We start from the raw sequence: 144,179 nt of genomic DNA on the forward strand, positions 1-144,179 counted from the left end.
CAAAGAAAAGCCCAGGAGCAGTGGCTTCACAGGTGAATTCTACCAATCATTCCTAGAAGAACTAATACCAATCCTACTCAAACTCTTCCAAAAAATGAACAGGAGGTAGCACTCTCTTCTATGTGGTCAACATCACCCTTATACCTAAGCCAGATAAAGATACTACCAGAAAAGAAAATTACAGACCAATTTATTTTTTGAATAGAGTTGCACAAATTCTCAACAAAATACTTGCAAATCAAATCCAACAGCACATCAAAAGAATGATACACCATGATCAAGTGGGGTTTATCCTAGGTATGCAAGTGTAGTCTAACATGAGAAATCAGTCAATGTACTACAACTCATTAACAAAACAAAGGGGAAAAAACACCTGAGATGCAGGGGTGGGGAGCACACATGCACAGGGGACACGGGGGGGGGGGGGGGGGGGGGGACCCAGGCAGTGCTGCAAAGCTGCCTCTAGGTCTGCTCTTGGGCCACGCTGCTGGCCTAGTGTCCACCACCTCCACGGGAGTCCAGGTGCAGACCATTCTCCCAGAGGTGGGAGCACCTTCCCGAAGCACAGCCAGACCTGGGTGGTGCACTACATGGAGATGCTTGAAGAAGGAAAGAAATTTGACTCCCCTCGGGATGGAAACTAGCCCTTTAAGTTTAAGCTAGGCAGGCAGGAGGTGATTGGAGGCGTGGAAGAAGGGGTTGCCCAGATGAGAGTGGGCCAGAAAGCCAAACTGACTCTCCACAGACTCACCTATGGTGCCACTGGGCACTCAGGCAGCATCCCACCAAATGTCACTCTCATCTTTGATGTGAAACTTCTGAAAATGGAATGATAGGAATGGCCTTCTCCCTCTTCCCTGTGCTTGCATCTGCCATGGCGGGATCTGGCTCCTCCAGACAAGCACACGTTAACCCATAGGGAGCTTCTCCTGATGTTGCACTACCCATCTACCCAGATTGAATGTGTTCTGTCACTCAGTTTTGCTTCCAACACCTCCCATTTCCTCTTCCCCTTTCTCCTAACACATGTGTTAACTTAAATGATATGTCATAAACCTCAAATTATTCAGTTTTGTTTTGGTTTTGAGATGAAGATCCCATTTCAGACTTTTGGATCTAGGTTTCCAATTAAGTTTATGTTCAGATATTAACAGAACAAACAATGGGTTAACTTGAGAATACAAATTGGTGTTTGGGGGGTATGTGCAAGAATCTTTATTTTATTTTTGTTTGAAATTTTTATCTATTATATATTGAACACTCTTTGCGGCTGTGCTGCAAAGCTATAGCACGTTTGAGGCACGGCTGAGCACTGAATCCTTCTCCAAGTTGAGAGATGTTCTTTGGTTGAATTAAAAGCCCTACCCAAAACTGAAGTGGGAAAGTCTTTGCCTCCACCAGTCCCACCCTATCCTCCCCTCAAACCCCTGCCTTTTGAAAACAGTTTTCGCTGCAGTGTTGGACACTATAGGGATCTGTCCCTGGGCCAGCAGGGACCTCTGAAATCTTTTTCATGGCCTGGTCTATTTTTTTTCCATGCTGTGGTTTTTCTAATGAATTTTCAGGATTCGTGTACTCTTCTTACAGCTGTCAAACTCCACCACTTCCTAACTTTTAAGAACTTTAACTGAAAGTTCAAATTGAATGTGCTGTATGTTGACACTTCACACCCAATGAAAGTCCAGTCATCTGACAAATCCTTGAATGCTTTCTTAAGAATATGATGTTGGTTACTGCAGCTTCACCAGCTCTTGTTATTTAATGCTCAGTCCCTGATGCTGATCTCAAAGTTTCTTGGCTTTTCCTTCCCCCCTTTTAATGCTTTGCTAACCTGTGCAGTGATTTGGTAAGAAAAACTGTTGCTGCCCCATCCTTCCATTTCTCACACCACGTATGAGTTTTGAGTTATTATTGAAATACAAGTGCTTTAGGCTGGCTTTTCTCAAAACAAAAACAAAAATAAAACATTTTCATTTCAATTGATGCAGAAAAGACATTTGACAAAAACTAACAACCATTCTTGATTTTTAAAAAACATGTAGAAAAATAGGAATTGAAGAAAACTTACTTAATATGACAAAGGTCATACATGAAAAAACCCCACTGCTAACCTCATACTAAATGATGAAAGACTAAAAGCTTTCCCTCTAAGATCTGTAACAAGACAAGAGTGTCCACTGTCATTACTGTTATTCAACATTGTACTGGAAGTGCTAGCAAGAGTAATCAGGCAAGAAAAAGAAATGAAGGGCATCCAAATTGGAAAGGAAAGTAAAACTTTCACTATTTGTAGATGACATGATCCTATATAGAGAAAGTCCTGAAAAACTACGACAAAGACATTAGAGCTAATAAATGAATTCAGCAAAGCTGTGGGGTACAAGATCAACACACAAAAGTCAATAGTGTTTCTATACACTAGTAATGAGCAAACTAAGGAGGAAATGAAGGAAAAAAATCTATTTACAATAGCAACTAAAAGGATCAAATACCTAGGAATAAAATTTAACCAATGATGTAAAGGACTTGTACACAGAAAATTGCAAAACATGGCTGAAAGAAATCAAAGAAAACCTAAACAAATGGGAGGACATTCCATGTTCATGGATTAGAAGACTAAATATTGTTAAGATGTCAATTCAACCCAAAATTATTTACCGATTCAATGCAATTCCAACAGCCTACTTTGCAGAAATAGAAAAGTCAATCATCAAATTTATTTGGAAGGGTAAAGGGCACTGAATAGCCAAGACCATCTTGAGAAGAATTAAGTTGGAGGACTCATACTTCCTGACTTTAAAACTTACTATAAATCTACAGTGGTCAAAACAGCATGGTACTGGTACAAGGTTAAATATATAGACAAATGAAATAAAATTGAGAGTTCAGAAATAGATTCTTACATCTAGGGCCAAGCACATTTTGTTTGAGAAGGTACCAGGGATTTAACCTGGGACCTTTACATGGGAAGCAGGCACTCCACACTGAGCTACATCTACTCTGGAAATGAGAGTTGGTTTTTAATTTGTTTGTTTGTGTTTAGGAGGTATCAGGGGTTGAACCAAGACCTCATACATGGGAAGCTGGTGCTCAACTACTTGAACTACATCCACTCCCTATCAATGGCTTTTTGACAAGGTTGCCAAGCCCACTCAACTGGGAAAGAATAAGAATAATCCCTCAAACAAATGGTGTTGGGATATTGATATGCAAAAGAATGAATGAGAACCCCCCATCTCATGCCTATACAAAAATTAACTCAAAATGGATCAAGTTCCTAAATATAAGAACCAGGGCAATAAAATTCCCAGAAGAAAACATAACAAAGCATCTTCAAAATCTTGTGTTAGGCAATGTTTCTTAGACTTTACACTCAAAGCACAAGCAACACAAAGAAAAGATAGATAAATGGGATCTCATCAAAATGAAAACACTTTTGAGCATCAAAGGGGTTTATCATGAAAGTGAAAAGACAACCTACTTAATGGGAGAAAATATTTGAAAACCACATATTCAATAAGGGTTTAATATCCAATATATATAATTATATCTTACATTCAAAATTAAAATTTTCCAATTTAAAAAGTGGGCAAAGGACTTGAATAGACATTTCTCCAAAGACAATATACAAATGACTAAAAAAGAACATGAAAAGATGTTCAAAATAGTTAGCTATCAGGGCAATATAAATCAAAACCAAAATGAGGTACCATTTCACACCTATTAGAATGGCTGCTATTAAAAAAAATGGAAAATAGCCAGTGTTGCGGAAGATGCTGGGAAATTGGAACACATTGCTCGTGGCAATGTAAAATGGTGCAGCTGCTGTGGTGGACCCGGATAGCTTGGCAGCTCCTCAGTAAACTACACATAGAATTATCATATTACCCTGCAGTCACACTACTAGGTAGTAAAACGGGCTAGAAGTAAAAACAGGAGCTCAAACAGAATTTGCACACCAATGTTCAGAGTGGCATTATTCACAATTACCAAAAGATGGAAGTAATTCAAGTGTTCATTACCAGTGAATGGATAAAAAAATGTGATATAGTCATACAGTGGACTATTATTCAGCATTAGCTAGGAATGAAGTTCTGAGTCATGCAACAATATGGTGATGAGACATAGAAAAAAACACACTCAATAACTGCTAGAGGTTGGGGAGGAAGTAATCCAAACTTGATGAGTCTGACTGCACAAGGACCACTCTGGGATATGGTTGACCCTGATAGCCTTGAGGGACGCCACAGAGGTAATAGAAAGCTATTTGCATGATTCCCCTGTTCCAAACAGAACACCCAACCACATATTCTACTTTGATTGTTTTTTCTTAGTCTCTAGAAATTATTTAGCAACACAAATTCCCAAATGTGTCTTTTGTCCAAAGGTGTATAAGGACTGGAGCAGACATCACATTAAGCTTAGTCGATGTAGAGTTATTGATTAGGAACAATGATAACATTTGAGTTCATTTCACAGTTTGTCAAATTAAATCCAGGATTATAGTTGACATGAGTCTTCAGATTTATCAGAGACCCACTAAGCCATTATCTGCTGCATCCATTCAATACTGCAATTTATCCCTACAATCTGCTGAGATTATAAATGTTATCCAATATTTAAACCCTATAACCAACTGCCTTATTTGATTCACAATATTGTCATAAGAATCAAATGACTCCTGAATGCAAAATGCTTGGTAAATCTTCTATCACTTAAAAATGTCAGGAATTATTATTAGCTTGTCCTTCCCTGCTTCAAACATCCCAATTGAGGGCTTATAACTATATAAAACACCTTTACTTTTCCAGATGGACTCAGAAAACATTAAGATCTATGCAAGAGTCTCAGGTGCAAAGAACTTATGGCATAGTTGGGGATATAGAATGTGCAGAGAAATAATTATAATCCAAGGCAGCAAGTAACATGGTCTATGAGAAGAGATGATGGAGAATTTAAAGGAGAATGAGGTGGAGGTGAGAAAGGTGGGAACTTTAAAACATAATAGGCTTAAAGCAGGGGTTCTTACCCTTTTTTGTTCCACGGACCCTTTGCCAGTCAGGTGAAAACCACGAACCCCTTACTAAGTCCACACTGTACTGTGTATTATTTAATAAATATATCACATCTGCACCAACACATCCCCACAAGAAAAATGTTTCTTTTTTTTTCATTTAAATTCAAGCTCATTGACACCTTGTTATAAACCCCTGCCTTAAAGTATAAGTAGTATTTGGCATTTGGACTTTTGGCAGTGGATAGAAGAGAACAAAGACTCAAATTGCAGCATGTATCTTTGTAGACAGACGACTACAGCTCCTGGGTGACCATTCCAGCCCCTTGGAAGTTGTCTCCTCCTCCTGCCAAAGAGCTATTTTGTAATTCTCTGTGGAATGTCCACTCACTAGGACCAAAATATGCTATGATTTTTCCAAACTCTCATATCTGTTTGTTTGTCTAGTGATTCATGCCTTGAGAGCCGCCATCTCTTTGAGTTCAAAGGGAGAATTATCTGATTTAGAGTGGTTAAAAATATGATATCTCCAGGAAAGTGATATGAATTTGGGAAGTTGACAGGGAAGAGAGACATCAAAGTAAACAGATGATATTTTTACATTCTGTCTTTCTAGAACCTGGATGTAGGAGTTCCTAGGCACATATCTGCTCTCAAGTTCTAGACTCAGTTAAGAGATTATCTAGAATTTTAGAGCTGGGGCAGAAAAAAAATCAAAGACAGATTGATGAACTATGAGCTAATCAAGCTGATAGTCTAGTCAATATGCAATTGATACAGCTGTACCAGTTTTTAAATTGCAGAAATACTGCTTTGCCATTTGGTACATAGCTCCTGCCTTAACCCACTAAGTGCTCCCTGGTGCCTGAACACCCCAAAAAGTTAACTCTAGAATAGTAGGGGCCTCCTGGATGTGTTCCTATATTATGGCCGATGTTTATTCTGCTTGATCAGTGTCCGTGACACACCAGCTCTTTAAATATTTTGAATTTTATCCCTGGAAAGAGCCCTATGGTTGAGTGGTCCAAGGAATTGCCTCTATAAAACAATTTAAACATTTAGAGAGTCACGGTAGGATCTCCAATGGCCCAACATCCTGAGAATTGGCCTACGCTGGCCAGGACCCTGGTGATGGGTGTGTTAGCAGATACTCCAATAGGAGAAGAAACAAGGACAAACAATTCCAAAAATAATTTTAAGAAGTTAAGGTGCAGTTGGTCTCTGGCATTCAAGTGAGCAGACATTGTGCACAGCAAGGAAAGGCTGACAGCTGATACTCTGGGCCATTAGGTCCACATCAGTGGGGGAAGGTGCACCCACCCCCTGCCCCGCATGATTTGCATGGGACTCTTTTGGCATTTGATCCTCACAGAAAGGAATTCAAGCACCACATCCTGTAGTGATCCACACTCCAGCAAAGCAATGGGCCCAGTGAGGCCCACGCGGGTGGAAGCAGCCTCCTCCGACTACTCCTTTCAACCCTGAACATTCCTCCATTCAGCAGCAGCCCGGAACACACACACACGTTCCTCTTCTCTCTTCCATCAGGAGACCCCGGGCTCTCGGGGTATACTATTCCCAAGACAGGCCAGAGGTCTGGGACAAGTGCACATTCTAAATTTTGCTGAGGTACCCTTAAATTGCTGGTGGGAGGTACTCAGTGAGGATGAGTCTAAGTCTGCCCAGCATCCTTTTATCACAGCAGCTTGCTTGTTTTCTCCACGTCTTGTGTGGGCAGTAGTTTAATTATGGGTCTGTCAGGATTACTTATATTTATTCATTCAAACTTCACTGTATCCTGTTGGGGGAGGGGGTGTTTAATGCTGTAGTGCCAGGTTTGTCCTGTTTCGGTGGTCGCTAACCCACTTGAGAATGTGGTAAATGCTATGGGTCCTTGCTCCAGAAAATAAAGGTCTATAAGGATGTGCACTCAATATTTTGTAAGCAGTTTTTAGGGTGCTTCAAGAGCCCCTGAAAACTATGCGTAAGAGCCCCTGCTATAGTAGCATTTTAAAATTAGAAACAAGTCCCTGGTCTTAGCAGTATAAATATTAAGAGTCTTCTACATGTTATTTCTTTCTTCTTTTCAAAAGACCAAATTTTATTAATTCAATGCAGCAAAACTTAAAGTAAATAATTTAGAAGCAAGGAAAAGAGAAAACATAGTTTGAAACTTTAAATATATACTTTAAAATCAAAGATAGCATCATAGTGAAAAATAGAAAACCCTTAGACTTAAATGAAAATGAAATACTAAATATCAAAACTTTGACACAGTTAAAAAGTTCAGAGGGAAATTTACAGATTTAAATGCATATAGTAGAAATGAAGAAAGTCTTAAAATTAATGAGCTAAGAATCCACATCAAGAAGATAAAAAAGAATAATAGACTAAACCAAATAAAGTAGAAGAAAGAAAATAAAAATAAGAGCAGAAATTAACGGAAAGGAAAATAAAGAAAACATTCAATTTTGGCTCATGGAAACATCTTGGTAGTAATGGATGCTGGTGCTAATAGCACAACATGGTGACTGCCATCAACACCACTGAAATATACACTTGAAAGTGATCAAAATGGGAAGTGACATGCTGCATACACATTGCCACAATAAATTTTACATGCTCTTTTTTTTACAGTTTCCAAGTTACAGTAAGTGAGCAGACTCACATCTCCCCAGCCAAACGGGGATTTAACCAGGGTAGAGATGACATCTTTTTTCTAATCTGCATTTGTGCCCAATATACTGCTCTTTTTGGAATGGGGATGTCATAATAGATTCATGACTGGATTTGCCATAGATAAAACCATAACTACAGTAATGGAATGAAAAACTCTTGATGAACTGCACCAAACAGTCCTGAATTTACAATAGTATCTAAAGATTTTCTTTTTGACTTCTTGTCTCAAATTTGATGTCTGCATTTTCCCTAAATTATAAAGCAAATGCAATAAGAGATTGCTTGCAGGATACTCTTCTTTCAACAGTTTCTTCCACTCCTCTTACCACCTTTTTTGCAAGAATACTATATATCAGCAACCCCTCTGGGGAAAATAACTTTGAAAATTGTATAGTGGATGCTAAATGACTTAATGGATAATAAAATGGCTTGTGCTTCTGAGACTGCTATTTAAAGACCAACTTGACATTTTATGTAAAATGAACACTAGTTTTTATATAATCATGGGACCTTACCCAGCTTTTCTGCCAAATTTGCTATTTATGGAGGATGTACTTCTTCAAAGCAAGTTAGACACCATTTCTGAGACTCATTAAGAAAGCCTTGGTAGACAGTGGATTCCTTTAACCACCCCCAAACTTTAGGTAAAAAAAAGAGAGGCAGTTTCTTCAAACCCCAAAAGGTAAAAAGGTAACCAAAAATTTAAGATGAAATTATAAGATAATCCCTGCATGTCTGCATGAGTTGAAAACTGAACATAGACTTCAAGTTGGGAATACGCTTGGGAATTCACTTACACCCCTTGGAAAAATTTGTGGTGCTAACATGACACAAGACACTTCCTCCTTAAAGGCAATTACTCATCAACTCTCACCAATCTCTCCTCCTAGGCATCTCAAATATATATCCTTCTCACTCTATTTCCACAGCCAATTTTCTACCACAATTTTCTCCAAAGGTTTCCTTTCTCTCTGCCTCTAGTTCTGCTCCCTTTCATTCTATTCTCCACATTGCTGCTATAATCATATTTCTAAAACATTAATGGAATTATCTCTCTCCAGATTAAAATCTTTCAGTGGGTTTCTAGTTGCCTTCTATCTAAAATCCAAATTCTTTAGCACCACACGTAAGGCTCCTCACAATCTGGTAGACACTGTGCCCCTTTTCCTTGTTAACAAATCTCCAATTTTCCTTGGTGCTTTCCTACCCTACACTATCCTTGAACCCCAGGGTCACCATGTAACATACTTCTGGTGAGATATAAGCAGAAGACTGTAGAAGGTTTTGGACAGAGCTTTTATTTTTGATAGAAGAGGTCAGACACAGCTGGTTCCTCTCCCTTTTCTCCTTCTTCTGGCTTGACAATGAATGTGAAGTCTGAAGATGGGTTATCTTCTTGCATCTATGAAGTAACAAGCATGAGGATGAAAGTCAATAGGCTAAAGATGGAATAGAAAGACAGGAAAGATTCTAGGTTCTCACTGGTACCTTCAAACAACTAAACCAATGCCAATAGCTGTTTATTTTCAGACTTCTTATTTGAGACTAAATTAAAACATATTTGGACTTTTAGTTGACCAAGACAGCAGACTAAGAAATGCAGGGTGGGAAGTGGACATGGCTCAACTGATAGAGCATCCGCCTACCATATGGAGGGTCCAGGGTTCAATCCTCAGGGCCTCCTGACCTGTGTGGTAAACTGGCGCATGTACAGTTCTGCCACGTGCAAAGAGTGCCATACCACGCAGGGGTGCCCCCATATAGGGGTGCCCCACAAGCAAGGTGTGTGCCCCACAAGGAGAGCCACTCTGCAGCCCGAAAAATGTGCAGCCCACCCAAAAGTGGCACTGCACACATGGAGAGCTGATGCAGCAATACAATGAAACAAAAAAGAGACAGTTTCCTAGAGTCTACCAATAATGCAAGCAGACACAGAACACACAGCAAATGGACACAGAGAGCAGACAATGGGGGGGGGGGGGGTGGGAGGGGAGAGGAATAAATAAAATAAAAAATCTTAAAAAAAAATGCAGGGTGACATTCTCCTATACAGTCTTTGAGCAACTAACAAAACCTGGTAGAACTATCTTCCTCAACTGCATAAAACAGTTAAAGGGCTGCAGTAATTAGGCAAGAGCCAAATCAAGAAAACACAGCTTTAAAAATGGAAGGAAAAACTTGTGGCACTCTTGCTGATGCCTTCAGAACCCCCACCCTTGTGCAGTGTGGGGCCAGTCCATGTTCCCATAATGAGACTATTGCCCTGTTCCAGAGGGAACTGAGTAAACCCTTTGCACATTGGTGTATCTGTATGTCAGTGCCAATCTACTAGGTAACAGACTGAAAGAATGAATCAGGAAACCCATCTCTGGCTCACCCCCTGATAATTTGCTATGCAGGCAGTAGCAGCTTGTGAACAAATAAAGCAGTGTAAGAAATAATTAATTCAAAGAATCCAGGAGCAAAGGATTATCAGCTTCAAGACATACAATTGAGTACCCAGAAGGGAGAGTTGAGTCTCTTTCATTGGAAGTAGAGGGGGCATTTGGATTGTTGTAAGTGAAGGAATTACTGAGGCCACATGTTGAGCACAAGTCCAGGACAAGATGCAGGATCAGAAAAGATAGAGAGGGGAAGCAGACTTGGCTCAGTGGTTAGGGCATCTGTCTACCACATGGGAGGTCTGCGGTTCAAACCTTGGGCCTCCTTGACCTGTGTAGAACTGGCCCATGCACAGTGCTGATGCACGCAAGGAGTGATGTGCCACGCTGGGGTGTCCCCCGCATAGGGAAGCCCCACGCGCAAGGAGTGCACCCTGTAAGGAGAGCCACCCAGCGCAAAGGAAAGTTCAGCCTGCTCAGGAATGGCACCACACACACAGAGAGCTGACACAACAAGATGACGTGACAAAAAGAAACATAGATTCCCGTGCCACTGACAACAGAAGTGGACAAAGAAGAATGCGCAGCAAATAGACACAGAGAACAGACAACTGGGGCAGGGGGGAAGGGGAGAGAAATAAATAAATCTTTAAAAAAAAATGAAAAGATAGAGAGGATCCTCCATTTCACTTTCACATTGGACTGATCATCTTCATAGAAGGGCCAAAGTCTCAAGAAAAGCACCACTCAACACAGAACCAATTAACAAAGACTATGAAATGTTTTTTGCTTTCATTTGCTTTTGTTAGCTACTGGCACTTAAAGAAATCTCTTTCATATCACCAGCTGGATGCAAACTGAATGAACAAACAGCCTAGGAACTAAATCTCAGAGATAACACATTAAAATGTTAAACCATATAGTGGGCAACAAAAGATTACAATACAAACAAAGAAACAGGAAATGATGGCCCATCCAAAAGAATAAGATAAATATTCAGAAACCATTAAGAAAGAAAATCAAACTTTGAATACACTGGACAAAACTTTTTAAAAAAATGATGTTCAATATGCTCAATGAGATAAAGGAAAACATGGAGAAAGAACTAAAGGATATAAGGAAAATGATGAATGAACACTAAGAGAATCTCAATAAAGAGACAGAACTTTTTTAAAGGAAGCAAACAAATATATTGGATTTGAATACCACAATAACTGAAATGAAAAATTCCCTAATGGGTTTCAACAGCAAATTGGGGTTGGCAGAAGAAAAAAATCAGTGAACTCAAAGACAAGACAATTGAAATGATTGAGCCTGAAGAGAAAAAGGAAAAAAGAATGAAAAAATAAATAAAGTGAAAAGTGCCTATGAGGCCTGTGGGATATCATCAAGCATACCAGTATAAGTATTATGGCAGTCCCAGAAGGAGAAGAAAGAGAGAAAGGGGCAGAGGAATGGCCAAAGAAATAATGGCAGAAAACTTCCCAAATTTAATGAAAGACATGAATATACACATTCAAGAATTCAGTGAATACCAAACAAGATAAACTTGAAGAGAACCACATCCAGGCACATAGTAGTCAAACTGATGAATGGCACAAACAAGGAGAGAGTTTTGAAAGCTGCAAGAGAAAAGCAAAGTTTCATGTACAAGGGAACTCTGTTAAGATTTACGTAATGATTTCTTATCAGAAACTAGACAGGCAAGAAGGCAATGAAATGAAATATTTCAAGTGCTGAAAGAAAACAATTGCCAACCAAAATATTATATCTGGACAGATTGCCTTTCAAAAGTGTGGGAGAGATTAAGGCATTTCCAGATAAACAAAAACTGAGGGAATTTATTACCACAAGATCTGCCTATAAGCAATGATAAAGAGAATTTATTAGATGGAAAGGGAAGAACACTATACAGTGGATCAAAGTGGCAGAATGGAACAAAGACTTCCAGTAAAGGAAACCATATAAGTAGTAATAAATGCCAGTACTATTGTATTGTATTTTTTGGTATGTAATTCTACTTTTTTACTTCCTACAGGTTTTAAAATGCATAAAAATTTATGATAAATTCATGGTATTACAAGTACAATGCATAAGGATATAATTTGTAACAAGTGCAACAATAAGTGGGGGGACATAAGGGTTTAGGAACAATATTTGTGAAGCCTACTGAAGTTACATTGGTATCAAATCAACAGTGATTGTTATAGATTTACAGGGTGTTAAAGTTAGTTCCCATGCTAACCACCAAGAAACTATCTGAAAAAATATATACAAATGGAAATGAGAAGGGACTCAAAATGTTACACTAAAAAAAAAAAATATGAAAGTAGGTATTAAAAGAAGACTTGAGGGACAAATAAAGGTATAAGACTTACAATGACCAAATAACAAAATGGCAGAAGAAAGTTCTGCATTATCAGTAGTTACTTTAAATATACATTGATTAAATTCTCCAGTCAAAAGGCAAAGATTAGCTGAATGAATATAAGCATGACCCACTTCATGCTGCTTACAAGAGACTAAATTTATATCAAAAACATTAGTAGGTTGAAAGTGAAAGGATGGAAAAACATATGCCATGCAAATAGTAAACAAAAGAAAGCTGTGATAGCTATGATAATATCAGATAAAATAGACTTTAAGTGAAAAACTGGTATGAGGAACAAAGAAGGTCACTACATACTGATAAATGGGGTCAACTCAAAAGGAAGACATAACAATTATAAATGTATATGCACCTAACATCAGAGCTCCATAATATGTGAAGTAAATATTGACAGACTTGAAGGGAGAAGCAGATAATCCTACATGAATAGTAGAAGATTTCAATACATCGCTTGTATTGTGTTAGATAGAACATCTAGACAGATGATCAATGAAGAAATAGAAGACTTGAATGATATAATAAATCAACTAGACCTAACAAATATATATAGACACTTCACCCAACAGCAGCAGAATACACATTCTTCTCAACTCACGTAGATCATTTTCCAGGATAAATCATATGTTAGGTAACAAAACAAATCTCAATAAATTTTAAAAGATTTAAATTTTAAAATGTATCTTCTCTGACAATGGAATGAAGCTAGAAAAACAATAACAGAGGGAGAAATTATAAATTCACAAATACGTGTAAACTAAATAACATACTCTAAAATAACCAATGAATCAAGGAAGAAATCACAAGGGAAATTAGGAAATATCTTGAGATGAATGAAAACACAACTTATCAATACTTATAGGATGCAGCAAAGGCAGTGTTGAGAGGAATATTTATAGCTATAAATGCTTACACTTTAAAAGAAGAGAGATCTCAAATCATGACCTAACCTCACTACTGAAGGATAAAGAAAATGAAGAGCAATCTAAACCCAAAGTGAGAAGAAGGAAGGAAATAAAGTTTAGAGTGGAGATAAATGCTATAAAGAGAAAAGGACAATAGAGAGAATCAATCAAACAAATTTAGTTCTTTGAAAAGAGACATCATTCCATTCAGATAACTAGAAAAATGGTAGACTGTATTATTGTTCCCAATTGTTTACTACCCACCATGATTTGCAGTATCTGAGAGAGCAGGGTACTTCCTTGCCCCATTAATGCCAGGCAAGACCAAATGACTTGCTTTGGCTAATGGACCATAAGTGGGAATAACTTAGAGGCATCAACACAGAAGGTTTCCCTCTGCCTTGATACTCCAACAAGACCTGGGTCCAAATTTAGCCTGGGACGGACCCAGAATGAGAAGCCATGTGGAATAGAGTCTTAGCTGAATCAGAGCTGACCTAAAGGTGACATGTAATATAATAAGAAAATAAACTTGTTGTTGAAAGACACTGAGAGTTAGAGGTTGATTGTTACTGCAGCACAACCTAGCAAAACTAATAGTATATACATAATTCTTTAAACAGTGCCTATCACACAGTACATGCAAAATAAACATCGGTTATTAATATTAGTATCATCTGTGTTGTCATTATTACTATGTTGTGATTTGAGGGGTTACAAGATTTTCCCTACCTTCAAAGAAGTTTCTCCATTTATCTGTCATTTTTCGCTCCCATATTACTCAGAAATATACTTGAAGGCACTCCAAGACCACTGTTCAAACACAAATATTATCAAGGAAGGATCACCATTCAGGTATTAACACTGTATGAATTATAAGATTGTCTACCTATCACCTTGTCCTGAGGGACTGACAAAGGTAAATCATGAAAGGAAGTACTTTGTAAATTACATAGGACTATTCAGCTGTGACATACAATACAATTGTTATGGGAAGGGACAGAAAAGAACAGGAAGGGGTCTGGATGTGGGGTACTCACTGAGTATGGGCAGCCCAGGGCAGAGATACCAGGTCTGTCTAACAAAGAGGGAGGGACTGGGGCAGAAGGGAGTAGGGAGTAGGGTCTGGTGGTGGAGGGACACTGAAAAGAAGATCAAAGGGCCTGCCAATTGCAAGGGCTGCCCTTTTGGGTTGGTTTCATATAATTTACTAGATAGCTAGTATTTATTGAAAGCTTATTTTGTGTCCAAGACTGATATTAAAATATATGTGTAACCTACTTTGACTCTTACAACTGCCCTGAGAGGAAAATACTACAGTCCCATTCTGTAGACAAGAAAATCAAGGCTTAGGGAACACTGTTCCCAAACTGGTATGTTGACTCAATACACTATACTGCTTTAATGCTTCACAAACTGGTAGTTGTAGCCCATCAGTGAGTTATGAAGTCCTTTTAGTGAAAAAGAGTAATATGGAGAGGAGAGGGGAAGGGAGGAGAGGGGACTGGAAGGGAAGGGAAAGGAGGAAAATCAAAGAATATTGCAAGTACATAGAGTACTTCATTTTGTATATGTAGGTGTATGCATATTTCTACTGAGTCCTAATTGAAACTTGATTTCTTATAGTGGTTTTGGTCCCAAAGATGTAAAACCACTGTTTTAGTGGAATGGGAATTATGGTAGTATCAGCCTATGACAAAGAAGTTATCAGCCTCACCTACTAGACAATAAAAAATCTGATACAGAATTCAAGTCTCAGTCATTTTGGTACCCCTAATACCTAGTCCTGGACTGTCATACAATACTTGTTCAATTAATGAGTTAAGGTGGGGAGGGGGACTACAATTATATATTATATATAAGCCTAGCTTATATATAATACAAATGGGAGATATTATCTTGGATCTCAAATCTACCATCTGGTTAGGAAAATTAAGTCAATTCCATTAAGAAAATAAAAGAACAAATAAGAATTGACTATTTTGACATCAAAAATTCCAATTACAGGGAGATCAGCAATGGTTTATTAGACAAGGGAATTTTATTTCATGGAGAAGTTTGGATTAGAGTAGACCTTGAAAGATGAGTCATTCCACACTAATGTGTTCCTTGGCTAGACTATGAGAACCTGAGTGCAAGGCTATTGTTCTTGAATGACTTCTGTTCCTAGCTTTGTTTTGCAAGGTGGATGGTTAAAAAAAAGTAACTGAATGAATGCATAAACAAAGAAAGATGGGAAACTCCAAAAGAGGATCTAGGTTTGAAGAAGGCGGACAGAGAGAAACAAACAAGGTTCCAAACTGTGCACATATTAGCATGAGTGAAGGTGAATAAAAGTGTAGATAGAGAATTGGCCAGTAAAAATACAGGGGAAGCAATGGCAACACCAAACTGGCCTCTCATGCCTCACTGCCAACCTCCAAAAACAAGCCTAAATGGAATACAAAATACAGTAAATTCAGTGTGTCCCACTGCTTCATTTAGGCTTTTGTTATTTTTTTTAATGTTAACACTTTAAAGGCATTTTTTTTTGCATTTTTTATATGTACATCTATGAACTACATATATATTCTCTGAATCTTTTAATAGAGACATGCTCAGAAAGAATATCCTCTCTACAAAAAGTATGATAGCAAATAGTTTTCTAAAAATATATAAAGGAATATATGTTAATAACTATTACAGGGAAAAGGGACCCTGTGGTCCATAAATTTGGAAATCACTAGACTCAACAAAGTTAACCAGATATTTACTCCTAGACTTGTTAGACTCTCTAATAAGCTAAAAATATGTAACTCACTGAGAGGGAAATAAACAATGCACCTTTTAATGAATTTATTTGTCCATTTTTATATAACACTAACTATAGAAGAATACTCCTCAGAACACAGTTTTGGAGTTGCTTGTATCAAGAAATTACAGGAAAAAAACTTACAAATTGCAATAGACCAAGCCATCATGAATAGGAATGATCAGAAGCATGTATTTCTCATACTTGTCAAGATTTTTCTCAAAGTAAGGTTAAATCTATAAATTATTTTACGGGCCAAAGTACAAAAATAAACATACAAATACACAATCAAAATGCATCCAGAAGGAAGCAGATTTGACTCAATGAATAGATCATCCATCTACCACATGGGAGGTCCAGGGTTCAAATCCAGGGCCTTCTGACCTATGTGATGAGCTGGCCCACTCACAGTGCTAATGTGTGCAAGCAGTGCCATGCCATGCCGGGGTGTTTCACGCATAGGGGAGTCCCACGCGCAAGGAGTGCGCCCTGTAAGGAGAGCCACCCCATGCAAAGAAAGTGCAGCCTGCCCAGGAGTGGCACCGCACACATAGAGAGCTGACACAGCAAGATAACACAACAAAAAGAGACACAGATTCCCAGTGCCCCTGACAAGAATGAAAGCAGACACAGAAGAACACACTGCGAATGGACACAGAGAGCAGACGCAGACAACTGGGGGGGGGGGGGGAGAGAAATAAATTAAAAATAAATCTTTTTAAAAAATGCAACCAGAGGGACAACCAGCGAGATGGTGGTAGAGTAAGGTGCTCCTATAGTCTGCTCCTGTTACAGAGCAGTTAGTAATCACCCAGAGCTATCTAAAGCACCTGATTGGGGACCTCCAGGAGAACAGAAGAGCATCCTGAAACATCCTTGAAAGAATGGCCTGGGAGATCGCCCATCTGCAGAGAAGATTCATAAGTAGGGCACTCTACGCCACGGAGGCCAGTGCCCATCTTCCACTGGTGGCACAAGCCACCTCACGTGCTATTCTGTGGCTGCAATTGGAAGCTCTGTTTCCCAAAAATGGGGGAGGAAGAGATGGTTGGTCACTGACTTCAGCTACTGATTAGTAAACTTGGCTTGCTAAAGTATAATCCTAAGAACAACTAAAGTTTGAACCTGTCCAAGTTAGAATGAGACCAGTCGCCACCATTTTAACTCCACCCCCAGCATGAGGGCAAGAAGAATGGACTGAAAATCTCAGTGCTGATAGGGACCAGCTTCTGTCCATCCAGATCAGATTGCAGCTCTAGCCTAAGCTCCAGTCCCTCCTCCAGCATGGAGGAAGCTGGGGGAACCTGCAACAGTCTTTCTGAGAAACTAAAGCCAATACCACAGAGGCTGGTGCTCATCTTACTCTGGCGATGCAAGCAACCTCAGGAACTATTCTGTGGCTGGAATTGGAAGCTCCATTTCCCACAAACAGAGATGTAAGAGATGGTTGGCCCTTGACTTCAGCTACTCATTAGTAAAGTTGCCTGGCTAAAGTATAACCCTAAGAACACCTAAAGTTTGAATTTGTCCAAGTCGAAAAGAGGCTGGTAGCAGCCATTTTGTCTCACATGAAGGGAAGCTGAGCTGAATGAAAGTCACAGTGAAGGTAGGGACCGGCTTCTTTCCACCCAGATTGGACTGCAGTGCTAGCCTAGGCTTCAGCCCCACCTCTAGCAGGGAGGAAGCTGGTGGGACCTGCACCAGCCTCTCCAGGTATTTGCAGGTATATCCAGCTGGCACAGACTGAATAGTTGGAAGTCTACCAGGGCAACTGTGGTTATTTTGGACCCACACCTGCAGCTTCATCCCCACCCCAGGCAGGGGAGGAAGGGTGTGACTTCATGAGTCTCTCTGGGCAACTACAGTCTAAGCCTGCATGACTTGGATTATTACACATGACTGTGGCTCTGTCCCTACCCACGGCAAAGGAGAAAGGTGGAAGAAACTTCATTAGTCCCTGGGACAACGCGGGCAGCTTGAACCTCCACAACTTACAGCACCAACTACATCCTCATGTCATACTACACAATGCTACACAATGACCAAGGGGAAAAGGGCAAGAAGGCCCTAAACTAAAGAAAGAAACTACACCCAGAATAAATACATCTAGTAAGCCAGATGCCAGGACACCAACAAAAAACTACAATCCATACCAAGAAACAGGAAGATATGGCCAAGATAAGGGAAAAAGATAAACCTTCAGATGACATAAAGGATTTGAGACAATAAATAATAGATGTTTTGACAAATCTCCCTAATAAACTCTATGAGATGGTTAAAGAGATTAAGGATATTAAGAAGACATTGATGAGCACAAAGAAGAATTTGAAAGGATACATAGAAAAATAGCAGATCTTATGGGAATGAAAGACTCAATAAGTGAAATTTAAAATACACTGGAGTCATAAAACAGCAAATTTGAGGAGGCAGAAGAAATTATCAGTGAGCTCAAAGACATGACCTCTGAAAGTGAACATATAAAAGAACAGATAAAGAATGGAAAAAATTGAACAAGTCCTCAGGGAACTAAATGATGACAAGAGAATTGCAAATATATGTGTCATGGGTGTCCCAGAAGGAGAAGAGAAAGGAATAGTGGCAGAAGGAATATTTGAAGAAATAATGGTAGAAAATTTCCCAACCCTATTGAAGGACATATCTGTGTCAAAGAAGCACAACATACTCCTATCTGAATAAATCAAAAAAAAAAACAATTCCAATACACATACTAATCTGAATGTCAGATGCCAAAGACAATGAGAGAATTCTAAGAGCAGCAAGAGAAAAGCAATGAATAACATATAAGGCATACCCAATAAGATTAAGTAGAAATTTCTCATCAGATACCATGGAGGCAAGAAGGTAGTGAGATGATATATTTAAGATAGCACAAGAGAAAAACTTTCAGCCCAGAATCTTATATCCAGCAAGATTGTCTTTTAAAAATTAGGGTGAGTTTAGAATATTCACAGATAAACAGAAACAGAGTTTGTAACAAAGAGACTGGTTTTGCAGGAAATACTAAAGGGTGTGCTACAGTCTGAAAAGAAAAGACAGGAGAGGAAGGCTTGGAAAAGAGTCTAGGAATGAAGATTATATCAGGAAAAGTAACTAAAAGTCTCAAAAGAGTGACAAAAATAAAATATGTCAGATAAAGCCTCAAGGTCAAAATAGGTGAAATGAGAACTAACTTTACAGTAATAACATTGAATGTTAATGGGTTAAACTCCCCAAGCAAAAGACACAGACTGATGGAATGGATAAGAAAATATGTGCCATCTATATGCTGTCTGCAAGCAACTCACCTTAGATTCAAGTATACCAATAGATTGAAAGTGAAGGGCTGGAAAAAGATATTCCATGCATGCAGTAACCAAAAAAAAAAAAAGCCTATACTTATATCAGATAAAATAGACTTTAAAAGACACCAGTAATGTGCAATCTGAGGAGGATGTCAGGAAAAAAATTCCATCTGCAATAGCCACTAAAAAAATCAAATATTTAGGAATAAACTTAACCAAGGATGTAAAGCACTTGTATTCAGAAAACTACAATGTATTGTTAAAAGAAATTTAAAAAGACCTAAATAATTGGAAGAACATTCCATGCTCATGGATTGGAAGACTAAATATCATTAAGATGTCAGTTCTACCCAAATGGATATACAGATTCAATCTAAACCCAATAAAAATTCTGCCAGCATTTTCTAAAGAAATGGAAAACCCAATTATCAAATTTATTTGGAAGAATAAGAGGTCCCAGATAACCAGAAACATCTTAAAAAGGAAAAGTGAAGTTGGAGGACTCTCACTTCCAGACTTTAAATCAGATTACCCAGCTACAGCGGTACAACAAGCATGATACTGGCATAAAGACAAACAGACACATAGACCAATGGAACTGAAGTAATGGTTCAGAAACAGATCCTCACATCTGTGGTCAAGTGATTTTTTACAAGTCTGTCAAACCCACCCAGCTTGGGCAGAGAAGTCCATTCAACAAATGATACTGGAGAACTGGATATCCATAGCCAAAAGAAAGAAATAGGACCCCTATGTCATACCTTATACAAAAATTAACTCAAAATGGATCAAAGACCTAAATATAAAAGCAAGAACCATAAAACTTCTAGAAGAAAATGTAGGAAAACATCTTCAAGACCTGGTGGTAGATGGTGGATACTTAGAGATAAGAGGAGGTTTGAGATGGACTACTGATGTTTAATGTATGTAGAAGTCTTAATTAACTTTACTGTAAAAGTGTAGAAATTCAGAGTTGATAGTAACATATTATAGTGAGTGACAACTGACTTATAGATGGGAATGTGGCTAGAATGGGTAGTCTCATTATGTAAATGACAATTGAAAGAAAGCTAGAAAACAATCTAGGACCTGAATAACAGTAAACCCAGAGGTGAATGAGAATTGTGGTTGATGGTTAGATGCAAGAGTGTCCTTTGTGAGCTAGAGCAGATGTTTGTCACTTTTGCAGGAAGGTAAGAATGTGGAGAAGCATGGAAAAAATACAACTGTAGTGACTTATGGACTGTGGTTAACAGAAATACTGTAATATTCATGCACCTAAGCCAAAGATGTACTGTGTTGATAATGGGGGAGCATGGAAAAAGTGTGCCAAATGTACACTATGGACCATGGTTAGTGGTAATAGTCTGATGATATTATTTCACAATCTGTAAAATATACCAAATGTAAGATATGAACTATAGTTAATAGTAAGATTTTGTTGATATTCTTTCATCATTTATAACAAATATCTCACAACAATGCAAGGTTTTGGTATTAGGTTGATGTATGGGACCTCTGTATGATGTTATGCATGCTTGCTTTGTTACATTCACAAATTTTACTATACACTTATTGTTTATGTTTATTCATGTATGAATGATATAAAAATAATAATAATAAGGTGGGTTGGGAGAAAAATACACCAAATGTAAGCTACTTTGGTTAGTAGTAAATTTCGAGGATGCCCATTCATCACTTGTTAAAAATGTTTCACAACAATGCAAGGTATTGATAGGTAGGGTGAGGTATGAGAGCCCTCTATGATGTTATGCGTATTTGTTTTCTAAGTTTACAACTTTTACTATACACTTATTTCTTATGTATGTTTATGTGTGAGTGATATACTTCAATAAATTTTTTTTAATGCTACCAGAAAAACACCCTTCATTCCCCTTTCTTCTGGATTTTCTAATGCTTTTAAACAAATAATTATTGAATTTCGGACTGGGCAAGTGGCTTCCCTCTGGTCATAAAACCATGGCAAAGTTAGTAATAGTATCCAAGACTCTCCTTTTTTAAGAGAAAGAAGAAAGAAAAGGAAGATTGGCTTCAAGCACTTTGACAATACAGACCCCATAATAAACTATTGAGGGGAGTTGAATACAAAATAAATGGTGGCTATTTGGGCCAGACTAGGTAATGTGGATGCATGATTATTTCCTTGAAAAGGTGGCATTTTCTCCTTTTGACACAACAATCCCCCATGGCTAAAACTGTTTCCTGCCAGCAATGTTTTTGAGATTCCCATTAGAGAACAGTTTCAAGAAGGGATGACCAAATAGGTCCGATTACATTATAGACTCCCTCTGAAAGAATGTATGACAAGAGTCCTTTGGGATACTATAGAAAACATTGGTCTAAAAACTATAAAACAGAGGACTTTCTTTTAAGACCTGGCTTTGCCTCAAATTATTTAGGAAAAGTCGTTTAATCAGCTTCTCTAATTTCCTTATAGAGGAGATAGAGATAATAAACCTGTCCTATCTAATTGTACACCCACTTTGAGCCATCCATGATAATCATCCAGATGACTTTAAAATGAGCTGCATCTAGATTATAGATGGTAACATATACCCACATTAAAGGGGCAATATAATATGGCAGATAAGAATGCAGGTTCTGGAACCAGACTACCTGCATTCAAATTCTGTTTCCTCCATCTTAGTCACTGTGCCTCTGCTTTATCAGCTCTAAAATGGGATTGTTATGATGATTTGATACATACAAAGCACTTGGGAAAGTTCCTGGTGCATAGTAAACACCTAGGAAATGTTAAAGTTTGTGAGATATATGTCTACATATATCCCATATGTACTTAATTTTTTGTTTTTGTTTTGTAAATTAAATTAACTCTTTATCTTGAAATAACTTAGAACATAATGAAAATTTAAATAATACAAAGAACTCCCATAGATCTGGGTTCACTGAATTTTAATATCATGCCACATTTGCACACTGTCATATATAAATACAGATTTTTCTTTAACATTTGAGTAGAGGTTGCATACATCATTCCCTTTTACCGTGTAATACTTGGATATGTATTTCCTAAGAACAGGGATATTTTACATATTCACCTCTTCCACAGTAAAGTTTTCATATTGAGGAAATCTGCATGTACCTTTTTTTTCTCTTTATTTTTTAAAATGTTACAGTCAAAAAATATAAGAGGTCCCCATATACCCCCCACCCCCCTCACCTCACTCCTCCCACATCGACAACCTCTTTCATCATTGTAGCACATTCATTGCATTTGGTGAATATATTTTGGAGCACTGCTGCACCACATGGACAGTGGTCTACATTGTAGTTTATGCTCTCCTCCAGTCCACCCAGTGGGCCATGGAAGGACATACAATGTTCAGCATCTGTCCCTGCAGTACCACCCAGGACAACTCCAACCCCCGAAAATGCCCCCACATCACATCTCTTCTTCCCTCTCCCTACCCTGAGCAGGTACCATGGCCACTTTCTCCACATCAATGCTACAATTTCTTCCATTACTAATCACAATAGTTCCACTGCAGAATATCAGTAAGTCCACTCTATTCCTCTGTTGGAAACTGAGGCACAGTGGCTTCTCAAGGAGAGACGTACTGTCTCCATGCTGGTGCTGTCTCCATGACTATGCTTGCAACCTAAGGAATGAGGTGATTGGGAGTTCCCGGCAAATGGGTTGAAGCTGTTAAAGGCTGAAAGAAAAGATGAGCTCATATCTTTTGTGATGTATAGAACACTTAGACTTTGTACCTTGAGATAAGATTTTTTAAAATTTCTTAGACTACGGGTAATGCTGATAGTTAATACAGTTGCTCCTTACTGTCCCCGTATGCTATGTTAATGCTAATTTTATGCTTAATGTCACGTAGGCTAGTGTTTGTGTGTATAGGCACATACACTGGGGTATATAAGACCCCCTTGCAAACAATAAAGTTGTCTGAGGAGTCATTACTGCAGATCCCCTGATCCCAGCTCTCTCGTTCTTTCTCCTTGTTTCCTTCTCCCTTTTATATTTCTTTCATTCCTGATACATTTCGGGTCCAAATCTTCAATATTCCTCCATCCTGTGGACCCTGGGATGATTATGTCTACTCCACCTCTATATCGAGAGGGGGCTTAGATTCCACACAGATGATGGATGCAATTCTCCTGATTGCAATCGTAGGCACTCTTGGGTCCCTGGTGTGGTGGCTGACCTTCTTCACCTCCCTGTTAGCTGGCCGGGGTAAGTCCAATAATCCAGAGGGTAGGAGTTACAAGTCTGCTGAGGCTCAGGGCCTGGCTATCACATGGACTGTCCAGAGATTCAGGTCGCCTGAGTTTACACCAACCCCAGTGCCAACCACAGGCCCAGTAAAAGTGACAGAAGAGGTATGTGTAGAAAGGTCACATCTGAGTCCAACTCCATCACACTCAGGAACATAAACTCCAAAGTAGGGCCAACTGACATGGTTCTGAACTCCAGAGCCATCTGCCATGACCATAGAACCTGTGGATCTCTGTAGCCCTCAGGAGAACCTGCATGTACTTTTAAACAAAATAACCCTGAATAAAGTATGCAAGCATACAGGAAGAAAGAGCATAGAATAGTGAACACAATTCACTATTGTGAATTCAGAAACTTACATTCAGAAAACATGTGATCCAATTTTGCTTCAGATCCTTAATTGGCTATATGATATTCACTTAACCTCTTCGGACCTCAATATTCTCAACAACAAAATGAACAAATTAGATCAAATAAATCCAAAGATGCCTACCATCTCTAAAAGTGTCAACAATTCTCTATAGCAATGCTTTAGATCTCAGCATTACCAGGCCTCTTACAGAAAGCCCATTCCTCCTGTGATCTTAACAATGGAAACAATCATTCATCAGTAACCCATTTGCTACTGAGCCATGCAGCTGGGTCTTTAGAGACTACAGAATCAATAAGAACCTAGAAAATATGCATCTTTAAAAGGCTATGTTAAACCTGTTGCTTTTCCAGGTTCCCCATCTTGATCTGCAAATCTAGAATTCCAAAATAAATTCTCATATCCTCCTTACTCCTTTTCCCTTGTTCTCCTTCCACCCGACATCAAATTCTTTACCAAGCCTTATGGATTCCATGTGAAAAAATTCCAACTCTCTCTCCCTATCTCATTGGTTTAGGCCCTCATCATCCTGGAGTATTCAAAGAGCCTCTAACCTCCTACATACTATTCTCTATTCCAGTTTTTGTTTTATTTACACTACCATTTTCTCTCCAACACTTACCAGAAAAAGGAAAACACAGACTTTTGAGGTTGGAGAGAGCACTATTTACTGACAACTAGAATTCACAGAACCAACACAGTCTATTGTCTTCATAATTATGGGAACTACATCATAAAAATCTTATTTACTTTGAAAGAAAAAAAAATGAATCAAAGGAAACACTTTTAAGTTAAAAATATCCACTATTACATATAAAAGAAAATTCAAAGGCAACTATATAAAGAAACAGCTAGCTTTCATTTTTGGCATCTTATTATGAAGTGAATTTAAAATTCTGATTTAGGTAATAAACTAAATACTTATAGATTTCTTATAAAGGACATAATTTGAATGATGAAGTCAATGAAAACAGAGAACAAATGCTTAAAATTATAAATAAAATCAAGGAAAACTACATATGTACATTATATAATAATACATGTGATTATATATAGACATAAAAGAGAGTAGCACAACTGTTAGATTGCATATATGATATGTAGCATAACACTAAATATAGTTTCATACATATAATTGAATGAGAGCATGAAGATAAGAATTTTAAGGGAAAAAAAAAGGAAAGGAACCTAGGAAAGAGTTGAGCAGAGTTAAGAGCAAAACCTGAAAATGGATCAAATTCGACAAGGCAGCATCCTGCCCCTGACTCATGCCCTCCTCAGATTCTAAGTTCTGGAAAGAGGTGGGCAAAGGGCATGGTGTTGAGATGTGGATGAGAAGAACTGTCTGAAATACATTAAAGGCAATTCAGTGGATTTCAGCCCTGTCAATGCCTCTTTTTTTTGTAAAAGATTTTTTCATTATCCTTCCTACTATCTTGAAAAGAAATACTAAGTAATAAAATCTATCTATAGACTTAGTTTCCAAAAATCAATACCATGCTCTATCAGAATTAAAAGGAATATAATCACAATAAGAATAACATGTACTTTGATATGTCAGTTCCTGGACTTAATCATACACAGAGATCTAATGAAACCACGAGATCTTTGCACCGATATTTCAAATCCCTGTGCATGGACGGTCACGGGCATCTATGGATACAGCTATGCCGTGGGTGGTCTTGTCATCAGTGAAGCAATTTTCTGAAATGGTGACCAACTCTTGGTAAGGCTCCAAATGACATAAAGAGTATGCTTCCCTCATTTTAAATATGCTTCCCTCATGTGTATTTCTAGAAAATTTAGTAAATATTAAAACTATACAAAAAAATGATTTGCGGTTAGATGGGAAAAGTAGTTGGTCCTAGGCTCAGATAATTATAAACAGGGTTTTTTCTGATATGAAGGAACATGAAAGGTACATGTGTCAGGAGACATTGTGTCACTGTGTGGTACTTACTGACCCATGTGCAGCAGATTGTCTAGAAACTCAACTATGGGTGTCCTTTCACTCTGCAGATTTTCTAGAAATGCTCCTCAATCATGGAGAATGTTGCCTAGAGGGAAAACCCTGACACTGAAAACGGAGTTTTGATTACGATTCTTTTTTTTTTTTTATTGGCTTTGTAATAATATTACATTAAAAATATATATGTGAGTTGATTACGATTCTTTATTACTAGTGGGAAAGCTGGAGTTGACAAAGACAAAATACAGGAATGAATTTGGAATACAAAGAGAGAGGGTGGAGACTGAAGCAACAACAAAAGGGAAGAATCAGAAAAGGAAAAATTGAGAGCAGCAACCAGGCTAAGGAGGTTAGCAGAAGCAGCTTTCCTTCCCATTGTTTACAGTTCCATAATTACTATGCTTTCTTGAAACAAAAGTGTGACCAGCTCTGCTCTACAGAGGATTTTTTTCCCCAACTGCTAAGACACCGGCAGCTGAAAAACCAGCTAAGGTACACTCTGGCAGTCTGGGAAAAGCGCCGCAGTGCTCATCCTCTGCCGTGGCTTCCTTAGAGCTAACGTAAATCTTCACTGGGCGTGCAGCCAAAGCAGGCCGAGCTAACGTTTTGCCAAATCTTAACCTGAGTGTTTAAATGTAAAGAATTTGGATGTCCTGTCAATTTGAATTTGAAATGACCAACTGGAATATTCACCCTAGAGGGCCTGTATGGGCAGACTCAGTCCTGGTTCCCTTAAAATAAAAAGCCCCAGGTTTCTCCCTGTGGTGATTAGCACAACAAAGGTGCACAGCACATATACCCAGACCCTCAAGAGCAGTGCTGTCCTCACCGAGGGTTAGAAAAGGTTGAGCAAGAACAGTCTGTTTCCATTCTTTAGAGTATTTAAACAGGAAAGTGATAGGCCTAGCTCTGGCTAGCGCAAACAATTGCCAGGGATTGCTAATGAAGACATTCGAAATGTGTAGAAGAATACATAATTCTGTGAACCATCAAAATGTGTTGTGGGTCAAGGTAAAATATTGACCATAGCTTTTCCTTGGTCAACACTTAGTTTTTCGAATCAATACATCTGATGGGTGTTTTCAACAAAAGTCAATCTTGTCTCATTCCTCAAGGCCTCATTCTGCTTGCTGTGAGTGGTTTGCAACTGCAAATTACTGACAGGCACCTTAGCTGACATCTAGAAGAACACTGCATTGGCAGTATGTGGATTATCAAGGAGTTCTTATAGAATGTTAGAATCCTGGCCAGTTTGCCAAGGTAACTCATTAAGATACCATTTAAAAATCAATAGTGTTGCTCTGAGAAAGAAGATGAGCCAGGGTGAGAAGTAAGGGAAGTTTGATATCTGGTGATAGAAAGGACTATTGTCACAAAGCCTCAGAATCCATTCCTTAATTTATTCAGTAAATTATTCAGTAAAGATTTATTGAGGTCCCATCACATGGAGGCACAAAGCTACATACTGGGGATATAAAGAGGACTGTGTCAGCTGGAGAGGTAGTCCAGTAAACAAAAGGCTACCGGCTGTGGTATAAGGAAAGGATCCTTCATGGAACAGGACAAGAGCTGAAAAAGTCTTCACAATAAAGGTGTGTCTTGAAAGATCAGGAGGCATTCTCCTAGGCAGACAGATCCCAAAGGGTGCTGGGGTGGATTTCAGGGGTACACCAATATGGCATTCCAGACAGAAGAAATGCAATAACTTGGCAGTGTGACAAAGCACTGATATGCCTGGAGAACTCCAAGAAAGTTGGCCCACCTGGAGCCAGGAAACATATTGGAAAGTGCTAAGAGAGGGCAAGAGGGCAAGAGACTAGCTCAAAAACATCTTAATGCCATAGTAAGAAGTATGGATATTGTCATGTGGAGATGAGAGGCAGGATTTTTGGAGGAAAGATTTGATTTTAAGCAGAAGTTGACTGGACGAGAATTAAATTTTCAAAGGTGTACCCTGACAGTAATATAGAGGTTGGACTTGGAAGGGGGCAAGAATAAAGAGGCCCAGAGTTGGCTACTGTCTGGTCAAGAAATGAAAAGGTACTTAAGAAGGCAGTGTCACTACGCATGGAAAGGAGAAAGAGTTCAGCAATATTTCTCATATATTGAATAAATCTAGAAGGAAACACACCAAAAACAAACATAAAACAGTGGTTATGGGTTATTTCTATCTACTTCTTTATACTTTTATATTTTACACATGTTCTACAATGAACATGTATTTCATTTAGAGGGATGAGAAAACAGTACAAAATAAAATAATTTTTTGAATCAAAGTACGTATGTGTATAGTATAGTTAAAAAGATTTGGCAATGAATATTTTGGTGGTTTAGTACAAAGAAAAGTGTTTCAGATGTTTTCCAGCACCTGGCCATCCAGTAAAATTGGGAATAAAAGGAAACATAGTTTTACATGGGCTTTGAATTGATTTTGGGTGACCACAAGTCACCAACAAAAACTGACCAACATTAGGTAAAAGAAATGTGATTCTGGAATTCAAGAATGAGGTTTGGACCCAAGATTCAATTAAAGCATCTCCAATGAAAAGAGAAGTTGGAAGTTAGCATTTTTTGTTTTACTTCGTTTTTTGCATTACTTATTTTTTGTTAAAAATAATAAGTCACTATTTTCATACATTGTAACTTGCCTCTACCACCCTCCCCATTTCCTGTGTCTCTTCTCTCTCTTCCGGAAACACTGGTACGTAAGAGCTACACAGAACATTAGGTGAAGAGCAGGTGAAGAGCAGGGGAGTGGATGAAGACAGAAGAAATCCTGTGCTCACAGGCAAGGCAGAGATAGGTTCCAGTTCGGGGTGGAAGGTCCTGTGGGTCAGCCCACACACCGGTGTATGAATTTGTCACTGCTGCCAAGTGAGTCAGAGGAGATAGGAACATTTGGTGGACGTGTTTCAATGTCATGCTGAGAAAACAATGCCAATAAACTTGCACCGTCATACACTACCACTGAGCAAAGCACTGGTTGCCCTCTAATTAAATTGGCTGCCTGCATGAAGCCGTGAGGAGGCCCGAGCACTTCAGCCTGACACGAGGGCTAGTTTGCAAGGAATGCTGGTCATAGATCGAGCAGCACAGCTTGGTGAGCATCCAGCAAGGGGGTTCTTGGAACAATGAATAATACAACCTGAAGGCAAAGCAGCAGCTGAAAAGACTTCACCCTGTGAGAACACATAAGGCATGTGATTGCCAAAGAATAACATATTTCTTTCCTTAGGGATTTTTTTTTGCATTAAGATTAAGGAAGGAGATATCATTTAGTTTATATATTATTCATACAATTTTTCATCAAAACTAAGCTCTTAAAATGCTGCTGCTTTGTAAAAAGACATATGTTCAGAAATCTAAATGAAACCTGCTAAGAAAAAACTTTGCTGCCCTTGTGTTATGTAAGCTTTAAGCATGACATTAGAGAAGTATTAAGAATGTTCATTCTCCCTTAATAACCATGGAGACAAAACAGGGTTCTTGGTATGAAAATTCTACAAAAATTTCATATTTTATAGGTAAAGCTGGAGGGAGGTGGGGAACAGACAACAAAAAGTGTAAAGCAAAAATTCTTAAACTTGAATGTGCACATGAACCACTAGGAGATATTGTTAAAATGCAGATTCTGTTGCAGGAGGATTGGGGTGAAGCCTGAGATTCTGCAATTGTAAAAACATTCTAGGGGCTGCTGTTGCTACTAGATAGAAGACCACATTTTGCAAGGGTACAGAGTAAAGAACACTCTCTCCTTGCCCAAGTTAGCACTCATTCATCTTTTAAGATCCAGAATAACCTACCTCCTACCCAATACAGGCCAAAGAAATATCCCCCTCTTTCCTTGGGATGTTGTGTGTGCCTCTATCATTATAACTCTCTCTTGGCATTACATTTACCAGTGTATGTGCTCCAACCCTGCTAAACCAAGAGAATCTTACACACAGAAACCATGAGTTTCTCATCCCGGCTCTACCAGTAACTGGCACAAGGTCAGGCATCTAGTAGATATTTAGTAAATGTTGGATGGATGGATGGATGGATGGATGGATGGATGGATGGATGGATGGATGGATGCAGTTAAAAACCTAGTTCTGGATCTACCACTGATTACCTAAATCATGCCCTCTTAATACTCTTTTTCCTCCTCTATAAAATGAAGGGACATGAAGGTTTTGATCTGAAACTTATACAGTAGTAAAGCTGAAGTCTATTGAAGCCTTCATTGGTGGCACTGTGCTAAGTACTTAGGTGGATTACATCAATGTTTACAAATTGTACGAGAAAGGTGATATAATTGGCCTCATTTTACAAATGAAGAAACTGAGGCTGAGAAAGACTAAGTGACTTGTTCATCACAAAGTGAATGACCAAGCCAGGATATGACTTGGATTCAAGGTAGTTTGGTCTTGATCTTCAGAATCAGAACAGTATAGTATGTTAAAAACTGACAGAGAAAAACAGCAAAAAGAAAGCCCATACATATTCACAAAGCCTAAACTTTTGCAGGATAAAGTATATCACAATTGCGAAGGTCACTAACACATACCATTTCCCTACCAAAATAGCGAGCGATCACTTGGAAGTATTGCATGCTCTCCAGTGTTGTGTGTATAATTATGGGTATAATTCTGAGTGAATTTCTCTCCTTGGTAATTTGGATTTTGCCCATTTTATCCTCTCTGCCACACTAAGACTTGGCAATGGAACTGGATGCAGTAGGGAAAGTGGAGGAAATAAAATAAGGGAGGCGCCTATAATATAGGAAGGGAAAATAGAAAGCCCTCCTAGTATTGGGCAAAAGAGAAGAAGGGGAGAATTGAAAACAGCAGCAAGTGGTGGAAGAAACACCCTAAAATCTAGGAAGGGTGCAGGATATTTCTCATTGCTATTTAGAGCATAGCTGAGAAAATTTCTAGCTTCTTAGAGAAAACAGCCCCATCCAGGAACATGTGCAGTGCACAGAGTCATTGGAAATGGTTAAGCCAAGAGTCTGGGCATGTGGATCTGAGGAAACCTCCCAGAGTCCTACATGCTCCAGTGTGTTCCTCTGAAAGAGCGGAAGAGTTTCTGAGGCCCATGATGGGACTCCAAAGCCCTAAGAGGTAAAGGACTGGTAAAGGATGGCGGTCGGGGCGAAGCGGGTGAAGACCATGGGGACTGGGGGACCACGAGCTTTGGCCAGGGCCACCCTGACTTCCATAGGCCTCAGGGGAAGGACCTGAGCACGCATGGCCCCTTCTTCCATTAAAAATTACTAAAAGTTATATTTTATAGCTGCATTAGTATGTAGATGAATACAGTAATATTAAATATTAAGACATTTTCTTTGATCCAAAAGTTCATTTTTTCCCTTCTGATTTTAGAAGAATTACAACATTCTTGAGGACGTCTAAAACCATCATGGGCTTTAGAGATCGTGCCTTCTGTGCCTAATGCTAAGTCAGCCCTGACTTCAGCAGCAGGAGCCAATGCAATTGCCAAAAAAACCAGGGGACAGCCATGGGTCGGCAAACACCGGTGCACGGTACTTCATGACCAGGAAAGAGCTATCTCAGCAAAGGCCAAGAAAAACACAGAGAAAGGATACAGCTCAGCCTGTGCCACAAGAAAATGTATCCTTTTCTGTCAAGATCATGGCCATCTTGGGAGCACGCAGCAGGGAGACACCTCGAGAGGGGTTAAAGAGCCCTAAGAAGGATGCAAGCTCTGAATTTACTGAATATTGCCCTGAAAAAGATTTAGAAGAGACTGCATTACCGTGAATTTGCAAATTATGTCAGCTCCGACCACCTCACTCCTTGCCTTCAGCAGAAACAGTCAAGATCACTCATAGGAAACAAAGTCACATTCTGCACCTGCTATTTGCCAGTGTTAAGCGTTGACCTTTACAGGCAGTTTCACCCATCTCCTCTAAACTAAACTCTCCAGAGCAACACCTTATGGAGACAACTTCGTTTTTAATTTTTGGGATTCTGCCATCATTCTTAGAATCCCAGGCATGACAAGTCCATGGAATGGTTGCTGCTTCCTTCATGGTTCCAGAGCCACCTTGGCCTCCCCAGTATGGTTTACCCCTTGGGGGGCTTCAGGATTTAGTACTCAGCTGCTTCCTTCCATTAGACCTCTCTATCCAGAAGGGTGGGACCCTGATTAAGGGCAGGGCTAGGCTGGTATCATCTTGAAATACAACCTCTCTTAGCATGTTTCTTTTTTTTTTTTTTTTTTTTAAAGATTTATTTATTTATTTATTTAATTCTCCTCCCCTCCCCCGGTTGTCTGTTTTCTGTGTCTTTTTGCTGCGTCTTGTTTCTTGTTTCTTTGTCCGCTTCTGTTGTCGTCAGCGGCACGGGAAGTGTGGGCGGCGCCATTCCTCGGCAGGCTGCTCCCTCCTTCGCGCTGGGCGGCTCTCCTTATGGGTGCACTCCTTGCGCGTGGGGCTCCCCTACGTGGGGGACACCCTGCGTGGTGCGGCACTCCTTGCGCGCATCAGCACTGCACATGGGCCAGCTCCACACGGGTCAAGGAGGCCCGGGGCTTGAACCGCGGACCTCCCATGTGGTAGACGGATGCCCTAACCACTGGGCCAAAGTCCGTTTCCCTCTCTTAGCATGTTTCATCGTACATAAATGTCAATAATAAATTTACCCTCCCCATAAGTTGGTGCTAAGATAATGTTTATAAAGCACTTTAGCACAGAAAGCTAGCCACTACCTCCAGGGCTGCATTCTGCTGCTCTTCACTAGTCACAGATTCTACCTTGATTAGTGGTTGTTCTAAAGCAGGGGTTCTTAAGAGGTCCATAAGCTTGAATTGAAATGCAAAAAAACCCCATTATTCTTGTGGGGACAGGTTGGTACAGGTGTGATATATTTATTAAATAATACACAGCATAGTGTGGACTTAGTAAGGGGTCCATGGTTTTGGTCTGACTGGTCCGTGGAACAAAGAAGATTAAGAACCCCTGCTCTAAAGCCATAGTTTGGGAAATCCCATCAGAATCATCTGGATAGTTTGTTAAAACACATTGCTAGGCTCCACCTCCAGAGGATGTGTTCAGCAGGTCCAGGATGGGGCTGAGAACTTGCATCTACAGCAAGTTGCCAGCCCATGCTGATGTTACTGGTCTGGTAACATGGGCAGAATGGCCCCAAGATTCTTGCCTCTGGTACTTGCACTCCTTATAGTCCCCTCTTGTTGAGTGGGTTTTATTTGTGAATATGATGGGATTTCACTCCCCTGATTAGCTATGTAAAGCCAGGACAGGTGAAGGCTTTTCACATATGTAATTAAGGTCCCTAAATCAGTGGACTGAGTTAGTCAGAAAGATTATGCTGGGTGTGCCTGACCCAATCAAGTGAGCCCTTTTAAAGGACTCCAGGCCTTCAATAAGGAGGGAGATTCAAAGCTAGAGCGATTCCCCTGCTACCTTGAAAGCCAACTGTCATGTTGTGGGAAGGGCAGCCTGGCAAGAACCTTAGAGTGGCCTCTAGGAGCTTGAGTGGTCTCAGACCACTAGCAAAAAAAAAAGGAGCTTTATTTTATAACCTCAAGAGCTGAACTCTGCCAACAACCTGAATGAACTTCAAAAATAATTCAAAAGCCCACAATCTCAGGGATGCCACATAGAATTATACAATATGAATACTGCTCAAAGGTATGCCAACAGGGGCAGGAGGGGCCTGGAATCCAGCCCATGCTGTACCGATCAAGCACTGTGTTCCCCCATGTGCCAGCCCCACTTGGGGAGAGGCAGCTTTGTCTTTGCTTAATGAGACTGTCCCCTCACAATGTTTTGGATTCCTAAAGCAGCATCTACCCAGGGGTCATCTTTATCTAATATGCCTTTTCCTAATTTGCACAAAGTTGCTCGTGGTGCCACATGCACGTTACCACCTTATTTTCCTCTAGAACAGATGATTTTCTTCCATGGCCATTTTGAATGAGTACAGGCCTATTCCAATGGTCTGACCATTGTTCAAAGTATCTGGTGCCTCCTGGTTTGAAAATTCCTTCAAGAGCCAATTTAGGAAAGTGGACTTGGCCCAGTGGTTAGGGCGTCTGCCTACCACATGGGAGGTCCGTGGTTCAAACCCAGGGCCTCCTTGACCTGTGTGGAGCTGGCCCATGTGCAGTGCTGATGCGCGCAAGGAGTGCCGTGCCATGCAGGGGTGTCCCCTGCGTAGGGGAGCCCCATGCACAAGGAGTGCACCCTGTAAGGAGAGCCGCCAAGCACAAAAGAAAGTGCAGCCTGCCCAAGAATGGCGCCACACACACAGAGAGCTGGCACAACAAGATGACGCAACAAAAAGAAACACAGATTCCAGTGCCACTGATAAGGATAGAAGTGGTCACAGAAGAACACACAGCAAATGGACACAGAGAGCAGACAACTGGAGGGGGAGGGGAGAGAAATAAATTAAAAATAAATCTTTTTTTTAAAAAAGAGCCAATTTATGGGAAATAGATACGGGTCAACTGATAGAGCACCCATATAGGAGGTCCAGGGTTTGGTACCCAGGGACCCTGGCCCATTTGGTGAGCTGGCCCACACACAGCGCTGCCACGCACAAGGAGTGATGTGCCACGCAGGGGTGTCCCCCGTGCAGGGGTTCCCCACGTGCAAGGAGTGCACCCCACAAAGAGAGCCACCCCACGCAATGAAAGTGCAGCCCGCCCAGGAGTTGCACTGCACACATGGAGAGCTGATGCAGCAAGATGACGCAAAAAAAGAGACACAGATTGCTGGTGCCACCTGACAAGAATGCAAGCAGACACAGAAGAACACACAGCAAATGGACACAGAGACCAGAAAATGGGGGGTGGGGAGGGAGGAAGGGGAGAGAAATAAATAAAAATAAATCTGAAAAAAAAGAGCCAATTCAGGAATCATGTAAGAAGTTTAGATGCCTTGTTTTAAAGTCACACTATTTTGGGGCCTAACTTGATGATCCGCTTTGTCCACTAGCTGTGACTCTAAATGACACTAAAGTTATTTCGATATCAAATTTTCTTATAAAGCATACAGATCTGTCACACTTACAGGTGCTTAAAACACTAAGTAATAGCCTCTAAAGTGGTTCCAATACTGAATAGAGTATAAAATTAAATTCTAACTGAATGCTAAGAGAGTAATGGGATGGAGGACCAAGTTTCAGGGGTAAGAGCTTATCTGTGGGCTCCCCAACGCTGTGGCCAGAACCCCAACAAGTTTGCCACCAAAATGGCAGCTGCGGAATTCCTAGGCAGGTGTCTGCCAAGGTGTTCATAGAAACTACCTTTCTCTGTGATCCCAGACTTGGGGTTTGAGTGAAAGCTGGAAAATTCCCATGGGAAGAATGCATACCAAAGAACAGAGAATAACAGAGCCCTGCAGAGCCCAGACATTAATGAACTCCCCTTCTTTCACTTCAGCCCAGCATCTAAATTACCCTGAGCAGTATATCCCGCCCTATAATCAGCTGCAGTGAGCAAGAGTCATCAGTATCATGTCCAAAGGTATCCAGAGGCGGCCAAGTCCATACTGTGAAGGGCACTGTATGCCGAGCCCTCCTGCCTGCCCAGTGATGCTTCCATGTTGAAAATCTCTCCCAAACTCAATCTAACCACCTCCTACCCCAGCTCATCTTCATCTCCTTTGGGCCTGGTGAACACAGGGACACCTTGCCCTTGTTATTCTCTAGCTCCCTGCTTCCCTGAGCTGCCCTTCTTCTCATTATTTAGGTGTCAGCTTAAAGTTCACCTCCACTGAGAGGACATTCCCAAGTTCACTTCATTGCATTGTCTTAATTTTACTTATATATCCTTGTTTGGTCTCAGTCTCTAACACTTTGAGATCGTCAAGCCTTAATTAAACCATCTAAAATTGTGACCCCACCATCCACATAGTGCAAAAATTAAACACAACAGTTCCCAGAATCATGGGTGGGACATTTAGAAACTCTGATCTAATCCTAGTTCACACTGTGCGACCTTGGACAATCTGGGGACCTTCTCTTTCTTCTTTTGGAAAATAAAAGTGTTGGGTGAGGATAACTCTGAGGAGGTTTCCAGCTCTAAATGTCTATAATTTTGTGATTCTGTGAATAGCAGGATTCTAACAGGTTGAAGGCCTCCTAATTTTGGGAGAAGGCATCTAAATCCTAGAGTATAAGACCAGATTGACATAAAATCTAGGTACCTGATATCTCTTCCGAGAAGACGATGGGAAACCAAATTGCAATATTCTCCTAACACTGGCCCAGGCCTTGCCGATCTTCTTCTGTCCATGAAAGAGAAACTTGAACTGCCTCCCTCAAGAGGTAAATATCAGACTGACAGCCAAAGGCATCGTCACTTCTCCACCCCATATTCACCCTCATTTTTACTACTTCCACAGTAGGTCATCTGCTCTAGGGAAATCAGTTCTAAACCATATCCCCCAACTTGTCCTGTTCATTCCCACCGCCATATTGATCGTCTCTCCTCTTTCCCTAGAAAGACCACTTTCCATCCCCGGCCAGCCCATCTCCACCATTTCCTTTCAGATCCATTCCATGACTCAGCAGCCAGCAACCTTCCCTGGTAACTGCCCCCAATCCAGTCTCAGCCCCCCACCGCCCTCATCTTCTTCCAGTTCCTCAGACAAAGAATGTCCTTATGCTCTTTGAACTACATTGGCAAACACCCTCAAGTGGTCAGATTCATCCCCCAACTTGAGCGGATGCTCCTCAAAGAGAGGGGACTGGTACTGGATTTAATTTACTTTCAGCATAGCATCACACAAACTGAGGCTAGGTAGATAATAAGTGCTCAATTAACACGAGCTGGGTGTCCTTTGGAATCTGTCCTACTCACCAGCTGCTTTGGAAATGCTGATAGGAAAACCTTCCTTCATTTGATACAGAATGTGAGAGTGGGAGAGAGACTGTGCCACTGAAAGAAGCAAACTGAAAATCTGACTTCTGATTGAGGATATGTTTTAGGGGCTCTTTTAAAAATCCCTGTTTATGAGTCTTCTAGTCAAAGCTTCTTGTAAAATTGTGTTTTCAAGATTATCTACTGATGTTACATTATCAGAGAGGCACTCTTATGTGACTATGATATTGATCTTACTTAACTGCATTTGACCACGCATTATTCTCTATTATTCACAGAAAAATGTTATCAACAAGGGGACAATGCCTATATGGAACCGCCTTTTAGCCTGATTAAAGGTAACATCCCTATAGAGAATATGACTGTTATCTAAGAATATTTATAATCAAGACAGCTACATTTTACTAGGATGTTTGTAATGGATGTCTATGAATTTTGAGTGGTTATATATCATAATTACCAGTTAGCACTAAATTTCTCTCTACCCACCATCATGTGAAAAATTTGGAAGAGAAAGAGAAGTGATATATTGTCCAGTATCTTTTATTGGTTTGAAAATGTGTATCTATTATGTTTGTTAATGAGACTTTTTTCTCAGGTACCACCAATTTATCAGTGTTGATCAGGAATGCAGTACTTGGTATCCATAATTGGTGAGAAAAATTATTCACTCTTAGAAATGTGACTCTTGATAAAGCAGATACAACCCCCAGATATTGGTTCCTTTGAGGGCTAAAGAGACCCATGGGAGTTATGGTCATGGCCGATGGGGTTAACTACCAGGGCAGATGGCCCCTCTTTGGAAATGGTGTTTATGTGTGATGAATCTGGACTCAGATGGGATCTCCCTTCATAAGACTTTCATGCTAATGTGCTGGAGGTGCAGTTAATGTTGGGGTTTAAGATATATTTAGGGGATTTGAATCTCTGGACTGACAATGTGATAGCCAGATCCTGAGCCTCAACAGACTCCAGCACCTACAATCTGATCTATTGGACTTACCACACTCAGCTAAGATGGAGGTGAAGAAGGACAACCACCACACCATGGAGCCTAGAGTGATTACAACTGAAAATGGGAGGATTGCATCCAGCATCCAGGTGGAATCTGACCCTCCTCTTGACATAGAGGTGCAATGGACACAACCAATCCAATGTCCACATAGAAGAGGTGGCATTGGATTGGGAAAAGTGGACATAATGGACAAAGGGTATGGGGAAAGGCAGGAAGAGATGAGAGGTGGAGGCGTCTTCGGGACATGGAGCTGCCCTGGATGGTGCTTCAGAGGTAATCACCGGACATTGTAAATCCTCACAGGGCCCACTTGATGGAATAGAGGAGAGTATGGGCCATGATGTGAACCAATGTATATGAGGTGCAGAGGTGCCCAAAGATGTACTTACCAAATCCAATGGATGTGTCAGGATGATGGGAACGAGTGTTGTTGGGGGGGGGGAGAGGGGGGGTGGGGGGGTGGGGTTGAATGGGACCTCACATATATATTTTTAATGTAATATTATTACAAAGTCAATAAAAAATTAAAAAATTAAAAAAAAAAAAAAAAAAGAAATGTGACTCTAAACTTACTTCATTTGACAAAGTATAAAGTAGGTAAAAATCTGGCAAGGAGGTGGGACAACTCTCAAATTCTCAGGGTAAGAGTTAAAGTACGCTTAATAATTTAGAGGGCAACTGGCAAAATTTAGAAAAATTCAAGATATGCATATTCTAAGACCTCACAATTCTTCTTACAGTTAATATCCTAGAGAAACTCACTTGTGGCTGTGCCCAGGGAAACACAAATATATTCATTATAGCACCATTTAAAATAGCAAAGAAATAGAAACTATATGGTCATCAATAAGACAATGGTTAAATAAGTATGGCACATGCATTCAATGGAATGCTATACAACAGTAAAAATGAATGAGCTACAGTGATACATCAACGTGAAAAAATCTTAAAAACATATTTCAGTGCCCCCAACCCCCAAGAAGCACAAAAGAATTCATACACTAGGCTACCATTTATATAAAATTTCCCAACTACCAAACAATACTACCTTTTGGTTTCAGAAAAACAATTTAGGATAGCAGTTACCTCTGGGGAAGGAGAGTGGAGACGGTGAGACTAATACCTCCTGGGTTTCAGCGACATCTGTCATGGTTCACTTCTTAAGGTCAGTGGGAGGTACATGGGTATTTGTAATATTGTATCTTCTCTTTTGTATGTCTGCCTAAAATATTTCACAGCAAAATTCTATAAATGTTATTTACCAAAGATGATGTCATTCTAATTCACATTCCTGAGAAAAAAGGGGAGTTATTTTTCATTAAAGATCGGCCACTTTCTGTTTTACCAACTAACATCCCTCTCTCAATTAAAGCCCTCCTCCAGATGAATATTTTCTAAGAAACCTTCCCCGAAGTTCTGAGAGTTTGATTCCGGGCTGAAGCAGGCCTGGCAGCCCTGCCTCTGGTTGTCATCTCCTTTGCTCTGAGCTTGTAGCTTGTGTGTTGTACTAATTGAGATCATCAGGTACCCAGGCATGCATGGCATTGCACCACATCCTATACAGTGAGCTCTATCTGTGGCTAATTGATGAGGCAGGCAGCAGTTAGCTTCCTGCAGGTTTTGACAAGCAGGTCCATAAACTTCGCCCTTCCAAATAAACAAGTGTCAGAGAAGTATTTACCCTGCTGGCCCAGAAGAAGGATGTCTACAGGGAGAGTCGGAGGCAGGCAGGCCTGTCCTCATGTTGACTTGGCCTTGCTCCCTCACCCACGCAGGCCACTTAACCTCCCTGTGACTCTGATTGCTCCAACTGCCAAAATGATGACGATGACACTTGACACCAAACTATCTCCAAGCAATTATACAAAGGGGTTGGAAACAACATCATCAATGTAATTTGTGTTCCTTGCAAGGAGGACACTAAATAATTATCTCACATACCAATATAACTCCAGCATGGATCCCTCTTCATTCTGCCTTTGGTTCATATATGAATGCATGTGCACACTCATACATCACCCTCTCAAACCACATCTACCTTCCGAAGATACCACTAACATGTCAGAAATAGAACATAATTCACTTGTTTTAAACATTGAATACTTAAGACTCCAAATTTTGTCAGGCTTCTTATTTAAATCCTGCTCATTTTGTAGAGGTGATGCTGTTTTGCTACTTTAAAACACTTAGTCAACAGAGAACTAGAAAAGAGAGAAGACCCTTCCTCAATGTCTTACTAGCAGCAGAGCAGAGGCAAAGGATTATCTGCTGACATTAGGGTCTTTCTAATGCAAGAGAATCACAAGATGTCTTCAGGACAAAACCGAGGCCAGCAGTGACCGAGATGGGTGACACAGACTGGTTCTAATTCTACATGGAAGTGGTTTTCATTTGGTGTTATTGAAAAGAAGAAGCAACAACCAAACTGAGAATCATCAGGCAGCTGTCAGGGATCTTGAGAAGTCTAGTAAGTATGTCTGTGAACTGGATAGTCTGCCACCTGGAGAAATGGCCTATTAGGAAACAATGGTCAAATGTAGTTCCAAATTGGCTCCATTTGTGCAGGGGTTTATAATAAAATTCCGAGACAAAGGTTTTGACACATTAGAGAAAAAACAACCTATCTACTAACAGAACACTGTGTGTTAGAACCACCTGGGAGTTTGGAGCATGAAGATGGCCTGGCCCACACAGGTTCAGCTTCTCTAAGTTCCCCTAATGATTCTGAAGTAGAGTCAACAGTTTCTACTAAAAACAAAAGGGGCTACAGAGGTACTTTAGCAAGAAAAATCTCTCCTCATGTGGTCCCCCAACCAGTAGCATCAGCATCACCTGGGAGCCTGCTGGAGCTGCAGGATCCCAGGATCCACCACCTGAATCAGAATCTGTAGTTTGACCAGGTCCCCAGGTGATTCACATGTGTATTAAAGTTGGAAAAGCTCTGCTCCAGGGGGTTCATTTAGCCATTGTAGATATTTTGGGAGTCTTTTATTTGAGTCAGTAGTCAAAACTCATGACCTGATAAAGACTTAGCATTCAACCAGCCAGGGATGGCTTTTGCTTGAAAAGAAATTCCAGGAGCTGCTCAAGAGCCAGAAACAAGTCTCCACTTTCAGCCTCCTCCAATTTGCCAGTTTGATTTCTACAAAGTGGCCAATGTGATCTCTTTTTAAAAAGTGCATACTTCACCATTTCACCCCAATTCGGAAAAGGCTTTTAGCATGAAATACAAAATCCTTAACATGGCTTAAAAGGCCTGTCTGCCCTGGCCCCTGTTGCCACCTTAGCTCATGCCACCCTTCCTCTCCTATATAATGTCTGACCACCCAGCCTCCTTCAAGATCTCAAACACATCAAGCTCTTTACAGCTAAGAACCTGGGCATAGAATTTTGACTTTGCCCCAAATCTCCTGCCTAGCACCTCTACTAGACTGTAAGTTCCATGAAGACAGGGACCATATCTGGTTGGCTCACCAGAGCACAGTCCATGGTTTGGAATGAGGTATGCACTCACAAGCCGAGTTGTTTTTTTTTTTTTTTTTGTAAAAACATCATTGGCATTTTGGGTGAGATAATCCTTCTTTGTGCAGGACTACCCTGGCCATCACAGGACTTTTAGCACCCTGACCCCTCCCATGCACTAAGTGTCAGCAACAACCCCCAATCATTGTGACAACCAAAAATGGTGCCACCATTTCCTGGTATCCTGGCTGAGAACCACTGCAGGAGTGGATGAAGTGCAAGGGAGATGGAGATAAACACACAGCTATCACTTTCACTTTGATAAGCAACTACACCGCTGCGGTTGGAAGCTGTGTATATGTCCTACGGCAGTTGAGAGAAAGTCAATGCTCAATTAAGCAGCACTTGATAAAAAGTAAATTTAATTACAAGGGCACTTAGGTATTTGGATCACTTTGATATGATCTTCTAAATTGGATATCGCTTTGGTTATCATTAGAATCAAATGAATAGATATGTTGTTACTTAAAAGTTATACTGTTCAGGAAAATAAATAAATAAATGGATTAGGCACCAAGAGGTGTTTTTTTCTCCCTTTCAGTTATCTACATGTGAAAATAAGAGTGCTGAGTTAGTAAAGTCCCACTTGGTATTTATGTGCTGTTCGCCATTGGCCAGCTGGGTACAGTATACTCATGAGACCACATTTTAGCCTAAACAAAAGGGGTTTCAAAAAGATTTCTGGCCTATGTTTATCTCCTCCAAATAGCTTTCTTTTCCTTTTCAATTTAGTCAGCTTTATCCTGCATGTTTATTAAATACTTGTAGTTTTGTGCATTCCTTTGGTTTAATAATCTTTAAATTATTTTACCTCAAATCTTGCTCTCAATGATAGATATGTTTTTCTTTCCACTGCCCACATAGTTATGTTTACTAAAAACATAAGGAAGAAAATCTCATTTTAGTGAAGTGCATAAAGACATCCAAAATGTGTGCGTTTCTGCTCATTTTGTTCACTTTTTGGCTAGGGAGGAGACTGCATTCTCAACAAGACATCAAGTAGCCATCTTCCCCATCCCTGGGATGATGGCTGGTAGGTCAAGACACAGTGAGAGAGAAGAGTACAGTGCTGGAAGGCTACACATTAAGACCCAAAGTTTCCCACAATGCCATATAACTCTTCTGGTCACAGACTTTTGCTAGGGACTGTCTGGAAAAAGTGTCTGTGAGTCTTCAACATGTTTGTCTTGCAGTATTTCGCCCATTTTAGACATTAGAAAGAAATTAAAGACTGTAGGCTTCCCTGCCTTAAAAGAGTTACATTTCTGTTTCTAACACCACTTCACGTCACGAGACTTTGTTATTCTCCTTCCCTTTTCTTTCTACCTGGTTCCTGTTATATTCTTTTGTTCTTTCTTTATAGCCACCAAAAAAAGAGATTTTTCTTTAACTCTTTCCCTCTGCACATTCCCTACTCTTCCCCTGCATGTGTCCTCAGACCCTGTCCTGTCCTTAACCCCTGTGCATGGAATGTCGCCCGCACGCTCGCTGTCTCCATCTGGCAACTCCCACCTCCACGCTGGCAGTCTGGGCCCGCCCCCTCCTCCCCACCCAATGAAACCCACTCCAGGCCCAGGTCACAGTTCCTTCAGTGGCTAAAATTTTATTCCCAGTCACATGTTTCATACAACAGCATTTTCGTCAGTTAGAATTTTTTATTATAAAAATTACATTATTTAATACCTGAAACAGCAACTCCAAGGCACCTCATTGTCATTTTTAAAAGAACTATATTTACCTTGAATATTGAAGCTCCAGCAGTGACTTGGTCTTTCTCCAGGCATGACAAGGCAGGCTGCCAGAGCTAGATTTCAAGACCACCCAGTATACACTGATTTAAAAGGGCTTTAAAAATGGCAGCTAGGAATCAAGATGGTGTGAGATGCTTTAGGACTCACAGAATTTTCAAACAACCAGCAAGAATTGGCAGAAACAACTTGCTCAGGGCTCCAGAAAATAGCTAAAGGACTGTAATAACAAGGAGAGTACCAAACCAAGAAAAAGGCTACTTAAAGCCGTAGGATGTTCCTCCCCAACCCAACCCTGGCTCGACATGGAGCTGGCCCTCACTCCCAGTGGGGATCCCTGGTCCGGTTCCAGAGGGAGCAGAGTCATCCTTGTGTACATGCTGGGAGCATGTATGTCTGGTTCAATCTATCTGGTGATAATCTGAGGCTCACTGTCCCAGAACTTGCCCTGCACGTAGAAGGCAGTTCACAGAGCGCTCTTCCAGAACCCTGTGGGAGAGCAGTCAAGTCCTGCTGCCTGTGGCAAGGGATTGCTAGCTATAGGATGCACAGTGCAGTTCTTGGGACCTTGAGGAAACTGTTTCCTAGGGAAGAGAAGTAATTTGTAATCTTGTAAACTGGGGGCTTCCTAGGGCCAAACCTGCATGCCCAATACAAGAGGCACTGCATAGAAAGGATCAGGGAGGCCCCTATTCTCTGGCCTGTTGCTGTTCTCATACAGTCCATTGTATGGATAATCCCTGAAGGAGAGCTCTTGCCCAGGTCAATCTGCAAAGACTGGGAAAGGTGTTAGGGTTTTTTTTTTTTTTCTTCTTTTATGTATTTATTTTTTTGTTAGCTCATGGCAAGGAAAACTCTGTCATAACACCAGCTGGATACAAGCTTAAGAATCTAAATTCTGGCTATAACAGTTAAAATAGCAAAATATCCAGATTGCAACCAAAGCTTAGATATAAATAAATAGGAAGTGATCGCCCAGGCAAGGGAGAAGTTTAAAGCATCAGAAACCATCAATGAGGAGGACCACACCTGGGACATTCCAGACAGACTTTAAAATAATCATCCTAAATATGCTCAAAGAGTTAAAGAAAAACTATATAGACAAAGAACTGACAGAAATCAGGAAAATGATAAATGAACACAAAGAGATTATCAATAGAGAGATGGAAATTATGAAAAGGAACAAAACAGAGCTGCAGACCATAGTAACAGAAATTAAAGATTCCCTAGAGGGTTTCAGCAACAGACTGGAGTGGGCAGAAGAAAGAATCAGTGAACTTGAGAATAAGACTATTGGAAAAGTACATCTGAGGAGGAGGAAGAGGAAAAAGCAAACAAAATGATCACAGACTGAGAAATTTGTGCGACACCATCACATGTACCAATATATATACATTGTAGGAGTCCTGGAAGGAGAAGAAAGAAAGGGGTAGAGAGAATATTCAAAGAAATAATGGACTGAAAACTTTCCAAATTTAAGGAAAATTTAGAGTTCTTCAGGTTGAAAGGAAAGGACACTAGGCAATTGGCTGAAGTCACAGGAAGAAATAAAGATCTCCAATAAAGATGGCATGGGTAAATATAAATACCTGTACTGTTATGTTTTTTATTTATAATTCCATTTTTTTACTTCTTTTATGACCTAAAAGGCAAACACATAAAATTTTTATGATAAATCAATGTTTTGGGGCTCATAATGTATAAATATGTAATTTGCAACTAGAACTATATAAAGGTGGCATTTTGGAGCTGCATAAGAATGGAGATTTTTATGTTATTGGAGTTAAGTTTGTATAAAAGCAAACATGATTGCTATAGATTTATAACAATTGTTATAGATGTTAATTTTAAGCCCTATGATAACCACAGAGAAAATGGTAGAGAATATGGATACTCATAGAGACAGAAATTAAATAACGGTTGCTGGGAGGGTGGGAGATTTGAAAAGTTAATGCAAATGAGTGTAGGACTTCTGTCTGAGGTGAAGGGATAGTGGTGAGGATATTGCAACATTATGGATGTGATTAATCACCCTGAATGGCATGCCTGCAAGGGGTTGGGATGGGAAGATTTATGTTATACATATGTTTCTACAATTAAAATAAAAAGATTAATGACAACTAAATGCAAAACACATGATTCTGAATGGGATCTAAGAATAGAGAAAAGGTTCAAATGACATTATTGGAGCATTTAGAAAATGGACTACAGAATGTAAGCCTTATATCAATATTAAATTTCTTAAACTTGAAAACTACACTTAAGGTGATTACTAAGTGAATATCCTTGTTAATAGGAAATGTACAAGAAGTATTACGCATTCAAGCATTATGATGTGTGCAACATGCTCTCAAATGTTCAAAAGATAGATAGATAGATAGATAGATAGATAGATAGATAGATAGATAGATAGATAGATAGATAGATAGATAGATAGACAGACAGATAGATACCTGGTGAAATGCCAATTTGTATAACCACTCTGGAAAACTGTTCTGCAGTTTCTCATAAAGTTAAACAAACACTTACCATATGATCCAGCAATCCCACTTCTGGGGAAATAAAACTTCATTTAAAAACCTGTACACAAATGTCCATAGAAGCTGAACTGGAAAGGACCCAGATATCTTCAGTGGGCAAATGCGTAAACAAATGTAGTACATCCAAACCATGGAATACAACTCAGCAATAAAAAGGAGCAAACTACTGATACATGCAATACCCTAGGTGAATCTCAAAGACACCTCTGAGTGAGGAGCAGTCTCAAAAGTTTATTTACAGTATGATCCCATTTATTTGACATTCTTGAAGAGACTATGGTGATGAAAAACAGATTGATGGTTTTCAAGGGATATGGGTGATGCGTCCCAATTTGCCCAGAACCTTCCAGGATTTAGTACCAAAAGTCCCACATCCCAGGAAACCCCTCAGTCCCAGGCAAACCAGGACAGTTGCCACCATAGTTGAGGGTGTGACTCTAAAGGATAGAATCAGGCAGTTTTTGAACATGATATATTTTGAAAAATATACTTCTATTTTTGAAGGCCTTCTATATTTTGATTATGGTAGTGGTTAAACGAATCTCTATGTGTATTAAAATTCATAGATCTGTACACTAAAAGGAAAGATAAGTAATTTGCTGTATGATAATTTAAAAAAAAAACAGTGCACATAGAGAATTACTTCCAGGTGTAGGGAGTGGAGTGTCAGATTGCAGGGCTTTTTGATTTACCATTGAGAGAGGGGGTAGTACAATGAACAGATGCCCCCTATAGATAAGAAGGCATTAAAAACGCCCTTTGTAAGTACCAGGCTGCACTTAATTCTTAGTTATGCTTCTCAGATGTAATCCAGACAAATTGACCCTACGCCTCCTTGATTCATACCAACCTACTGATGATCTACATAAGACTGCAGAATGAACAGAAGCCGAGAGTTGGAAATGGCTTCAAACTACTGATTTCACCTCCCTCCATTCTGAAGCCTGAATGCCTTCCACAGATATCCTACATCTGGGTTGTGTCTTTGCTGAGATCCTCATGAAGATCCTTGAGGTAGGTAGTATAAATCTCCACTTTTCCCTTCTTTCTTCCTTTTTTAAAAATTTAATTGGGGAGCCGATGTAGCTCAATGGTTGAGCACCTGCTTCCCATGTACAAGGTCCTGGATTCAATCTCTGATACTTCCTAAAAAAAAAAAAACTAATTAGAAAATAGATGCAGAGAGAGGTTAAGTGACTGGTTCAAGGTCACACACCTCTACTTGGAAAACACCCCCACTGAAATCCTAGCTCAATGCCCTTTCCTCTTTATGGGAGCTATGCACACTTTTCTTCCTTCCTTTTTTTTTTTTTTTTTTGCAAAGATAGAGATCAAGCCTGGGATGAGAAACTGAAGGGGGAGGCAGCCTTGAGCCCTCCTCATCTTAAAACTCCCTCCATCCCTAGAACATCAGTGTCTTGTTACTTCTCAGCTATGAATTTGGGGTAGGTTGGGGTTTTCTGATCCTTGCACTCCTTAATAGAAAGGTTTAGGTGAGACACTGCTGGAATAGCAATGCATGGAAAGCTTTGTGCCAAGTAGTCAAAATCAGCCAAAGAAGGTCTCCTTGTGAAATCTGGCACTCTACAGAATCAAAAAGAGTGAGCCCCGCCTACGCAAGCAGCAGGAACCCCCGCGGCCCTTCCGGAATCGAGCAGGGATGCGGGTCTTTTCCGTGTCAGGGCCTAGGGGCATGCTGCCAGGAGGGCCCAGGACGCTGGGCAAAGTGGGGAGAGAAGGGCAGGGAGTCCTGTCAGCCCTCAGGTGGGCCAGGCAGGAGCTGAAAGCAACTCACCAGAAGAGTGAAGACAGGCACTGCTTCCGCCTCAGGAGTGCTACGGCTGCCCTTCATCTATTACTAGAGATTGGGCTTCAGAGAAAGAACTGTCACTCTTCGAGAAGTTGCCGGGCTCAGAAGAGGCCTTTCAATTACGTGCAGGGCTTTGGGGAAGGCCCCTTTCTTCTTTTGTCCCCCCACCCCCACTCCATATGGGGGATAAGGCTGCAAGACCTAAAAGGACTGACTTGGGCCTCAAGACTTGCCCCAGAGGCACCTTGGAGGAGTTGTAGAAGAAGGTGAAACTCTTCAGGATAGTCATGCGGTCGCTTCCTGGGACTCTGGACTGAAGTTCATGCAGGACAGACGTTTAAACACCACAATGCAATTACCCACTCCCCCTACCAAAATCTTGCTGTGAGCTTTCAAGATTCCACCTCTTCAAAGTCTGGAGACATAAAACAGAACTACTGTTTGTTAACCAGGCCACTTGCAAGCAGGGAGCAGGGAGCTGTGAGTGAAAGAGTGAGGAATTTAGTCAGAACTGAGAGTCAAGACTAGTTCAGCCATGACCTTGAATAAATCAGCCCCTCAGCCTCTACATAAAAATGAGAATAACAACACGTTCTATTTACCATAGTTAACAGCGATCTAGTGAAAGCCTTTCACAGTGTCTTAAAAAGCATCCTTTAAATGTATCATCATCATCATCATCATTATTATCATCATGAATGTGCTGATGAGAGTCGAGAAGCAGCAGCAAGAGGCAAAAAGAGAGAAAATTGCAGCACAAAGTGCCAGGGACTCCCTAAACCTGAGTTCAAGTTCTGGTTCTTCAGGACAATGTCTGTTATGCTTGATAGAGAAGTCCCTCAGGCCTCCAAGTGTCAGTTACCTGAGTTTGAATAATGTACTGTTGTGCCCAATTTAAGCACATTTTAAGTTTCCATTCTCAGCCTAGGACAGCTTTGGAAAGGGCAGATTACATGAGAAATCGGCAGACTTTACAAACCTATTTCCAAACTATTTATTGTCAAAGCAGTAGCCTTCCTTAGAGGCCCTTCACTTAGGATCAAAACATCCATACAGTTGGAACCAAGGCTCAAAATCTGTCATTACAAATTTACACCCCAAAGAGAGGCTTATATGTTCTAATGGGCAAGAGAGGACCGTTTTTTTGTTTGTTTGTTTCATGGACACTTTTTTTCCCAAGCTGTGTCACATTTGGCATTACTTCTAATAAGAAAAGATTCACCTACTCCTAGTTTCAGCTTGGGAATACAAATTGTGATTAAACTAGGAAAATTCACATTTCACAATTTATTCATCACCAGTCCTTCCTTCCTACTGATTGTTGGACTGAGCAAAATAGATGCCGTTTCCCTCTAAAGGTAAAAAATGTGACAGCAAATATAATACCAAACTATGCAAATATGGCCAAGCTATAATTGTTGTGAGAACTGTAACACTGAATTTTTTTTACTTTTGTGCATTTAAATTTTCTACCATAATGTTGCATTAACGAAGGGTGTCTTTTTTTGCATTGAATTTATACCTAATGTGATTCCATTTTGCACTCTTTACAGATGCAGATTAGGCAGCTATAATGTTCCTGATGCAAAAACTGTTTTTGGCAAATCATATCAAAATGTTTCATGGATCACACCAAGAAGTGTTGATATATGGAAATTGCTCTTTTTCAAAACTGTTCTTAAAATCCAAATGCTATGTTTTGAACTTCTTTCCTCTATACCACACCCTCCTGAGTGTTTGTGGAGAATTAGAGGAAATAAATAATACATAATTGCTATTTGGTCACAGCACAGGAGCACTGTGGCCAGAGCAAGGTTGATTTTAAGCCCCATCTAAGTAAAGGGTGGTCAGGTCACACTAGCGAGGTGCCCTGGCAGATGAATCAGCAAAAGTTAACACTTAGATGGTCAAAAATGCTTCCTTACCTCACTTGTAGGTAAGAGAATAACTGGATAACATCTTTCTCAATTAATTATACTAAATTTATATCTCTTATATATAAAAGAAAGCTTGCATTCCTCAGCCTTAACGTTATATTTTTAAAAATGGAATGTAAACAAAAATGAAAACGGAAGATTAAACTATTGTAAAGGACTGCAGCATATAATAACTTTGTGGTTCAAGAAATATGTGGTGTCTGAAACGGTACTCTGGCACAGTTAAAAGCTTGGGAATATTGTCTATTTTCACATAACAGTTTCCCAAATTATTGAAGCAGATTGAAAGGCACAACAAAATCTGCTGTGTCGTGAGAATTAACTGTTTTAGGTCTTGTGCACAGAATAATTAAAATGAATGTGAATACAATTACGCAGATTAATGTAATTAGAAGGAGGTACAGTAGCTAGAGAGCACAGACATATTCTAAGAATCTCCATTAAAATCAAGGTGGAGTGTAGAGCAATACTCTTTAAAAGACTGGGTGGTCTTCCCAGCAATTAATAGAACTGAGTCAAAGAGGGAGAGCTTGAAAAGCCAGAGCAAAGAGTAGATAAAGAAATGGGGGAGGGTGGAAGGAGAATATTTTTTAAAACACAGACACAAAAAAAAAGCAAATACTTTCTCCAATCCGCAAAATTCTTTCAGATGAGAGTATAAAGCAGCATGATACTATTTATTTTTCATCTTAAGATGAAAAAGTGTAAAACAAATGATGCAAATGTACTGGTTCTAATTCTTTATTAGTAGCTTGGCACATTCAGCCAAAATGGCCTTCATATACCAAAAGACCTGGTTAAAATGTGCCGTGGTTATTCCTTTCCAAGCGTGATTTTGCTGTGTTTCCTGCTACTGAATATTCCTTACGGTCTATGGCTGGGTGGTTTGAGAAAAGTACACATATGAGGTGAATATAGAGGAACATACAAGGAATGTACAAGAAGACAGTGTCTCAGGCTCCTTCATTTGGGAGATTTGTGATTTTTTTTAAGTAGATAATATTAATCAGCCACTGGCTTTCACATATCTTAATAAATTCTAAGACAGTCTTGAAAAATCACACTATTTCATGATTCTGGAAGAAGACTTGCTTGCACTAATGACCACTGCAAATAGGTTTTTCTTTTATTTGGCTTTATCACCAGTTAGGGGGGGTAGGATCTGGAGGAGGAGGTTAGTGAGGACTCAGACTTTGAAACTAATAATGCTACTTGAATGGTGTATTTTCCAGTTCAAACATTTTACCCTAATAGAATAATACAGCTTGATTTTTTTCATCAACATTAAGTGTGTTTTTTAATATATATAATGGTATTTGGATGACATTTATTTAATAGATTCAAATCATACCCTGGATATCTCTGTTATTGATTTGCTTCTCCTTAATGTCACTGAACATATTATGGGTATCTTCTATATTATTGCTAGGAGGGAAGTTTATACAAAAGCTTGCTCACTGAATCTATACCTCTCTCCCAGGGCTGAAGAAGAAAAAAAAAAAGCCTAAAGAACCACTGGAGATTTTCTTCTGCTTCAAATTGTGTATCTAGCAGCCATGACTGTAACATTTATCATCGTTCCTTATTTATTGCTTTCGCTCTTTCATTAATAATTTAATGTTTAGAAAAAACAAGGTCTCCCTTACAACACATTCAAAGCAGGAAAAAAAATCATTCAAAGCTAAATAAACTATTTTTTTGTCAGTTAAATGTCTTTGCATTTTGAAATGCCAATTCTGTCACACAGGCTTAATTAATGCAACTGGATTTAGAGAAAAGGAAGTTTTATTAGCGAACTAACCTCTCCAAGGTCTGTCAATTTGAACAGAGTTGAAAATTACCTCCTAATGACTGAGATTATGGATATACAGTATCATATTTCGAATCTAATCGCATTTTTTGCCCTTACATAAGAAGTAGGCATGCTTATTTATATAGAATTAATCAATGAAACAAGGGTAGCTCTCTCTATAGCTCAAATACATAGCTTGAAAGCAAACTGCTATTGCAGCATTTCTAAAATTAGAACTTAGAGCCCAGACTATACCACAGGATCCTCTTCATTCTAAAATTGTAATTTTGCCTTGATTATCAGTCATTCGCTTTTTTGAATGGAATTATTCGGGATATTGTGATGAATAAAAAACAATCTTTCCTCTTCTAAAACATATAGTGATCTAAGCTGAAAATTGTATTTAATCACAGTTGGGGCCAAAAGGTGATTGTTGAGTCACAAGTGAGTACCTAGGTGAAAGCACGGCATTATCACGTGGCTTTCGGCCCAGTTTTAAAGAGTTTATTTATATTTCCTTAGGACAGAGCCCTTGGAAGAAGCTAGTTCTCTCGGCTTAGCAAAAGGTGCAGCAGGTTCAAAAGGATCTCAACACAATCTTGGGCTGTAAATACTGTAGAATTGAATCACCTCAATTTTAACCTTTTCTGGGCTTACCACCATCTGATGCATATGCTTTTTTGTGCATGTCTTCCCACATGGCAAGGTGAAATGCTGCCCCATTTGTACCCAGTCATCTGACCTTTGATCTAGATTGCTCGTTCAAAATTCAGTTCCGAATGACTAGTGTTCTCTCAGGCAAAATCTACATAATCTGCTGTCAAAGACTGTCAAACAAATGGTTGACTTCATACACCCCATTTCAGTAACATGATCAAAACACCAGAAGGGGGAGAAAGAAAGAAAAAAAATCTTTTCTATGCTGGAAAAAATATACTACTAAGATGAAAAATCAGCGTTAAGTGAAGGATCCTTTGGAAACATAAAAAGCAGATGTTCTCATGAGAGCACTGACACAAAATGTTGAATATGATCTCCAAGAAATTTATGGTATGAATGAGGTTGAATTGAACCATTTTGCGTTCCACCATGCCATACTCCCCGGGACGTAGAAACACCATTCCAAATGTTGACTCAGAGGTCAATGGAAAAAGTTTGCTATGTGTTTTGAGGTAAGTGTGGGGTTGTTTTTTAATTGTAGGATTAAAGGGAGTGGAGCAGGATTCAAGGAAGGGGCATATAGTGGTTTCTTTGATATTATACTCTTCTATCTATAGTGATTTTTAAAACAATTTAGACTTTTACCCATAATAGATATATAACCTCCAGAAGGAATAAATGAATATTGCTATTTATCCTTAAGAATAAACCTGATGTAAAACCACCCCTCCATCTTTATAAATTTGTCTATTTGATGATGACAAAATATACAACGCAACTGCATTTCCTATGTGCTAAAGGTCTATGAATTCTCTAGTTCTTATCATAATAAAACTTTTAAAAAACTAAACACCATGTTTTATTTGAATGAAGATTATTTAAAATAGGTTCTCATATTATGTTTTCAGAAATTATATAGGAAAACTTTTTTCTATGCTTAATGTTTAAAATCTTAGTTATAGTATTAGATGCAAAGACCACCTCATTCTCTTAAAGGTAATGCGCTATTTTGCCTCATTATAATAAACACCAATGTTTTTACAACTGCAACAGTTCTCCACCAGCATTAGCATATTTTGGCTGAGGTATTGTTTTACTGTGACCTGTATAATAAGTGTCACATTAGCAACACAACAAATCAAACGTTTGTTAATTTCCCTCGCTTTCCCACACAGCTGCTAGTGTTATCGTGTCACCAGATTTTAATTAATATGATAAGTAACACTTGCAAGACAACAGGCTGATTTTTTTCCCCTCTGTGTGCGTGAGGGTCTATATGCCTCCTGTGTGCATGCGTGTGTGTTTGTCTGCATATGCCATGTGTGTGAGTTGAAGAAAAAGGGGAAGAAACCAAGATATTCAGAAGGGCCTGCTGCAGCAAATTTTAGCCACTGGATCAGACACAGACCCCCACAATCCTATTTTCAAATAAAACTTTCTTTATACCCCTTTTTCTTTTTGCTCTTCAGGATCAAACACTGTCATGCCCTAATGTAAAATAAAAAACATGAAAACATATACTAAAAGGCACTCATTTTTATACCTGGGGTGGTTTTGTGGTTACGATTTTAACATTTAGGAGAGACGTGATGATGTTGTCTTCTAATAGGTTTAATTTTACTTTCTCCTGCCTGCATGTGAATAGTAACAAATACATTTCTGACACATACAGAGACCATTGTAAGTATTTTTCACACACGACAATCTGATCGACACTGTTCTAGGGTAAGTCAAAAGTGCCATCTATTTGCAAAAGCTAGAAATGCAACTGAACCCAGAATGGGAAATCACTTAAATGGTTCCAGATTCATATCACTAATGACAGACCAAGAAATGTGGGTCAGCTTGGCAGGGGAAAAAAAGATAGTGCTAAAACGCAAAAACAGAAGGACACATTACTATAATATATTTAAATGTAAACTATTTTCCAATGCTAGTGCCAAGGTTTTATTTTAAACTGTTTCAAAGCGATTTTTTTTCCAGTAAAAACAAAGGCAATATCTATTCCAAATAAACTATACAAGCATAAAATATCTAAGAATATTAGTATTTTGTCTTTAGATTTTAAAAAAGCTTCATTTAATAATTTTTTTAAATGGCACTGTAGAAACTAAGTCAATAAGAGTACTAATGGTAGAAATCCTTAAACCATTTCTGGAGAAAAAAATGCCAATCAGAAAAGTGATGTTCAAAATTAGAACTCTAATGTTTTGTTCTTTTTTTTTTTTTGAGTATTGTAAGAAGAAAGAAAACCTCTATCTCATGGGAAGTGAAAGCAGAAAGCCCTTTACAAAAGCTGAAATTCTTCTAAATTTCCATGTTGTTATGTAACAACCTTTTTCCTTCTGTTGCAAAATACAAAGTCAAACTCAAGTAAACTACAAAACCACACACACACAAATACAAAAAAAATACATCCCTAGGAGCAGAATGTCACCAACATAGTTAACAATGATTTTCTCTATGAGTAGGATTAAGCATCATAGCTATTTCCCACATATGTACAAAGTTTGCTGAGACACAAGACCACCAAGTTCAATTATTAGTTGTGTGATTGCAAGCCCACACTCTCTACTAAAGCTGTCAAACAAAAATTTGGGTTTCATAGAAGAAGGCTTATTTCATTCTACTGGGTGTATAAAAAAAAGGCTTAAATTTTACATCAATTTGTAGATTGCTGATGGCAGTTCTGAAAGTAAAACAGAAGAGTAATACCTCTTAGATTTCCTTCATCCTCTACAGATTTATATAGATGGATTATACCAGTTAATATGCAATAGCTGGTGTACAGGAAAACTTATACTAATGGACTAATTTGTCATAAATTAATAATAAATAATAAAATTCACATACAAATTCAGAAAACAAAGTACATCAGAGACTAGTGCTAAGCTGGGGCAGAGTCTGCTAATTTTGGGAAGCCTACATCCCCTTGCCCAGGAATCATCCTCCCCTCTTCTTTGTCCCCTTTGATGGAGGTGCCTTCTGAAGGGATGTCTTTAGTCCTCTTCTCTTGGCAAGAAAGGCCATTAGAGTCAAAGACAGACAGACACAAACTGTGTTGAGTACTTTATTCAGTAGATACCACCATTGGGTAAGTATGTTCCCTATCATTGGGATTTCCATTGGTCCAAAAGGAATCACAAGAGTTTCCTACCAAGTCAACCAAGGGAAAGGAATCTAGACTTCTAAGAAGAAGCTTAGAATAGAGACCCCATAGAATTCAACATAAAACCATTTACTGCCCTACTTTAATCCATTTGCTATAAGGCAAAGTCATATATATAGTCTCCTGGTTTAGCAGTAATAGATTTTGTTTTCTACCTACATTTTCAAAACCCAGATGAAAGAAATGACTTTAGATACAGAGATGGGAGGGCAGAAGAAGTCCTATGGTTTGGGATGGTGTTTTTTATTTTTTTCCTGGGCCCAAGATGATTGCCAAAAATCCCTCCAAAAGAATTGGCACTTAAGTTACTTGTGGGAGTAGGAAGCCGGTGCCCAATAAACAAAGGAAATCATGCGTAGAATATGTCTATGACTAGGAAGAAGTCTGGAAGTCAGGATAACTTACAAGGACCTTAACCAGAAAGACCTCTCAGAAAATAATCTATCAGTAAAGGCAGCCCTAACTTCAAATTGAAGTGGCTATGAGCTTAGCCCTCATATTTCCAAGTTAAAAATCAAGAGAATACACATTTTATGCTAACCCAATAAGGACAGAAGAAACCTGTTGTGGATGACAAGCTAAAGAAGAACCAATGCATGGTTGATAGAGGCAAACAGGAACAACTAAAGAGAAACATCATACACAACAAAAGAATCTGGAGCTTAGGAAATTTTAAGCATTAAGAAAGAAGAAAAGAAAACAAACAAAAGAAAGAAAGACTTCTTACGCATACAGCCAGAACTTACCAGAGTCCAGGCAAAGTAGCAGACAGACAATAAAATTAAAAGATAAAACTGGTTTATTTTCCTGAAAAGGATCTGGAATTGAAAAATAAAGGATCCTACTCACCAACAACCCCCAAAATAACACATGCACATGCACGTGCTCACACACACATACACAGTTGAGAATAATACTGAATCCTAGAAAATCAGGATGGGGGGTGCTAATTGTCGGTGAACATTAGCATCAGGATAGTAGCAATAACAGTGCTATTGTTCTGTCCCAGCCAGGTGTCTCAGAGTTCACAGGAGATACCAACTTTGTCTTCTTCAGGAATATGGGGACAGCACACTTAAAATAATATTTTAAATTAAATGTATGACTCGTCAATTAAAAGACACATCGTTATTTTATATACTACTGAGAAAGAAAAATGCTGCCATTTGTAATTGTAAGGTGCTATGAATGGCATTTGATTTTAAAACTGTTACATGTGAAAAATTATGTACCTTAGAATAAACAAAGTATGGTAGTTAGCAAATATTTAGAAATCAAATAGAAGTGCCCCCTAAGATATATTAAGACTAGAATTAAAAGAGAAATTAAAAAGCCTGTGGGATGTGCTACCAACTCACTGTCTATAAATTTGGAAAGTCTTTCCAAAGATGAAATTTCATTCAACATAATCTTCCATTCCATAAGCAAACTTCAAAATTCATCCTAGGCTTTGCATCGATCACACAGGTCCTCCAGAGAGGTCAGAGGTCAGTAGGTTATGGGATGCCAACACTGGGGACTATAACACAACCCAGCACCTTCTACACCATATGTGAGTGGAGGAGCAGGGATGGGGAAAGGAAGGTGGTAGAAATAGCAGCACATGCAATAATGGCCACTCCACAAATTTGACCCCTTTACTGTTTATGAGGGAAAAAGAAAACAAGAAGGGAAAGGAAAGTAGAACTTGAAATCCTTTCTAAATAGCAGCAAGAAATGCACCTAAGCCAGGCTGGCATGTGCACAGATGCTTTTTGGAGAAGAGGATCTATCTATGCTGAAGACAGTCTAAGGACGTTATTACGTAGCATTCAAGAGGGTTGATGAATCATGCAAGACAGTAAATGATGCAAGAAAATTGTGTTCTTGCTTGGGTGTTTCTTTTGGGGGTGGGGGTGTACATTCCTGCAAAATTGTACATTTAATGCCACAATCACTTTGCTGTGAATAGGGGTCTTTGTCATTTGTTAGCTGACCCATCTCAGCTGTTGCAAAAATCAAAAAGGAATTGATTTTGATGAACTGACATGCAACCAAAGGGGAACACAAGCACCAGATGAACAAAATGCCAGTTCCAACACTAGTAGGCAGATCAATAGCATACCTATGTCAGGTGTCTGTGGCAATAATGAGAGAAGAAAAACAAAACCACACTCCCCTTAAATGTGTGGCCTTTAGCATACGGTGTGTTCTTCTAGGGGACATTGCTATTCCAAATTTCTGTTGACAATTATGTTGTTTTTTAAGTCCCCTGACACAGAGAACTGTTTATAAAATGCCCAGTCAAGAAGCAGAGAGAAGAAGGAGGAGGAAGAGAAAGGAAGAGGGAGAGCGCAGTTTCTTACATTTAACCCCAAACACCATTCATCCGTAAGTAGTGTATAATAATAAGCAAAGAATCTAGCGGCCTCCCTATTTAAGCATTCTTGTTCTCATTAACAGGCCTAGCATTATTCATTACCCAAACTATTCAGTTCAGCTCAGGAGCACCAGAAAAAAAGGACTTTTACCACTTCCATTATGCAACTTGCTTCTGCTAATTTTAGTGATTACACTGGGACTGGACATATCATTAATCTCACTTCTTGTGCCTAGTTTATTTCAAACAAATAGGAGGTGTATTATTATCCCATGCATCCCAGGAAAGCCATGCATCCCTGGGAAATGCATGGCTTCCTCATAGTCATACTGCCAGAACTGTCTTTGGAAGAAAGATGGCTGTTAGAATCATTGGCTACATGTTAAATAAAAGTTGGCTTTTGTCTATGTCCACCACCAATACCATGCATGTACACTAGAGGCTTAATTTGGCTCACAACTATCTGGGCAGTTTCATTTTACACAGACACTCAAAAACGTCTGCTCATGAATGGAAAAGAGAAGGCGGCAAGATGGTGACAGAGTAAGGCACTCCAAGAGAAATCGAATCCTGCAGGGCAGTTAGTAAGCAGCTAGAGCTATCTAAATCACCTGCTTCGGGGACCCAGGAGACCAGAAGAGCATCTTGAAACATCCTTGGAAGAACAGAAAGAGAAGACTGCCCATCTGCATTGAAGATTCATGAGTAGAGCACTCCACACTGCAGGGGCCAGTGGCCATCCTCCACTAGTGGTGCAAGCCACCACAGGAGCTATTCCATGGCTGGATTTGGAATCTTCATTTCCTAAAAGCGATAGGAAGAGATGCTTGGAACTGATTTCAGCTACTGTTTAATAAATTCAGCTGGCTAAGGTCCAATCTTAAAAACAGCTAAAGCTTGAACATGTCCAAGTTGGAAAGAGGTTGGTAGCTCCCCTGGCATGAGGGAAAGTGAGGCTGATTGAATATCACAGTGAAGGTAGGGACTGGCTTCTTTCCACCAAGATCAGAATGCAGCCCTAACCAAGGCTGCAACTCCATTTCCAGGAGGGAGGATGCTGGGGGAACCTGCACCAGCCTCTCTGGGCAAATGCAGGCACTGTCATCTCACACAGAGTGGGATGTTGGACACATCTCTGACTCCATCCCTGTCCCTGACCCGGCAAGAGAGGGTTAGTGCTATCTCACCTTCTCCAGGCAACTGCAGTCACCTTTGACTCACATGGCTTAGTTTGCTGTCTGCAGCTGCAGCTCCATCCCTACCACAGGGAGGGTGTGGAGCTTTGTCAATCTCTCTAGGCAACTACAGATGGTTTTGGCCTGCACAAATGGGATTACTGCACATGGCTGGGACTCTGTCTCTTCCCATGGTAGGGGAGAATGGTGGGAGAAGCTTCATCATTACTGGAGCAATACAGGCAGCTTCATCCTCCATGGTTTACAGTACCAACAGCATCCTCCACTCCTGTTCTGCAATCAGCAAGGGAGAAAGGGAAAGAAACAGATGAAAAGACCTGAAAAGATTCAGATTGGCTAAACACGAGCCACTATAAAATTCCAAATTAAGTTGAACCAAGTATCAAAGAGGAGTTGTAGCACAAAGCCAATCAAATAGAAAGCCCTAGACTAAAGAGAGAAAAGGGGCCAAAAATAAATCCATATAGTAAATCAAATGCTGAGACACCAACAAAAATTACAATCTATATTAAGAAACAGGAAGATATGGCCCAGTCAAAGGAAAAAACTAAGCTTCTAGATGACCTAAAGGAGTTGAGACAAATAATCATAGATGTTTAAACAAATCTCCTTAATAAATTCAATGAGATGACTAAAGCAATTAAAGATATTAAGAAGACACTGGGTGAACACAGAGAAGAATTTGAAGGCATGTATATAAAAACAGCAGATCTTATGGGAATGAAAGACACAATAAATGAAATTAAAAATATACTGGAGTGGGAAGTGGATGTGGCTCAATTGATTATGCTCCCATCTACCATATGGGAGGCCCTGGGTTTGTTCCCCAGAGCCTCCTTATAAAGGCAAACTGGCCCACGCCCACAGAGAGCTGAAGGCCCACACCTGCAGAGAGCTGATGGCCCATACCTGCAGAAAGCTGGCACAGCAAGATGACACAACAAAGGAAGACAAGCAGACACAGAAGAATGTGCAGCAAATGGACACAGAGAGCAGACAGTGAGCAAGTGGGGAGGGGGGATAAATAAAATAAATAAATAAATACATAAGTAAATAAATCTTTCTCAAAAAAAAATATATATATATATACTGAAGACATATAACATATTTGAAGAGACAGAAAAAGGGATCAGTGAGTATTAAGACAGGGCCTTTAAAGTGAACTTACAAATGAACAGATAAAGAAAAGAATGGAAAAAATGGAACAGGTTTTCAGGGAACTAAATGATGGCAAGAGAATTGCAAACATACATGCCATGAATGTCCCAGAAGGCAAAGAGAAGGGAAAAGGGGCAGAATGAATATTTGAAGAAATAATGGTAGAAAATTTTCCAACCCTGTTGAAGGACATAGATGTCCATGTCCAGGAAGTACAATGTACTCCCATCCTAATAGATCCAAATAGATCAACTCTGAGATACGTATTAATCAGAATGTCAAATGCCAAAGTCAAAGAAGGAATTCTGAGAGCAGCAAGAGAAAAGCGATTCATCACATACAAGCGATGACCAAGAAGATTAAATTCTGATTTCTCATCAGAAAACATTGAGACAAGGCGGCAGTGGTATAATCTGTTTAAGATACTGCAAGAAAAAAATTTCCCAACAAAGAGTCTTATTTCCAGCAAGATTGTCTTTCAAAAATTAGGGCAAGTTTGGAGTATTTACAGATAAGCAGAAACTGAGAGAAACTGTAACCAAGAGACCAGCTTTGCAGCAAATATTAAATGGAGTGCTACAGCCTGAAAATAATAGACAGAAGAGAGATTGTTTGGAAGAGAGTCTAGAAATGAAGATTATATCAGTAAAAAGTAAGAACTGCCTTTACAGTAATAACATTGATTGTTAATGGGTTAAACTTCCCAATCAAAGAAACAGACTGGTGGAATAGATAAGAAAATATAAACCATCTACATGCTGTCTACAAGAAACTCACATTAGACTCAAGGATACAAATAGATTGAAAGTGAAAGGCTGGAAAAATACATTCCACACAAGCAGTAACCAGAAAAAAAAAAAAAAAAAACCTAGAGTAGCTGTATTTACATCAGGTGAAAGATTTTAAAAGGAAATCTATTATTAGAGACAAGGAAGGGCATTATACATTAATAAAAGGGAAAATTCATCAGGAAGAAATATCAATCATAAATATATATGCACCTAATCACAGTGCCCCAAAATACATGAGGCAAACACTGGCAAAACTGAAGGGAGAAATAGATGTCTCTACAATAATAGTTGGTGACTTCGAAACACCATTCTCCTCATTGGATAGAATATCTTGGCAGAGGATCAATTAAAAAACAGAGAGTTTGAATAATATGATGAATAAACTAAACCTAATAGACATATATAGAACATTCACTCCAAAACAGCAAGACATACATTCTTCTCAAGTGCTTATGGATCTTTCTCCAGGATGGAACATATTTTGGGTCACAAAACAGATCTCAATAAATTTTAAAAGATCGAAATTATACAAAGCACTTTCTCTGATCATAATGGAAAAAAGCTGAAAATCAACAACAGGCAGCAAAAGGGAAAACTCACAAATATATGGAGATTAAACAACACTATTAAATAATCAGTGTCATAGAATAAATGGCAAGAAAAGTCAATAAATACCTTCAGACAAATTAGAATGAGAATACAACGTATCAGAACCTATGGGACACAATGATAGCAGTGCCAAGAGGGAAATTTATAGCCCCCAATGCTTACATTAAAAAAAAAGAAAGATCTAAAATCAATGACCTAACTACATAGCTGGAGGAACTAGAAAAAGAACAGCAAACTATGCCCTAAGCAAGAAGAAGGCATGAAACAACAAAGATCAGAGCAGAAATAAATGAAATTGAGAACAAAATAATAGGGGAAATTAATAAAAGTCGGCTCTTCAAGAAGATCAACAAAATTCACAAATCTTTAGCTAGACTCACAAAGAAAAAAAGAGAGAAAAGATGCAAAAAAGTCAGAAATGAAAATGGGACATTACTATTGACCCCATAGAAATAAAAGAGATCTTATATGAATACTATGAACAAACAAATGCCAACAAACTAGACAATGAAGATAAAATGGAAATATTTCTAAGAATATACAACAATATACATTGACCCTAGAAGAAATAAATGTAAGACCTTAATAAACAAATCACAAGCAAAGAGATCAAAACAGTCATTAATTTTACCACACATTCAAAGAAGATTTAAAACCCATCTTCCTCAAACTCTTCTAAAAAATTGAAAAGGAAGGAATGCTACCAACCTAATTTTATGAAGCCAATATTACCCTACTACAGAAGCCAGATAAGCATATTACAAAAAAAAAAAAGAGAGAGAGAAACAGACCCATTTCCCTAATGAATACAGATGCAAAAATCCTTAACAATATACTTGCTAATTGAATCCAACAACACATTGAAAGAATTATTCATCATGATCAAGTGAGTTTTATTCCGGGCATGCAAGGGTGGTTCAGCACAAGAAAATTAATCAGCATAATACATCACATTAATACATCAAAAAAATAAAAAATCACATGAATATCTCGATTATGCCAAAAAGGCATTTGGCAAAAGCCAGTATCCTTTCTTGATAAAAACATTCCAGAAAGATAGGAATCACAGTAAACTTTCTCAACATGATAAAGGGCATATAGGAAAAAACCACAGTTAACATTGTACTCAATGGTGAAAGATTGAATACTTTCCCATTGAGATGAGGGGCAAGACAAGGGTGTCCATTGTCACCACTGCTGTTCAGTATAGTGCTAGAGGTTCTAGCTAGAGCAGTTAGGCAAGAAAAAGAAATAAAAAGCATCCAAGTTGGAAAGGAGGAAGTAAAACTCTCACTATTTGCAGATGATATGATACTGTATCTAGAAAATCCCCCAAAATCTACCACAAAACTACTAGAGCTAATAAACGAATTCAGCAGAGTGACAGGATACAAGATTAAGCAAAAATTCTATACACTAGTAATAAGCAAACTGAGGAGGAAGTCAAGAAAAAATTCCATTTATAATAGTAACAAAAATAATCAAATATTCAAGAATAAGCTTATCCAAAGACACAAAGCAATTGTATTTAGAAAAACATTGTATTTAGAAATGCATTGCTAAAAGAAATCAAAGAAGACCTAAATAAATGGAAGAGCATCCTGTATTCATGGGTGGGAAGACTACATAGCATTAAGATGTCAATTCTACCCAGATTGATATGCACATTCAGTGCAATCCCGATAAAAATCCAACAGCCTATTTTAAAGAAATGGAAAATCCAATTATCAAATTTATTTGGAAGGGTAAGGGGTCCTGAATAGCCAGAAACATCTTAACAAGGAAGAATGAAGCTGGAGGACTCTCACTTCCTGACTTTAAATCATATTACCTACGTACAGTGGTAAAAACAGTATTGTACTGGCATAAAGATAGATATATAGACCAATGGAACTGATGTGATGATTCAAAAATAGATCCTCACATCTATGGTCAAGTGATTTTTGACAAGGCTATCAAACACCCTCACAGCTGGATCAGAACAGTCTATCCAACAAATAGTGTTGGGAGAAGTGGATACCCATAACCAAAAAAAAAAAAGAAAAGAGGACCCTACCTCACACCTTACACAAAAATTAATTCAAAATGGATCAAGACTTAAATATAAAAGCAAGAACCATTAAACTCCTAGAAGAAAATTTAGGGAAACTTCTTCAAGATCTGGTGGTAGGTGAGGGTTTCTTACACCTTACATTAATAGCACAAGCAATGAAAGAAAAAAATGGAAAAATGGGACCTCAACAAATTAAAATACTTTTGTGCTTCAAAGAAATTTGTAAAGATTGTGAAAAAACAACCCCGTCAATGGGAGAAAATATTTGGAAACCACATATCCAAAAAGCATTTCCATGCTATATAAAGAGATCATACAACTCAACAATAAAAGAGTAAGCAATCCAATTTTAAAAATGGGTAAAAGGCTTACATAGATATTTCTCCGAAGAGGAAATAGAAATGGAAAAAAAAAAAAGCACATGAAAAAAATGTTCAATATCATTAGTTCTTATGGAAATGCAAATCAAAACTACATAGAATGGCCATTATTTAGAAAAACAAACAGAAAACAGAAAGTGTTGGAAAAGATGTGAAGAAATAGGAATATTCCTTCACTGTTGGTGGGAATGTAGAATGGTGCAGCCTCTGCAGAAGACTGTTTGGCAGTTTCTCAGGAAGCTAAATATAGAACTCCTGTATGATCTGACAATCCCTCTGCTAGGAATATATCCAGAAGAACTGAAAACAGGGACATGAACCAACATTTGCACACAGATGTTTATAGCAGCATTATTCACAATTGCCAAAAGATGAAACAACTCAAGTGTCCATCAACCAATGAATGGATAAATAAATGTGGTATATACATATAATGGAATACTATGCTGCAGTAAGAAGAAATGAAAATGGAACACATGATATCAGGGATGAACCTTGAGGACAGTATGCTGAGCGAAATAAGCCAACCACAAAAGTACAAATATTGTATGGTCTCACTAATATGAACTAAATACAAAGAATAAACACATGGGTTAAAACATAGACTATAGGTTACTGGAAGATAAGATGAGGACTGAAAAGAGGTACTGATGCTTAATGTATGGAAGATTTTCAATTAGCCTGATTATAAAATTGTGGACATGGATAGAGTTGATGGTAACACATAATAGTGAGTATAACTAACACAGCTGGTTTATAAATGGAATTGTGCCTGAAAGGGATAATCCAGGGATGTTAATGTCAATTGCAAGAAAGCTAGAGAATAATATAGGGACTGAATAGCACAGTGAACCCAGAGGTGGATGAGGATTGTGGTTAATAATACAATTACAAGAATGTCTTCTATGAACTGGAACAAATGTCCATCACTATTACAAGGTGATAAGAACATAGTGATGCATAGGAAACAAACAATGCAACTTACAGACTATACTTAACAGAAATATTGTAATATTCTTGCATCAGTTTCAAAGAAGGTATTATATCAACACTAAGGGTCAAAAATAGGGGGATATGGGATTTCTTATTTTTGACTAAGGAGAAGATTCAAAGGTTTACTGGGGCAATGACTGCGAACTCTGTGGTGAAAGTGAAAGCCACTGAGTGTACACTTTGGATAGAATGTTCAAGGCAAGGGACTGTATAACACAGTGAACTCTGTGACAGAAGATGGACTGTGGTTAACAGTATAAATATGAGAGTGTTCTGTCATGTACACGTGTACAATACTAATACAATACTAATAAATAGTGTTAATAATAGGGTGTCTATGGAAAAATATACCAAATTTAATTTATGCTATGGGCCATAGATAATAATAATAGTCTGATCATGTTCTTTCATAATCTGTAACAAATGTTCCACAACAATGTAAGATGTTGGTAGATGAGAAATCTGTACATTATGCATGATTGTTTTGTGAGCTCACAACTTTTCTAATAAAAAAACTGAAGAAAAAAATGTCTGCTCATTTCTGGAAAAATGCCACCAAATTGCACAGAAATACATGTAGGTGTCTGTGTAAAATCGGTTCCCACAGTGGCTTGCAAAGTCTAAGTGGGTAATTAGAGGCACAGCACATAAACTCACTCTATATTTTCTGGACACAGAACAGGCAACCAACCACAGAACATCTCAGCACACACTAAATCCTTGGAGCAGATTCTAGAATAGTGAGAGAGAAAATGGTCACTCCCATCCCACTTACAGTGATACGCTTTAGAGAGGAAGCTGAGGAGGCAAACCCAAATTTTCCCAGGAAGAAGGGAGAAGAGTCAACAAGACAACCAAAAGCTCCCCCCGCATCCCCTAGCATCAAGCAGGGGCACGGACGTTTCAGTTCCTACTCAGCAGGGAGGTCAGGCAATGCAGCTGTATCCACACGCCACTCTGTACCACCTGGACTGGGCACCTTTGCTCGGGTCAGGCTCTGTGAAAGCACGTGCACCTGAGGTGTGAAGCGCATAAAGTCAGAAGACCTGAGGTGACTTGTTCAGTCACTCTCTGCCCCAGTTTCCTCATCTGTAAAATAGACAGACTATATAATTTATAGATTTCTTTTGAAAATTGGATAAGATGATGCATTTTAAAATGCAACAGCTTGATCAAATCTTATTTGGGACCTGTGAGAGTCACTTATGCTTAAATTCCAGGAGGAGAGAATTATGTTAAGTGAAATATTAAGAAAGCCTCCATGGAATGCTGTGTCCTCTTCATTCATTTTCAATCGTCTGTCCATCCCTCCATCCCTAAGTATTTCTTGAACAGCAACTCAGCACCAAGCCCTGACCTCAGGGCTGGCATATAGTAGTGAGCAAAACAGACATGGAAAACCTCATCTTCATGAAGTTTGTTGTGCAGTGGGAGGGATAAAAAATAATCAGATTCACACCAATAATGCAAAATTGCAGCTGGGATGTTCACTATGAGGGAGAGTTCTGGAGTAAAGTAAGAGCATAAAGTGAGGGTTGTTCAGGTCTAAGAAGGCTACTCAGAGGTAGTAACTGGGGACTGAAATGGGATAGAAAAACGGAATTAACTGCTAAAGTGGCAAGAGGGAGAAAGGGAAGACGGTGCAATTGAGAAGTGAAAGGAATCCTGTATAGGCTGGTCAGTGAAAGTGAGAGTAGTAAAAGATGAAGCTGGAGAGGTGGGCAAGAAGCAGATTCCACAGGCCTGGCAAGACGGGTAGGATTTTGGGGAAGAGAAGATGATAAGATAATCAGATCTACATGATGGGGAATAGACTGACAGGTCCGTAGATGCCAAGAAAGCCATCTGCGACCACACCAGTACAGGTATTTCTTCTTCTTTTTGAAAAATTGTATAGTGGTAACATACATACAACATAACATTTCCCATTTTAACCACTTTCAAGTATACAATTCAGCAGAATTAATAGCATTCCCAATATTGAGCCACCATCACCACCATTTGTTACCAAAACTTTTCCATCACTCCAAATGAAACTCTACACGCATTAAGCACTGATGCCCCACGTTCACCCCTAGTAACTGTAATCTGCTTTTTGCCTCTAGTAATTTACATATTCTAGTTATTTCACATGAGTGAGATCATGCAATATCTGCCCTTTTGTGTCTGACTTATTTCATTAGACACGATGCTTCAATATTTATACACGTTGTTGCACTTATCAGAATTTCATTCTTCTTATGGCTGAATATTATTCCAACATTTGGTTTATCCATTAATCTGTTGATGGATACTTGGGTTGCTTCCACTTTTTGGCTATTGTGAATAAGGCTACTATGAACTGCTTTCAGTTCTTTGGAGTATATACCTAGAAGTGGGATTGCCGAGTCAAATAGTAATTCTGTACTTAACTTGCTGAGGAACTGTCAAACTGCTTTCCACAGTGGATGTACCATTTTAAATTCCTGCCAACAATATGCAGGATTCCTATTTCTCTGCATCCTTGTGAACACTTGTTATTTTCCATTCTTAATAGCCAGCCTAGTGGGTGTGAAGTGGTATCTCATTGTGATTTTGATTTGCATTTCCCTAATGGTTAATGATGTTGAGCATCTTTTCATGTACTCAACGGCTATTTGAATATCTTCTTTGTAGAAATGTTTATTCAAGCCCTTGGCCCACTTTTTAATTGGGTTGTCTTTTCTGTTGTTAAATTGCAAGAGTTCTTTATACATTCTGGCACAGGTATTTTCTGAGTACCTATATGTGGCAGGCATTGTGTCAAAGGCTGAAGACCTACTGGTTAATAAAACAGACAGCAGTAATTTCAGGAGTCCAGAGGAGAAATGCTGTGAACATGGACTTGATGGGGTACTGGGATGTGATGAACATATTTAGGAGGTAAAAGTGACAGAAGGTAGTTGGAACAGAGGGCAAGAGAGAGGTTGCCTCCAAAGATCCTGTACAGGTGGATGGATAATCACTCTATATTCTGTCCTCCCCTCAGATCAACCCTTGTCCAAGACCTTCTCTGATGAACTAATTTTCTAATAGTTTCCTACAAAATAGTAATTTTTTACATCATTGTACAATGTTTCTAAAATATATCCACTCAACTCATATATAATATGTCTCTCCATCTTGATCCTATAAAGAAGGACAATCACTTACTTCATTCACCTATGCACGTTTTCTTTCTGGTTTTCTGTGCCTAGTAAAATGTTTAGGAATGTGGTAGGCATTTGACAGTATTTTTCTCCCAAATGTGCCTAAATACCCACCCTAGACATGCACATGTAAGTGAATAAATAACTAGATAGTTGCACCCAAGGGGAAAATAATCTCACATCCAAAAGAGATTCTGCCTTTTATTTAAGAATATTATTTAAAGGCTAGCTAAATTTTGCCTATGTGCTATTCTAGAACTCTGTAGTACAGTAGGACCTGGGTAATTAGCGCTAATGACAGGGAGCCCTGTTGTGAAGTACACATTTTGTAAATTAACAAGTACTGCAGGCAAACTGTCAGAATACCGTTCAAGGGCACTACATGAAAGATTGCTTATTTCCTTTATTTGAGCAAGTGTAACTTAGTTTTAATTATTTATGGCAATACGCTATTTAGATAACATAAAACTGCATTTTCAGTTATAAATATGCCAGCTGTTGATTTTCAACAGGGCTTATGGGTTTTTAAGAGGATCATATTTTTATACTAAACTGTTAGACAAATCTCTTTAGAATGACAGTCAAAGTAATATCTAGCAACCATCTCTATACTGCGTAACAAAATCACCCAGAGAAAGGGGTGCCTCCTTGAGTTAGTAAGGACTACTTTACGTAATGCCTCTTTTCATAATTCTCTGAATGCTTTTAAAACATTTTTTCCTACTCACTTTCTCAAGAAAACCTGAATTTAAGCTCAAATTCTGCCACCTATTGGCTGGGCCTCCTGGCTCATGAAAGAGAAATCCTAGGAACACCACCTCAGGAGATTGTTGTGAGAATCAAAGGGAAAACGCCTTTCTGACCATGCCTCCCTTTTATTTCGTTGTTTAGCTTTTCTTTTTCTTCTTTAATGTTAACTTATCTGTTGTAACATCTTGCTGCTGGCAACATACCTGCCCCTCACAGACATCAACCCCTCCTTTTTTCTGAGAGAATTCTAATCTCCTAAGGGCTGAGAAATCAGCTAAATAACCTCATTCGAGCCATGTACAAGGTAGGAGAGTTCCCCCAAATGCAAAGGACCTGAATTTTAGTATATGTATTTCATTATTTCACCTGGAACTCTTTCTGCTTATATTGCTCGGGACCCATGTTCTAGAGAGTGGAGGCTGTTGGGCAAGTAGTCTCAGATAAAGAAGGTGTGTTAGATTGAATTATCCAATTCTGTACTCTTCTCAGCATCTGCATCTTCCCCTGGCCTCATCATGGGCAAAGGACTTTGCGCCCTTCCCTTGATGTTATGCTGGTCCTGTTACCTTGCTTTGATTAATGAAACTGGCTGAAGGTAACAGGGTGCCAGTTCCAAGCCCAGGCCTAAGGAGATCTCATGTTTCTACTTGGTCTTTTTTTGCCATTGCCACTGCCATGAAAAGAACATGCTTCAGCTAACCCATCAGTCTAAGGAGAATAAGAGATGTGGCCCAGGCAACCCGCAGACCTGCAGCGAGGAGGAGAGCTGCTCAGCCAACCAGCCCCGACCAGCCTGGCCCCAGCTAACATGCAGACACGGGAAAAGAAATGCGTGCTGTTTAAGCCACCAAATTTGGTGTCATTTGTTACGTAGTGTTATTGAGGCAATCACCAAATAGGAGATGGTACTATATTATTTTTAAAACATATTTTTTTACTTAATTACTCCGAGACAAGTTTCTTGAAGAATATAATCCAAGAGGGTACAATTGATCCTATCGCATTAACCTACAGTTTAGGCCCAGATGATGTTACTTCCTGAAAAAGTTTGACTTCACAGTCAAGGAGAAGTCATTTCTAACTAAAGTTGTCCTAATCAGCTCAAGTGTGTGTTCTCCCTTGCCGATTTCAAATTCTAGCCCACAGTCACTGCTTAATAGCATTTATTCAGCAGTCAGCTCTAGATGCTCTCTCTCACTTCTCAACACAAAACCTGTGGACTTGCCCTTCACCTCTCTACGTGGAAGAACGCTAAACTTCCCAAACATTTCAGAAGGCCCAAGCTTATTTTCCCAATTCGTTCTTATACATGGTACCAAATCAGACAGAACCACAAAACCTTTTCAATTTAGAAATTTCCAGTCAAAGTTTTAACACCAGCCTTCCTTCCATTTCTCAGACACTGAGATTTCTTCCTCTTGGGGCCCATCAAAGTGCTGTGCTGCCTGGCACACTTCCACTGCTCTCCGCTGACCCTGTCCTTCTCTTCCTCAGGCCTCGGTTTAAAGATCACTTCCTCTGGGCCACCTCTCTGACCAGCTAATCTTAGGAAGCCTTCCTGTGATTCTTGCTCAGCTCCCAGTTCTTTGCCTCCATAACCCTCAGGCTAATCCACCGTTACTATGCCGTGTTTGAGTATTTCTTTAGCGTCCACCCTCATCTACACACATATATCCACAGTATATGTTATATGACAAGGACATCTTGGACTTTTTTCCCACCATGCAGAGCCCTGCGTGTGGTCACGAGTGTTGTTCACACTGCACCAGTATGCTCCACGGACAATGGGGGCTGCAATCCAGCCTGTGCTCTGCCTGCCAGGCCACCTGCTGTGGCACAAATAGAGTGAGGGCCACACAGGGAAAATGGTGACTTGTTCCAATCCACTTTAAAGGCATTTTCTGGAGCCACGCCAGGCCTGCCTTTTGTGCCCAGCCCCAAACACAGGGATCTGAAACACTGTAGACCCTTAAAAATGATGTGTTGGAAAAAGGATGTGTCACTGCATTCACCGTGTTCTGCCCCTAATAGACCATGCTGCCACCCCAAATCTGTCAGGGTTCACTTCTGCCATAACTCCTGCCACACTCACACCTCTGCACATCTTTTTATGTGCAGAAGCACCCGTTTACCCCCAAAATAAAATAAATCGTATAAAGATACATCGTTCCACTAAGTAGGAAGCTTGCATTTCTAATAAGATTATAAGATCCTCGCAAACAAAGATGGTATCCTATGTCTTTGTAATCTCCATTTTACTATATTTAGTATATTGACAGTAAAAGTTCCTTCTGGAGCTCCCAAACCCAGTTTAACTAGCCCTGAAGTGGCTCTGAGGACACAGAGACAAGTGAGAAAGGCCACACAGGGTAGGATCCGAGGTCCTGAGAGAGACCCATCTCTGAATCCAGGAGACTCGTTTCCCAAATGGGTTCCCTCTGAGCCGCAGAAACCTCGTTTGTAATTTAGGATTTGAGTGTCCTCAAAGGATGGCTGCATGAGCTTAAACAAAATTAAAAGTCAGGTAAAGAACCTCCCACATAGCTAATAAAAGCTTCTGATGGTTGTGAGTGGGCGTGGCCTGTGAGCGCCCCTGGCTGTCTGCTAGCAAATGTTCAGAAGCAAGGCTGGAATGCACTGCTACATCCTCACATCTCCTCTGTTTTAGTGATGGGAGATGGAAGGCTAGGCATCTTGCGAACAAATCTTGACAGTCTGGAAGTTACAAAGTTGACTGACTAAAGCCAAAATCCTTGACTCTCAGTATAATTTAGGGGTGGGATTCTCAAAATGTGGTCCAGAGACCATCAGATTCGAACTCCCTGGTTCATTTATTTTATTTTAATTTTTTTTTAAGATTTATTTATTTTTTTTATTTCTCTCCTCTTCCACTCCTCCCCCCCCCCCCACCCCATAGTCAGTTCTCTGTGTCTATTCACCATGTGTTCTTCTGTGTTCACTTGCATTCTCAGTGGCACTGGGAATCTGGGCCTCTTTTTGTTGCATCATCTGGCTGCATCAGCTCTCCGTGTGTGTAGCGCCACTCCTGGGTGGGCTACACTTTTTTCATGCAGGGCAGCTCTCCTTACGGGGTGCACTCCCTGTGCGTGGGGCTCCCCTACACGGGGGCACCCCTGTGTGGCAGGGCACTCCTTGTGCTCATCAGCACTGCACATGGGCCAGCTCCACATGGGTCAGGAGGCCCTGGGGTTTGAACCCTGGACCCTCCATATGGTAGATGGACACTCTATCAGTTGAGCCATGTCTGCTTCCCAGGTTGATTTATTTTAAATAGTAGATTCCTGAGCCCCTTTCTAGATCTACACCCTCTGAATCTGCCAGGTTTACAAATTGATTCCACATAATGAACAGTTGAAAGCTTTTGGGAACTAAGGAAGAGCAAATGAGATACTCACCATAGAGTGAAATCCCCCCTCCATTAAAACAAAAGCTGCAGTTCCCAAGCGTGATACTTCCCTGCAAACTTCCTCTCTCTTGAAATGCCTTAATACAAGTTTCAAGTACAAATACAAAATGTAATAGTCCATACATTCCTTAAATCATGTGTGCCATACCAAAAGCTTAAATATTGTCAGCTAAGAATTGGACAGTGTGAATGAGCAATTAATTTTGCCAATGATTTATAATGGATAACAAGGAGGCAAAATGTGGGATTATGTACATGAGGTTGTAATGTGCAAATCAATCTTCCTTAAACTGCCTTTTAAAAATTATTATACTAACTCCACTGAATCCCAATTTATAATTTAATATCTTTTTTTATCTCCCTAATTACACACAGTATTATTTACCCAGGCACTTTGCACCAGCCTCTGGAGTCTGCTTTACCCAACTGTCTTTAAGCCACCTAATTATCCATCTATCTCTGCATCCAGAATGGCTCTGAAGGAGGCTCTCGGTTTGTGATGTGCATTTTAAGAAACTGCTTTGCCAGTTGTTCCTGTATTTCCCAAAGAGACCAAACTGGGCTGCATTCATTTCTATTGTATTAGCTACACTGAACTACTGCTTCCCCTACAGCTGGCACTACTTTTACAAAGAGCCCAAGTCAATTAAACACAAGAAAAATTTCTTAAGTGGACTTACATTAACAGCATTAGCCATCCAATCCTGCATTTTCAAAGCTGAGGGTGACGATTCCACATTAAATCAGTCAGGCTCACAGAGAGGGGCTCTGCAGCTGTGGGGGGTGCCACCTCAGTGAACAGGGCTGCAGCAAGCACATCTGAGGAGCCAAGTTAGGGCAGTGCTGCAGCCCGCACACGCTAACTACCTCCCTGAGTTGGAGAAAACACAACCTCGACCTCCATCCCTGCCACGCTTCTGAAAGTGTTGTCTATACTTTTCTTTCTCTCGTACTTCCTCATCATTCATTGTCTGTTCACGAAATCCAGTCTGGAGCCAACCCTCAACCCCTTCACCAAAGTCAGGAGGAAGAAGCTGAGGGAAATTATTCAGGAGGGATTCTGTGGGCCCAGGAGAAGCTGCCCTGGGGACCACAGTGATGACACATGTGAGCAGACCCAGAATCTTTTTGTAACCCAAAGGATTAGAAGGTCTGGCAGAGACCCAGGACCATGGACACTGGTGTTTTCCTCATGGATAACAGACTCGGGGAGGCCTTGCTTGCTACTAAGCTTTGCAGGCAGTTGATGTGGTTAAGTGGTAGGAAGGAAGGAAAGAAAAGCAGGCAAATACCATTCAATTACTGTTATTGACATGGTAGACATCTGTTTGGTGATGCCAAGAAAGAACTGGGGAACGTTTTGTACGGGAGAAAGGCTCTGAAGTCTGGCTGTTTTGCCCCTGAGTGGCCAGTTGGCTTCCACACACTTTAATTCATTCCTTCCTGCCAACTATATGGTCAGTATCATGACAGGAACGAACATGCAGTATGGACCACAGCAGGATGTAATATCCATGACATATAGGTAGGTTATACAACTCAACAATAAAAAGACAAAGTAGCCTATTAAAAAATGGGTGAAAGACTTGAAAAGGCAACTGTCCAAAGAAGAAATACAAATGGTGAAGAAGCACATGAAAAAATGTTCAAATCGCTATCAATTAGGGAAATGCAAATCAAAACTTCAATGAGATATCATTTCACACCTATTAAACTGGCTGCTACTAAAAAGCCAAAAAACTGTAAATGTTGGAGAGGCTGTGGAGAGGCAGGAATGCTTATTCACTGTTGGTGAGAATGCAGAATGTTACAGACACTGTGGAGGACTGTTTGGCAGGTCCTAGGGAAGTTGAATAGAGACTTGCCACGGGACCCAGCGATACCATTGCTGGTGTATACCCAGAAGAACTGAGAGCAGTGACGCTAAGAGACATCTGCACACCAATGTCCATAGCAGCGTTATTCACGATAGCCAAAGTTGGAAACAGAGACAATGAACAAGTCAGTGGATGCTAGTGGTTAGGAGTGAGGGAAGTTGTTGACTACAAAGAGTTAGCACAAGGGAATTTGGGGGAGCTGATAGAACTATCCGGCATATTGATCATGGTGGATTTTACACAACCATATACATTTCTTAAATCTCATAGAATAACAAAAATATGTATTTTATTGTAGCAATTTTTTTTTTTTTAAGTTTGAAGGATGAGAAGGAAATAAGATGAGCTCTATTTTGAACATGTTTGGTTGGAGGAGACCGTGGGACATTAAGGTGGGAAAGTAAGCAGCCAATTGGGCCAATAAGTCTGAAGCTGAGGGGAGAGGTATGAGCTATACATATATATGTGTACACTGCTATCACAACCTCCTACTCCATCACCAGACTCATAGGACCGCTGAATACCTCCAACAGAGGCTATCTTAGTAAGGAGATTGTAGTCTAGCTTTGTTCACTCTACTTCAGGTAACAAAGGGAAAGAGAGGGTCAGGCAAGGACATTTGGTGAAGAGTTTTAACCCACCAAACAAATTACTGATCATGCAAGTAACCTAAGTTGAATAGAAAAATGGTTGTAAAAGAATAGATTCAGTATGACATCCATTATGTAAAATTATACACAGAATGAAGATAGTAATATTTATGAATAATAACCATATATTGGGTCCTGCATTTTATTCTCATGGTAACCCTGGGATTCTGGGATTATCAGAATTCCCATTTTGCAAATGAGGACACAGAGAGTGGAGAAGTTAAATAACTTACCAATGATTACCCTGCAGGTAAAGAGAAAAGCTAAAATTCATACCCCAGTAATTTGAGGTCAGAGCCCTTGCTTTTAGCTATTATTTTATTTCTTCTACATACACATGATAAAGTAATTATCAGAGTAATGGGGTTTTGAATGAGACTTGTCAGCATTGTGAGTGTCTTAGTGGGGAAGGCTGGGGCTATTCCCTCCACAGGGGGTGGAGTGGGGTGGACAATGCTTACCTCCCCAACTCCACTGCCTCCGTGTCAAATGAGGAGACTTCCAAGGTACCTTCTTCAAGTGGAAAAGGAGAGAAATGGCCAAATGAGGAGACTTCCAAGAGACTTTCAAGTGGAAAAGGAGAGAAATGGCAGGGAACAGGAGAGGATGTGAGGGCAAAGGTAACCCTGTCCCTACCAGTCATCATGGACAGGATGCATGACTGTCCTCTGGATGCAGTGAACATCCACGGAGGTAAAAAAGCACCAGCTGTCTTGCTGGTTCCCCCCTCCCACCCCCGAAGGACAGCCAACTGGAGAGGAAGCCCCTGAAGCAAGAGAGGATAAGACAACTCAAAGAGAGCCAGTCAATATTAGCCTGGGAAAACTCAACACTCTACAACAGATTGAGATCAAACACCATGTTAAATACAAGTTTTTGCTACTCTTCCTCCCTGTTCTGATACAGAAGGAACTAGAACCACACTCCCTCCCATACTATCTCAGGCCTGCGCCGAGTTGGGGGACAGGAGCTGTAAATTAATATAATATTGAAGTTTACACCTGACTAGGCTGGACTGAACTTTTAAGAATGCAAAGCAACTTAAAAGCCATGGGATTTTCTTCAAATGTTATGAAGGAACATGCTTGACAGGGCATATGGCAAGTAATAATTGAAAGAAAATATATAAAATCTTGTAAAAGTAATGAAAATTAATACCTTAAAGTATTGTCACAAAAGAATGATTCTATCGAATACAAAGCTACTGAATACTAAGTATCATTGGTGGTATATTATTTTGTTGTTTAAATATAGATATATACTTATATATATATTTCCTCCAAGAAAATCTGAAATAAAAGAAACAAACAAAATTGACCTATTATTGAAAGCTATCAGTAAAAAGAACAACATACCTGGCTCTTCCTCATATGGGTGGGAGAAAACAGATTTTCTTTTAAGCAGAAAAGAGAGAGCAAGAGCAAGTGCACACAAGAGAGAAGGCAGAGATTGGAAAATATCCTTTCTTTTAGTAATAAATGTCTGAAAACTGCCATTCTCTGCCTTTGTGAGTTTCAACTCAGCTGTTAACACTAGAAATTGAACTATAATACTTGAGACCATTAGACTCTTCATATTATCCCCTTAGTGGAATCAAGCCATTATCTAGTCCCAGGTTTAGGAAGCATTTTTGCATTTTCCCCATTCACTATGAACGACTTCCTCTCAAAATTCACTGAAAAGTGGATATTAACGTGAAAAGAGCACAGGTTCTGGGGCTCGGCCAGGTTTTAGGCCTATATCATCACTAAATTGTTGATCAAGGAACTGTTTATCTACCCAGCTTTTTAAGGGTGTCAAATGAAACCACGCTCTCCACTTTAGAGGCAGAGTGCTGAATCTGGTGAACATCTCACTATTACACACCAGACAAGGGCCAGTTAGAAAAGGCTTTTAAAGGACAACTCCAAGCTCCAAGTCTGTCTTATCTGAGGTCTGAGAGGAACCCATGGCTTCAAACTCCAGAGAGGAAGAGAAAAATCCTTGTTCTGCAGCGCCCCCTACAGATAGAATGAAGAACATGTATTCACTAGTGGGACCGAGGTTTTCTCCCCCTACCATTCCAAAGTTTCCCTCCCTGGCACATAAATCCCTTGGCAGCTGGGTATTATCATCGGCGCTCTCCTACTCACCATGGGAGAGGACAGGAAACCAAAAGGAGCCAAAAGTAAAACTCTCAATGTGAAAGGCAATGTACCAAATGAGGAATTTTCACTAATTATTTCAAATGAGCAATATTTATGGAGCACCTAGATTTATAAAACATTACTCTTAGTATTGCAAGTACCCAGAAGAGTTAAAAATCTTGTGAGAAAGACAGGCTCAAACACAGGTGATAAATACAAGGCATTTTGTGTTAAAGAGTATAAAGAAGTGATCAAAACTGGGCATAAGGAGGGCACAATTAATTCAGGCTCAGAGAGCAAACGATGGTGTAGAGAAAGGCATTCCAGCAGAAGTGTGAAAAAAAGCATGGATGTCTATTACTATATGGGATGGCTTTCTGTCCTCAAAAATACAAAATAATAATTCAAAGGAGACATAAATGTACACCTCTTAAACTGCCAACTAAAAAGTAGAGGGAAACCTTATTCCCTGGTAAACATGCTATGGATTGCAGGTTTTACAGTTTCTTTACAGGTAGGGTTAACTTATTAGAATCTCCTTGAATAAAATTCTCAGTAAATAATGATCTAACAAATAAATAAATCTTTAAAAAAATAAATATTGATTCCAGAAAACAGTTCTATGCCACAGAATTCACCAAGTCAAGTCACTCATTAAATATTCATTGAGCAACTCCAATGTACCATGTGCTGTACGAGGTCTGGGAGATACAGAGCTCAGCGCCCTGGTCATCCTCAGGACTAGTGGGAGATGCAGGCAACACAGGCCTTTCTGGGCCCCACTCTAGAGCCCTGGGGGGATGCTTAGCATTTTGCCCTGAAAAGGAGGAACTCTGAAATGGTCACAGGCGTCCTGGAGTCTTGACAGAAACACAGCTGGATCATATTTTATACGGCTTGCTTGTCTGTGCCTCCTCTCGCAACCAGTGTGGTATGACCAGAGAACCACGGACTGCATATGTGGGCCTCAGAATAAAGGAAATTAGAACCAGTAAGTCCTAGGTAGTGGCTGAAGCTGTGAGAGTGAATGAAATGGTCAGGGAGAAGCTGGGGAGGCCCAAGGAAAAAGAAAGAAGACAAGAAGTTCAACAGAAGACAGAGAACAGTGTGAGGGGAGCCAGGTGAAGGCAGTTGCGTTGGGAAGAGAAGATTCATGGAAAGGGAGTGCTCAAACTACTTCAAATGAAGCCACAAGGTTTGGTAATGTTTTGTAATTGGTCATGATCAGATTGCAGGGTGCTCAATAAATGGAAGGTGAGGAAGTAGAGGTAGCATTTGTAAACCACTCTGAATAAGTTTGGAAGAGAAAAGGAGGAAGGTACCGTCAGCTCCCATTTTATCCCCCTCATTCAGCAAGTATTTACTGAGAATGTCCCCGATGCCAGGCACTGCCACTGTGTTGAGGATTTATGGGGTATTATGTCTATCTCTATATATTTTACTGCCGCATATCTATCACTGTTTTCTTCACTGCCATAATTAATTCACAAATTTAGTGAATTAAGACAACACAAATTGATTATCTTACAGTTCTGGAGGCCGTAAGTCTAACATGGGTTCTAATGGGCTAAGACTGAATGTGGGCCAACCACTCATAGTGAGTAAAACAAACAGAGCTTGCGGGCATAAAGCTAAAAATCACACCTATCAGCAGCAAATTATAACTACTACTGGAGTGATACATGGGAGTGTGTGGCACCATGAAATTTGACCTGGAACTCCCGGGGGAGTGACAGAAACTGAGGACTTCAGAGTAAGCAAGAGTACACATTCTGAGGGGGAGGGAAGAATGTTCCAAGGAATGAGATGCTGGAAGAAGCAGGGTGGGAACTTCAGGGTGATGAATCCTGATGGCCGTCTGCTAAAGGTGAGAGAGGTGGAGTTCGGCAGGCAGGTCAGAGGACCTGATGAAGGCTTGGGCTTGCTGTTGCAGGAGATGGGAGAGGCAGTGGACCAAGGGCTAGGAAAAGGACTGACCATCTGGATCAATCTGAAGGATGGATTTGTGATGGTTCCTATGTGTACAGTAAAGGGACTTTCTCTAGGAGCCTTGAGCTGCTAAGTCTTGGGGAAGAAGTCAATAGTGTCATCTGCTCATCAGCAGGTGACATCACCTGGGATTGCAGGGCCCACCCCTGACCCACTGAATCAGATCTACATTTTTAATGGATGCACATTAGAGTTTGAGACCAAAGATTTTACAACACTAAGATTAAACACCAGATGAATGAGGAAGGAGCGAAGATGTCAGCAGGAGAAACTGAGGCCAGGAAGTAGGAACCTAGAGCAATTGCCAATGATAATAAGATCCAGGGTACATCCTGAGAGTTAGATGACTAGAGAGTAATCATAGAAATAATAGCTCCCATTTATAGCTATTATTGAGCATGTAATGAGCTGCTAAAAGTAAAAATTTTCCTAGGACCCAAAAATAAAATTGAAATCCCAAAGCCAGAATTTGCAAAAGAAATATTTACAATTGAAGCCCTTCACTCAGAAAGGATTTATGAAGAGATGTCTACGACAGAGCTGTTCTTTGCTCTAAGTCCTCACTCTGCCTCCAAGAGTGGGGGGAGTGGAGTCATCTTCTTCACCTCAAACCTGGTTTGGGGTTGCGGTGGTGAGGGGGTTCCATGAGACCACCCAGAGTGCCCGAAATGTATTCCCTACTGTATCAGCCAGCCAAAGGGGTACTGACGAAAAAGACCAGAAATCGGTTGGCTTTTATAAAGGGTATTTATTTGGGGTAGAGGCTTACAGTTACCAGGCCAGAAAGCATAAGTTACTTCCCTCACCAAAGTCTGTTGCCACATGTTGGAGAAAGATGGCTGCCGACGTCTGCCAGGGTTCAGGCTTCCTCTCTTCCTGAGGCTCGTTTCTCTCCAGGCTCTGCTGCTCTGCTCTCTCCCATGTGTTTACTTCCTGGGCTCCAGCTCAAAACTCCAACCTCCCTTCTCTGCTGTGCAGTTTCTCTGTGAGTCCCAGCCCCCTTGATGTGCAGGGACTCAATGTCCTACTGATGTGACCCAATCAAGCCCCAATTATTATTTAATCAATTAAAGGTGAAACCTCTGAATCCAATATAATCTAATATGCCCAGAGGAGCAGACCAACTTACAAACATAAACCAATATCGATTTCTGGAATTCATAAGTAAGGCCTAACTGCCACACCTACACTTGGGAGACACAGAAGATGGTGCTTGACTCAAGCCTGAGAAAGAAGAAGTAGCGCACAGCAACAGGGTAGAGGTGGCTGGTGTGTGATGGGCCTGCATGCCCAGAGTCGGGGGGGTGGGAGGGGAGCATGAGGTCATGTCTAGACAATAAATGAGGACTGCACAAGAGGGAGAGCCATGGGGTCATCTCAGGCCATGCCCAGTATGCTTCCTGGAGAGCAGACAGATGCTTCCAGCAAAAGGCTGGAGTGAACACTATTTGCTAGAACTGCAAAATGAGTCACCTGCAGAAGAGAAATACATTTTTCCAGATTAAGAGAACTGCAGGAGTGGGATCTGCAATGAAAGGATTCTGAAGGACCCATGGAAATGCCGCAGGAGACAAAATGTCAGCTCTCCCATCTGCCAGCACCAGAAAGAAGCACCTAGCCAAGTAAAAATTGCCCTATCCCTCAATCCCTCTTCCCTCCTCCATCCTTAGATTCAGGGAATTTCAGAAGAGCAGTCTGCAAGAGCAGGAAGAGAAAGCAACAACCAGACGGTAGGAAGCCCCAACTATTGGCCTTGGCAGGGAGGATGGGTGAAGACAGCTGACATCTGAATGAAGATAGAAACATTTAATTAATATCAACTGCATACATCTTAATTACTGAATTGCAACCATGTATTGTGGCTGCATAATATCTCAGACTGAACATCAGAGTCATGGGATCTACGCAAGTTTTCATCCAGGGTCGGCAGAATATTACTGTCACTGAATAAATTTTAAAGAGGCAAGGGAAGACAAAGATAAAGTCACTTCGTGAATCATGATTGTTCAATACACCAGTTACATGCGCTTAGTGCTTAGTATGAGATAAGCTTTATGTACATCATTGCATTTAACCCACAAAAACACCCAATGAAGAATATTATTTATTATATTACTATATAATATATAATTATATCTTATTATTATATGATTCTCATTTTATAAATAAAGGAACTGAGGCACAGAGAGGTTAAGAAACTTGCCGAGGTCACACAGCTGGTAGAAAGGCTGTGGTGATTCTAACCTGCATGTGTCTGGCTCTGAAATCCCTGCACTCAGTCTTGTGCTTAGGGAAGTTCAGTAATTAAAAGGTTGGATTATTGGAAGACTATTTGGATTCTGACATCTGCTAAGGTTCCAGTAGGAGCTGGGGGAGAAGACAAAGCATTGGAGCCATGTCGCTAAGCCAGTCAAAGATGAAGGAAAGAGACTGGGGTGGCAGTAGATGACAGTGATGGGAATGGGGAGCACGGCTGAGCAAAGTGGGCCACAAAGAAAGAAGACTCTTCACGCAAAGGCAGGACAGCTGTGCCCTGTCAGGGGCTGAGGGAGCCCGGAGGACAGCCCTGGCGTGCCGGGTGAGAAGCTGGGGCAGCTCAACCGCACGGCAGGTGGATTTCAGCTAGAGGCAGGAGGAGTCTCCTTCGGAAGGCTGAGGATGGTTGTGAAGAAGGGCGGGTCGTACGCTGTCAAGCTTCCCAGGTGCTGTAGAGGGCAGATGAAAGAAGAGGCTTCCAGTGGGGGTGTGCTCGGGAGGGTGGGGGAGCGCACGTACCTGTGGGTGAGTGTGTGTGAATCAGTGTGCGCGCGTGTGTCTCCGTACATGCCTGGAGGGTGAGAGCATGCCATCGGAAAGAGTCGGGCTAATCTTTCTGAGTAAGGGAGTAGGACAAGGAGTGGCAGAATGAGACAAAACTGAGAGGTAAGACTCTGTAGAGAAACCGTTTCCTGAATCAATTTACTAAAACCAGGGATAAGGAATGAGATTATCTTCAGAAGCACACACACATTTTTCTGTATTCTAGCCAATTCTATCTGAAGAAAAGAGAGGGTTATGGTTTGAACTGTGCCCCACCTCCGCCTCCCCAAAAAAGGATATGTTGAAGTCCTAATTCCTGGTACGTAAGAATGTGACTTTATTTGGAAATAAAGTTATTGCAGATGTAAATAGGTAAGTTAAAATAAGATCTTACTGGAGTCAGGTCCTTAATCCAATAAAACTGATGTCCTTATAATTAGGGAAATTGACAGAGAAAGAAAACGGCCACGTGAAGATGGAGGCAGAGATTGGAACTATTCTGCAATAAACCAAGGAATGTCAAGGATTGCTGCCCACTTCCAGAAGCAAAGACAGAAGCCTGGAACAGATTCTTCCCTAGGTATTAGCAACCCGTGATTTCAGACTGCTAGTCTGCAGAACCGGGAGATAATGAATTTCTGTTTTTGAAGCCACCCAGCTTTGTGATACTTTGTTATGACAACCCTATGAAATAAATTCAGACAATGATATTACCTGTTACCACTTTACAGAAGTGGTTTAACTTATTTTAGGTGTATATATAAACAATTTTAATGATGCGATGAAAGCTGTGACTCCCAAGAAGATGCATAGACCCACACAATTTTGCATGCAGTTCAGGAGATATGTGTGTTTCTCAGGGTTTTTTATTTTTTATTGTTTTGCACTAATGCTCTATAACTAACAACTTCAAGCTCAGTGGCTTAAAGCAACAAGAATTTATTTCCTAATCAAGGGGCTTAAGGGCATCTATTTTTTCCTCAGCTTGGCTGGGCTTGCCTGCATATTGGGTCCAGGTTGCCTCAATATGTCTCCTCCTTCTGTGCCCAGAGTTACCTGAGGCATAGTCTTCTCATCATGGCTAATGGGAAAAATGCATGAGTCCAAGCCAAATCATACAAGCACATTTCAATCATCTATTACAGTATATCTGCCAACATTTCATTGGCTAAAGCAAGTCACATAATCAAGTTCAAATTCAGTTGACCAAGAATAGATAGAATCCATCAGCATACTAAAAGAATTTACACCATGATCAAGTGCGATTTATTCCTGGAATCTAAGGGTGATTCAACATAAGAAAATTAATTAATGTAATACACCACATTAACAGGATGAAGGAGTAAAAAACCACATGATGATCTCAACAGATGCAGAAAAGACATTGAGAAAGTACAGCACCCATTCTTGATGAGAACACTTAGAACACTAGGAATAGAAGGAAACTTCCTCATAAGATAAAGGTCGTATATGAAAAGCCCACACATACCTACTTAATGGTGAAAAACTAAAACTTTCCCTTTAAGATCAGGAACAAGCCCATTATCACCACTGTTATTCATTCCTACCAGAGCAATTAGGCAAGAGAAAGAAATAAAAGGAATCCAAATGGGAAAGGAAGAAGTAAAACTTTCCCTATTTGCAGATGATGGGATCCTATATACAGAAAATCCTGAAAAATCCATAACAAAGCTCCTGGAGTTAATGAATTCAGCAAAGGTGTGGGGTACAAGATCAATACATCAAAACTCAATGGTGTTTCTATACGCAGGCAATGAACAATCAGAAGAAGAAATCCAGAAAAAAAAATTCCATTATGCTAGAAACTAAAAGAATCAAATATCTAGGAATTAATCTAACCAAAGATGTAAAGGATTTGTACACAGAAAACAATTTAAAAATTGCTAAAAGAAATTAAAGAAGATCTAAATAAATGGAAGGATATTCTGTGTTCATGGATTGAAAGACTAAATATCATTAAGATGTCAATACTACTCAAAGCAATTTATAGATTCAGTGTAATCCTAATCAAAATCTCAATAACATTCTTTGCTAAAATGGAAAAGCCAATCATCAAATTTATATAGAACGGTAAGGGCCCTGAATAGCTAAAGCTATCTTGAAAAGAGAGTGAAGTTGGAGGACTCACACTTCCTGATCTTAGGAGCAGGTGTAGTTCTACGGTTGACTTCTGCTTTGTGTGTGTGAGGTCCCAGGTTCAATCCCCAGTACCTCCTTTAAAAAAAAACAAACTCATTACAAAGCCACAGTAATCAAAACAGCATGATACCGGCTCAAGGAAAGACATATAGACCCATGAAATATAGTGCAAAGTTCAGAAGTCAACCCTTAAATTTACGGACAACTGATTTTTGACAATGTGGCAAAGACTACTCAATTGGGAAGGAATATTCTCTTCAACAAATGGTGCTGAGAAAACTGGATCTCCATTTGCAAAAAAAAAAAAGAGAGAAGAAGGACCCCTACCTCACACCATCTACAAAAATCAACTCAAAATGGATCAAAGACCTAAATATAAGAGGTAGAGCTATCAAACTCCTAGAAGAAGAAAACATAGGGAAGCATCTTCAGGACCTTGTGCTAGGCAATGCTTTCTTAGAATTTACACCAAAAGTATAAGCAACAAAAGAAAAAACAGATAAATGGGACCTCATCAAAAAAAAAACCCACAAAAACCACTTTTGTTTCTCAAAGGGCATTATCATGAAAGTAAAAAGACAACCTACACAATGGGAGAAAATATTTGGAAACCACATATCTGATAAAAGATTAGATTCCAGTGTAATTAAGAAATCCTTCAACTTAACAACAAAAGGAAATCCTTCAACTTAACAATCAAATTCTAAAATGTACAAAAAATTTGAACAGACATCTCTCCAAAGGAGTTATATAAATGGTCAGAAATCACATGAAAAGATGCTCAACATCATTAGTCATCAGGAAAATACAAATACAAATCACATTGAGATACCATTTCATACCCATTAGAATGGCTGCTATTAAAAACGGAAAATAATAAGTGTTGGAGAGTTTGCAGAGAATAGGAACACTCATTCACTGCTGGTGGTAATGTGAAATGGTGCAGTAGTTATGGAAGACAGCTTGGCAATTCTTTAGAAAGCTAAGTATAGAACTACCATATGACCCAGCAGTCCCACTAGGAATACATGAAAGAATTGAAAGTAGAGTCTGGAACAGATATTTGCACACTTATGTTCATAGCAGCATTATTCACAATTGCCAAAAAGATTGAAGCAACCCAAGTGTCCATCTACCAATGAATGGATAATGAACCATGATATATACATACAGTGGAATATTATTCTGCTGTAAAAAGGAATGAAATCCTGATACAAGCAACAATAGGGATGAACTTTGAGGACATCAAGCTGAGTAAAATAAGCCAAACACAAAAGGACAAATATTGTATGGTCTCATTAAATTGAAACAATTAGAATAAGCAAATTCATAGAGTCAGAATCTAAAATATAAGTTACCAGGGGATAAGGTGGTGATAGGGAAAGAGAAGTTAAAGTCTTAAAATATACAGGATTCCTATTTGGAATGATGAAAATGTTTAGGTAATGGATGGTGGTGATGGTAACACAACATTGTGAATGCAATTGAGAGTACTGAAATATATATATATATATTTATATCTGAATATTTATATCTGAATAAGATTAAAAGTGGAAATGTTAGATTGTATATATGATAACAAAATAAAATTTTTTTAAAAATCCATGGAACTACACTACCTAAACAGTAAACTAAGTTAAACAAATTAATAATACAATTATAAAAATGTGCTATCACTTGTAAAAAAATTAATAGTACAATTATAAAAATGTGCTATCATCCATTTTAACAAATATTCCACACCAATGCAAGGGTTGGTAGTGTGGTGGTATATAGGAATCCTGTGTTTTATGCATGATTGTTTTGTAAACCCACAACTTCTCTAGGAAAGAAAAAAAACACTCAGAAAAGGAGGGCATTTATGGCTCCTTCCTTACTTTTTCTATAGCAAAAGGCATTCTGTCACCAGGTGCCAAGTTTCCTCAGATATGTGGCAGATCACAGCTGAAAATCTAGCCCCCCAAACAGTGTCTGGCACATAGTAGGGGCTTAATAACTCACTGAATGCATAAATGGACCAACCAAGAAAAGAATTCTGAGGTGTCCATACAATGTCTCCTTTTAACAACAAACTAGGTGCTAGGGGATGGTTTTAAATGGAATTAGAATCCCTTTGACTAAGTCAGAAACATTCTTGAATCCTTTCTCAGACCCACAACAGAAGATTCACTGGAAATCCCATCATCAAGGTTAGAACGTCTGGAGCATCCGTTGCCAGGCCCCTTACTATACTTCATGTTCTATAACCCTCAGCTCTGGATGCATAGGAGTGAAAGATGCAGAAAGATGCAGTCTGAGAATAGCAACTATTTCAACCTCTAACCACTGAATTTCTTAAATGTACTCTAAATATTTATTATAAAATATTTTCCTGACATCTTGTGCTCTAACACTCTCAAAGCAGTACATACCTATTAGTTTTCGTCTTTCTAGCAGTAAAGTCACCCAGCTCCCTGCTGATTTGAACAATGAGATTTTTTTTCATCATTACTTCAAATGTTTTTCACATGCTTGATTTAAAAAGGGAAAATTCGCCACCATATTTTCAGTCTGATTATCAGATGATGATGGACAATAGATTGATAAGAGTCACTCAAGGAGATGCAAGCTCTTGTGTATAACAGCTACTCCAATTATCAGACACTACTAAACTATTATTGATCCTGTTCACATTGGGTGATAACTGAGCATTTTCCAGTTATTTAAAGTGCTGTTAGCTAGAAAGTACCATCAATGAAAAAGCAGAGACTTTCCTTTAAACACAGCTCAATACAATAAATAGCACACACTGAAAGTTCAGAGTTCTTTAATCTCAGTGAAACAAATAACTACCCAGCACAAACATACATACTTTCTACTTGCTAAATGGTTTATTACAAAACTGGTACCCAAGGAGGTCATTTAATATGTAACCTTAGCTACCACCGGCAGGCACTGAAGGAAAAGTATAGTTCACTCCATTTGCTTTCAGTGGTTTAAAAATAGGGATGGAGGGGTGGGACTGGAGGGTGGGAGATGACAGCCATCAAAGGTGGATTTCAAACAACCTTCCAGCTTCATGGGGTTTTTTTGCATGTGATTGTAAAAACTGCAGATAGTTGGGGCCACTGGCCAGAGTACTTGTCCAATAAATGCTTCGGTTAGGCTAGCTGGATAGGGTGCTATCGCAAAAGATGCTGATCTGTGGCTGCTTCTCTCCTGGGTATCTGCTTTGGCTAGTGACAAATATGTGCCCTTCACCTGATGGACCAAGCTTTTGTTGTGGGTCCAGGGCAAACTCAGGGACATAAAAATAAGGAAATTGAAGAATAAGGAAATCAGCCTGTAACTGCTAAACTAATCTCATTATACAATCAGTAGTTAAGCAAAGGGCTGACCACTGAGATTTAAGGTCAGGTCAAATGGCCTAAGAAGTCAATGAAAAGTGGTTTCCATTATTTATTTTGCCATATTTTCTCCCCTTGTGACTGGTTTCACATTTTATTGTACAAAAATAAAAGCTTAGAATTTCTTCAAACAAAGATAACTTGTCATAGTTCCAGGGCAAATGAATCACTCTGTGGAGCCCGTGCCCTCGGTTTTGTATCTGGGTTTTAATGTTTTTAACAACTCCAGAAAGTAGCTCTGTTCAGGGAGATGAGGAGCCCATATAGTTCCTTCTGAACAAAGGCATAACAAATGCTGGGGCTCAGAAGGGAAAAGAGGGATGGATATTGAGATTTGAGGGAATGGTTGAAACTAAAGGTTAGGACACTAAGTTGTCCATTGTATCTGCTTCTCTTTTCATTAATTCAATCAACACAGGTTTATCTATTGGGGTCACAAAAGGTTCATACCTAATCTTTGTCTTTAAGTGGCTCACAGTGGAGCAGTAAAGCTGAACAAGCAAAGCGACAGTTACAATGGTGTGAAAAGTACAAGGTGTTGCTGTAGAGGTACGGAATGAGATGGAAACTTAGACAAAGGGCGCATGCTCAGCTTGGGGTGTTAGGGGAGACCTCCAGTAGGGGAACCATTAGAGGTGAGGCTCAGAAGGGCAAAGAGAGGGTCCCATCAGGTCACAAGGTGGGTGAACCAGAATGAAAGAGAGAGCAGCACTTGCAAAAGCACGGAGGGCAGGTGGAACAGTGGGAGACCGGGTGGGAAGGGCGGAAAGCTGGAAAGGTGAGAGAAGGCCAGGTGAAGGGCTTTGCGTGGCATGCCGAAGAGCAGTTTCAGTTTGTTCTCATTGACCTAGTTTTTAGAGGCAATGGGTGGGATGAGGAACAACATAGTCATGTTTGCTTTGTTTTAAAAATTTATCTCTCATTACTGAAAGAGGATGGAGTGAAGGGGTAAGATGAAAAACAGGGAGCCTGGGTGGTTAGAGGGCTGTCGGAGACAGAGATACCCTGAATGCAGGCAAAGGCAGCCGGGCAGAGAGGAAGGAATTGTAGAAGGGAAAGGGGGACTTCTGGAAGGTTCAAAATATATTAAAAATATACATGGAGGGATTACTATGTGCTGGGCTCTGTGCCCTGCCTTGAAGAGACAGCATTAACTGGAGAGACAGATTCATGCCCCATATAGATGGAGACCAAGTGAATACTCTAGTTAGTAACAGCTGCATATGCTTTTAGGGAGCAGTGGTGATTTAAAACTCCAGGAAATAGATGCCTTGCAGATATCCAGGACTCAAGATACAAAGACAGGAGGAAAACGGAATGTGAGCTCCACCTAAAATCAGAGATTTCAAGTGCATGGAGGGGGGCCGTATATTTGTTTTTGTGTGTGTGATTGGCCTCTGCAATATTGAAGTAATTTTTGAATTTGAATGCCCATAGGCTGGGAATGCATTCTTGTAGTTAGCCATAGATGCTATAGTCCCTGTTGATATGCATTAAAAACGAACACTTACGAGAGACCGTGATCTAACTGTTTTATATCCTGACAGTATGCAGGAGAGGGAGACAAGGACGGAAAGAGGCACTGAGTGAAAGCTTTCTAAGTAATGCAGGGCTGACAATGTCTGTCGGAGGGTGCAAAGTCTCAAATTATTCTTTCCTCAGCAACAGAAAAGGAGAAGCATGACACTATCCCCTAACTACTGCTTCAAACACAGAAGGCATGCATAGGGCTTCCATGTGGATTTTGTTCTCTAGCAGGAACAAATACAGCCCCATAGAGGATCAAAGAGCCGCCAAGTCCAAGATCTCCCAGATTTGATGACTAACAAGTAGAACATACCTAGCCTAAAGAGAAGATGATGGTGGTTATAGATATGAGCCAAATAACAGTATTGGTTTTAGAGCCGTATCATTCCAGGTCTAAAGCCTCCCTTTACACTTTGTTATCTGTATGACTTTGAACAAGTTCCATAATCTCTACATGCCTTGTTTCCACATATGAAAAATGGAGTTGATGGTAGTGAATGTCTCATAGGATTATTGGAAGAATAAGTGACTTAAAGCATGTGAAGTCCTTAGAATGGTGCCTGGCTCATGGAGAGTGACACCTAGGTATTTCTGCTATCATCGTTTTTAGTTACTCTTAACATCAACTTCTCTGAGCCTCAATTTCTTTAGCACAGCCTCCTTGCCAGGAGCAAATATAACAACAAGCCTGAAAATACTTGGCACAAAGCCTGACACATAGTAGGTATGCATTATAGGAACTCTCTTCACTCTCCCTGAGCAGGCAATAAAACCTACTTTTTATTACTTTCAATGACTGATCTTACATAATAACAACAGCAGCTAATAAGGACGAGTTCTTACTAGTGTCAGGTACCATGTCAAATGTTTTCCACACTGTAGCTTTGCTTGCTGCTCACAGCAGCCCTCTGAGGTAAGCAGTACAATTCATCCCCTTCTATAGGTGGGGAAATGGAGGCTTGGAGGGTACGGGGCTCATTCACCATCCCTCGGCCAGCAAGAGGAGGAGTTGGGCTTTGCGCCCAGAGGGGCTAGCCTGGGAAGACCTGTGCAGAACGAAGTCAGAGGGCTCTTTGCAAGTAGCTCCCAGACAAGGGTGTGATTAGATGGAGTTTGGGAAGCCTGAGACCTCGAGAGAGAGCATCAGGACAGTGGACCCAACAAAAGAGACAGGAGCTGGCACAGCCATTACCCTGACTACTTCTGGCTGGAGGTTTTGCCATATCTTTGTGAGAAGAATAATGTTCTAGAAAATAGTTTCACTCTAACTAGAAAGAGCAGGAGAAGGAGAGGGAGAGAGAGACATCTATAGCATCTACAGAATTATATATACTAAATTGATGAAACGCCCATTTTTGCAGCTCAAAAAGGTCAAATATCAGCAATTTCACATGGGATTTGCCTAATATGTATTAATAAGTTATTTATAATTAGTTGCTTGGTTTAAATTTAGCTTTCCAATCAAAAAGGTTTTTCATCCTCTTAAATTCTAATATAAACCTTTTAAGCATTTTCACTTAGAATCAAAACTGGGGATAAGGGAAGTGATGAGGCCAAACCCTGCTTTTTGGGACCCTACGGAATAAGGAGATTGCATTGCCTATAGTTTACAAGCCCCAGACAGAGGCAATTCTAGAAGAGGAACCCAAAAAATGCAGCAGCATCATAAATGGATTTCATGCACAATCTCCAATCTTGGAAGAATGACACTTATCTAGGAGATGAAAGAAGGCTGTACCGTGTTCACCCATTTTCTCTTACTGCTTTTGAGGTTCATGTGGTAAACCTGGCCTTCAGCAAGCTTACAATTGCACAGAGGAAGTAAGTTCAAGGGTCTCCACAGAGTAAGCATTCTGATGGAAATCTGTGTTAGTACTTTGATCTACCTGCATTACAAGCTGCATTGAGTACTCTGGTGCAAGTACACATACTATTAAAAAGCAAATTAATGAATGATGATAATTTTTGAATTTTAACATTTTCTGGAAAAAACCATACACCTGCACTTCTAAAATCTTGAACTCTTAGAAATTAATTGAAGTGGAAATAAAAGAAAGAACATCTTACTATAAAGGGGTTTGGAGAAGTGGGTGTATGGAGCTGAGTGGGTGCAGGAAGATAAATGACTAACGGAGTTAAGAGCGGGGAGCTCAAGAGTAATGAATTTGTATCCGTGCCTACTCTGACTGAAATAGGTGCAATGTCACTAAGTGTTCCACCCTGGCACAGTTGGGGAAGATCGGCAAACAGAAAACTCAGTGCTTGTAAAAGGAGATGAGCCTTTTAAAGCAAAAGTCCACAGAGATAGCTCGTTGATAACAGGGAGTGGCTAGAAAGGAAACACTTTGAAAAATAAAAATAAAAAGTTTTCTGAAGTGACTTTGACAGAAAGATCTCGGTCCAGCAATCAAAAGATAAAACTGCAATGCTAACTAGCTGCTCAACCAAGACTGATGTCAGTTCACCTCTTTGGGCCTCAGCTTCCTCACCTATGCGATGTAGTTGGCTCACGACACATGCAAAATCAGAAAGCAATTTCTCCAAAATCAAGTTTTTAACCTGACAGAATCTCAGTACCTATTTGCCTCTAAATGACGCATTGATTTGGAAAATTAGCAGGGAAGGAAGGTGAGTTCCCACCTGTACAAATGCTATGCTGGAAGGGACCTGCTCTGGCACCTCTGAGGATATCTCAGGCACAATCTCATTCTCTAGAGAGATCCAGGCAAGAGTGGAAATTCCCTCCTTCCTCATTTATAACCAGAAGTCACAAGCTAAGCTCCCTTCTAGGGTAGAGTTACACAGGCTACAAAGAGAGAGCAGGAAAGGACACAAAAGAAACTCCCTCCTTCAAACCCCCAAAGCATCCCAAACACTAGAACTCATCCTGTTCCACCTCTACTTCACACAGAAACTGCTGAGAAAGCTCTTCTGAGACATCCTTCCACGTCACCTGAGCACATTCCATCGCAAAAGGCAGGCTTGTTGGGCAACATTTTTAAATGCCCCTGCCTCTCCTAGCCTTCTAGTCATCTAGTATGCCCTCCTTACTTCACTCTACTTTCCAAATCTGACCTATCCTGAAGAGCCCAGCTCAAGTTGCATACTCTCTTAAGCTTCCTCAGAGTCATGGCATGGTAGCACGAGAAGGGAAAATTAGAAGGCAGTTCATTCACTGCTCCCATTTCACAAATAATAATAGCCAACACTGTTTACTGTGTGCTAGGCACTTTGCAAAGCACGTTACATAGGATAACTCAGCTGACCCTCACAAAACTGGGAAATAGATATTATTATCCCCATTTTACCAATGAGGCACAATGAGGTTATCTAGGGAAACTTACTCAAGGGCATGTAAGAGAACCTGAAAAGTTAGGATTCTAAACCAGAAAGTCTATTCTAAACTCTGTGCCCAGAACACCACAGCACACCACCTGTTACCAAACCAGACAGGCTCTGGCTTAAAACCCAGGTGGCACCACCATTCCATGTCCTTCCCAGGCCAGGTCTCCCACTAAACCAGGCTTCATCTCCCCAACCCCAAATGCTGCTTCTCTTCGAAACTCCTATTTCAGTGTTTGTATAACCACTTTGCAATTAACGATGTGCTGTCTGTGATATCTATTTTGTTATTCTTAGTGTCTAGCACTATTCCTTGCTCATAGTAGGTGTTCAATCAATGATTAAGGTTTGGTTCATTAATTTTACAGGCCTCTGTTAGACACCCAAGAATGATTTGTATTATCCACTCCAGGTCCATGGATGGACTTCCAGAGAGAGAAAACAGTGATGGACATGAGGAGATTGGATGTATGCCTTTGAGAACAGAACAAACCTCAAATTAGAATCTATGGCGTATGTGTTTGCCTGTATGCAAGACAGCCTTGGGAAATGCTTCGAAAGGGAGGCCAGAAGACCCAGAAAATGCCTGAGGGGTTCTTCCACTAGAACCCCAGACCCCACCTACCCATCCTTCAGGTGAGTACCCTGTTATATACTTGCAGTCTGTCCTTCATAACACCCGTAGTTACTTGTTCAATGCCTCTCTTACTACAAAACTGTAGAATCTCCCTGAAATCAGGAACTGTGCCGGTCATGCTTAACTCTTTATCTCCAGATCTCAGCCTGGGCCTGTCTTAGGTAGGTGCTCAAAAAGTACTGTTGAATGGATGGATGGATGGATGGATGGATGGATGGATGGGTGGGTGGGTAGGTGGGTGGATGGATGAAATCATTCTCAGGAGCTCTGTGCAGATGAGAACAAAGGCAAAGCAAGTAGCATGGAGACTCCACAGGCATCATATATCCCCACAGAAGGCTCCTAATTTCACAGAGATGCAAGTCAAAATTTAAAATATTAAATGTTTACTAATGTTTATTTCTTATAAAGGAATATATTGTGTGAAGGAATTATATTTAATTTATATATTGCTATAGTTTATACTATGGGTATAAGGTATTTCAATACCTTATAAAGTAGAGCTAAATCATGTTTTAATTGAAAGTTTTCTTAGAAGAAAGCATTTCTTAATAGAGGCTTTCTTCCCCTTACTTCATTCAGAGATGAGCCTTTCCCACCTGCCATGGCCTTGCATGTGGTGGTCCCTGTCATATTTATAGGCACATAAACAGGGAGGAACTGACTTTGAGTAGTCAACTCTAGCTTCACTGGATGATACAGTTACAGAAAAACCACCACATTAGAAACCAAGACCTGATACTAGTCTGGCTGGACCACTAATCCCTTGTTCACTACAGGTTTTTCTGGACCCCGTTTGCTCCTCAGTAAAATGGAAGGGTTGAACAAAGTCATCATTAAAGACTTTTCCAATATGTCAAGCTCTATAATTCTAAGTTTACTCTCAGATTCCATGGATGCTCTGAAGTAGGCTGGGAATTTCAGCCTGATCATCGGTGCTGCAGCTTCAGCATCCTTCACCACACAGCAATTCTGGCTACCACTAGGATGGAGAGTGGGCATTCTTTGTCTTTTAGGTAACATGTCACTATCTGGGGCTCTCTGCTCAGGGAGCACATCTTTCAAGGACATCTGTAGACCTGGAGTTGCCAGTGGCTGGCACGCACCATATATGAAGCAGACCCTCAGACTGTATACAGCAGGGAGCAAGCAGAGTCTTTGAATGTGAATATAAATGATAAAGATGTGGCCCCACTAATTAGCCCTCTGGAAATAGCAAATAAAGCTGGATGAACGAAGTTAGAATTAGAAAGTAAAACTGCACTAGCTTTGATATTCATGAGGAGCTGTATTTGTGAGGACCCCAAGTGCAGCATTGACAAGGGGAGTGAATTGGTGAACAAAGAGCATCTTGACACACTTTGCCTCTTAATACGGCCTCAGGAAAGCTGCATCACACAATTATGTGCTTCATTCATTAGTACCACATCACTGACGACACCATGAAAGAAATGACAAATTAGCAATTTCGCGGCACCAGCATAATACTATCATTTGTATCACAAAGTCAGCAAAATCCAGCCTCCAATAATTCAGCTCACCATTCTAACCCAAGACTGGCCATCGATACGGTTTTATGTGCCTTGTACTAATCACTAAAGTCAGATAATATGCAAGGTTAATGGTTGCAGACAGTCTGGGGAAATATCCAAGATCTGATAAGGGTACCCCCACATTATTGCAGTTCTCTGCGCATATATCCCAACCAAGAATAAACGAAGGAAGGAAATCAATGTTTAAGGCAGTCGTAATACATCTCCCTGTGTAACGTATAAATTGGCCCTTCATTTGCCCATTCACATTCCAGTTAATAAATAGTTCAGACACGGGCCACCCTGATAGTGAAGGAGTGTAACCATTGTACACACGTCACCCCACTTGAGATTTATGCTGCCACAGTACAACGGGCTCCAGTCAAGGCTTTGCAATTACCGAGCCAGTCTCTTAAAGAAAACAGAAACAGCGTGCTCTGAGTTCTGATTAGGAGTTTAATATCTATATATATCAAGCCCTCAAAACTTGGAAATGTACTTTCTTCTTCTATCAAAGCACTTTTATTGAACACTAAATAGACAAAGCCAGGCTAGTGGCCTTTATCTCCAGTATTGGCCATCGGGGTTAATGAGACGTTCTCATGAACTGCTGCACTTGGCGTTGCCTCACCCACAGGCTTGACCACCCTCAGAAGCGTCCCTAGCAAAACCCGGAGAACCGTCCATGGTTTTAACATTCAGTTATGGTTTTAAAGTTTCCCATGATACTTCATATGTTTGGGGAAAGTCTCCTATGAAAAATAAGACGGTTAGTTTCATCATGTTCATTTTGAAAAGATATTGCCGGTTTTGTTCAGTGAAATCATCCCTAAATGACAGATTCTAGCCTTAGAAATGCTTTTTTTTTTCTCCTTCAAATTTAAGTATGCAGCTCTGTGTCCCAATATAATCACTACAATTTACCTTCCCAAACCAAAATAAAGCATGCTGGCAATGTGTTTAATTTGTAACTAAACTACTAAATGCAAATGTGAAATTGGCAGTTTGGCTGTTGTAGCGGTTAGGGTAGTTTATCTCACCAGTGACAGTGAGAAACAGACGCTCTCCTAGGACTGTGAGTTTTGACAGTCACTCCAATGAGTGAAAAATCATCCCCATACAGCTGCCACTACCGAGATTCGCTCTCATTCTTCGGTATGTCTACTCCAGCACTTGGGGCCACACTCTTGCAAACAAGGTAGAAGCAGCCTATTTTCATGAAACCCAAAGTTATCATGTAAAATCCTGACTAGCACTATGTTGGTTAAAAGATAGTAAGGGAACAGTCATTACTCCCTTTATGTTTTATCCAACATAGAGATTTTGGCAAAAGTCATCCTTCGACTGCAAATTGTTAAAAGGAGCAGAATAGTATCTGAAATAGACAGTCACAAGGTTTGATCCTTCCAGCAGGAATAAAATGATGGAAACCTGTCCACTGTTTTCATTCTTTCCATGAGTATTTGCTGTGTGCCAAGCACAGTACCGAGCCCAGGCCCTCTACTGTCCTATGAGGCATTCACAGCACTATGGGACATGGAGACAGATATCACAGCAGGATGTGAGCTGCAGTCTAGCAAAGTCCCAAAGGACAGAGGGGAGAGATAAATTAACGCCTGGTGGCAGGGGAAGGGAAGACTTCCCAAAGAATATCACTTGACATGGTGGTAGGTATCCCCAGAGGGAGAAGTGAAGGGAAGTTCCAGACCTTCAAAGACTTCATTTCTGCCGTTACATACCTTACCATTGAGTGAAAAGAGCGCCCAGATTACAGACAAATAGAACCACATCCTAATAAATACCTCCATAAGCCCTGCTCCATCGAACAGAGTACTCTTTACATTTTGAGCACTCTTGTGGATTAGAATACAACATATTCTTTAAGGTGATATTCTGGCAGATATATTCATAAGCCCTATTAAACAGACTGGGTACCAATGAACAAAATACTCCGTGGTTACAGTTCTTTTCCTATGCTTGTAGAAAATTGTTCAGCAGGTCTGGAAATCAGGTAAGAGCTGAAAAGCCATCAGTTTGCTTACAGACCTTACAATGCATAAAAAGAGACTACTTACTAAAGGTATCCTCTAGAGCAGGGGTTCTTAACAAGGGGCCTGTGAGCTTGAATTCAAATTCGAAAAAACATTATTCTTGTGGGGATATGTTGGTACAGGTGTGATATAGTTATTAAATAATACACAGTATAGTGTGGACTTAGTAAGGGGTCTGTGGTTCAACTGACTAGCAAAGGGATCCGTGGAACAAAAAAGTTTAAGAACTTCTGCTTTAGAGTACGGGAGTTAAAAAAGAGAAATTTTATTTCCTTTTCACTTACTTGGGTTGGAAAATTTCAGGGCATCCCTTGACATACGTACAAGGATATTGCAAAATCTCTGATCTGCCTCCGTTTTCAGCCTATTCTTCTCTGAATAAAATAATTCTCCACTCCTACCCTTACAACCCTCCCTACCCTCCACCCCGCCCCAGCTTTTCTAAGCTTTCCTCCTGTTAACACTGCAGCAACACTAGTTTGGGTCATCACTGATTCCATTAAATTGTGGCCCCTCTAAAAAAAAAAAAGGAAAATTGAGCTTTTTAGATGGAGCTGAACAGGGGTTCCAATCTTAAGAGGGCACCACCAATATTCATCTGTAAGCAGCCCTTTGTGGCTGGGAAACAAGCCCCTTGGATCTTTATTTCTCATACAGAAGAGGCAATAGTTTTCCACTATTGTTTCACTGTTTCCATTTTCACTGATGGATGGGGCATGCCTGTGGTGCGCCCTGAGCTCTGATCACCCCACTTGGCCCCATTTCCAGGACCTAATCTTTAGGTGAAGCTGTGCCTCTGGCCAGGAAGGTCCTAGGGAAGCTTCAGTCGGCTTCGCAAGAGTGCTCCCGGGGTGTGCACTCTGCCCGGCAGCCACTTTAGCTCTCATTCTCTCTCCACTGGGCCTCCTTGCTCTTTTCACAGCTCACTTAGGGGAGGTGCAGGAGGACTGGGGAGGTCTTCATACCACTGCTGGTGCTCCCACAAAGGCCGTCCCAGCTGCCAGCTGACACTGGCAGCACACATTTCTATGGGAGCAATTTTTTGGCTGCCACGGTTGTTCAGAAATGCCAGAAAGAACAACAATTACAGCAGTGGGAAACTCTACATTTCCCATCTCTTGACATTTACTGAAAGGATAGAGGCATGTGTGCTTTTCTTCTTGCCACATGACCCTCTACAGTGAAAGAAATATACCTAGAACTCCTTTGTCACAGAACAGTCCATGGCAGAGACTCCTTCCAAGCCAGCTGCTCCAAGAGTTTAAGGTACTGCTGGGCAGACAGTGATTGACAGGGATAGAGACAAGGGGAAGAGAAGGACAGGAGCTAACTCCGTGCCTATGGGAAAGGTAAACACAGGAACTCATGGTCCATATCAGCCTGTCTGCCACCAAAAGAAGTTCCACGTGCAATGAGTTGGCTTGGGCTGCTTTTCTACCTTAAGAGGAGCCTCAGAAGCAAACTCAGCATGTCCATAGATTTTCACATCACATCATGGATAGAGAATAGCAACTATTCAGTACAGAGGGGCTAAAGAAAGACACTGCTTCAGAGCTCTCCCGAGTCCCGACACCCGGAGGACAGAGGGGGAGCAATATTTATGGCATTCTTGTAACTCATTGCAACAGGCCCCTTGGGAACCTAGACCAGCAATTTTCACCAGAGTTATCTGGAAAACTTGTTAAAACACAGATTGTTGCATCCCACCCATCTCTCTGGCTTTTGATTTAGCAGGTCTAGAGTAGGGCCAAACAATTTACATTTTTAGGGTGTTCCCAGGTGCTGCTCATGCTGCTGGGCTGAGGACCATACTTTTAGAATGTCACCTTAAAAAAGCCACCCATGGCTCTGGTATTCATACATTTAGAAAAAGGGTGCAGGCTGGTAAAGGAACACAATCCACAGTATAGGATAAACCATTAAAGAAAATGGGAGTTTTCAGTATAAAGATGACTTGAAATGGTTAGAATGACCACCTTCAAATATTTGAAGATTGGTACCAGTGAAAACAGGACCAAACATTTCCAGGATGGGGCCAAGGCCAATGGCTAAAGGCTATAGGGGAAAGCAGATGTGGTTCAACTGATAGACCTTCCACCTACCATTTAGGAGGTCCAGGGTTCTAACCCAGGGCCTACTGGCTCATGTGGTGAGCTGGCCCACACGCAATGCTGCCGCACTCAAGGAGTGCTATGCCACATAGGGGTGTCCCCCGTGTAGGGGAGCTCCATGCACAAGGAGTGCACCCTGCAAGGACAGCCATCCTGCACAAAAAGTGCAGCACACCCAGGAGTGATGCCACACACATGGAGAGCTGACGCAGCAAGATGACACAACCAAAAAGAGACACAGATTCCCGGTGCCACCAAGAATGCAAGGAGACACAGAAGAACACACAGCAAATGGACACAAGAGAGTTGACAATGGGGCAAGGGGGGAGGGGAGAGAAATAAATAAAATAAATCTTTAAAAAAATTTAAAAAAATAAAGGCTATAGAAAGAGGAAGTTCTGCTTAATTTAAGGAATAATTTACTTATAGATTTACCTATTGAAAGAGGGTTTGGTCTCTCTCAGAAGGTAAAGGGAATACAACATTGAAATGTTCAAGCAGTCATTTGCAAACATTAGGGATTTTAAGCAGGCATCTGGGACAGGGGCATATTTGAACCAGATGTCCTTTAAGATCTGATCTAATCCTGAGATTCCATGGGTTTATAAAATATGACTCCATCTTTTAATGGCTATACCATTTCCTCAAGTGTGTTGCTATTTAAAGCTCTTTGGTAAACAAATAATGGCCAACTCCTGTGTTGGTTTGTCAGGGCTGCTATCACACTGACCACAGACTGGTGGCCTAAACAACAGGAATCTACTGTCTCACGGATTTGGATGCTAGAAACCCAAAATCAAGTTATCAGCACATCATGCTTTCTCCAATATCTGTACAGTTTGGGTGGTGGCTCACCCTTCGTCTACAACAGAATCCGCCTCGTTGCCTGGCCATCTGTCTTCTACTGTCTCCTCCCCTCTCCTACTCAAGGGGACTCCAGTCCTTGGACAAAGGCCCACCCTGGTTCAGTTTGGTCTCAGCTTACTAGAATCCTCAAAGATCCTGTTTATAAATGGGTCCACACCCACAGGCTTAGGTCTGGAACATTTCCTTGGGGAGACATGATTCAACCCATAACAACTCTCTTGAACATGGGAATCTGAATAAGAGTAAAAATGAGTTGAACTGAAGCAGTGAGTCTTTCCATACCCATGCTCATCTCTTAAACCAGGCCTGGTTCTAAATGCTTGACATTTGAGTTTTGAAATAATAGGATCAGAAGCAGTTATGAATCTCCCCCGCTATGTGAAGACGTTACCGGCATTAACTCTAATATGTCTTTAATTGGTGTCGTTCCTAAGGAAGAAAGATTTTTTTTTTCAGTGTGCCTCAGCAATGAGAAAGCTTTCAAGAAACATCCCAGATTTTTATTCCTCAACTCCTTTCAGATCTAATTTGTGTTAATTCAATTAAGGCCATGTAATTTGGCTGTCACAGAAATTAAATATAAAGAAAAATGTATATTAATGCAAAGGTTGAAGAGTTAAGCCCATAGAATCCAAGAAGTTAAAAAAAAAAGTTCTATTTCTTCCTATAGCAGGAATTTGTTTCCCCTGCAAGAAGTAAAGGCAGGTAGGGAGGGAGGCAGGCAGGAAGGAAATTACATATATATGGTCCTTCTTTTTAAGTAGTTTCTTTTATGAAAAGCTTAGAAACAAGCTGTGCTACAAAATTGAAACAGACAACTATGTAGTCGGAATTTGTTGTATTTAATTTCCTAACTCAATTTATTTAATTTTTATACTGCATATATATAGATATACAAGCTCTATGCCTACCACAACATTCTGTGCCCCACCCCAATATTATAACATATAACAATAATCCTCTTGTAATCACACTGCTTTTAAAAAGAATTGATCCAATGATAACTGGGATATGCTTTCAGTGAAAAAATACCCGTATGAGACCAAAACCTGAAATGCCCACAAATAATAGCACAATCATACTGTCTTGTATAATGTACTTCTAATTAAAAGTAGGTGCTATAAAAAAAAGCAGGAGGAGAGAGGATGTGGCTCAGGCAGTTGGGTGCTTGCCTCCCACATGGGAGGTCCCAGGTTTGGTTCCCTGTGCCTCCCAAAGAAGAAACAAATAGACAAGGAGCAGACTATGAACAGACAATGAGCAAAAACAACGAGCTGACAAAAAGCAAAAACAAGCAAACATGCAAGGGCGCCATCTCAGGGTGGGGGGTGAATACATCTTTTTTTAAAAGCAGGATATAAAGGTGTGATATATCTACCATAAATGGAAGGTACTCCTTGCGTTTCCAAACCGGCCCAATCACTATTCTAACCAGCCAGTTTTAGGCCTAGCCTGGGACCCATTCCCCATGGGTCAGGCCCAATAGGGCAGGGTAGAGATCAAGCCTGGGGAAAGGATCCCGATTATAATCAGGCCATCTCAGAAAGGTCATGTATGACAGCATTCTAAACATTCCCATGATTATATTCCATTTGTTCATTGCCAAATCCCCAACAACAAGAAAGGGTGTCTGACATATAGCAGGTGCTCAAAAAATTTTAATTGCTAAATGTATTTCCCTTAATTCTTGTAAGAATCCCCTGATAGCTACTAATGCCCTGGTTTACTGATGAAGACATGTGTGTTAGAGAACTTAAGTGGCTGATCCAAGGACACTCTGCTATTAAGTGGCAGAGACTGTTCATATACCAGGTCCAAGAGAGAGTTTCATAGCAGAGTTGGGACTGGAAAGATGAGTAGAGATTAAGACTGATGGAGACATGTCAGGAGGGGGAAGAGAAGGTCTCAATGGGTACCCCATGCCCAGAGGACAATGAGGAAGCCAGGTGAGTGATGCTAAGGGTTCAAATGGTCAGGAGCAGAGAGAGGCAGGACCTGGAAGCAGAGGCTGAGCCAGGGTCTCATATGCTAGGCTAAGGAGTTTGGACTTGGTCCCATACAAGTGGAGAACCATGGCAATTTCTCAACAGGGAGGAACAAGTGAGGACAATGTTCCCAGTGAATACGCAGAAGAAACTGGGTACAGAAGTAGGGAGGCCACCCAGAAAGTCACTTAAGCCATTCTTCCAGAAAAGGCAATACGAATTTGACAAGGCAGGTCAAACGAAGGGCATATTTTTTACAGAATTAACAAAACTTGGTGGCAGATTGAGTAAAAATAGTGGTCACTTTGCAAGTTAGCAGCTGTAGTCTCCTTTGCCAACAGGACTCTGCGATCCTGAAGAAACCAGGTCACCCTCATCTAAAACTGGAGTGTCTTTGGAGACTCAGCCCAACCTTGAGAGGCATCTCAGAGGATGAGTCTCAGGGCAGGACTTCCCTTGTGCCCTCCCTGCATCTCTGGTGGCACTGACGGGCCACACCATGTGCCGAGATCCTGGCTAGCTCACATTCTCCCTCTGTAATTATCACAAAGGTCACTTTTCCCAGTCTCCTCTTTATGATTTATCATGAGCAACTTGAACAACGAGTAAATCTCTCCTACCTCATTTCCACTGAATCCCCACAGGTGAGTCCACACCAGGTAGAAGGTGAGAATCTGTATTTGGAGCTTGTATTTACCTCCCCATAACCCTTGCCTATCCCCTCCGTCCCTGGCCACTCAGTGCAGAAGGAAACATTTTAATTTGAAGACCAGCTAGGCTACTTTAAAACCTGCCTCTTGAGAATGGCCTCTTTTCCCCATTTATCTTGTGGGTATAGGGATGTGGAAAGAAAGAAAATTAAATTCAAAAGCCATTTTCCTGTGATAGTGCATTTCCTAATTTCAACACAATGAAGTCAGGCAATGCAGAAGTTTAGCATTTCATAGTCATTATCTCACCCACGGTACAGGTAGAGTATATTAAGTCTTCATTTTAAACAACTTAACTTGTAATAAGAAATACCATGAACAACGTAGATGAGTTAATGTTTCTATGAAAGCCTGTTTCATTTCCCAACTCTATTGTTCACTAATTCTCAAACTTACTGCATTATTATGTATATATGTTTGGATTCCAAAAATAATACCTTTTGATAGAATGCCCATGGGGCTTGAGTAGGAATCAATATTGAAATGAATATCCTATCTATTAAAAACACAAACTTGGAAACCAAATAGATTAAAAGATGAGCATTCATTTTACAGGAAGAATTATCACCGGCTTTTGTAAATGATAAATTCCCAAAGTTAATTTAAATTATAATCTGATTTACAAAAAAAAAAAAAAAGCCAAATAGACGACACCATTCACACAATCACACTGCAGATAAGTATGCTCAAACACATAGGAAATCCTCAAAAAAGATTTAATGAACAATTTCAGACACTCTCAGGAATAGGAGAATAAAAATTTTGTGAGCATTTCATCATGTTGGTGCTAACAACAACCTTGACCTGTGTTTCAGGACCTAGTGACCTTCGAGGTAACAGCCACACCTACTCGTGGAAATGCTCCCCGCAAGAGACCTCTTGCCCCTCCTTTGTTAGCTAGATTTGTATTCCAAATTTGGAGTCCTGTGAACACCCTTCCATCTATTTCCCCCAGATTCAAAAACAGAAAAGAAATGCTTAGTGCCCATTTGTGTGGTCTGTCTGGGCTCCCCAGTTGGGATCCTTGAAAAGTTGTTGTTGCTGTTCCAGGAATTCAGTTAATAAGCTTACCTATCACTTCTCAGCTGACCATGTAAATAGCCTGCAGCATGGTAAAAAAAAAAAAAAAAAAAAAAGGCAGGTGGTAATCCCAGGGGATAATAGCTCAGGGGAGGGGAATTATCGCATTAGCCCTGTTGGACTCCTCATGGCAATCCGCCCGTCCGCTCTGCGGGCTGGGAACAGATGCCCGGCAGGGCCAGGACACCGACCCCCACCTTGTGCGTGCCACAGAAGGAAGGGGTGAGCTCACTCCTGTGGGACAAAGCCTCCTCTCAGGCCAGAAAGCAGCCTCTGGCAGAGATGAAGGCACACCGGATTTCACAGATAACAGCAACAACAATTAACACGCACTGGGACTTGAGGAAGGTCACAACAGAGCTGGGATTCTGGGTGTTTTGGGTGAAAGAGAAAGAAAAACAGAAAAGCAAAGTCTTCAAAAGCCCTTGTGAGCAAACCTGAGATTTGCCCACATGAAGAGGGTGCCTCTGAGTTGGCAGCAGAGCTGGGGTCCTCCAGCTGGGAAAAGTCCCGTCACGATGCTGTTGGATACTAGGCATCCGTTTTCACAGACTGGGTGTTACCTTCAAAACTCATTCATCAACAAGTATTTACTGAGTGCCCACCATGTACCAGTCCCTGACTCCAGAGCTCTGAGACGGGGACAGACAGCTACATATCCGGTTGTGATCACCACCCCTCCTGGTCTCATGTCTGGATGGAATAAAGGGCATCCCCCAGTCTCCCTTCCCAAACCTTGGCTGGCTGCAAAGAGCAAGGCCCCCCTGCCGGGAGTTGGCGTAGGTTGGTGTCCTTCCCCCTCTGAACTGCTGAACTAGGGGCCCACTGAAGTTAGTTGCTAGTCAGCTTCTCCCTGTGGTCCCCAGCAAGAGGGTACATGCCCCTGATGTCCCACCTCCAGATGCTTAGGGAGAAGTAATCCCTTCCTCCTTTAAACTCCTCTGGTTTTGATCACATTCCATGGTCGCATCTTCTTCTCCACTAAATCCTAAGCTCCCCGAGTGGGCAGTAGGTCTATTATTTCTATGTAGCCCCGTAGTGCCTAGCACAGTGCCTCCCAGTTTGTTAACTGGTCACTTACACAGCATGCCCATTTACCAGGGATTGGGGGTGGAGAAGGGCGGTCCTTACACAAACTTAGAAGGGCAGAGAAGGAGGCCAATTATTTCATCATCATAGGGCTTTAGTGGGTCAAGACCCTTCATAAAGCCATTTGAGACTTTTGTGGTCAGGTCAAGATTGGGAGTCCCTAGAGCCATACTATCCAATGCAGCAGCCAATAGCACCATGTGGCTATCAGCCACTTGAACTGTGGCCAGTCCACACCGATGTGCTGTAAAGATGAAATCCTCAACAGATTTCTGACCCTGAGTTTGGAGAAAAAGAATGCAAAATATCTCATTGATAATTTTTTCTTTGGTGACAGGTTGCCCTCAAGTGGCCCAGTTCTATGGTGCCTCATTGGCATTTATTGAGTTGTGCCCCTACTATGTGCTAGATACTTTGCATACAGACATTAGGAAATCCTCCTTAAGGGAGAGAGAAAGTTCTCAGACAGCAGAAAGCAGTGTAGCTGAGCCAGCCCCAGCTGCTGTCTTTAGCCCAACTTCTCCCTGCAGCCAAGGACCGAGCATTTCCCTCAGCAGGACCTGGCCCAGCTTCAGAGAGGGGGCCGTCAGACAGGGGGCCACCCAAATCCTGCAGGCCTGGAACCAGCTCCAGTTTGACTTCATTAAAGGGGTGGCCTCCTGAAGAGCAAACCCTGTGGCCTTTTCCCACGGCTCGCTCTCCGTCGTGTGTGCAGGATTTACCAAAGACCACCTCTGTAAATTCTTCACCACCAGGACGGCTTTCCTCTCCGACAGTTTCCTCGGAAAAGGAAGGTGATGCTGCCATGGTCACTAGACAAGTAGCTCCGGAAACCGTACCACCTGCCCTGTTCTGAGCTAAGGGTTGACTCCTGCCCTCAAGAAGCGGGCGCCTTTACCCTCGCCCGGTTAGTTAACTCTCTACAAGCCTTGCACGTGTGCTTCCTTCTTTGACGCTGAGAACCGAAGGTGGGCAAGCGTTACCACCCTTCTCACAGGTTGGGAAAGGTAAGGGAGTCGCCTGAGGTTATGCAGCCACCACCTTACAGTCAGGTCTTTAGACACATGGTCTAAAGCTCCAGCCTCATTTTGTTTCCTTCTCCTTCACTGAAAAAGCGTGACATGCTCGTGAGTCAGGAAGCTCGACTCCGGCAATGTTGATGACAACCCCTTAAATCATCATGCTGCCATTCCTGAAATTTCTCTTTAAAAGAAAGCACATGCAGCATTATCGCCACTTTTCCTGTCAACTGGCGGGAGCCAGGGGTAGCGCCCCTCATCCTAGACAAGCTCCATCCCTGGGCCATCGAAGGCTTCCTGTTCCTGAAATTAGGTAAGAGATGAAGCTATTTACACCAGGATCAGCTGTAAAGAAAACCATTCAAATGGCAAATGGTGTATTTAAAACACTTTATGTCTTTGTCAGAAGTAAAATTAAAGAAACAAAGAGACAGGGAAGGGCAAAAACAGCCTTCAATGAAGAATTTACCGTTCACGTGTCAGGGGCAGGTGGTGCTCTCAGGGCTGGACTGGGGCCAGGAAAGAGCACTCTACATGCAAGAGAAACAAGCCGCAGCGCTAACGAGCCCGAGGAAAAGCCAGCTGCACGGCTTTCTCCTTCAAGCACACTGCAAGTCAATAAAATTAAAGGAAAAAAAAAAGGATACGGTTGAGCTCCTTAGAGCTAAGAGCCCCCAAGACAACTGGAGTCTTTCAAAGCAGCCGAGGAGTAGGAGGGGACAGTCTCCCAACGAAACAGACCCAAAAATCAATCGGCCAGCCACCGGAGAAACTGTTGAAGTTGGAAACTTGGCATCGTTCAAGTTCACCGTTTTCAGCTGCTCTCATTTTCAACTCACTCCCCTCTCTTGGTTATAGCTTTTACCCCAGAAAAGGAGAGGAAGGCTGGTTTCTTCTGAGATAACTTGGTAAAATCAAAGCATCCTAGGGACCAATTTCTCTCTTTCTAAATTCTAAGATTAAAATTCACTTGTACACAAAGAAGGCCCCTCCTGCACCACAGCAGCAACATCAAATACCTAGAACCCTGATTCCTTATGAGAGGTGCCATGGTATTGGGGATCCCTACCATTTGCTTCCATACCTGCAATTTTGGCCCTTATCAACCACAACTGTCTCATTACTTCCTTTTTATGTATGAAGGTAATAGTAACCTGAAAATCAGAATTTAGGTCCTAAGTCTTACAGCTTCTTACAGCTATTCCATCATTAATGTCACTGACATTTATATACTGTGCACGTATTAGATGTGCTCACTAGATACCTTTCTTGCAGTATCTCATTTAATCTTCCTACAACACTATGGGATCATTCCCTTTCTAGCAATGAGGACATTGAGTCTGTGACAAGTTGTGAAACTTGCTCTTGCTCACCCAGTGAGAGGTGAAGATGGCTCTTGACCTTCATGGCTCCCATGGATATTAGAAGAGGAGTTCAATGAAAAATTGCGAAAAGATAACCATCTCTTTCGTTCCAGAACAAACCGTACTACCAGGTTGATGGTGGGTCATCCACATTGAATTAGGACCCACTATTGTCATGTGATACAGAGTAAATGTCAAGAGTGTTACAATGTCTTCAAAATTACCTTCACCCACAAGGCACTAACAGAAATGTGAAATATGTAAAACAAAAGGATTTGAGAGAATTTAAAATAAACTATCTATGATAATATTTGATTGACCCCAACAAAATGGTAAAGATGTACTGCTTGAGATTTTAAAAAGTATCTTTCAAGTTTCCAGGAAAACAAAGTCCCAGTTTATAGTAAACATTTTATACTGCTTACATTTCTACACATCTAAAACACAGGTAAAAATATAAAATAGTTCTGCATGTAGGCAATCAAAGCATGCTGATTTAAACATGGAAAACCAAGATTTGAAACATGCAAGATTTGATTATGACGCTAGTAAATCGACATCCTAGAGTGCGGTCATTGGAAAGTCTCTGTCCTTAGCCTTTTTAAATTGAGGCTAATATAAAAAAGCTGTGCGAGAAAATGTTAATAAACTAGAACTCGTTGCTTCCTATTCCCACCACTAAAGATTCTAATCAAGCTTTAGGCCTGCGCCTGAAGCTCTAGGCAGGGAAAGATTTAGAAGGCAACCTGAAAACACTCCTATGAAAATCACCTTCATTAACAGATGCCACTCAGGTATGCTAAAGAGTAGTCCCAGAGTAACATGTGAGCTCATATTTTAATAGCTGCCCTTCATCCTATTTACCCTGGTTTCTCCTGGTGGTTTCAGTGCCAACATCCCTAGATGGCTATTTGCTCAGCTGCGAAGGGTATCCTGATAGAGCTTACAATGAGCCCAGCCTGGCCCGCTTTCATCTTTTGAATATATTTACAGACCTCTCATCTCTCGCCCCTGTCTCTAACAGAGGCTGTGCCTATCACTATGACAATCCACCTCCTCCCCTGGAGGCTAGAGCAGACAGAAGACAGTCTTTGTTTGAAATGGGCTCCCTTCCACCCGGTGTTTCATATCCCACGAGGACTCCTCAAAGCCTTTTCTAAAATCATTCTTCTCAAGTCTAAGTTGGAAAAGAAATACACTGGTTTAGCTTCCAATTTGTCCCATTCTGGTTGTAAAGTGTTTTTAGACAATGCTTCTTCCTTGATAATAACATATCAAAAATAATGTTATTAAGGGCTGGGACAGTGAGTGGGGAGCCAGAGAAAGTGGATGGAAATACAATTGATAGACCCACAGGATAAGAAAAAAAAAAACTGCTAAAAAATTTAGAAGGTGGATGGACAGAGAATGTAATGTATCGTCAGTATTTTTTTTTTCATTTTTGATATTAAACAGTAATTGCTTTTGTTCATCTACTATTGTTTCATACAACTTTTGTAAAATCAAGGGGTCAAAAATGTATCTTTCCTAAAACATAAGCAAATGCCCTCATTTGCTGATGATGTTTCCTTTCCAGTAAGTCTGAAAGAACGTACATGAAAAGCATGTCAGATTTCTCTTCTGAAACCATGGAGGCAAGAAAACAGTGGTATGATATAGTCAAGGTACTAAAGGAAAGAAATTTCCAACCAAGAATACTTTATCCAGCTAAACTAGCATTCAAATATGATGGAGAGTTCAAAATATTTGCAGACAAACAGAAACTGAAAGAGTATACCAACAAGAAACCTCCCCTTCAAGAAATTCTAAAGGGAGTGCTGCAGGAAGAAAGGAAAAAACAGGAAAGGCAAAGTTGGAGGAGAGTATAAGACCAACAACAACAACAAAAAAGACAAAAAAAAAATATACAAACAAAATATGACAAACACAAATCCAATCAAAGTATGGCTAACACAAATAATTCCTTGATAGTAATAACACTGAATGTCAACGGATTAAACTCACCTATCAAAAGATTCAGACTGGGACATTGGATAAGGAAATATGACCCATCCATATGCTGTCTACAAGAGACACATCTTAGACCCAGAGACGCATGGAGATTGAAAGTGAAAGGCTGGAAAACAATCATACAAGCTAACAATAACCAAAAAAAGGCAGGAGTAGCTATATTAATATCAGACAAAATAGACTTTAAATGTGAAACAATTGTGAGAGACAAAGAAGGATACTACATTTTAGTCAAAGGGAAAATCTGTCAAGAAGATCGAACAATCATAAATATCTATGCCCCTAACAAGGGTGCCTCTAAATACGTCAGGCAAACGCTGGAAAAACTAAGTGAAAGAATAGATACATCTACAATTATAGTGGGGGATTTTAATACACCACTACCAACTCTGGACAGAACATCTCAAAAGAGAATCACCAAAGAAACAAAACATCTGAATAGTATATTAGAGGAGCTCGATCTAATAGACATATATAGATCGCTACACCCAAACACAGCAGGATATACATTTTTCTCAAGCGCACATGGATCATTCTCCAAGATAGATCATATGCTAGGCCACAAAGAAAGGCTGAACGAATTCAGAAAGATTGAAATCATACAAAACATTATCTCTGACCACAGTGGAGTCAAGCTGGAGATTTGCAAGGGAAAGAAGCCCAGATTTCACACCACGATTTGGAAATTAAACAACACACTCTTAGAAAAACAGTGGGTCAAAGAGGAAATCTCAAAAGAAATCAATGACTACCTTGAAACAAATGATAATGATAACACAACATACCAAAATTTATGGGATGCAGCAAAAGCAGTACTGAGAGGGAAGTTTATAGCCATAAATTCATATATCAAAAAAGAAGAAAGAGCAAAAATTGAAGAACTAACTGCACATTTGAAGGAATTAGAAAAACAACAACAAAGTAACCCAACAGGAAGAAGAAGGAAGGAAATAACAAAGATAAGAGCAGAACTAAATGAAATAGAAAATAAGAAAGCACTTGAACAGATAAACAAGACCAAGAGCTGGTTTTTTGAGAAGATTAACAAAATTGACAAACCTTTAGCAACACTAACAAAGAAAAAAAGAGAGAAGATGCAAATACACAAAATAAGAAATGAGAAAGGCGATATCACCACTGACCCCACAGAAATAAAGACTATCATAAGAGGATATTTTGAAAAACTATATTCCAACAAAAATGACAATCTAGAGGAAATGGACAAATTCCTAGAAACACATAAACAGCCCATATTGACAAAAGAAGAAATTGATGATCTTAACAAACCAATCACAAGCAGAGAGATAGAATCAGTTATTAAAAATCTCCCAACTAAGAAGAGCCCAGGGCCAGATGGCTTCACAGGTGAATTCTATAAAACATTCCGGAAAGAACTGACACCAATCCTGCTGAAACTATTCCAAACCATCGAAACAGAAAGAACATTACCCAACTCCTTCTATGATGCCAACATTACCCTAGTACCAAAGCCAAACAAAGACATCACAAGAAAGGAAAATTACAGACCAATTTCTCTAATGAACCTAGACGCAAAAATACTTAACAAAATACTTGCTAATCGTATTCAACAACACATTAAACGAATTATACACCACGACCAAGTGGGATTCATCCCAGGTATGCAAGGATGGTTCAACATAAGAAAATCAATCAACGTAATACACCATATAAACAGATTGAAGGAAAAAAATCACATGATTATATCTATTGATGCAGAAAAAGCATTTGACAAAATACAGCACCCTTTCTTAATAAAAACACTCCAAATGATTGGAATACAAGGAAATTTTTTGAACATGATAAAGAGTATATATGAAAAACCTAAAGCCAATATTGTTTACAATGGAGAAATCCTAGACTCCTTCCCTCTAAACTCAGGAACAAGACAAGGATGCCCACTGTCGCCGCTCCTATTTAACATTGTCTTAGAAGTACTTGCTCGAGCACTGAGGCAAGAACCAGAAATAAAAGGCATTCAAATTGGAAAGGAAGAAGTCAAAATTTCATTATTTGCAGATGACATGATCCTATACATAGAAAACCCTGAGAGATCTACAACGAAGATTCTAGAACTCATAAATGAGTTTAGTAAAGTCGCAGGTTATAAGATCAATGCGCAAAAATCAGTAGCATTTCTGTACACCAATAATGAGCAAGATCAGGAGGAAATCAAGAAACAAATACCATTCACAATAGTAAATAAAAAAATCAAATACTTAGGAATAAATTTAACTAAAGAGGTAAAGAACTTATACACTGAGAACTATACAAGATTGTTCAAGGAAATCAAAGAAGACCTAAATAAATGGAAGACTATTCCTTGTTCATGGATAGGAAGACTGAACATTATTAAGATGTCTATCCTACCAAAACTGATCTACACATTCAATGCAATCCCAATAAAAATCAATGCAGCCTTCTTTAAGGAACTAGAAAAACTAACTATGAAATTTATTTGGAAAGGAAAGAGACCCCGAATAGCCAAAGACATAATGAAAAAGAAAAACGAAATTGGAGGAATCACACTACCTGACTTCAAAACATACTATAAAGCTACGGTGGTGAAAACAGCATGGTATTGGCATAAGGAGAGACATATAGACCAATGGAATCGAATTGAAAGCTCTGATATAGAACCTCACATATACAACCACATAATATTCGATAAAGCCACCAAACCCTCTCAACTGGGAGAGAGTGGCCTATTCAACAAATGGTGTCTGGAGAACTGGATAGCCATATGTAGAAGAATGAAAGAGGATTACCATCTCACACCTTATACAAAGATCAACTCAAGATGGATCAAAGACCTAAATATAAGAGCCAAGACCATAAAAACCTTAGAAAGCAGTGTAGGGAAACATCTACAGGACCTTGTAATAGGTAATGGATTTATGAATATCTCACCAAAAGCACGAGCAGCAAAAGAACTAATAGATAAATGGGACTTCCTCAAAATTAAAGCCTTCTGCACCTCAAAGGAGTTTGTCAAGAAAGTAAAAAGGGAGCCCACACAGTGGGAGAAAATATTTGGCAATCATATATCTGATAAGAAACTTATAACTTGCATATATAAAGAACTCCTACATCTTGAAAATAAAAAGACAAACAATCCATTTAAAAAATGGGAAAAAGACTTAAACAGACACTTCTCCGAAGAAGAAATACAAATGGCAAGAAAGCACATGAAAAAATGTTCCAAATCTCTAGCTATCAGGGAAATGCAAATCAAAACCACAATGAGATACCATCTTACACCCATAAGATTGGCAGCTATGAAAAAAACAGAAGAATACAAGTGCTGGAGAGGATGTGAAGGAAGGGGAACACTCATCCACTGCTGGTGGGAATGCAGAAGGATCCAACCATTCTGGAGAACAGTATGGCGGTTTCTCAAAAAACTAGCCATAGATTTGCCATATGACCCAGCAATACCACTGCTGGGTATATACCCAGCAGAACTGAAAACAAGAACACAAACCAATATATGTACACCAATGTTCATAGCAGCATTGTTCACTATTGCCAAAAGTTGGAATCAACCCAAATGCCCATCAACAGACGAGTGGATCAATAAAATGTGGTATATACACACAATGGAATACTACTCGGCTGTAAGAACAAACACACTACAAATACATGTGATAACATGGATGAATCTTGAGAACCTTATGTTGAGTGAAGCAACCCAGACATTGAAGGACAAATACTACATGACCTCAATGATATGAAATAAACAAGCTGCCCTAGATAGCAAGAGACTGAACGATAGGCTTGCAGGAAATCGGAGGGTGGAGGAAGGATATGAGCCGATGTCTGCAGGGGTGGAATTTAAGACGAGATGGTGGTAAGTATGAACACAAAGAAGAGATAAAAGGGGGGCAAGGGGTTGCCTTTGCTTGGGGTTTTGCGGGTTTGAGGGTGGCTGGGGAGGGACGGGTGGGTAACGTTGCCCAAAAGTGGGGGGAGGGAGGGGTAGCATACGAACCAGGAGAGGGTCAGGTGTTGGTGGAGAGTAAAATGCCGAGAAAATCATATCAAAATATAATAAAGAGGGTTACCTGTTTAGAATGCTCGGAGGGGAGGGTCTGATGCAGGACGGGCTCCTGGGGAATGTCTAAATGCTCATTCTGCCAGAGTGGGTGACACCATGGGGTAGAAACCCAAGTAGTGAGAGTGGGGGTGGACCCACATCCTGGGGAGGACTAATGCCATCCAATAGAGGGAACTGTATCCCTCGAGAGAAAGGGTGGCTCCCAGGGCATTGGGGCAGTTGAGCAAGTTAGGCCCTGAACACTATTCCATCTATCTCTGGAAGTGGCTCCTCAGGAAACGGAGGTTGGCTATCACTGAGGGCACCAAGGTGGAAGGGAAAATGGACGTTAAATGTGTGGAACCAAAGTAAATGGGGGGTAAGAGAGGAGTTTCTTGAGAGTACACAAGGATGGATATAAAACATGTAATATTACACCATAACATATAGGAGATGACAGACTGATAATGTAAACCATAATGTAAAACATAGGATAACTAAAAATGTAAAGAACTGTGTATCCTAAAGTATGCACCATAATGTAAGCACAGATGTCACCTTGTTAGAAAGCTAATGTCTCAGACTCTGTACATCACTTTAAGTAAATATGATATGAATAGGGCGTAAGAGTATCACTGTGGAAGGGAAAAGGTTTTCTGGTGGATGTGTGGGAGTGCTGTATATTATATATATACATTGCTGTGGTCTAGGACTCCTGTGAAGAAAAGCTGAATAATTAGGGGGGGGGGGGAAAGAAAAAGATAGGATGTGGAATTTTTTCAAGTCAACATTCTTTATCTAAGTTCTTTATCTAACTTTATCCAAGTTCTTTATCTATCCTTTAAACCCATCGCTATATGCCATTCCCTAGTAAGGGACCATGACATTATATTGGGCTTCAAATTTCGGGGAGTTCTGGATCACAGAGTGTTTCAACAATGGCAATGGAGGGATACTGGTATGGGATACCAATGACAGGTGATATATGGCTGACAGGGAGCTGTACAGAACATATGTCCAGGGTGCATGGTAATGTTTGGATATACTCATAGTGGCAACAATTAAAAACCACAGCAGGGGGGGTACTGGGTTCCTGGCCAGTGGTGCTCTGTCGTGGTCCCTAGGGGAACAGCGACAGTCTCCCAGGTACAGCGGCAGGGACCGGGAGGGAGTGAGGGTTCAACAGTGAGCCCCTGATGCTAATGACTATGCTTGTGAGCTGATAAACCTAAAATAAGAACAAGGCCTAGAGCAACATTGTGCCTGGGAATTTCCTCCTGTCAGCCTTCATGTTACTCAAATGTGGCCAGTCTCGAAGCCAAACTCAGCATGTAAGTGCAATGCCTTCCCCCCAGCGTGGGACATGACACCCGGGGATGAGCCTCCCTGGCAACGAGGGACCACTATCAACTACCAACTGATGATGCAACTGGAAAAGGACCTTATATGGAAGGCTCAATGCGGATCAGCAGAATATCCATGTCTACATAAAATAACATGACTTTAAAATGCTGTTTGACCTAAAGTAAGGGGGAAATGGAAAGGAGAAATGAGTTTATATGGCTACGAGTTTCTAAAAAAGAGTCTGGAGGCTGGCAGAAGGATTGCCCTCATGCACAACTGAGCAGAGTCAGAGAGACAGATAAAGCAGATACAACCCCCAGATATTGGTTCCTTTGAAGGCTAAAGAGACCCATGGGAGTTATGGTCATGGCCGATGGGGTTAACTACCAGGGCAGATGGCCCCTCTTTGGAAATGGTGTTTATGTGTGATGAATCTGGACTCAGATGGGATCTCCCTTCATAAGACTTTCATGCTAATGTGCTGGAGGTGCAGTTAATGTTGGGGTTTAAGATATATTTAGGGGATTTGAATCTCTGGACTGACAATGTGATAGCCAGATCCTGAGCCTCAACAGACTCCAGCACCTACAATCTGATTTACTGGACTTACCACACTCAGCTAAGATGGAGTTGAAGAAGGACAACCACCACACCATGGAGCCTAGAGTGATTACAACTGAAAATGGGAGGATTGCATCCAGCATCCAGGTGGAATCTGAGCCTCCTCTTGACATAAAGGTGCAATGGACACAACCAATCCAGTGTCCACATAGAAGAGGTGGCATTGGATTGGGAAAAGGGGACATAATGGACAAAGGGTATGGGGAAAGGCAGGAAGAGATGAGAGGTGGAGGCGTCTTCGGGACATGGAGCTGCCCTGGATGGTGCTTCAGAGGTAATCACCGGACATTGTAAATCCTCACAGGGCCTACTTGATGGAATAGAGGAGAGTATGGGCCATGATGTGAACCAATGTATATGAGGTGCAGAGGTGCCCAAAGATGTACTTACCAAATCCATTGGATATGTCATGATGATGGGAACGAGTGTTGTTGGGGGGGGGGAAGGGGGGGGTGGGGGGGTGGGGTTGAATGGGACTTCACATATATATTTTTAATGTAATATTATTACAAAGTCAATAAAAAATAAAAAAATTAAAAAAAAAAAAAAAAAAAAAAAAAAAAGAAAAGCATGTCAGGTAATAAAATCTCTGCTCATATGGGCCCCTCTGCTTTGGAAGGTGAGTGGAGGTGACTGTGGGGGAGGCAGTAACAAGAATCAAATTTGAACAGTGCTTTGGAGTTTTCAGAATATCTTTGCCAGATGTTAACTAACTTAATTCACAGGACACATCTGTGAATAAGGTTTCACCACCATTCCATGGAAGAGAAATTTCAGGTTCAAAGACATTAGGCGATAGGCCTGGTACAGATCCTGATATCAGTAACTCAAACCTCAGGAATATTAATCAAGCAAAAGTACATATCCAGCATATGGTGGGATGTTCTACTAACAACCTTGATCTTCAGGGTCTTCACATGCCTCATGTGGAAAATTAGGGATGTTGGACTAGAATATCTCATTCAGGAACTTCATTTCTTATAACCACTACTTAATAGTTTTCATTTCTACCACTCTCTGCTTCACTGTGAGCAATTTTTTTCAAATGTCAAACTCAGGAAGCAAATTTTTCTTCTAAATTCATTAAACTCTTTAACCCATTTGTTTAACTTTTAATTTTAAAGATTATATTTTTCATTTCTAGAAGTTCTATTTGGTTCTTTAAATCTTCCTGTTCTTTTTTCATAGTGTCCTGTTATTTACCTAAATTCTCATTTTCTTCTTTCTCTTTCTGTGTTTAATTTTTTATTTATTTCTATATCCTTTTTATATCTTTCATTATCTTTTTTTAAAGATACATAGATCACACAAATGTTACCCCATATACCCCACTCCCCACCCCACCCCCACTCCTTTCCAATCAACAACCTTTTTCATCACTGTGGCACATTCATTGCATTTGATGAACACATTTCGTAGCACTGCTACACAGCGTGGATTATAGTTTACATTGTAGTTTACATTCTCTCGCAGTCCATTCAGTGGGTTACGGCAGGATATATAATGTCCTGCATCTGTCCCTGCAATATCATTCAGGACAACTCCAAGTTCTAAAAATGCCCCCATATCACACTTCTTCTTCCCTCTGTCTGCCCTCAGTGATTCCCGTGGCTACTGTCTCCATGTCAATGATACAGTTTTTTCCATTGCTAGAGTCACAATAATTCTATAGTAGAATACCAGTAAGTCCACTCTAATCCATACTTAATTCCTCCATCCTGAGGACCCTGGGATGGCAATGTCCCCTCCACCTCTAAATTGAGAGGGGGCTTAGATCCCACATGGCTGATGGATGGGATTCTCCTGTTTACAGTTGTAGACTCTCTCAGTTTCCTGTTGTGGTAGTTGTTTCTTCTTGTGTTTAATAGTCTTATTCTCTCCTCTCTCTCATAGTTCTACTGTGTAAGGATCCTGTGTAATCCTACACTTTGACATATCTGGGGACTCTCATTCTAGGTATTGTAACTTGGAATTATAAGCCCTGCTTCAGCAGAAGTCTATGTGTGGAAAATGTCTGATGCATGATCTTCCTGAGAAGTTTAGAATTTGCATCTGCAGTGCCCCAGAGATGGATGCCACCCTCCCAGGGATGATTTTGCTGATTTCTTAGCTTAGCGGTCCAAGCCATACTGGCTGTATGAATTCAAACCAATGTAGCTGCAGAACTGCAGTTATAATTCTCATAGCACTCTCCCACCAACAGTCCAGCTTCCTTGCTACCTTTTTGGGCCAGTGGGTAACTTTTCCCTAGAATTGCCTTTCACCAGGAATGGAGATTTTTGCAAGAATCCTGCCAATAAGTGTGTGGGAACAGCAACATCGCATTCAATATTCCATCTCCCACAAGCTAATCACCTGTTTATTTGGGGGCACTGAAATATAATCCCCGTGGTTACCGACACCATGAGGCCAGCAATGCCGTCTCTGACCCCCTCTCACTATTACCCAGGACTGCCAAAATAGCCGTTTGTTCACAGATCACTCTGATTTCTCATTTCTTCTTTGTTTCTGAGCTCTCGAGGATCTCTCTTACTTAGTTAGAAATTTAACTGTGCACTTAAAATGTTTGATAAATATTTGTATGTACTATTTCTAGGTGTTTTGTAAGAGTTATCTAATACATTAATGGCCAGAGATGGAAGTTCTGTACTCTGTATTCTCTAATATCCTTTTAGGTTCTCAAGTCTGTGGTTCAATGTGTTTTTAATCTACTCTCATTTACTTCCTATGGAAATTTAAAAAACCATATGCAGAATTTGCTTAATTTTTCTCATAACAAATAATCACTGCATTTTTTGAAGACTGCAAAGTATGTCATTACTGGGGGGGAAGCATTATGCACATAGAAAAAAAGTTTCAAAAGATGGTCCATAAAAGAGGAATGAATGTTTAGTTTTGTGTTTCTCTTCACATGTAAAAATCTGAATTCTTCAATAATAAAAATAAACTATAATTCTCATAAGAAAACTAAGTATAAGGAAGACAGTTTTTCAGAAAATGCCAAGGAAGTGTTTTTGCTTTTAAAATCAGAATCTAAAGCAAGCCTTTCCATAAAGCAGTTGAAAGATTGGCACATAGGTTAGCCCCTTCTGGAAATGTAAGTGGTCTTAAAGTATTAGAAGCCAGCAGCCATGCACGAAGCTGCTGGGACCACAAATGGGCAATCTCTATGTAAGAAATAGCAGACGTAAGAAGAATTCTAGAGGCTACTGGTATAACAACACTTCTCAGCTTTTTTTTTTCATGAATTAAGAGATGGTACAGATAATCCAGAACCAGACACCAGCTTAACCTGCACATCTTCAATCAAAATTATCAATATGTCTTTGGCCCTTTGGGTTGCCCTGATAGACTGATTTCTGGCTTCTTTCTATAGCCTTTATATAAGGGACCACTGCCCCTTTTTCATTCCACATGAGCAGGGACTTGGGTCCAGAGCAGTAATTCTCAATACTAGCTGCGCTCGGTGATAGCACCAAAGCCTAGACAAAAAGGGTGATTCTAGTGTACAGTCAGTGCTGAGACATCAAAGACCCCATAAGCAAGAATCTTTTTTGGGGGGTGGGGATGGAAGAAAGCAGGCACTCAACCACTGAACTACATCCACTCCCCAATAAGAGTTGGCTTTGTTGTTTGTTTGTTTGTTTTTAGGAGGTACTGGAGATCAAACCAGGGACCTCTTACATAGAAAGCTTGTGCTCAACCACATAAGCTACATCAATTCCCCATAACCAGGAATCTTAACCAACAGAAAACTGAAAAAGATTATTTTTATCTCTGAGGAATCACCAAAGGACAGAAAAGAAAACAAGAATGGATTTTTTTTCCATGTAATTTCAGGGAAAAAAAATATATAGTAGAGGCACAAAGATATGCAAACCTCCAAAAACAACAACAAACTACAAGAAGGAGGTTTGGAATAGTAAAGGGATAAAAGGAAGAGAAAAGCATTTTGTTTGTGTTTGTTTGGTGTGATTATATTACATTACTCCTAAAATACTTTAACCCCAGTTCAGGTAATTTTTGAGATTGTGATTTGGCATGTAAATTCATTAGTTCAGGGAGATGATGTAGTGCAGCTCTAAGCCTTGCTTTCATTATCTGAGGTAATTGGTTGCCTATGAACAGGGCCATGACCAGATTGACAGTCCAGGAAAAGCAAGGTTACAGAAGTGCTTGAAGGAGGGTTCAGCAGCTCCCCACCCCCAGTCCTTCCTGTCAGGCACTGGGAACTGCCAGACAGCTGATGCTCAGCCAAACGTCCCCAGGGCTTCTGGAACTCAGCTCCATCACAGCCCTGAAAGCAGTTCCATTACGTTCCCATTTTCCCCAAAGTTGAACACTGCTAGACCAAGCCTGGATCTGGGGAATGGATATCAAGTAAATGTGTAGAGACATATAAGATGTGTGAAATGTATAAATGAGAGATGAGAAACCTTCTTCTCTCCCTTTTCCTAATTCCCCGAAGGCTCTATTTCAGGATTAATCTGCTCTTTATAAATGTAAAGGTGACTCAGTCATGTCCTCACCCAGGTATATTTATCTGGACGCAGAGACTAAGGGAAGCTCACAAAAACCCTTGCAGGCCTGCGGGGGCTCCACTGGCTTGTGTCCTTGTTTTGCCCTATCCCGTCTCTATGAGCATCTTGAAATCTCACTTCAGATGCATGTCTCGTCCTCCTCTTCAGCCTTCTCCTCCTGCTCACCACTACTTTTTGCTCTTATTCATTATTCATGGTCACTACCATTTTTGTTCCAGTCATTACATTATCTCATTTAATCCTCAATTTATCTCTATGATATAGACATTATTTATTGCACTTTAGATATATATGGATAAATTAACCAACTTCTCAAAGTGACTGTTAGGGACTGAACGGTGTCCTCCAAAAAGACGTGTTGACGTCCTAACCTCCAGGATTGTCAATGTGACTCTATCTGGAAATAGGATCTTTGAATATGTGCTTAGCTAAAATGATCCTGGATTAGAGTGGGAACCTAATCTAGTATGTCTGGCTTCTTATAAGGAGAGGAAATTTGGGCACCGACAACCAAAGAGAGGACAGCCATTTGATGGAGGCAGAGATTGCATTGTGTCACAAGCCAAAGAACACCATGGCATGCCGACAAGCCACCGCCAGAACCCTACAGGCCTACGGAGGGAGCACGGCCCGAAGGACACACTGATTAGGTCTTCTAGCCTCCAGAACTGGAAGACGATGCCTTTTTGTTGTTTTAAGCTACCCAGTGGGTGGTACTTTGTTATGGCGGCCCTAGCAACCTAAGGCGGCAACCAATTGCTACTCCAAATCTGTGAGCTTTATCACCATGCTACACTCCTCCCTAATCCCAGTGGAAAAACAGCTTTGCCCACCATTAGCCCAGTTTGGAGTTTCTAGAATTTGTATTAACCCTATAAGATCACACTGAAATGTTGATGGAATCCGTGCTACCAACAAACTTCTGATGGAGCAATTGAAATTAGGGATATGAAAATGCTTTGTGAACAGTAAACAATCCGAGAGTAAGTCTTACTTCCAAGGCAAAACATAGTAATGGTGTGGGCAGCCCACTTCCTCCTCCGTCAGCAGCAACCGCTTTCTCTCCCTTCCAGCCTCTTCTCCACCCTGCACAGATGAGCCCTGACAGTGTCCTCTGGGGCAGACTTAATGTGGCTTCTACAATTAGATTAGCAAATACCATCATAAAGCAGAGCCACACTTTACAAGGTTGTATAAAGGCTCTCTCTCTGCCCAGAGTAAATCCTGCACTTAAAGAACCAAAGGCATTCCTTGAGGGAGTCCGAAAGCTGGTAGAATTTACCAAATTCCTCGGAAGCAGCTCTGCCCTCAGCCTCTCGGTGGCTTCCCACAGAGGCAGGTGTGCCAGGAAGAGTCGCAGTCTCAAGTCATGGCTTAGAGAAGCTTTCAAAATCACAGGCAGGTGCCGGGGACTGAATCAGCAAAATATAAACAAAACATAATATAAACAAATGGAAGCACAGCCTCAAGATTCAAATTCTAGAGACTGCCTGTTCTCTTCTCACACAGCCACTTTCCATCAGGCCACAGATTTATTTTAAGAGGGATTTTACTGACATCTGGTGGCAATATGGGAAACCTCACTTTTTTTAAAAAAACAATACAATACGGATTCAATCTGCCTACATTATTTGGATTTTGACTCTAGAATAAAGGCAGAGTAAAGAATAAAATGCAGAGTTATAAAATATACTGCTCTCAGCCTTGACATTAAATTCCAGTGCTAACAATACTCTCATTTTCCTAAAGGAACCTAAGAAACTGGAATGAGGCTGAACTATGTCTTCATTCTGCCTCCCTGGTCAATGCTTTGGCTCTAAATTTATACAGGCTAGACACCTCAAGCCCAGCCTTCAAGCACACATGTCCTGGGGTCAAGATAAGAAGTTATGAGGAAGGTTTTGGACATATTCCCAACATTAATAACCCAATAGTAGGATTGTTTCCACCAACAACAATGAAGGCCTTTGGTCAACTGCACTGCTGAGCTGTGTTCCTGAGCACACCGGGTTTACTTCAGTCCTCGCGGAGGCCAAGGCCACCACCCTTGTGGTAGGGGAAGGTCTCTCACTGTCCCTGGAGGGGTCAGTGCACACAGAACTGGGTTATATCTTCCACAGGCCATGCTTTAAGTCACAGGGAACGAATATGTGTGCTCACATGGTGCAAGTGTCAACTGACGGTGCAGTGTAAACCAAGCATTGGCAAATCCTTATCACAGGTGCCTCATTTCTTCCTTTCCTTGTTCTACTCCATGGCAATGTTGAACTGCAGATATTTCTGAAATTATAAGTAATTTCCATGTACCAGTAGCTTGCCAATGACAGGCTTTGAAAAGGGGACCAGGTCTTGGTATCAGGTAGCTATCTATACTCACCTATCAGAATCTCCCCCTAACAATTTTTTTTTAATGGTACCAGAGCCAGTCAATGAGCCTGGGAGCCAGCGCTCAACCACTGAGTCACACTGGCTCCCCTGAGTTGGTTTGCTTGTCTGTTTGCTTGTTGTTTCTGTTTCTAGAAGGTACAGGGGACTGAACCTGGGAACTCCCATGTGGGAAGCAGACGCTCAATCACTTGAGCCACATCTGCTTCCCATCCCCCTAACAAATTAAGACTATGTTTTGGTTAGCTAGAAGGATAAAAGATAGGAGATTTTTTAGTCCAAAGCGAAAGATGTACTTACAATACAAACAGTACGCATCAGGACCCAGGTATTCCCACACACATTCCCACACATTCAGACAAAGAGTCTCAAAGAAATGCACTGAATGTTAACAGTAGTGCTGGCCTGGTGTATTTATAGGTACCTACTTTCATCTTTCTATATTTGTTTTTTCCCCAATTTTCTACAGATGCAATTTATATCAGACAAGAAAAATTGTATAAATAAACAGAACTTTATTGCTGGAATAGCCCTAACTGGCCTCTCTCCTTCAATACCTCCACCTCCCTCCCCAGTTCCATTCGCAGGGCAACAAGCAGAGAGACTGTTTTGAAATATACATTTTCTCATGTCAATTCCCTGCCATCAGCCTGCCTGCAGTGGAAGTTCAACATTTAAACCTTTCCTGGGTTTCTCAAACATTTAAAGTAGCCTACGAGACCCCACAGCAATTGGCTCCCTCCTAACTCACCAACTAAGCTCAAGCCACACACCCCCTCATCCCCTCACCTCTGCCATACCAACTTTCCTTCAGTTCTTCCAGCATGCCAGGGTGTAGCGGGATGCTTCTTTTTAGTTGACTTTTTTGAGTAATGCCTCTACCAGAGGACAGTGAGGGCGGTAAACATGTTTTGTTCACTCCCATAGAGCCAGTCCCTACTGCCTTTGTAACACAACAGTAGGTGTTTGACAAGGATTTTTTGAATGAATGAATGAGTAAAGTATATACTAGGCACCAGGCACTGGAAACGTGTATTTGTATATGTAAGGGTTAGAAAGGAACCCTCCAAGCCAGGTGACTCCTAGGGAAATGTGTCAAATGGGCAGCGTTTCTATACCTGCCCTTCCCCCTTCCTACCACCATCACGTTGCCATTTCCTTCACCCCTTTAGTCCCCAGCTCAGTCCTCTGGTCCCTTGACCAACCAGGGGTCCTTTCCCCACACACCAAGCCTCCCTCCCCACTCTGGGCCCTCCTCCATCCAGTGCTTCCCTTCTCCAAGGCTGAGGAGGCAGTACCTGCCTTTCAGGATGCTGCTTTCGGCCAGAGGACGTTCCCTGGAAAACCAGTCCATCATCACAGGTCATCTGAGCAAGCTCTCCAACCAGCTGTCCACTGTTTTAACGTCTGCCGGAGACCACAGATCTGAATGAAACCATCACCGTCTACATGGCTGCTTCTTCCATTTCTGACCAGGAGCGGTGGGCAAGGGGCAGATGGAAAACGTATTTGCCAAAATTCCTGGCAAAGTGGAGCAGGTCTACCAATGTCACAGCTGCAACTTTGCAGATGTGTAGAGAAGTGTGATTTTATTTCTCCGTAACTGAAAAGTAATTTATCCCACTGACCCCCATTTGTACTAATAACAGAAAACTTGATCTTTCCTAGTGAAGGTCACGTAGTCATCCCAAGGCTTAGAAGTGGTCACTTCAGCTTATTTCCTTCTCCCTGGGCAATAATTAGATTCCAGGAGATTCCATGTGCTCCTTCCATGTTGTCAAAGACTGGTCCTCAAGTTGTCCTGGGTCTTTGACTGGCCTCCACTATGGTAAAGCTCATCTGACCTGGTTGCCACCATCAGTGATCTGATGGCATCTCAGGTCGATGTCTTGATGCCAGAGGTCAGTGATAGACCCATGAGTTCTTTGCAACCTGCCTCAGAATCCCCTGGGCCAGTAGGGTCCATACAATACCTCCACGAGCCCCTTGAGGCTCCAGAATTCCCTGTCTCAAGCCAAGGTTGCTGGCTGCCCTCAGCCACTCCATCAGACATTACTTCACTGCCTCTCCAGAGCTAAGCCAAAGTGGGCTTCTGCAGGCTTCTATTTCTCCCAGGGTGCTCCTGGAAGGTACCTAACCCTCACCTACCTTCCCCTTGGAAGCTTTCACAGACCTGGGCTTTGGCCAATTCCTCCCAATCATCCATCTTCTTACAGGGCATTCTTTGATCTCTTTTAGGGATGGACAATTAACCAATTATTCCCTAATTTCTCTAGTTCATGGTGTAAATTCTACCCTGGGTCTATCAGGTGCTGATCTTTAACAGGCAAAGTCAAGTTTGTAGAAAGTTCACCAAATCTTTTCTCTTCCAGTACTATGGCTTTTGAAAATTAAATGGTTTTAGATATCAGACTTTGCCTCTGCAGTGGAATTTTACAAGGACAATAGTTTAAAATTTAAATATGAACAATGACCTGTTTGTTCTAAGCTGATTTTATCTGAGCAGGACTGAGTTTAGGGCAAGTGAGGTGCCTAGGGAGAAAAATTTAAGGAGGCACTTAATTTCAGGATCTCACAAGTGCGGACATTGCACTTATAAGATCCTAAGAGTGAGTTCAGCCTTAAATTTTATAACAATAAGTGCTACTAATTTGATGAATGGAGAGTCAAGAGTGACAGGGACAACTAGAAGTCCTAGGAAAATGGCAAACATACCAGTCACTCTTCCAAAAATATTATCCTGCTACCAAATATTTTCAACACAGCAAGAACAACATACACAAATACAGAAAAAGGGATGATATATACAAACACACAACGCTTTGGGTAAGAGGGAGGGGGCAGAGTTAGCTAGTGCAGTTTCCCTGACACAAACCTTCTCTAATCCTGTCAGCCAAGATACGGTGATGCCTCTCACACACTTCCCAGCAGGCTGTGCATTCAATATTTACCAATATTTGTACCAGGTTTTCTCAGAGTAGACCTAAAGCAGAACTAGTTTGGGTACAATGGGGTAGGTGATAACCAGCTTCTAGCAGGGGTGGCTGTGGCAGCTATCTCAACTGGATGCCTCATCTGAACCACAGAATGTGGACAGTGATTGGACTACTCATTCCTCAATGATTGGAGTACTTATTCCTCAATCCTCCCGTGGGAGATCCCTAACTTGTACCACTCTCTAAGCACAGGAGAGGGGTAATTCATTACTCACGGTGGCTGACTCGGGCTATTAGGAACTCATTTTCTCATAGAACCCTGTTGAGAAACGCTGTTTAGCTATTACTCGGGGGTTTAGAAACAAGCAAAGAATAATGCTTGCTTCATACAAAAAAAACCTTCATAAATATAGATTCAATTTGTAGATCCAAATCTACAGTTTTGTAAAACTTAGTGATCTTGTTTCAGCAACTTTATTCTTCCACTAGAGCTATACAAATTCAAAACTTAATTTTCACATATTTCAAAGGTCATACCTGAAGTTTATACTCTCTTAAAAGCAGTGTATTTTTACAAGTGGTCTCTCAATAAAGGGATTAAAAAACATACTTTAGACTAAGTGAAGAGGTATGTGTGTGTATGTGTGTGTGTAAAGAGATATGTGTATATTTTTTCACCAAAGATGCAAAATTAAATTTGCTCTAGGATATAAATAGGAACTTGAAGAAAAATGCCAGAGAGTGAAACCTAGATTTTATAGGTAGGCATCAAATAAATGGAATGAAATAGACTTGACAAATGAATATGATTTAAAGAGTAATAGGATTTTTTTTTTTGGTTAAAATAATTTTTTAGGGAAACGGACTTGGCCCAGTGGTTAGGGCGTCTGTCTACCACATGGGAGGTCCACGGTTCAAACCCCGGGCCTCCCTGACCCGTGTGGAGCTGGCCATGCGCAGTGCTGATGCGCGCAAGGAGTGCCGTGCCACACAGGGGTGTCCCCCGCGTGGGGGAGCCCCACGTGCAAGGAGTGCACCCGTAAGGAGAGCCGCCAGCGCGAAAGAAAGTGCAGCCTGCCCAGGAATGGCGCCGCCCACACTTCCCGTGCTGCTGACAACAGAAGCGGACAAAGGAACAAGACGCAGCAAATAGACACAGAGAATAGACAACCGGGGGAGGCGGGGGAATTAAATAAATAAAATAATAAATCTTTAACAACAAAAAAAATAATAATAAGTTTTACTTCTACATAGGGCTACACAATCATATACTTTGTCTTGTTTTGTTTTTCAGGAAAGTTTTTTGATTTTTAAATTTTTTATAGTATACTCTTTTGTTTTTTTTTAAAATACTTAGATTAGATAAATATTACATAAAAAAATATGGGGGGGGTTCCCATATGCCCTCATCCCTACCCTTCAAATATTTCCCTACTTTAACAACATCCTTTATCAGTGTGGTCAATCTTTGGGCTTTCCATGTGCCAATTGGGGGTAATAGGATTTTGAAATCAATCAGTCTAGGTTGAACTCCTAGTTCTTGACTTTGAGCAAATTACTGAGCCTCTGTTTCCCTGACTATAGAAAATGAGATTAATATTAATAAGGATTAATTACAATGTGGGCTGTAATAAGCATTTGCAGAGATGTGGTCAGTATAGTATCTAGCAAGAGTAAGCCTTAAATAAATATAAGCTACTAGTACATCAATATTTCTCTCTCTAGACAAGAAGCATTTAGGTTGCAAGGGCAGAGACTGCATCATCTTCAAATTCCAAAATTTCACCTAAATCAGTGCCAAAGTCACAGGCAACGAGTCTCGGTGTGAAATACGTGCTTGACCAATTCTTTGGAGACACAGGACTTGTCCATGGGTCATCATAAGCACGAATAAGTCCTTCTCAGTGTGATGGACCAGGTCCACGGATGCTCCCTTCCCTGCTATCTCCTGCTACTCTCACTCCAAAGCCGCTCAGAACTAGCCTCTGTTACTACCATCCCCACTTAGGAGAAAGAGAAATTGGAGCTCAGAGAGGTTAGGGGACTCACTCAGAGTGACAAAACTGGAATGAGAGCCTGAAGGCGTTCTCCTGGTCCGGTACGCCCTACAACTGATGCACAGGCTGTCACAGTCAGGTGTGGGTCAGGAGTCAGGACAGGCCTGGAAGGAGATTTCCCAGTTCCTGCACCCTCCAAGAAGAGCGAGTCAGAAAACCTGGGCCCTAGGCTTAGTTGTGGTTCAAATCAGCTGTGTGACTCTGGAAAAAGGGTTTTGCTTCTCTGAGCTACAGTTTCCTCATCTATAAAATATCAACATCGGAGCAGGTGATGTCTCGGGTCCTTGACAGATCAAAATACTGGAATTCTTCCCTAATTGCCCATCTCTAAAGAAATTGTAAAATATTTTTTATATTTTCTCAGACATTAAAGGTAGAGGGTGTGGCATCATACCAGTAGCAAGTGGAAAAGATGGGATTTGAACCCAAGCAGCCTGGCTCCAAAGCCCTCAGGAATATGAGGTCTCTAATGGCTATGATATCAACTTGAAAAGTTGGGAGCCCATCACTGAACACACAGCCAGACACTCAGGATGGACAGCAACTAAAGCTGGTATTTCCATCCGTGCAACTACCAGAAACCTAACCCACACTGCTTGTCATCTGTTTCCCCGGTCTTAGCAAGGTTGAATAATGGGACTAAATTAACAGATGAGAATCAAGACCTTCACTATTCTTCTTCTTTCTCCTTCAAAAGCCTTCCCAAGAGATGTGATCATCAATAGTACACAAATATGCTGTTTAATTTTTAAAAGAGAAAAATGTAAAGTCTCTCAACATGGAAAAAAATATGTACACATAGAATAATAGCAGGCACTTCAGTGAGCCCATTAGAAACACTAATGCATTTCTGGGATGACTGAAGTTCCTCAGCCTTTAGCCTCACACCTCGCAGCATGCGCAGGGCACGCATTGATGGCCCAATGTCTTCTTGCTTAATTAAATGATTAAGTGCTTTACACATGAATAAATCTATTGAGAGAGACACCACCAGATCTTCATACACTGAAAACACATTAAGCTTAGAAGAGATAAAAGAGTCAGGAAAAGCATAATTAAGATGAGTACAATTGGTTTTATCTGAAATGGAACTTTTATGCAGAAGTTTTTCCACAGCAGGCAGAACAGAAAGTAATTCAGAATGGCTTCCTAGAAAGCCTGGGCCCCAGACCAGGGGCTGGTGAGGGTTGTTATTCATTTGAACCCACTGGCCGCTGTGCCCCTTGCCGGCAGCCCCCAGGTATGGAAGTCTGGGAGCACCTGAGCCAATAGGTGGAGCCAGAGGCTGTTTCTGGCTCCTTAGACCAACCATTCAACCACACACCCCAGAAAGAATTTAATCCTACATGAAGACAGTAGGTGTCTCAGACCCAGGTAAAATCCCCAGGAACTAAAGGCCTCCTTCCCGCGCTCTCCCGTGTGCCTGCTCTTCAGGTCACTGATGTCAATCACTGTGTACCACTGAGGAGGGGGCAAGCCAAATCCCTCTCCTTCTTATCCACCCACCTCAGCTAACTAGATTCAACGTCTCCTTCATGATCGTGAAAACTCACTGTAAAAGCATTCTTTAGTTCTGTATACAAGTCCATGCATGTACGCACACGCACACACACTGAGCTGACCTCATGCCAAGCAAATGCAGGGCCCGTGCCCCCCTCCAGGGACTGTTATCTCTTTCTTCCCTATCTCTGCCAAATTTCTAGTGAGGGTCACCTAAAATTACCATTTCTATTTCTTTGTTCCCCTCCTAATCCTGCTGATCTGGTTCCTCTTATTAGGCCATTGATTTTTCAAGGTCACCACTATCTTCCAGGTACTAAATCCCTTTCACTTCTCATCCTGTCTGGCTTCTTGTCCACATTTTAAATATTTTCTGCTCCCCTGATATTCTGCATTTCATGATATCTCCTGCCTCCTGACTAATGTGCTGCACCCCAGTCAGCCAATCCCACCCGCTCCACTGACCATTCAACATCCGTGTTCCATCACACATCAATCCCATGCCCTCTCCTAATTTCCCTCTAAAGCAGGGGTTCTTAACCTTTTTTGTTCCACAGACCCCTTTGCCAGTCAGGTGAAAACCACAGACTCCTTACTAAGTCCACACTATACTGTGCATTATTTAATAAATATATCACACCCACACCAACACACCCCCACAAGAACAATGTTTTTTCAAATTTCAATTCAAATTCACCATCCTCTGGTTAAGAACCCCTGCCCTAAAGTTTCTTTCTAGAAGAAGTTCATTACTCCATGATTCATACACCATTTGTATGCTTTGAGTCCACAATATCTATGTCTAAAGTAGACTTCTCTCTCTAACACCCTAAGACTCTAATCTAATCGTTGCTAAACAGCAGCACATCTCCCAGGCACCTCAAACTCAACATTTCCAAAATTGAAATCATAACCCTCTCCCCAAACTTATATATATATATATTCAGTGAAATATATCTACTGAACCTAGTTCAATAGATGGTACTACCTTCTACGTAATTTCTCCAGAAGCAGAGACAACCTTGCCTGCCCTGCCCTGCCCTGTCCTGCCCTGTGGTAGTTTGAAACTGTACGTCTTCAGAAAAACAGGTTCTTAAATGTAATCTATTCCTGTGGGTGTGAACCCAGTATATGTAGGATCTTTTAAGGCTCCTTCAGTTAAGGTGTGTCCCACCTCAATCAAGATGGATCTTAATCCTATTACTGGAGACCTTCACAAGAGAATGAAATTCAGACAAAGAGAAAGTCATGGAAGCAAGAAGCGGAAATCAACAAAACCCAAGAGAAGGAAGAAACCAGCAATGTGCCTTGCCATGTGACAAAGAGCCAAGGATCACTGGCAGCCAGTCTTCAGAAAGAAAGCAGCACCTTGATGATACCTTAACATGGACATTATCCTGACCTCAAAACCATGAGTGAATAAATTCCCATTGTTTAACCCGACCCATTTCGTGGTATTTGCTTTGAACAGCCTAGGAAATTAAAACACCCCTACCCCCACCCTGCCTCAATCATTTCCCCATATCTCTCAAATTTATCTGCTTTTCTTCATTACCACTATCCCTTTCCTAGACCAGATGGCTGTACTCAGCTGGACCTCTGCATCACCTTCTGACTGGTCTCCTTCATTCACTTGTGTCCTCCTCATGGCCAGTCACTCATTATCCACACTGTAAACAAATTGGTCCTTTCAAAATATAAATCAAGACCCATATGCGTGTGCACAGGTAACACCCAAACCTCCCCCCCACACACACACATACACACAGCTAAAATTCATTCATGGCATCCCATTCCTCTTAGGATAAAATAATTCTTCCTTATGTGGCCACAAAATTTTGGTCTTTGTGTCTTTCAGGCCTCACACCATGCCACCCTCCCCTCCCCCTTTTACTCCAGCCACACAGAACTTCTCTCTGTGGCACTTCTTTCTTGCCCCGAAGCTCTTGCTCATGCTGTTTTCTTTGCCTTAGAATGCTCTTCCCATCCCACACTCAACCCTACCTGCTTCAACTAGAAACCTTTTGTGCATCTTTGCTCTGAGGAGATGTTCTCTCCCTAACCTAGGTCAAGCTCCCCTGGCATAGGTGTTTGGGGCCCTGCTGTAATTCTCTTGCTCACCCGTTTCCCATCACCTCCTCAATGCCCACCTTCTCCGCAAGGCTGTAAGGGCAGCACATGTTCACTTTACGTATACCATACAATTCCCACAGCCATGCCCATCTGTCAGAGGCCCTGGCACATGTTAAAACTCAATAAATGTTTATTAAATGAAAGAAGGAAGGAGGACCATGCTTCAGATGAGACCCCTTTCAAGCATGAAAAGGGAAATATTGATCCTGATCATATCAGCTTCAGTATAATCACATAAAAACAGAAAAGCCTATATATGCTTATGTGAGGGTTTATATGCCATATATCTTTATTCATACCTATATGTACATCTGAATCTATGCCTAAATTGTAATTTAAAACTTATGGGAGGATTGTAAAGAAGTCATTAAGATTAGTTAGCTCTGGGGAGGGGAGTGTTTGTGAGGGGTCAACACAGCTAAATTCTTTCATTGTATCAACAACTCAGATAAAGATACGGCAACATTTCAGACAATAAGAAAGCTCCTTAGAATTTTATTCGAGTTTCCTCCCCTAGAAGATTTTATTTAAAATCTAATTTTTCATAATGCTTTTACTGGTACCATTGTTAAATAGTTGTAAGCTGTAATAAGCTAAAAACTATGAGACTAAAAACATGGGAATTAAAACTCCTAAAATTGTCATGATTATTATGCAACTTTTACACAATCAATAAAGGTTTATTACATGACAGCAGAATATGGACTATTCTTAGAGCCTGTCTCAACCTTTCTGGCTAAGGAGAGTCTCTGCTATGTCAGTCTAGAGAAAAGCATCCCATAATCATCAAAAATGTCTGCATTCAGTTCCTGAAGTGTCCATCTGTTTCCTTAGAAATGGGACAGTTTTGAAATGAGGTGAATAAACTGATTAGCCTTACTCTGTCCCTAGATAATTTTATAGGATAGTTTATAAAATTTGGTAGTTTAATACTTTTTTAGAAAAATGAATAAATAAACGTTTGGGGTGCAATTTTTCAGGGCAGAGAATAGAAACAGAGAAATTCAAAGAGTTGCAGAGAGAAACAAAATTCTAGGAGGCAAACATTCCAGAAATCTTGAGGGATAAAACCAAGAAACACCTCTTCATTATGAAATCCAGAGAGAATAGTGAACCACAGCTAAAAATATAGGGAGTAGATGTAGCTCAATGGTTGGGTGCCCACCTCCCAAATGGGAGGTCCCCGTTTGGTTCCTGGTGCCTCCTGAAGAAACAAACAAAAAACTACAACAAAAAAACAAGAAAACGAACAAGAAAACTGGTTCAGGGAAGTTGATATGGCTCAGCAGTTGAGTGCAGGCTTCCCACATGCGAGGTCCTGGGTTTAATATGTGCAAAAACTTTAACAAAGTTCTTCTACTGGGAAGCAGATTGGATATATATACAAAATGCAACAAGTATGAAAGAATATATATAAAGATATGGATTATGGCAGTTTGAAATTATTGTATGAATCCCCAAAAGGGAAAGATTATGTTTGTGGGCTGGTCCACTCCTGTGAGTGTGAACAACCTTTTCAATTGGACTATGGCAGTGATGTATGACTAGAGTTGATTCCCTGCCCTCATGCTGGGTCTGATAAAACACAGAGACATACCAGAAGAGAGCTCTGCTATTTTTTGCCCTACCAGGTGACAGAAAGGAGAGGCTCAGCAGTTGAGGCCTCTGGGAGAGATGAGCCATTTGCCTGATGACTTGTAGCTGAAATCCAGAGGAAACAAAAGCAGCTGAGCTTAAGAGGCCCAGTAAGAGATAAGCCCTATGCCTGCTTGTCCTCAGCTGAGCTCCAGGAGACCATACTGCCTGGAGGGGAAGGCAGAGACCAGGCAGAGATCACTCACCATCTTGCTTCAACATGTAGCAGCTGACTTGGGTGAAAAAGCACCTCTTATCGTCCCTTGAATTGGACTTTTCATGGCCTTGGAACTGTAAGTTTTTACCCCAAATAAATACCCTTTATAAAAAGCTAATACATGTCTGGTACTTTGCATGACATCCCTTTGGCAAACTAAAACATGGATATATATATATGTCCATATCCTATAAACCCATCAACATCTAACTAAAAGGGTTCAGGCCTTTTAAAATTATTTTAGTATATATCAACTTCTATTTAGTTTTGGTAACAAACACCACTTTCACTGATATAATAAGAAGAATAAAAAAGAAGTGGTGCTTTAAGATAATTAGCATAGTTTGCCTTCTAAAACAAAGCTTAAATCTGAATTGTAATCGCTTTATTTTACATTCTTCAAAATTATAGCTTTAAATGGGTTCTATCTCAGGTCCAGGATGATGTTTGCATGACCTTAACTCTTTCAGAGCTCTGAGGCTGTACCTGGCTCACAATGGCTCTAAATCCAAATACATTTTCCATACCCAGAATTATTTCCACCCTGGGAACATGGAGCAATCATAAATGACACCTAATTCTCTAAGCAAAGCCACATATTCAAAGTATTCTTAGTTTTTTCCAGAATTTTGAGGATTTTCTTTATTTGAAGTTGCAATGGCATCCATTATTCTGTAGTTTGATTCAACAGGTAGATGCATAAGCAAATTCAACTTGCCTTTTTTTTAAATCAGGTTTTTCTGGATACAAAATTCTGAAAGAATGCCAAGTTATGTTAAATCAACCATGGTAAGGTAACAGAGAAAGACAAATGTATTAAAAACTGGGAGTTCTAGGAAGATGGTGTCAGAGTAGGCAGAGTGGGCCCAACTCTCTCACAAAAACAATGGAGAAAGGGTCAAAAGTTGTCTGAGGGACCTGCATTGGGGGTCCTCATCAACAGAACAGTACTGAGCAACTCCCAGGAGGGCTAGGGACATAGAGATGAAGAACCCAAAACAAAAAGGGTTACTTAAACGCCCTACAGTGGGGAAGGGCTCCCAACCCCACTTTCAAGACATTAGGCTTGGATAAAACCCCTGGCTCACTGCAGCTGAGACGGGAACAGATGTCTTCCTCCCTGTCAGCTGTTACATCTCTTCAGTGAATTCGACCAGCAGAGCCCTTTTTGAATCTCAGCTCTGGCCAGACCAGAGACACAGGAAAGTGGATGTTTAAAGAAACACTTCTGTGGAAAGGTTCACCCACAGGTGCTCCTACTGACCAGCCAGGAAAGTGCAGAACTGTTTTTAGGTCTCTCTTTAGCCCCACCCCTGAGAGAAAATCTGCATCCCATGAGTGAGTCCCTAGCCCAATTTTGATAGTTTATGCTGGGAAATTATAAAACTTAGAATAAGTTGGACCAAAAATAAAAAAAGAGCTATAAAGAAGAAAAAAAAAAACACTAGGAAAGAGAAATTGATCATCAGAATAAATTCACCAACATATTCAGATGCTTAGACATCAGCAAAAAATTACAAGCCAAACTGTGAAAACTGGAAGAGACGGCCCAGCCAAAAGAACAAGCCAAATATTTTGACAGGGTTTAGGATTTCAGACAATCATCAATGATAATCACACAAATCTCCTAAATCAATTCAAAGAATTGAAGGAAAATATAACTAAAGAGATAAAAGATATTAAGAAGGCACTTGGTGAGCATAAAGAACAATTTGAAAGCCTGCAGAGAAAAGTAACAGAGCTTATGGGCATGAAAGACATGATGGATGAGATTAAAAACACATTAGAAGAGAGTGGATGTAGCTCAAGTGGTTGAGCACCTGCTTCCCATGTATGAGGCCCTGGGTTCAATCTCCAGTACATCCTAAAAATGAATTACAAACAAATGAAAAAATCAGCTCTCACTGGGGAACAAATGTAGCTCAGTGTTTGCACAACCGTTTCCCATGTACAAGGTCCTGGGTTCGGGCCTGGGTTCAATCCTTGTACCTCCTTTAAAAAATAAATTAAGAGAAGCAGCTGTGGCTCAATCAGCTGGGCTCCCATCTACCATATGGGAGGCCCTGGGTTCACATCCTGGGACCTTCTTGTGAAGGCAGGCTCACCTACATGCCACAGAGTGCCATCGGTCCATGCACCACAGAGTGCCACCAGCCCACAAGCATTGCAGAGAGCCAACTTAGTAAGGTGACACAATAAAAAGGGAGATAAGTAAAAACACAGAAGAGCATACAGCAAATAGACACAGAGAGCAGACAAAAAGCAAGCTGCGGGGGCGGGGGGATAAATAAAAAATAAAATACAGACACAGGAATGCACAGAGAATGTACACAGAGAGCAGAGAGCAAGCAAGCAGAAAGGGGGGGGGGATAAAAAAAATTGCAAATAAAACCACAAAACATTGGAAGCATGTAACCGCAGATTTCAATTGCTCAAAGACAGAATTAGTGATCTCTAGAAAAGAACATCCAAGGTGGAAAACACAGGAGAACAGGAAGAGGAAAAAAATGGGAAAAAAATGAACAAGTTCTCAAGGAATTGAATGACAACATGAAATGCATAAACATATATGTTGTCAGTGTCCCAGAAAGAGAAGAGAATGGAAAGGGAGCAGAAAGAATATTTGAGAAAATAATGACTGAAAACTCCCCAACCTTTAAGAAAGAAAGAAATATCAATAGCCAAGATGGACAATGCACTGCTAACTGAATAAATCCAAATAGAAATACTCTGAGACATCTACTATTCAGCATGACAAATATCAGAAGTAAAGAGAGGATTCTGAAAGTAGCAAGAGAAAAGCAAAGCATCACGTACAAGGGAACCTCAATAAGATTAAGTGCTGACCTCTCATCAGACACCATGGAGGTGAAAAGACAGTGGTATGATGTATTTAAGGTTCTGAAAGAGAACAACTGCCAGCCAAGAATTCTGTATTCAGCAAAAGTGACCTTCAAAAACGAGGGTGAGACAACCAGCAAGATAACGGTGGAATAAGGAGCAACTAGAGTCAACTCCTGCTACATAGCAGTTAGTAAACACCCAGAGCTATCTGCAGCTTTCTGAAGCACCTGTTTGGGGGCTCCAGGAGACCAGAAGAGCATCCTGCAACATCCTTGAAGGAATGGAAGGAGACTACCCACCTGCAGAGAAGATTCATGAGTAGAGCACGCCTCGCCATGGATGCTGGTGCACATCCTCCACTGGAGGCACAAGCCGCCTTGGAAGCTGTTCCGTGGCTGGAATTGCAAGCTCTACTTCTCAAAAATGGGAGGAAGAGATGGTTGGGCGCCAACTTCAGCTACTGATGAGTAAATTCAACAGGCTAAAGTATAATTGTAAGAACAGCTAAAGTTTGAGCCTGTCCAAGTCAGAAAGAGACTGGAAACCACCATCTTAACTCTGTATCTGACATTAGAGGAAGTGGGTTAGATTGAAAATCACAGTGCTGGTAGGGACTGGCTTCTTTCCATCCAGACCACATTGCAGCTCTAGCCTAGGCCCTAGCCCCACCTCTGGCAGGGAGAAAACTGGGGGAATCTGTGCCAGTCTCTCTGGGATATTACCAGTCAAGCCCCAGAGGCTGGTTAACATCCTACTCCGGTGGCACAAGCCTCCCCAGGAGCTATTCTGTGGCTGGAATTGGAAGCTCCATTTCCCAAAAATGGGGGAGGAGGTGACAGGTGGCTATGAATTTCAGCTACTGATTAGTAGATTAGTAGGCTAAGGTATAACCCTAGGAATAGCTAGGGTGTGAATCTGTCCGAGTTGGAAAGAGGCTGATGGTCGCCATTTTGACTCTGCCCCCAGCATGAGGGGAAGCCAGGCTGACTGCAAATCACAATTATAGTAGGAACCAATTCCTTTCACTCAGATCAGCCTGTAGCCCTAGACTAGGCTTCAGCCCCACCACCGGCCCTCACCAGCCTACCCAGATAAACTGCAGATACCTTTAGCTGGCACCGACTGAATAATCAAAAGTCTACTGGGACAACTGAAGTCATCTTGGACCCACACTGCATAGACTGCTGCCCACATCTGCAGTTCCATCCCTGGCCCAGGCAGGAAAGAAAGGGATATGAAGCTTCATCAGTCTCTCTGGGCAACTACAGTCTAGGCCTGCATGACTTGGATAATTCCACACAGCTGTGACTCTTTCCCTACCCCTGGCAAAAGAGAAAGTTGGGAGAAGCTTAATTGGTCCCTGGGGCAATGAGGGCAGCTTGAGCCTCCATAGCTTATAGCACCAACTACATCCTTGGCTCCTACTGCAAAACCAGCAAGGAAGAAAGGGCAGAAAGCCCTAAACTAAAGAGAAAAACTGTACCTAGAATAAATACTCTAGTAAGTCAGGTGCCAAGACACCAACAAAAAATTACAATCCACAACAAGAAACAGAAGCTCAGTTAAAGGAACAAGATAATCCTCCAGGTGACATAAAAGTGTTGAGACAACTAATCATAGCTGTTTAAACAAATCTCCTTAATAAATTCAATGGGATGGCTAAAGAGATTAAGGATATTAAGAAGATACTGGATGAGCACAAAGAAGAATTTGAAAGCACACATAGAAAAATAGCAGATCTTATGGGAATGAAAGGTGCAATAAGTGAAATCAAAAACACATTGGAGGGAAGAGGACTTGGCCCAGTGATTAGGGCATCCATGTACCACATGGGAGGTCTGTGGTTCAAACCCCAGGCCTCCATGACCCGTGTGGAGCTGGCCCACATGCAGTGCTGATGTGTGCAAGAAGTGCCATGCCACACAGGAGTGTCCCTGCACAGGGGAGCCCCACACACAAGGAGTGCACCCTGTAAGGAGAGCCGCCCAGCACGAAAGAAAGTTCAGCCTGCCCAGGAATGGTGCCGCACACACAGAGAGCTGACACAACAAGATGATGCAACAAAAAGAAACACAGATTCCCATGCTGCTGACAACAACAGAAGCAGACAAAGAAGATGACGTAGCAAATAGACACAGAGAACAGACAACCAGGGTAGGGGGGAGAGAAATAAATAAATAAATCTTAAAAAAACACAAAAAACAAAAAAAAACCACATTGGAATCATATAATAACAGATTTGAGGAGGCAGAATAAAGGATTTATGAGCTTGAAGAAATGGCCTCTGAAAGTGAACATACAAAAGAACAGGTGAAGAAAAGAAAGGAAAAAAGTGAACAAGGTCTCAGGGGAAAAATGACAAAAGTCATGTAAACATACATGTCATGGGTGGCCCAAAATGAGAAGAGAAGGGAAAAGGGGCAGAAGGAATATTTGAAGAAATAATGGTAGAAAATTTCCCAACCCTATTTAAGAACATAGATATCCATGTCCAAGATGCACAATGTACTTCCATCCAAAAGCATCTGAATAGACCAACTCCAAAACACATACTAATCAGAATGTCAAATGCCAAAGACAAAGAGAGAATTCTGAAAGCAGCAAGGGAAATACAACGCATTATATTTAAGGGATACCCAATAAGATAAAGTGTTGATTTCTTACCAGAAAGCAGGGAGGCAAGAAGACAGTGGTCTGATATATTTAAGATACTACAAGAGAAAAACTTCCTGCCAAGAATCTTATATCTGGCAAGATTGTTTTTCAAAAATGAGGGCAAGATTAGAAGATGCACAAATAAACAGAAACTGAGAGAATTTCTAAGCAAGAACCTAGTTTTTCAAGAAATACTAAAGAGTGTGCTAGAGCCTGAAAAGAAAAGAGAGAGAAGCCTGGAAGAGAGTCTAGAAATGGAGATTATATCAATAAAAGTAACTAAAAATGTCAAAAGAGTGGTGAAAACAAAATATGACAGATAAAACTAAAATGGTCAGGAATAAATTTAACCAATGATGCAAAGCACTTGTATTCAGAAAACTGTAACTCAATGTTAAAAGATCAAAAAAGTCCTGAATGACTGGAAGAACATTCCATACTCACGGATTAGAAGACTAAATATCATTAAGATGTCAATTCTACTCAAATTGATATATAGATTCAATGCAATCCTGATAAAAAGTCCACCAGCATTTTTTTTAAAAATTGAAAACACGCTTATCAAATTTATTTGGAAGGGTAAGGGGTCCTGAATAGCCAGAAACATCTTAAAAAGGAAAAGTGAACTCTCATCTCCAGACTTTAAATCATAGTACCTAGCTATAGTGGTAAAAACAGTATGGTACCGGCATAAGGACATACACATAGAACAATGGAACCAAAGGGATGTTCAGAAACAGGACCTCACATGTATGGTTAAGTGACTTTTGACTAGCCTGTCAAACCCACACAGCTCAGGCAGAACAGTCCGTTCAACAAATGGTGCTGAAAGAACTGGATATCTATAAACAAAAGAAGGAAAGAGGACCCCTACATCTCATACCTTTTCCAAAAAGTAACTCAAAACTAAAAATAAAAGCAAAAACCATAAATTTCCTAGAAGAAATTGTAGGAAAATATCTTCAAGACCTGGTGGTAGGTTGTGAATTCTTAAAGGAGATGAGGAGGACTGCAATGGACTACTTAATGTATGTAGAAGTTTTAATTAGCATTACTGTAAAACTGTGGAAATGTATAGAGTAGATGGTAACACATAGTGAGTAACAGCTAGTTTATAAATGAGATGTACCTGAAAATGGTAATCTAGGGATGTAAATGCCAATTGGCAGAATGCCAGAGAATAATCTAGGACCTGAATAGCACAGTAAAAAAGAGGTGGATGAGAATTGTGGTTGATGGTACAGATGAAAGAGTATCCTTTGTGACCTAGAACAAATGTTCATCACTATTGCAGGGTGGTGGGAACATGGAGAAGCATAGGTCACTTGAGTGACCTATGGTCTGTGGTTAGCAGTAATAATATAATATTCTTGCATCTATGCCAAAGATGTACTGTGTTGATAATGGGGCAGCAAGGAAAATGTGTGCCAAATGTACACTATGGACATGTTAACAATCAGATGATATTATCTTATCTATAACAAATACTCCACCACGGTGTAGTATGATGATATAGAGGTATTGTTTGGGAATTTGCACATAAGCATGGTTGATTTATAAGTTTACAACTTCTGTCATAAGAAATATATTTAAAAAATAATAATAGGGTGGGTTGGGGGGAAATACACCAAATTTAAGATAAGAACTATAATTAGTAGTAAGATTTGGACAATATTCTTTCATAATTTGTAACAAACATCTCACGACAATGCAAGGTGTGGTGGAGGATTAATGTATGGGACCCCGTATGAAGTTATGCATGTTTGCTTTATAAGTTCAGAACTTTTTCTATTTACTTATTGCTTATTTATGTTCATATATAAATGATATAAAGATAATAATAGGGTGGTGTGAGGGAAAATACTTTGGTTAGTAGTAATATTTTGACAATGCTCTTTAATAGTTAGTTAAAAAGGTTTAACAACAGCACAAGGTATTGGTGGTAGGGTGAGGTACAAGAGTCCCGTATGATGTTATATATGTTTGTTTTGTAAGTTCACAACTATTGCTATACATTTATTGTTTATGTACATTTAAGTATAAGTATTTCAATTTTTTAAACTTACAAAAAAAAATGAGGGTGAGTTTAAAATCTTCACAGACCAACAAATACTGATAGAATATGTTCCCAAAAGACCATATTTACAAGAGACATTAAAGGGAGTGCTGCAACCTGAAAAGAAACAAGGGTGAGAGACTTGGACAAGAGTGTAGAAATGAAGATTATTAGAAAGGGTTAATAGGGCAAAATTAGTAAGATAAGACAATGGAAAAACAAAGGACAAAATGGACAAAGTAAGTAACGCCTTTACAGTAATAACATTGCATGCTAGTGGCTTGAACTCCCTGATCAAAAGACATAAGATTGATAGGAAGGATTAAAAAAATATATGAGCTATCTATAGACTGTCTAGAAGAGACTCACATCAGATGTAAAGAAACACCCAGGTTGAAAGTGAAAGGTTGGAAAAAGACATTCCATGCAAAGAGTAACCAAAAAAAGAACCAGAGTAGTGATACTAATATTGGAAAAATAGGGAAGTGGACTTGGCCCAGTGGTTAGGGCATCCGTCTACCACATGGGAGGTCTGAGGTTCAAACCCTGGGCCTCCTTGACCAGTGTGGAGCTGGCCCACATGCAGTGCTGAGGTGTGCAAGGAGTGCCATGCCATGCAGGGGTGTCCCCGCGTAGGGGAGCCCCATGTGTAAGGAGTGTGCCCTGTAAGGAGACCTGCCCAGCGTGAAAGAAAGTTCAGCCTGCCCAAGAATGGTGCCGCACACATGGATAGCTGATGCAGCAAGATGATGCAACAAAAAGAAACACAGATTTCTGGTGCCACTGACAACAACAGAGGCAGACAAAGAAGAACACGCAGCAAATAGACACAGAGAACAGACAACCGGGGGGGAGGGGGAGGGGAAGGGGAGAGAAATAAATAAAATAAATCTTAAAAAAAAAAATTGGAAAAATAGATTTTAAATGTAAAACTATTATAAGTGATGAAGAAGGTTATTGTATATTAATAAAAGGGGCAATTCACCAATAAGAAATAACTATAATAAATATTTATGCACCTATCCTGGGTGCCCCAAGATACATGAGGTACACACTGCCAAAACTGAAGGTAGAAATAAATGTCACTACAATAATAGTTGGAGACTGCAATACACTACTCTCACAATTGGATAGAACACCTGGACAGAGGATAAATAAAGAAACAGAGAGCTTGAATAACATGATAAATGAATTATACCTAATAAACATTTATAGAGCATTATACCCCAAAACAGCAGGATATACATTCTTGGCAAGTTCATGGCCCTTATTCTGGATAGAACATATGTTGGGTCACAAAACAGGTCTCAATAAATTTAAAAAGATAGAAATTATTTAAAACACTTTCTCTGCTCATAATGGAATGAAGCTGAAAATCAATAATGGAAAGAAAAATGGAAAATTCATAAATATATGGAGATAAAGCAACACATTCTTAAATAATCAGTGGGTCAAAGAAGAAATTGCAAGAGAATTCAATTTCTTTAACACAACATATCAAAACCTATAGGACACCACAAAGGCAGTGCTAAGACAAAAATATATAACCTTCAATGCTTACATTAAAAAGGATGAAACAGCTAAAATTCAAGACCTAAGTGCACTCCTGGAGGAACTAGAAAAAGAACAGCAAACTATTCACAAACCAAGCCAAAGGAAAGAAGTAGTAAAGATCAGAGCAGATATAAATGAAATTGAGAAGAAAAAACAATGGAGAGAATCAACAAAACCAAAGTTGGTTCTTTGAGAAGATTAACAAAACCAACAAACCCTTAGCTAGACTGACAAAGAAAAAAGAGAGAAGATGAAAATAAATAAAATCAGAAATGAGAGAAGGAACACTACCACTGACCCCAGAAATAAGAGAGATCATAAGAAGATACTATAAACAACTGTATACCAACAAACTAAACAATGTAGAGGAGATGGACAAATTCCTAGAAACACATGACCAACTTACACTGACCCTAGAAGAAATAAGACCTCATCAAAGCAAGGAGAAATAAAGAGATTGAAACAGTCATCAAAAACCTCCCAAAATGAAAAGCCCAGGACAGATGGCTTCAAAGGTGAATTCTACCAATTATTCAAAGACAATCTAATACCAATATCACTCAAGCTCTTCCAAAAAAAATTGAACAGGAAAGAACACTTTAAACTCATTCTATGAAGCCAACATCACTCTAATACATAAACCAGATAATGATACTATCAAAAAAGAAAACTACAAACCAATATCTCTAATGAATATAGATACAAAAATCCTCAACAAAATACTTGCGAACTGAATCCAAAAGCACACTAAAAGAATTATAGGCCACAATCAAGTGGGTTTTATCCCAGGTATGTAAGGGTAGTTCAAGACAAGAAAATTAATTAGTATAATAAACCAGATTGATAAATTGAAGAAGAAAAATTACATGATTCTCGCAATTGATGCAGAAAAGGCACTTGATAAAATACCGCACCCTTCTTGATAAAAAAAAAAACACTTCAATAGATAGGAATAGAAGAAAGCCTTCTCAATATGGTAAAGTGCATATATGAAAAACTTGGAGCTAGCCTTTTACTCAAGTGAAAAACTGAAAGCTTTCCCGCTGCAATCAGAAACAAGACAAGGATGCAATATTGTGCTAGAAGTTCTAACTAGAGCAATTAGACTAGGTAAAGAAATGAAAGGCACCCAAATAGGAAAGGAAAAAGGAAAAAGTGCACTCATTGCAGATGATATGATTCTATATCTAGAAAATCTTGAAAACTCCACCAAAGCTATTAGAACTAATAGGCAAGGTCAGCAAGGTAATGTGGTGGGATACAAGATTAACAAGCAAAACAGTATAATTTCTATACACTACTGACGAGCAATCCAAGGAGGAAATTAGAAAAAATTCCACTTATAATGTGACTAAAAGAATCGAATATTTAGGAATAAACTTAACCAAGGACATAAAGTATTCAGAAAATTACAAAACATTGTTAAAAGAAACTGAAGAAGACAAATAAATGGAAAGACATACTATGTTCATAGTCTGGAAGACTAAATATTGTTAAGGTATCAGTTCTACCCAAAATGATTTACAGATTCAATGCAATCCCAATAAAAATCCCAATACCCTTTTTGCAGAAATGGGAAAGTGAATTATCAAATTTTCTTGGAAGGGCACCAAATAGCCAAAAATGTCTTTAAAAAGAATGAAGTTGGAGGACTCACACTTCTAGACTTTAAAGCATATTACTTAGCTACAGTGGTAAAAACAGCATGGCACTGCATTGAAAACAGACAACTTGACCAATGGAATCAAATTGAGAACTTAGAAATAGAACCTTACATCTACAGTCAAGTGATTTTTGACAAGGCTGTCAAGCTCTCTCATCTGGCCCAGAACAGTCTGTTCAACAAATCATGCTGGGAGAACGATAGCCACATCCAAAAGAAAAAAAAGGACCTCTCTCTCACACCTTATACAAAAATTGCTCAAAATGGATCAAAGGACCTAAATATAAAAGTGACAACCATAAAACTCCTAAAGGCATGTCTCAAGTGTGTACTTTTCTTTACTCATTTCTCAATAAAATCTTTTTACTGGCATATTCTTAAATTCTTGTATGTGATATAGCCAACCTAGAGGAACCCAGTGTCTCCCAACTACATGTGGCACACCAGCCAGGAGATCTAGAAGCAGGTAACTCTCCCCAACCCCCGGCGAGGACTAGTGAGTCTAAACCTTTAATTATAGCTTGTCTGTGCCCTCTTTTGGTTGTCTACCATTCTCTTCTGCCATTTTAAATTGGTTCCTGGATAAGTTCACAAGCCACATCTTTGATTGCCCAGACCTGACTCCCTCTTTAGAGGTGGCAAGGGCGAGCCCCCATTCTGTGTAGTTCCAAGGAAGTTCTGGGCGGCAGGTGAAACTATCCTTGAGACCTGATTAGGTATGTAGCCTAAGTCACGCAGGAGTCTGCAGGGAGTCTAACAGGTCCTTTCTGTGAGTTCAGAGGGGCGTGCAACTGTTGTAGTGTTTCCTTAGGCCACTAGATAACTCCTTATAATTAGAAGAAACTTCTGGGTACTGCTCTCTTCATCATCCAGTCTGTGAGATGCATTAGAATGTCTTAGAAACTGAAAATGCATCTGTTAGCAATGTATTGGTCCCACCCTTGGTAACACCCTGAAGTTTTGTTTCTCTTCAGTCCTGGGAGGCCCTGATAAGGGCAGAACAATTAAAATCTACTCTCTTAATGCCCTTTTAATGTATAGCCCTGTAGCAGAATAAGAGCCAAAGGGGTTCTTATGGGTTGTGCTATGCAGAAAGAAGTCCCAGAGTGCAGAATAAGCCCCCTCCCAAGAAGGAAGAAGATAAGTTAGATGACCCCCTTCTTAGTAGCCCACCTCGTTATGACCCGGCCCTGGGTCCCCCTTTAAATTCATCTCTAGCAGAGGTATCGGCACCTCCCCTGTATGCCTCGAGGTCTGGTCTGGAAGGTCATTCCCAAAGCAGAACCTCATTCCACCCAGCCAGGAAGTCTGAGGGTCTCTACCCTATAAGAGAAGTAGGTAATGGGCATGTAGGAGCCATTAGAGTGCTCCCTTCTCTATGGCCAACCTGGCACTGTGTAAAGAAAAGTTAGGTTGGTTCTCTGAAGACTCCACCAAATTTACTAAGGGGTTCCAGCACCTCACAATGATGCTTGAACTAACATAGGAGACATACACATTATTGTTTCAACTTGCTGCACCCCAGAGGAAAAGCACCACATCTGGACTGAGGCACAAGGGCAAGCCGATAGACTGGTCACCCACCAGCCTAACCATTGTGTGGTGGAACAGTAGCAATTCCTAATACAAATCCTGGGTAGAACTATCAAATGGGACAGGAAGATCTGAAGGCT

This window comes from Dasypus novemcinctus, chromosome 15, assembly GCF_030445035.2.
Source record: "Dasypus novemcinctus isolate mDasNov1 chromosome 15, mDasNov1.1.hap2, whole genome shotgun sequence".
Lineage (NCBI taxonomy): Eukaryota > Metazoa > Chordata > Mammalia > Cingulata > Dasypodidae > Dasypus > Dasypus novemcinctus.